General features: G+C 38.0%; 12 protein-coding genes across 12 annotated transcripts; 6 read left to right on the forward strand and 6 right to left on the reverse strand.

Moving 5' to 3' along the window:
* Window positions 1-3662: 3662 nt before the first annotated feature.
* LOC118436562 lies at window positions 3663-5587 on the reverse strand. The gene is made up of 6 exons (XM_035854949.1): window positions 5039-5587; window positions 4789-4962; window positions 4551-4713; window positions 4327-4483; window positions 3815-4239; window positions 3663-3737 (listed from the first exon to the last, which is right to left on the reverse strand). Exons 1-6 carry the CDS (start codon window positions 5585-5587, stop codon window positions 3703-3705), a joined length of 1503 nt encoding a protein of 500 aa, XP_035710842.1. The 3' UTR covers window positions 3663-3702.
* A 17488-nt stretch (window positions 5588-23075) lies between these two features.
* Window positions 23076-23985, forward strand: LOC110854295. The gene is made up of 5 exons (XM_022102726.2): window positions 23076-23265; window positions 23329-23431; window positions 23512-23597; window positions 23666-23769; window positions 23832-23985. The coding sequence occupies exons 1-5, from the start codon at window positions 23158-23160 to the stop codon at window positions 23902-23904; spliced, it is 474 nt and encodes a 157-aa protein (XP_021958418.1). The 5' UTR covers window positions 23076-23157; the 3' UTR covers window positions 23905-23985.
* A 1343-nt stretch (window positions 23986-25328) lies between these two features.
* LOC110854136 (adult-specific cuticular protein ACP-20) lies at window positions 25329-26442 on the reverse strand. The gene is made up of 4 exons (XM_022102537.2): window positions 26202-26442; window positions 26031-26115; window positions 25906-25961; window positions 25329-25827 (listed from the first exon to the last, which is right to left on the reverse strand). Exons 1-4 carry the CDS (start codon window positions 26373-26375, stop codon window positions 25666-25668), a joined length of 477 nt encoding a protein of 158 aa, XP_021958229.1. The 5' UTR covers window positions 26376-26442; the 3' UTR covers window positions 25329-25665.
* Window positions 26443-35123: 8681 nt separating this feature from the next.
* On the reverse strand, window positions 35124-38140 carry LOC110854118. The gene is made up of 6 exons (XM_022102516.2): window positions 37542-38140; window positions 37334-37438; window positions 36902-37017; window positions 36716-36832; window positions 36483-36630; window positions 35124-36224 (listed from the first exon to the last, which is right to left on the reverse strand). The coding sequence occupies exons 1-6, from the start codon at window positions 37789-37791 to the stop codon at window positions 35647-35649; spliced, it is 1314 nt and encodes a 437-aa protein (XP_021958208.1). The 5' UTR covers window positions 37792-38140; the 3' UTR covers window positions 35124-35646.
* Window positions 37161-41422, forward strand: LOC110854119. The gene is made up of 5 exons (XM_022102517.2): window positions 37161-37312; window positions 38223-38494; window positions 40001-40044; window positions 40136-40215; window positions 40818-41422. Exons 2-5 carry the CDS (start codon window positions 38235-38237, stop codon window positions 40953-40955), a joined length of 522 nt encoding a protein of 173 aa, XP_021958209.1. The 5' UTR covers window positions 37161-37312; window positions 38223-38234; the 3' UTR covers window positions 40956-41422.
* Window positions 41423-42481: 1059 nt separating this feature from the next.
* On the reverse strand, window positions 42482-44947 carry LOC110853866. Its single transcript, XM_022102215.2, has 9 exons — window positions 44789-44947; window positions 44555-44701; window positions 44357-44475; window positions 44116-44293; window positions 43915-44048; window positions 43302-43486; window positions 43114-43226; window positions 42892-43040; window positions 42482-42784 (listed from the first exon to the last, which is right to left on the reverse strand). Exons 1-9 carry the CDS (start codon window positions 44846-44848, stop codon window positions 42760-42762), a joined length of 1110 nt encoding a protein of 369 aa, XP_021957907.1. The 5' UTR covers window positions 44849-44947; the 3' UTR covers window positions 42482-42759.
* Window positions 44948-61470: 16523 nt separating this feature from the next.
* On the forward strand, window positions 61471-63684 carry LOC118436582. Its single transcript, XM_035854985.1, has 3 exons — window positions 61471-62348; window positions 62424-63030; window positions 63113-63684. Exons 1-3 carry the CDS (start codon window positions 62036-62038, stop codon window positions 63675-63677), a joined length of 1485 nt encoding a protein of 494 aa, XP_035710878.1. The 5' UTR covers window positions 61471-62035; the 3' UTR covers window positions 63678-63684.
* An 89-nt stretch (window positions 63685-63773) lies between these two features.
* LOC110854081 (stress response protein NST1) lies at window positions 63774-68107 on the reverse strand. The gene is made up of 4 exons (XM_022102479.2): window positions 67846-68107; window positions 67461-67782; window positions 66561-66840; window positions 63774-66442 (listed from the first exon to the last, which is right to left on the reverse strand). Exons 1-4 carry the CDS (start codon window positions 67913-67915, stop codon window positions 63893-63895), a joined length of 3222 nt encoding a protein of 1073 aa, XP_021958171.1. The 5' UTR covers window positions 67916-68107; the 3' UTR covers window positions 63774-63892.
* A 757-nt stretch (window positions 68108-68864) lies between these two features.
* Window positions 68865-72702, forward strand: LOC110854089 (dynein regulatory complex protein 11). Its single transcript, XM_022102488.2, has 9 exons — window positions 68865-69119; window positions 69194-69513; window positions 69592-69930; window positions 69998-70526; window positions 70591-70984; window positions 71058-71141; window positions 71211-71684; window positions 71756-72006; window positions 72073-72702. Exons 1-9 carry the CDS (start codon window positions 68865-68867, stop codon window positions 72550-72552), a joined length of 3126 nt encoding a protein of 1041 aa, XP_021958180.1. The 3' UTR covers window positions 72553-72702.
* Window positions 72703-72830: 128 nt separating this feature from the next.
* Window positions 72831-75611, forward strand: LOC110854090 (myosin heavy chain, striated muscle). Its single transcript, XM_035855041.1, has 10 exons — window positions 72831-73256; window positions 73327-73439; window positions 73517-73745; window positions 73816-73887; window positions 73957-74126; window positions 74192-74227; window positions 74291-74598; window positions 74666-74812; window positions 74882-75361; window positions 75440-75611. The coding sequence occupies exons 1-10, from the start codon at window positions 73106-73108 to the stop codon at window positions 75504-75506; spliced, it is 1773 nt and encodes a 590-aa protein (XP_035710934.1). The 5' UTR covers window positions 72831-73105; the 3' UTR covers window positions 75507-75611.
* A 2398-nt stretch (window positions 75612-78009) lies between these two features.
* LOC110853882 (anaphase-promoting complex subunit 10) lies at window positions 78010-78937 on the reverse strand. Its single transcript, XM_022102232.2, has 2 exons — window positions 78559-78937; window positions 78010-78490 (listed from the first exon to the last, which is right to left on the reverse strand). Exons 1-2 carry the CDS (start codon window positions 78792-78794, stop codon window positions 78091-78093), a joined length of 636 nt encoding a protein of 211 aa, XP_021957924.1. The 5' UTR covers window positions 78795-78937; the 3' UTR covers window positions 78010-78090.
* A 709-nt stretch (window positions 78938-79646) lies between these two features.
* LOC110854007 (threonine aspartase 1) lies at window positions 79647-82007 on the forward strand. Its single transcript, XM_022102393.2, has 9 exons — window positions 79647-79969; window positions 80052-80125; window positions 80242-80516; window positions 80598-80677; window positions 80744-80919; window positions 81003-81078; window positions 81146-81265; window positions 81347-81495; window positions 81568-82007. Exons 1-9 carry the CDS (start codon window positions 79786-79788, stop codon window positions 81637-81639), a joined length of 1206 nt encoding a protein of 401 aa, XP_021958085.1. The 5' UTR covers window positions 79647-79785; the 3' UTR covers window positions 81640-82007.
* The last annotated feature ends 49857 nt before the right edge of the window (window positions 82008-131864 follow it).

A 131864-nucleotide genomic window follows, 5' to 3' on the forward strand; every position in this document is an offset into this window, starting at 1 on the left:
TTTTTAATGCCCAAAGCCGCCTAATACGTAAATTAGAGCGGACTCCCATGACCAGAGTCGGAGAATTAGTAGAGCGGATAAAGTCACACTTTAACCCTTCTTCTGATAATGAGAACGAGTAATATGCGTCGTCCAGCTGAGTTAATGAGGGTCGTAGATCGTCGCGTCGTGAATCTGATGGTTTGGCTTGGTCGCCTGCCCAACCTGCTCGGACTGCATGCGTCGTCGTCCTGTGGTTAAATATGTTGGACTATCTCTTTAAAATCACGCCGCAGAAGCAGATTGTACTTATAAATGCGTCGGATGGCCAGGGGAAAGTGGATCCTGGAACGATCTATCATCCTCTCAGAGTTTGTAGTTCATTTCATGTTCGGATTCATGAGATAAAACAAATGAAAATGGTAAAAAGTTGGGGGTTATTTCCGAGTGGGGGGAATTTCCAGGATGGTGCCCTTTGTATTTGAAAAGGGAAATGCACATATCGTTTTTGCCATGTTTGCATAGAAAGTTGCAAACTAAATAGGTCTGAAGTTCTGCTATTTTTCCATATGAAATGACCAGGATTCATGCACATATTTTGTTCCCTGGTACGTACAAGGCTGCATAATGACTCCTCATTAATCTGACGTCCCGTCACTTTCATTACGGCATCTATTTCTTTCTTTCCACAATTATTGTACAGCCTTTCGTCTGACCCTGGCCTTGTTTCGTTTCATTAATCTACATCTGCATTAATCTTCGCAGTCGCCGGTAATTTATATGAACCAAGTCCTCCTCACCGCCACTGGTACGACCTGGATAGTGAAAAAGGGTGGCTGTTCTCTTACATAATGAAATATTCGCTTCATTTATTTATTCATTTGCTTTACATTCTGATTTGGATCTGGGCAGACTTAATGAGCACCCAACAGTGAAACAACTAATGACTTTGGTGTACATTTTTTAAACCGAATGTGGTCGCTTCCTCTCGAGATTATTTATTCATAGTGGTAAAAAGTGTTTTTTTGGTAAAATTGTATAATTATTCAAAGTCATATGTCCAAATCAATGAACCTCTCTTTAATTCTGAAAGTTTGATCCATTTCCATCTACAAATTCAAATAATATGAATCAAGTTCACACTTCTTCAACCCTCTCATTCCATCCAGGCATCATTTCTCCTCCACTACGTTCATACATGGTCGGGTTTGTTACGCTATTAGCTGTTAAAGTAATTATAAAATCGTGTCAAAATGCGTGCATAGCATAATGTCAGTCTGCTGCTGCTGCCTTTCCTTTTTCAGTGCGACTCAACCCTTTCCGACTTCACTTTAAGTTTTTGCTTTGACGAATTGTGGAGGAACCCTGCCACGCAACAAACCAAATTCTGACTGTACGTACAGAAGTCAAAGGGAGTCAGCAGTTCATAATGATAACAAACCATTATTAAAAACAACACAAAACCCAATGTATGTAAAGTGTCAACTGTTTTGAAGGGACGGCACGAAACAAAACACAAAAAACATTTTAAACATATGCAAGGGGTCCAAGTTGCATAATGGGCATGGTGATGAAGTATGTAGCATCATATTTATATGGAAGTACGTCATGGTGTAAAAAGGGCAGGAATAAGGGTTCCGGCACAGAACAGACCTCCGGGTAGCATTTGCTTGCTTATGCTTTTTAATGATTCTGAAATAAGTTTTTCTATGTATGTCTGGTCGGGAAACATTTGAATAAAAAATTGGAAGGGATTGTTTTCAATTTTTGAGGGCATAAGTTTTTCTGCATGTTTTTATTTAGAATTTTCCGTCAGTTTTTGTCAGTTTCGAATATCCAGTGCTGTGCATGGCATGGCTGTGTGTGTTGATTTGGCCTGACTTAACCCATCCAGCAACATTCATTACGATTTCTTTCCAGACAATTGGCTTGCTCTGTTAACTGTTAACTCTGCTTAATTGTGTAGAAGCTGCCAGATTTCAGTTGCCCGAATTTCCTCCATTTCCGATTCTAACAAATGAATGGGCGGAATGTTCGTACTTATCAGTTTGACTTACTAACCGCGTTCGCATGTACATATCGTCGTAGTAGCAACAGCAGATTGTTTGAGCCAGTGGTACGTAAGTAGTCGTATGGAAGTTTTGACGGGCTAAAAGTTGTTGGTATACACATTCAGAAGCGAAGAATAGTTTACTTGGTGGCCTTTAGTTTTAGTAAATACGTCTCATTTTTCATCTTCATGGTGGGATCTGCAATTGGTCTTACAACTAAAAATGTTTGGTAACCTTTGAAAACCCATAAATTTTAAAATAGATCCATAATGTCGAGACCTTTGATATTTTCATAAGCACAATTAGCCACATTTTATACGCTTTCAGCGAAAGTTAAATGTTTACTCAATTTCTCAAAATATCCATTTACCCTCTGATGACAGAAATTATTAACACTTTTCTCATGCTTTTCCGACCGAAGTGTGTACTTTCATTTAACTTTACTACACACTGATTCATTTCAAATGTTAAACAAACTTAAAAGAATATGGTGACGTACGTACGTATCGAGAGTTGCTTTCAATTCGAGTTTGTTAAGCTATACCCACCCGAAGTTTATGTGTTTTTCACGCTTTGAAAATTAAATATTTCAGCATGTTTTGAACTACGTGTGTAAAAAGTAGGCATCTGTAAACGTAGCTAAAAAGTTCAACGTGGGAGAAAAATGGCATTAAATTGTCAATTTCCCTCTTATCAGACCAAACTGAAATTTTATTGGTCCATGAGATATTTTATATGCTAGTTAGATAAGCTATGCATATATGCACACCTCCTACGCACAGCCTACCTCAACTGATTTGAGGAGCCATCAATCTAATTGGAAAGGTCAGTATTCAACAGGTTCGGAGGATACACTTTATTAAAAAAATATAACTTTTTCGAAAATATGTTCCCATTTCGAAATAAATGATAAATTAAGCTTACCGACCTGTTCAAAATATTTAATACCTTTCCACAAATAACATCCTCCTCAAACCCCTGAAACACCTGCCATTCCCGAAAACACGAATTTAAACCCACCTCAAAACCCGATGACAAAAGCCTCACTTCCCGTTCACCGATAAGACATATAAAATATGAAGGATTTAATTTCAGCCTTGCTCAAAGACTCACAGAGTCGGAAAGGTATTTAACTTTCTCATCAAATTGCGCTTTCACTCCTTTCTCTTGCAGCTGCTGCTTCTGCTGTCCTCGCCTCTCTTCATTCATTCATTCATTCACTTGCATGCGTGCATTCGTTCTTCTTCACTCACCAAACTTTTTAGTCATCACAGCCTCCTCCTCCGATGCATTTGTGTGGGGACACGTGGCTGCACATCCTTGTGAATCTTTCATCGTTTCATTTCATTCCCCCATCATTTGTACAAAGTCCGTGGAGAAATCTCTTCATCCCGACCATTACATTATGACGATGACTAGAACGGAGAATGGTGATCAAACACCAAGAGGCAAAAAGCCATTGGGGATATTTTAAATCTAAGTATGAGGGGTCCCACCCAATGTGGAAGAAGAGATTCAATAATTAAAATTTTAAATTATTATGAAAAGCTACCTTTCATGCAATAAATTACAATGTCAAACCAATAGCAAAGTATATTCACGGAATACATTCATTTATGTTTCAACGTACGCAGTCAAGAAGGAAAAAGTCAAGAAAAATGTCAGTGCATAATTAAATCAATAGAACAATGGGTGGGTGAGTTGTACCTATAGAAAAGATTTAATAATTATTATAGGCAATGCTTTCATACAATAATTGTAAAATATAAGTGACAAAGTCATACCGGGTTGCATCCCGTGGAAGAAAGTAACCATTCCCGGTTGGGTGACGACCTGGGTGGTGACCGCCCCAGGGTCAAACCCATACTCTTCCTGGAACTCGAACCTCATTTCCAACTTTTTATCCGTCCCAGGGAAGGGGTTGTTGTAGTCGGCGATGTGGAGGTCTATCGCGGCAGCAGAGAAAGCCATCCATCGTTGGGTCTTCGGATCCATTAAATCCAGGCATTGCCTGGCCACCTCATTAAGGTAGCCGACAACACCGTTAAGAAGCTGGATACTCTCGAGGGGTTTGAAGGTCCCCATGGCCTTAATCATCCAACGAAGATACCATTTGATCTTCTTTGCCGCAAGTTCCGTCTCCCCGTACAGGCCCAGCTTGATTGAACCGTTGGGACGGATTCGCAAATTGTTCTCTCGAACGAAGAGTCTGGAAAAAATAAATAATAATTATTTAATTGGCATTGCCAGAAATAATATTATGTAAATATAGATATCAAAAGTATATAAGAAATACCGGAAGCTGCAAGCGATATTAGTTCCATTCATGATGGAGTCGTAGATTACTTGTGCTGCCTCGTTCGCGTCGTCACTAGCAGTGATGCAGACAGATGTTCCCATCAGCTGGCCCATTGGATTCTCCCAAAAGGTTAAATATACCTTCCACATCCCACCTACAAATAAATATCACAATTAATTAATAGGCATTGCCTCTTTTTAATTATAGTAGAAAATACTTACATATATTATCTTCCTTCGTCACCTCACGCCAAGTCATCCTCTCCCCGGCTCTTGTTTTCGTCCAAGTGAAAACTCGAGGGAGAGTGTTACGAGACGGCATTGCCGGGGGACGAATGTTCAATAATAGTGGGGGGCCTCTTTGCCGTCGATCTGAGAACCACAACTGAAAACAAATATACATAATTCGTTAATAATGAATTTGAAAATTACTGGCAATGCCATAAAAGTAAATCCTTACTCTCAATTTTGTCCTGGTGAAGCCAACTAGGCCAAGCAGACGGGCTTTCTCATCAGGGTCAGGGTTGGGACCATTCTGGAACGACGCCTCCAAGATGGTAAGCTGCTGTGGGGAATATTGCTTGTTACTTGGGCGGCCACTGGCAGGTTTAGTTAACCTATGTGTGAACCAATTCTAAACACCCCACAGTTAAAGATCAAATTATTGTTATTTGGCGGACATTGTCCTTAAGAAATGTTTATTTACTCACCCGTAGTTGTTTTGGGGTCTTCGGTGGATCAGCAGGCGATGCCTTATTTAAAAGCACGACCAATTCGTTTCGCCGTTTCATTTTGGGGCTCTTGTTTTTCTTAAATTCCTCTTCAAGGATTTCCAAGTCGGTGGCGGAAAAAAAAGCCCGATTTGTAGGGATTGTATATTGTCTCCTTGGCTTTTCCACTTCCTCCTCCCCCTCCGATGATGATGAGGATCGAGATGGAGATCGATCCCGTCGAGACCTCCGCGGCTTCTTCCCACCGTCGTCACTCTCATCTTGACGGGTCCTTTTCCGGCTAGGCCGTCCTTCCCCACCTGACGGAATATCCTCGTCGTCTCCCTCCCCACCACTCACCTCCCCCTCGGTCCCTCCTGCCTCCTCTCCCTCAGACTCCCCACCATCGTCACCCGTTTCCTCTTCTCCCTCCTCCCCCTCGTCGTCATTCCCCGACGCCAACTTCTCCAACAAGTTCTTCACGGCCCTCCTAGCCCGCCGAGCAGACTTTCGGCTCGGCCTGCCCCCCGAGACCATCATCGACTTCATCGTAACAGCAGGATCTGGTAAAAAAAATAATTAGTTATATTGAGGCAATACCTATAAAATTGTATTTTGCACAATAATTTACCTTGTAACAATCGAAGATTGTGAAAATCTGTTCCGTAGATAATGTAATGGCCCTTAAAATGGCCGTTGGGTTTAAAAACGCAAAAAATCGAATTAAAATTGATTTTGAATAAAAACTGTAGGTGAGAGATAATATTATGCAGATATTATTATATTATGAATATTATATGTGATCGATTTGTGAATGTCTGCTGAACGTTGCGTGCTAGCAAGAAATGAATGAAGGAAAAAAGCATCTCATATTGCCCCTTCACGCGAGTACATAAAAGTCATCCTCATTACTGAGTTCACAGTTCCAACTTTACTAAATTTTTATTTTGTTGATTTTTTTTACATTTAATTAAAATTTTCTGCTCCTTTACTCCCTCATTCGTTCGTTCCCCTCAACGCGACGAGTCTGGTTCAATATTTAACAATTTAACTCTTTGGGGACCATACGGTGTTCTTCTTCTGCTGCTGCATCACGATCACATCACATCGCATTATTACGGATGCAGTCCAACACAGTAAATAAATAGCAGGGAATTGCAGTGCGAGGGACTGAGGGCTATTTACGCAATATGAAGTTGAACAAATACTGATTTCAGGCCAGGCTTCTTCTCTGGTGCAATATGCTCCGTTCCGGTTCATATATCTTGAAAAATCCGTGTTGTTGACTCATTTATCTTTTGAAATGCGGGGTGTGTGAGTCCAACTTTCCGTAGCAGAAAGTAATTTAGCCTTAGCTGACTGATTCTGCTGGTTACGTTACATTAGTATCTTTCTCCTTGTATGTGAAAGAGTTTAATTTTCATCATTTTCATTCCACTAATTTCATCTGCGTCAATAATCACCGTGAAGAATTTGGCATCTGCGTCGGTGGGTGTGCCGGGTTCAGTGCTAAGTATGTGATACAAGACGTGACAAGGCGCGTTGTATGTAAACATGTATCAGGTCACCAAAAAGGGTTGAATTGCCCTCTTCTTCTCCTTTATGCGACCCTCCTACATAGTTTCTGGAATTGGAATGAAGTCTCAAATTTCAAATTCCTTCCAGAAATTCGAATTCCGTGAAAATTAAGCCGGTCTAATTGCACATTGACGACATAGTGCATAAGGGAGAGCCAACTTAGTATCGTTGTACGGTACGGATCCCTCCCAGTTTCAAAATTCAAATGTCTAATTCTGCATCCATCTAATGGCAAAGGGAAAATTTCTTGTGACAAATTATGAACCCGGCTTGTTTAATTGTTGTTCTTATTGCGTGGAGAAGATGATGCGAAGGGGAGCGTTGAAGAGTAGTTTTGTGCAAATTAGGTATTAGGTCCGGCTTACTTGGCGACGAGGTTCTCATGGGACGGCGAATGCATAAAGCTGCTGACTTCACAACCAACGCACCACAATTCCTGTGATGTTACGAGATTCGGGAATTTCTTGGCTACTATGAATTTACATAGAATATTTTGTCCGCTTTATAAAATTTCACAATTTGACAATACAAAGAATGTGTGGAAAGTAACTGAATTGCACTCAAACCAGTAAGTTTTATTTTCTAACGAGATTTAACGACGTATGTAGTCAAACATACATAGATTGAAGAAATCCAGAAAAATGTGACGATAAGTACACGTCCACACCCTTATATTCCGTCCGCCTTAAATTAAGCCATACCAAAACAAAGCCATTCAATTTTGACTGAATGAGAAAGTGTAAAGTGAGTGCATGCAATATACAATTCCCTCAAGTGAGTCGCCTCCTAATTCAGAATTCTGTTCAATCCTGTGTACTGAATAATAAGGACCCATAATACACAGCAGTAGTAAAACTACGACAAGTGCTTGCAGGGAATTTGTACTTTTGTAAAGTTCTGATCCCACATCTCCTTTAAATTTGGGAACATTATTCCGAGTGGATCATTCACACATGAAGAAATTTCCAGTTCAGAACTATCAAAATTCTCCACCTGTAATTTAAAAAACAGTACAAAATTATCTCCTAAAATTGACAATGACTCCTTTAAATTGTGGATTTACGTTGAAAGCGTGGTCTGTCCCATCCATCCATTTGTGTATGATTTGAGCCAAGTAGAAATATGTACAAGGGAAGCGTCCCATCTTTGGAGGGTAATTCTCATTCGGATTCGTAATTCGTGAAACTGTCAACCCTACTTACACTCTACGATTCAAAATTACACAATCCTCACTACGACTCTCCTGCCGGTCTTTTATCTCCCCGCATTTCATTTCATTAAATAGAATTGCTTAACGAATTGCACTCGTGGCAGAGCAGAGAGGGTGGGGTGAGAACTGTGTAGTTTTGATGCAACCCTGTTTTATGCACTACTTGCATTTGTACATAGATGCACCAACAGATAGATAGAAGTACATATATATTACGGAAATAAATTCTTCTCCTCCTCCTCCCAGTGACTAATATCTGTAGCTGTAAAGTTTATGTAAATGTTGAACGATACTAACATGCCGTTTCTATCTGGATGATGACGATGAGGAGTGTCGTCGTCGTTAGTCTTGGTTAATGTCATTAGTCCGTTGTAATAAAGGTTGGCTGATACATTTTGTGTGTGGCACTTGTCGTGCTGGCTGCACATACATGCGACACTTGTAAATTCCATTTCCGTATAAACTTGAAAATAAATAATTGATAATTAAGTTTGCGTTTGAGTTGTTATCAGGTTGTTTGAAAGTTATCTGAAACCAAGTAATGGTAATTATTACACTTTGATTACTTCATGATTAACAGGACGTTTGTGGACTCGTAATAGAATCTTTTCCTGGCCACGATTTCAGTTCGAATTTATATAAGTACTAAAACCATTTCGTGAATAGAATTTAACCGAGTTTGTGAATTTCTGTAGATGACAACGTGCGACAAGAAGTGGAGGAGCTAATGCTAATTGCTAAACTGCTGAGACAGCGTACATTTCTTTTTTATGTATTTTACAGTTTTACACCCCACCCAAACTTCTCTACTTACAGAAGGCTGGAGAAGCTAATTAGAGAGCAAAGGAATTTTTTAAGGCGATGGTGTTCTCTTGTCAACTCGTTAGATCTGGTGTCACACCTCTGCCGACAAGTCGTGTTCTTGGAACCTTCATGTGAATGGTTCACATCGGGTCGACTTTTCGCTTGTCTGCTGGATCCGATATGAGCTCATTACAGTGTCGGACAGATGTCTACGTCCACATAGTCGCGTCAATTTCATTTTCAAATTGTCACTGAACTACTGAACCAATTTTCATCATTGATATATCAAATTCTCACAAATTTAACGTAATTTCATAAAACATATGAGTTATTTCTGAAAATTCTGGGAAAACTGAGAATCATAGTGCAGAGCGAGAGAGGATGAAATTTGAGCGGACAAAAGTCTACGTCCACTTCACTTTAATTGTCAACAACAAAAATCTCTCCAATTTATAAAATCAGGTAACTTAATAAATCTATCAATAACATATGCCGCATTAATTTTTAAATAATTTTCTTCCAGAAAAATATGATGGCGTCGACACGCAAGGAAATTCCTATCGCTATTCGAGATCTTGTCATTCAGGACTGGAAGGGTGGACAAAAAGGGGGGCTGTCGCAGAGACAAATAGGGACCAAGTAGAAATTAGGAAGGACAACCATCCAGACAATCATTAAGAACTTTAGAGCTAATGGTTCAGTCCAAAACAAGGTCAGAAGTGGTCGAAAACCGATTTTGGCTCACCGAGAAGTACGCCACGTGCTCAACAAAGTCAACGTTACACCCTCACTTAGTGCTCCAAAGCTATCTACCGAGATCAAGGAGATGTTCGGCAAACAGGTTAGTCCTATGACCATCCAAAGAACACTGAATAAGGGAAATTTGAAATCCCACAGAGCAGTCCGGAAGCCTCTTATTGTACCGAGGAATGCAACCAAACGAGTGAAGTTTGCCAGAGACCACATTTCCAAGCCACAAACATTCTGGGACATATTTTATGGACTGACGAGTCAAAGTTCAATGTCTTTGGGTCAGATGGGCGTCGTAGAGTGTGGAGATATCCAAAAGAAGCTTTGAATCCAAAAAATCTCAACCCCACAGTTAAGCACGGCGGCGGGTCGGTAATGGTGTGGGGATGCATGGCTTCAAGTGGGGCAGGAAAAATGGAATTTGTTGACGGAATTATGGACCAATACAAGTACCAGGGAATACTTGACCGTAATATCCAGGAATCTGTTCGAAAACTTGGACTTGGACGACGATTTGCCTTCCAACAAGACAACGATCCGAAACACTCTGCCACGTCCACCATGGAATACTTCAAGAAAAAAAAATTCCGAAGCTAGAATGGCCTCCCCAATCTCCAGACTTGAATCCCATTGAGCATCTGTGGGACCACATTGAAAGAGAAATAAGAAAAAAATCTTTTTCAGGAATTCCGGGCCTAAAATCCAGAATTCGTGAAGTTTGGGAAACCATTTCTGAAGATGTGACCAAGAATTTGGTAAACTCTATGACTCGACGCCTTGAAGCCGTCCTTAAAGCGAACGGAGGCCCAACCAAATATTAAAAATTAATTGTTATAACATTCCTTATAAATTACAGTTTTTTTTGTATGTTTTCTCTTACTGGACGTTGACTTTTGTCCATCCAATTGTTTTCATTTTGAATTAAAATACATCTCTGGCCTAAAATAAATTTTTTAGCGGAAAACTAATAATGTGCTATGAAATTACGTTAAATTTGTGAGAATTTGATATATCAATGATGAAAATTGGTTCAGTAGTTCAGTGACAATTTGAAAATGAAATTGACGCGACTATGTGGACGTAGACATCTGTCCGACACTGTAGTTCAACCCTGAAAGTTCTTTCTGTTCAATTTTTTTGAAATTTGACCCTATTCTCCGAAAGTAATATTACATTTACTTACCTCGACTCGAGTAGTCTACATGGACTCGATTTTTTTTCAGGAATTATAAAAATACTTGGAAATTCTCGCCTTTTCAAACTAGAATTTTTCCAATTAATTATCTTCTACTTGAACATGTGTCACCTTCACCAAACGAAATAACTCTTCTTCTAGTCAATTGATTTTGTTAAGACTACTAATCTTAAAACCATCCTGAAATAAGTAAATGGCTGATTTGGAGCACTCTTCCATTAGCATTTGAATAAGGGCTCATTTAAATAGAACCTTCCCATCTAGTTCAACTAACTTCTCCTAACTGTAGCTTTATTGCTTTTAGAGTGCCTTGAAAAGTTAAAATTAAAAACACTCGTCGTCCCATCCTGAGAATAAAATGAAAAAGTTAACACAAACTGCGGGACAACGTTACAAAAGGAGAAGAAAGTAGTCTTAACTTTCTCCTTGAGCCAATTCAGTTCAATGCAATAATATGTACGTAACTACAAAAGAGTTGAGTGGTGGATCTGTACAGAATTTAAATTCATTTCTAATCATGAAGTGGAGTGGATGGATGGTGAATTGTAGTTTAATGTACACGACGAGCTTTTGAGAAATTAGAAACAAATTGCTGAGGACAGAGCTGAAGTTAAGTTTGGGCCACGGACAAACTTTCCACTCTCGTCATTAGGACTAACTTCTAAACTCATTATCCAATCACCCATAAGGGCCAGCGGATAACCCGTGTAAGCTGCCGGAGAGAAGATGAGACTATTATTACGTTAACTCACATGATCGGTCTGTTCAACATGTTTTGCCATATTTGCTTGGGAGTAGGTCGACCCGACCTTTCTTTTTAACGAGTGAGTCGAAACGAGAGAAAATTGGGATGATGTGATCAAACTTACAAGTAGCAAGACTTTTTTAATTACACAATACATAATCTCTTCTACGACGGGAAACTACGCAGGAAGAGATGGACTACTTTACTTTCACATGATTATTTATTATTGCTGCGCACGGGATAAAGTTGGATGGATGAGTTATTTTTGAGTTGTTTTTGTTAGATAGTTAGACAACTAGATTATTGACATTTGATTTTGCTACACTGCGAAAGTAGAGATCGAGACGTGTGTGTGTGGGTAGTTGATCTGATCGAAATGATTTTCTTTCGTGGGTGGTAATAACACGGTTCTAATATCGTTTTCTTAATAGTATATTGTGTATGTAATAACAAAACCAAAACATTTTTGCGAGATGTACATTACGTACTAATCAGAAGGTGTCAGAAGTAGGTGTCAAACTTTGACACTGATATCTCTAGATTTTACTTCCAATTTTAGATACAAGGTGAAGTGAAAGCACAGTGAAAGCCCGAAGAATTCATGATTTTTTTTCTTGCCATGATAAATATATATATCAACATAAAGAATATTTTGTTGAACTGACCAGCCATGTTCCAAATTTTGCAGCATTCTGTAACAAAACGGCGAGTTGAAAATCATAATAACGAATTCCAATAATTGACTTTCTCCTGCAACTCCACACAACGGCGTATATAGCCTGGAAACAAATATAATGCATTGTGCTATTTTTACATCCAATCAGTCAGTATATAAGTACCACGAAATTCTCAAAACTCTTTTCCCCATCTGCTCGTCTTGTTTTTGAAAATTGAGAAAAGCCAGCAGAACTAAACTTGCTACAGAATTCTATTCCAGGCAACACGGGTCCTTGTACTCGCACATTTTTTAGATATTTTTTTTCCTTTATGAAATCGAAACTGATACCAGTTCGGCTTGTTCCTTTTTTGTGGTTCTCCGTCTTCTTTCTACCAGATCCCCGAGCATTCTGAGCCTTTTTCTTTGTCTTTGCCTTTGTCGCCGACGAGAAAAATTCAGTCTTCTTGTCTCATTTCTACTTTATTTGACTTTATTAGAAATTATTTGTCTCTGATTCTCATTTCTCTTTTTACACGAAATGCTGCCTTCCATCCAATCTGCGAGCCGACTACTTGCTGTACGTAACTTTCTTTATTTGGTCGGATACTTATGAGAAGAAGACGGAAGTAAAATGAGATAAAGTACAAAAGCAACAAACAATCTGTCGACCCTACTTTTTGTTTCAGTTCACTTTACTCTTCTTCCTCCAGTCAATCCTTGAATTTCCGAATGTCTTTTTAATCTTCTGTTCAACTGCTATTGGTTGTTTTTCTTGGTTTAATCATCTCGATTGAGAAACTTGGTGTTTTAATATAAAAATCTAAACATCTGGAAATCACGTCGGTTCCAACTTTTCTAAATTCCGCGTTACGTACTTATGTAAGTATTTTGATCCACAATAGTTTCATTGAAAGAGTATCATTCAAAGGATTCAATGTCTTTGTAAATAAAAGAACGGCGTGGTCGTTGTCGATACAAATTCAAAATGTGTATTTAGTTTAGAAGAAAACGCAACTTGAGTTTTGATCAGATTCCAACATTTTATTTGAATTTCTGAATTAATTTAAAACAAACCTTTGTAAGTAAAACTTATGCATTCAGCTTCTGCTCACCTCATCCCTCTTTTTCGAAGACTTTGATGTTACTCCTATCATTCGAACCATCCATCCCGTAAGTTCTCACATATCAACACGAAAAGATCAGAGCCTGGCCCAAAACCTGGTATCTAGAATTCTATTCCAATAATAAAACAGAGGAAGAAAACGAAAGAGCAAGGATGGGTAAATTTCTTGGATAATATTACATTCTCATTCTCATTCTCTCTCACTTCTTCGTTTTATTATCCTCTTTGAAAATCTTTGAAGTCCAACACTTCTGTCTGACCGTGTAATCCTCAACTCCTTCTCAGAGAAGCACTCTCTCTCTTCCTGACACTAACGCCTGATTGAAGTATCTTTGAGGGATCCAAATATTTTGTGGGGTATCTCTTTATCCGGTTTTCATAAAAACTTTGAAAACACTCTTGGTGTAGAATTCTACACTAGGAAATAAGTATGGCAGGGTCAGGCATATTTACACTCAAGGAAAGAAGAAAATCTGCATCCTAAGCATTTCATCGTCTTTGATGCCAAATTCTGATTCTAGCCCATCCTCTTCTGCTATTCGCATATTCTTATCGTTTTCTCATCCTCACTCTGTAGATAGAATTGCATAATATGCATACACAACCAACCAACCAGTAGTCCACCCACCCACCAACCAATTTTCTCCTCGCTGCCGGTTCAGCTTAAGATCTCGAGTTTGGATTGAGGAGTCAAATCCAAATAAATAATTCAAAGTTTGAAACTCACAAGTTTGTTGGTTCCCTTTGCTGGTTGGTAAGGTATCTATCTGCTCGTCCTTCTTATGGCTCGGCTAACGCACGAGTTTATCTCGAGTGACGTTGAAATGAAATGATAATCCTTTTGATAAAGTATTCCACTCTGATTTGCTCCTTACTTCTCCTGGTCGGAGTCAGATTTACGGCTCACGACGACGACCAAGGCAAGGTGAGTGAGTAGCAATTATCATGTTGCTCAAAGTCTTTAAACTCACCGTGTTGTTGGGTTTGGTTGGTTGTTGAGAAGACAATTCCTTTGAACTTTGATCCCTCGAGTAAATTGGATAACTCGCAGGAAGGAAAGACAAGAGAGTGGAATGGAATCTGAGAAAGCATGAAATGATGGAATTGAGCCACACTTGATAAAAAGTGTTTGATATTCACTCCAAGGTTCCACATCAGACGCTATAAATATCCAAAGAGTGGAAAGCTTTTACCTTTATTATTAAGGTTAGTCACACCGGAGGAACGACCCGTCCTCAAATTTCCATTTCCATTTATTACGCAGCACAACTAAATATAAATTTATGTCCGGAGAGAAATTCGTCAACCGGTAAACTTATCTACCAAGAGCAAAATATGCAATTTGTACAAAAGCTGACACTAGTGGCTCCTTTTCCTTACAAGTAATTCTTTCCAATTTGATAAGACATCTTGTTCTTGCAGACTGCACGAACGAACAGAAAGCAAAACCCACCCACCAAAATGTTTGTTATTTGTTGAAACTCTGCAATTTCGCTGGTACTTTCGCTGTTCACTGACTGACTCAGAGTTGGAAAATTAGATGAAAATCTTGAGACAAAGTTTCATCAACAATTTGTACCACTCGCCGTTTCATGAATTTCTATTCTCCACCACCTTTTCCTATTTTGTAACAACAACAACTTTCTCTCTGAGGCGGCATCAGCAGTCATAAAATGAGATTTTGTCTCTCTAAAATTTTAATGCAAGCTTATCATCAACAAACAGTCGGCGGCGAAACAGGAAATGTCGAGTCAGAGAAGAAAACTGCATATGAATTATGAGAATTGTTTTAGGGTGGAAGAGTCGCTGAACTTGTTCGAGATTAGATATGGCGAGTTATTTCGAAACAAGGACAAGTTTAATAAATCCTTTGAAATATTTATGACGGAATTTAATTGCAAAATTTCACACGGCGATTCACATTTTCATAAAGAAGGAGGAAACGATGGAAAGATTTATTGGTCATTGTGTCACTATTCAAGTTATACTTTGATGCGATCATAACCTAACCAACTAATAGTGCATAACATGGTGCAAAACATTTGTGATATATTTATGTCCTGCATTACCTCACGCCTGAACGAGGAGATTTAAGTAGGGGGCGAGGAGATCATAAAGGCTTCTTCTTCTTCCGGTTGCATTTACCCTTCCTCACCCAACTTTCCTTTTTCACAGGGCGTTAAGGAGGGTGATACCCAACAAAAGTCTGACACTGAAAATCTCAAGGAGAGAAAAGAGTGGGAGAGAGTAGTGGCTTGTTTTGTGGGGTGTGGCATTAAAGAAATGAGATAAGTAGTGAAAAGTGCATTCAAGTGCAAGCACGCTTGTCTCTTCACATAAATTATGGGAGTTTTGGAGGAGAAAGCGGAGCCTAAAAAGTTGTGTGTTGTGCAACAAGGGGCAGGTCCACTTCCGAAATGCGTTGTACAACACGGCTACTTCATTATCCGATGCAATTACAAGTAAATACTCAGCATTTTGTTATTAATGACGTGAAATGTTTTATCTAAAAAATTCAATTTTGTTCAATTTGTTTTCCTAGAATTTTTTTTATAAATTCATTTCGCTTCTCTATAGATTGTAAATTGTTTCGAAAAACGACCAGAAAAATGCTAACGAAGCTATAAAGAAACTCTGAGACAAAGCTGGTCGAAGAACAACGAAGCCCAACTGCACACACAGCTCATCAATCAATCCTCTCCCAAAAAGAAAGAAGACGCACAAGAAACTGAAGAAAGTGCATGTGACGACGAAGCAGCAGACAAGGACGATGAGGAAGGATAGCTCAAAGCTCAGCAAAAAATGCAGCAGGCTTTCTTCCTTCCCTGCAGAGAGCCAGCATAGACTTTGTGCGGTAATTCTTGCTTCAAATTTCCCGATTTTTCCAATTTTCCAATTTTATGGACACTTTAATCGACATATTAAACTTAATGGCATTAAAATAAAGGCCTTCTCTGCCAAACCGTATAAACGAATCTGCCCCAAAATAGTTTACTTCATTCACATGTCAAACTGTTGTGTCGTACGGACGACGAGAAGAATGGCACGGAAAAACAAGGCCGGCTTGTGCTGGTCTTTTATGAAATTTGGCGAGATAAAAGAAGAACGGAAGGGCTGCTGACTGTAAGGATTATGGTGAACTCAATTTGTCCCTGTCTTCAAGATACGACGAGCCAAATGAGAAATTGTCGAAGATGTTGTGCTACCAGTTTAGTGCTGCTGCTGGTGGAACATAATGTGGTGAAAGCGATCCAAATCAGCGACAGTCTCGTGTTTTTGTCATATCGTCTCGTCTTTTACTTAGGTGGAACATGAAATTCGGTCTCGATGGTCATGAACTTACTTCGTTTTGGTGACTACGTTTGCGGAGAGAGAAAAGGTCCACTGGGAGATCGATTACTCTTCGACTTTTCTCGATAAAGTGGGCAACTTTACGTAGACTTGTGTAGCTTTCACCTTTAAGACTTTTTCCACTGCAGTGATTTGTATGCAGCCATTGATTCACTCAAAATATGGAGTCCTCGTCCCATCCTGTTACGACAACTGAGAATCAATATGGATTTCGGCTTCGTTTGACTTTTAACCATGACCCGATGATAACACTCCACACATTCACAGACACTCCATTTTACACATTGACACTTACCCCTCCGGCATCCACAGAAGAGAAATTTAGGCCATTGACGAATGAAGAACAAAGGGACCGACGGGCGACCGACTTTGCACTCTCAATCAACCATGGTGCGTGGTACATATAATATTTCGTGTGTGGGGACGTCTAAAATCCGGCATTTCCGAAATAAAACAAACACTTCATTCATTTGTCCATCAACAAGAACCGTCTGTTATTTATTTCTCGCCTCGGAGAAGAAAAAAGAATGAAATGAACTTGAACAATTTCTTGCACTCTGTTAATTTTCTCCAGCAGATGCAGTCTCAGTTCGCTGACGTAATTAAGTGTCAACATCATACCCTTCAAGTAAGCAAGTAGCGCACCCCGCTTCCAGTAAATGAGAATTTAAGGGCATGTGGTGTTGACAGGGTAGGAAATTTAAATGAGAATTGTCGATGGAATCTTTCACTTTCAGAAATCGGAATCATCATTTATCTAAGATTGTGATGAAATATCTGTAGAAATGCTGGGTCACTTTTGCAATTATAAATACGAACGATCGCTAGGGTGGGAATGCAATGCAGCGTGGCGTCCTTTCTTACTTGGGTGCGTTTCTCGTCAGTCCATATCAACACCTCCTCCGGGTCCATTGTTCTCTTGCCCTACCTAATAATAGACCACACAACGGTGCCGAGTAAATGGGTGCATTTAGGACTTTGCCAACAAAAGTGAGTTCATTTATTGCCTAAATGACCAGTCTTCTTTCAGAAATGAATGTCCGGCGTTCATTCAAGAGCTGTCAATGGTTATTCAACCTACCAACTCCCACGCAACGCCGCGGCATCCTCACAACAATGGACAATGGAGGAGGAAAAGTGACTTCTTTGTCTGAGGAGTCGGGTACTTTACCCAAAAAGAGGGGTGAAAACCGGAAACGTTTCCAGGAGGGACCTAATGACTGCTATTTCTATGGATCTAAAATCCTAAGGATATTTGTCGACCGACTCTGGAACGACGAATTTTCGAATTTTCGTCGAATTTTCAGTACACTTTGAACCAGTCCCGCCTGTTGACCCTTTAATATTTTCAGTACCGTACCAACCGTGGTATATGGTGGTACCAAATACCAGGCCCGGGGCCCGCAAGGGCCCGGGCCAGGTCACTAGCTTTTCACTAGATATAATGGACTTTTTTGGGTATTGACGATTTTACAAAAAAAATATTCCACGCAAAAAAATTTTCTTACATCTAACATGAAACTGCTAGATTTATTTGTTTTTCATGTGTAATTATGCTTGTATGAATTTAGAGCAAACATACTGTGTCACCTTTAATTTTAATAGTTTGACTTTCGAATTTCAAATAATATGAAAAATCCTGATTTTAGCTGAAACGCAATTTAGAAATTCAGTTAAAAGGGAAATTAGCACACTTAAAGAAAACCTAAAAGTGTGGATCGACTTATTTCTGTGCTTGAGGAATTTTAAAATTTACGGGGTAAAAATCGGAGAGGATCACATCACGCCTACGAATGTTTCGTTACAATTTTGAAATATGTAAATTACCTGACACCAAAATTTGTCAAAAGTTGCCATATTGCTATTATATTTTGTGGGATTTTGGGAAATTGTAAAGTGTTGGTACATTCTTAATTTGTTGGAACCGAAAATGCGAACTTCAAAAATTCAATGTGAAAAAAGCAAAGATGCTTTTTGGAAACTCAAATGTGCCTCGCTAGGGGACAAATTTAACGAAACCCAGTGATAAAAGTGGATATGAACTTAGGACCATTAACTTACAATGCGATGACACCATCGGTCTCTCTCCGTTTTTGACGAAACCTCGATAGTTATGCAACCTTAGACATATAATAGAATACGTGTTTCAGGATTTTTCATAATGCTCAGCTTAAAGGAAATTATAACGGAATCCGTGAGCGAGAACTTCCATTTTGACCGTGACATTTTCTTGCGAGGGAGAAAAATAAAGATTCTCGCTTACGAATACCATCATACATAATTTCGTTTAAGCTTAAAATGCGTGGGCATAGATTGGTTTCCTCCAATTTTGACCCGACCAATTTAGATTGCATACACAAGGAAATAAGAGGACGTAGTTTTGTGCATACCCCGTTTCTGCATGTGAGAAAATTTTTGAAGTCATTTTGAGCCAAATTTGGATTTTTCAAAGTTATGTAAATTTTTAAATTTGGGCCCTATTGCAAAAATGAAAGAACATTTTTTGCAAAGCATGACATTGAGTTTAAGGAAATTCTCAATTTCAAACACTTTAAATTTTTTCGAATTTTCTGATCTGGAGCATATTTTCATACAAATTTCGAACGTTAAAAGTTCTTCGAAAAACAGTTCTTATAATTTTATGGAAGTAATTTTGAGCAAACACGTTCTTTGATTTTTAAAATAGCGTTAAAAATCCAAAATTAACAGCTTTCTCAAAAATCTTGATTTGGCTGAAAATGTATTAAAAACTTGTCACAACCGAAAAACGAACATACCGGAAAACGAAAATTACGGGTTCAGTTATTTTAGTGTGTGAGCAACTTATTTAAAATTGGTTAGATCAAAATCCAAAGAAATCAATTCAGGTCCACGCATTTTAACTTTAAACGGAACTATGATAGAGTTCGTAAGCGGTAAAAATACTGGAAATTCTCGCTCATGGATTCCGTCATAATTGAGTTTAAGCTGAGCATTATAGAAATGCTGAAACACGTGTTTAATTATGTGTCTCAAGTTGTGTAATTATTGTGGTTTCGTCAAAATCGGAGAGACCGCTGGCGTCATCGCATTGTGAGTCAGACTATAAGCTAACTGCTTCAGGCCCAAATGTTTACGATTGTATATTTTTTTCTTACCGCTTGGTTCAATTTTAAAAGCTATTTTCAGCTAAAACGTTGACTTTTCAAAATACTGTATGTTTTTGAATGTGTACCTTTCAAGAAATCAAGAATACGTGTTCTAAGCATTAAATAGAATTGAGTTTTCGGACCGGCATTATCGCCAATTCCAAATGAGTCTGGGAATTTTTTAAACTTTTAAAACGGATAGAAAAGTAATCAATCGAAAAGGGTTTGGGAAACGTTGCGAAGTAAGCGAAAAGTATCATATTCGCATATTTATGCAACTTATACGTATATAATTTTCTCCGTCCCGGCGATATTTTAAAAAATATGGCTGAGTTAAAAGCGCAAGTAAGTAAATTGTCACTATCTATTTTCCCACGGAACTGGGAAAATAGTGTACTCTTAAGGGCCCGGGGGAAGATTTACTTGATTTTATGTTAGCAACAATAATTGCCAGGGCCCCAAGATTATTATCGCTCTGTTAGGTTACGACCACAATTAATTGACACCGTTTCTATGGGATTTATTTTATCACGTTCAAAAGCTTTGAACAAAAGCTTTGGTTTTGTCACTGCTTTTGAAAAAGTTTCCCTCAAGTCCCTCAAGTTTTTGAAAAAAGTTGTTTCTTTTGTTCCATGGATACTCAAAATGCAATTCCTGCCATTAATTTGGCAATTCTAAGCCAATTTGTCCTCACTTTACGACCAAATATCTCCACTGCACAAGAGGGCAGATCGTCAAAAAAAACTCAAGTAAAATCTAAAGATATGATTAACGCATTAAACATAATTTAAAAAATCTGCCCTCTTGTGCATTGCTGAATTTTATCGTCAAAGTTGACGTGATTTCTAAGCAACTTCCCCCAGGCCCTTAATACTCGTAGAATATTATCTACTTCGTTCCAGAATATTCTGTATTCTGGAACCAAAACGATTACATAATATCGAATATATTGAAATTATGAAAGGGCCCGGCACCGAAGCTCATACCAGGCCTGACAATTTCACGGTACGGCTCTGAATATTTTAATTCATTGAATATGCAACATCCGCAATAAATGTACTCTCAAAGTCAACATGTTTGCAGGGTCTGGCAGGCCAGGCGACGATGGTTTACATTTTGGTGTCACCAAACCAGGGCACAAAGTACCCTTGTTTATCATCATTGTTGTTTCGAGTTTTGATTCAATAATCCCTTATTGTTGGGCTGGCTCGTTAATAGGATACCAAATGAAGAGTGAACCATTCGCACATCTGTCGCCTCTAAACTTGCGACATCAAAGAGACACCTAGAACAAATGACAGTAAAAAAAGTGAAACCTCAACATAAGCCAAAAGTTGGGTTGGATGTTCCAATGGGGAAAGAAAGGTGGGTTGCATTGCATTTTAACTTTTGCCAGACACATAATATTACCATCACCCTACTCAAAAAGTTAACAAAAGACTCCGAAATGAAGCTGCAGTATATGAGGCTGTTTTCTCGGGTTAAATGGATGGACAATTGAATTGCATTACGGTTTATATCTGTGGTCGGGTGGGGTATAAAGCACAATAAAAATTGCATCCAAGGACTTTACACGACAACAAATACTACAAGCTGTGAATGGCTTTGGCTTTAAATCAAATTTGAATTGGAGTGGACGGAAGGAAGCATAAAGAACGTGAGGATGTGTCCTTTTTACACCACGTGGAAGAAGAATGAATGAAGAAGATCCATTTCATTTCGGATTTGATTGTTAGATTCGATTCAGTTGGAGAATTGATGTGTATAAATAAATTTTCAATAAATCTTGTTGTCATTTGTTCATGATTCACCAAGTTAAAGAGCAAGAGTCCATTTGAATAATTGGGATTATTTACTACGACTCACAGAACTTAATGGATGATGGTTTGCTGCTTCCTATGAGATAGGAACTAATGTTGCCTTTTTGATTATTAGTATAGATCCGGGTCCGGAATTATGACGAGATGACCATAAAGTGTTATGGTGTCAATGTCAGCTGCATTTTTACAACGGAGGCTCATTATTCACGGAAAAGATGATGATAATGATCATCTTTATCCAGTAAAATCCAGATGTTGGATGTTTGAGAGGAGAGTCAGACCATTCTCTCGATAATCAGTTATGATATGGCCATTACAACGACGGATTGAATTAGTCATGAACCTATATGGCCAACCTGAATGTGCGGCATTATTACATACACGACAGTCTAGAGAAGATTCATTTGCGCAGAGTGGTGGCCAGTTAGAGCTGAATATTGCAGACGAGATGGGATCATGGACTGTCAAATGTCACACAATGACACCTGGTAATGGGGAAAATAACATTTCCAATAATCTGATAATCTTCTGACGGTGGAAATTTTCTAATGTGTCTAACTCTCATTATTCTTTGAGATCCAGACTCTTTGGAGAAAAACTGCGATCTTCAGAAAAATTTTATATTCATCTCGAGATTAAAATTTGACTTGACGTCAAAACTTTGCAACTTATTATATTTAACACAAGTGTCACTCATACATATATGAGAACAACGAATATGTAGCGCTGTTATGTCACAGATCGTTTCATTCACGCCTTTTTGTCATCTGCCAACATAATCCCGTAGGGGTAATTTGGTCAAAATATGTGCAGTTGCATGCATACAGTTTGAGGTAGAGAACAGGACGACCTTTTGTCATAAATTCTAACTTCTGCATCTCTACGTGGTCTGCAGTTGGTGGGTCGCAAGAAGGGTAAAACAGATTGAACCCCGACCGACCCTCCGGATTTTGGACATGTTGTACATACGTAGTAGAAAGTGCTGCATTTCATATTTCAATAGAAGTCAAGTAGCCTTCTTCTCGGGTTGGGATTTTTTTCCTATTTTTGTGTACGGATTTATGTAGAGTGAAATATGTATGTTTGGGGAAGTGGTTCATCTGCATCTGCGGCTTGACGATGGACAAATACCTTTCAAATACATAAGTGGTAAACTTTCCATGAGCTCATCCTTCATCAGGGTCAGCCGGACGAGGAGAGGGTCGACTTATTTGCTTATGTTCCCCCCAATTCATTTCCTGGGCTCATTTCATTCCCAATTGAATGCATGAGCCCCAAAATTACGGAAATGGTCAAGTTCCATGTAGGCATAAAATTTATTGCTGTGTGGTTTGAATGCAAACTTGAGCAAAAAAAAATATTATGAATGACGCAAGTGTTGTTGTTCCGTTGGATTGGTCAGTCAACCTGTTTTGTCCGGCCGGGATGGAAAAAGTGCATAAATAATTAATTAAACATGAGTGTTAAGCAGTATTGTGCAAGTTGAAGCTAAATGCAATTATGGAAACTAATGATTTCTCACTAATTCTCAGTCCTAATTATGCACCACGTCCTCTCTTGTTATGCACCTGCCTTGTAGCACATACGTCTAGAAACTTCTAATTGCAATACAAAGCAAGTTCCTAATTCAATCTTAACTGCTACTGCAACTTATTATTTCTTACTTAAACAGTTGTTCAGAGTGAGACGTCTTCATTAGTCGCTTTGCCTTTGACTTTTACAGATTAGTGTATTCACATAAAGAATTCATAAAGAAAATGCTGCGAAACTTGGTTCTAGTTTGTGTGCTGGTAGGTGTTGTTGTTGCCAAAAACCACATCCAAGATCAAACGATTTACAAAATCTTAAACAAGTCCGACAATGGGGTAAGTTTACGAAAATTGACTGTGATAAACTAGAATTTTCATTAACTTATCTACTTTTTCAAGGCTCTCACGATAACATCCGACAATTCTGGAACTGACGATATGAAAGTCCGAGTTCAATCTTGGAGTGATGCTGCTGGGCAGAAATGGAAATCCAAGCAGCCCTGTAAATTAAATATTTATGATTCAGTACTAAAATGTTATGCAAATATGTGCTAAAAACTAAATATGATTTTTGAAATTAAGTGTTAGCAAAATCGTTCGAATTTAAACCAACATCAAATGACCAAATTCGCCTTGATGCCGATTCTCTGAGCAATGTTTACGCTAGAGTAATTAATTTTGAAGGTTTCTTAAATAAAATTAGCATTGTATAACATGAATATCTTGATTTATATAGATGGTTTCTGGACAAGACACGAAATCCTGGTACGTCAAGGACATGGGTGAAGGTGTATTCCAAATTAAAAATTATGTATCGGGTACATGCATTGCTAGCCAAGGGTGAGTACAATTACATAGTTCTGCTAAATATAATACTTCAACACGTCTTATTTTCCGCCCAGGTTGACAAAACCAGTAAAATTGATGAGTTGCGACAATTCCCCACCCCAGCAATGGACTTTCACCCCACTTTAATTTATTAATCATAAAGAAACCACAAATTCGATACACATTAATAAAATTATTCGAGACTGAACGATGTAAAAAATCCAAAAACTTTCCAAGCGACCAAGTTCCTTTACCAAAACTCGCATTTGACGGCCATCTACCCCAACCAAACGCAGAGATCAACCAACTTACGTAACCGTATAGCGTTCCCTTCCTCCTTTCCATACTTCATGTTGACTCTGCTGCAAATGATGTGTTTTATTACGCTATGCAAAGTCCCTTTGTAATTATTCTCAGCTTTACTACCAATTTTAAAGGCTACTCTTTACACACTTTGGTAATCCAGTTGAGTTAGTAATGGATGGAAATGATATTTCGCACTTGTGGAGGTGTGTGGTGCGTGTGGGTCAAAATGTGTGAACCTGCACGAATAAATGTTCCAGTTCAGTCCAGGCCGCACTTTCTCCGACGGCTACAGACGGCTTGCTTTTAGTTGGCCTAATCAACATTAGTTTTCATTACTGTGTTTCCCTTCGTCGGTCGGTCGGTCGTCTGAGACTTGCAGATTTCTCAGCCAAATGAGCGAGGTGGTTGCTCTGCTCGCATTACTTTCTCAAATAAATTAATCCTTAGATAATGCTCTCATTTTGAGCGTAATCAGACTCCAGGCTGCACGTTCGTTGTATGAAAATGTATTTACAAAGTAGGAAACTTATATTACGGAGAAGCAGACCGGGATCATAAACTATGCTAATTTTGTGCATAATTGCTTGATGGATGATGATGAAATTCTCCACGACTTTGCAAATGCAAAACAACGCTGGCCATGCAAGAAAGCCGTGACCTGCAAGCATAATTATTGTTGCATTATTATCGAGCGAAGTGACAGACGAATAAAAGTAAATGCGCAAAAGTCGACTCGACGCTATGAAAATTTATCGTATTTCCCGTGACCATCAGTTCTTTCATATTTTTCGTATTACGCAACACCCAGCAGGAAATGGAAGAATAGAATAGAACTTCATGAAAATAAAGATAAGGGAAAAACCGTATTCACAACTTCGCCTTTTGTAACAAAGTCTTCAAAAAATCGTGGACCTGAATAGAATAAGTAAGGAAATTGTCTTATTTCTTGAAAAGTGCACATATTGTGTATGGTTATTGGAACATTAAAGTCGTTTGAATACACTTCCAAGCCTTCTACTACCAACTCTTTTCGACTTTGATGTTCCAGACTTATGTTACTTTATGGGTGTGAATGTAGTCTTTTCCGCCTATTTTATGCCTTCCAAGTCTGTACTTCAAAACAAATGTGGAATCATTATGGAAAATTGTATTGCTCGAGAAGGATAATCTAGTCGATGGAATATTTTTTGAAGTAGATCATCCAAGTGTGCTAAATAGGCGTTCATTCTCATATCGCCAGAATTTACATTGATTGACACAGTTCCTTAGTTTTTAATTCGAATTTTATTTTGGTAAATAAAAAATATACAATTTTTGACACAGTTCAGTCCCATTATCAAGGAAGCAGGAGATACATAGAAAGTAGACGGAAAGAAGTTGAGTTAATTAGTAGGAAAGGTAGGTTAGTGAGAAACTTGAAAGTGAAAATTGCACAAAAGAAGTACAGTAAAAACAGAAGAATAATTGAGACTAGAAGAAAATCATTAAGTTCAGTTTTGGCATGGCACCAACGACACCAATTCCCAAGCACGAGTAACAGATAACGACAGTACAAGTTGTGTAAGAAATAGCAAGAATATGCATCAAAATACTGCTTTCTATTTAATATCCGCCATGTCCATAGCCGCCATGGCCGCCGGCGGCGTGACCGTAACCTCCATGACCACCACCACCGGCATGTCCACCTCCATGTCCACCGTCATGACCACCTCCTCCATGATGAGATGGAGTTCGGTGAACCTTGGCGTGGAATCCGGTGTGATCCTGTACCACAGTGCAAAATTGTATTCCGATGTCATAATTAACTTTGAATTTGCGTTGCGTTTAACTTTAAATTCTTACAGCAACATAAGTAACGGTTCTTTTACTGCCGCCCGGCTCGACTAATGAGTACTCTCCTAATTATTGGAAAAACAAAAACATTAAACACAACTTCAACTGAAGGTTCATAATGAACCGTTCATTACCTTTGACAACGCCTCCATCTCGAGACTCGGTTTGATGCTTGACATCTCCAGTCTTATGGTCATTAACGCCATAACTGTAGCTATACTGTTTGAAAAGGCGTAATTAAATTAGCAAATGGTGAATTTTTTTTATTGATAACCTCATCCAGAGGATTCAAACCGTGTATTTACCTTTGGGCTGTGATAGTGATCATGCCCACCGTGCCCACCACCACCACCCCCCGCATAACCACCTCCATGACCTCCATGTGGACCGTGAATGTTCTGGTGTGAATATCCATGCTCGCAAAGAACAGCTGGAAGCACGACGAAAAGAAGGGCGAAAAGAATGGGAGTGGAAACCATTTTCAAAATTTTGGAAATTGGTGATATCACAAACTGAGGAATCGTTCGAATGATGACTTGTCGTTACTTACAAGGCGCTTTTATACCGGTATTATTACCAATATTTTCCCCACCACCAAAGTTATCAATGTGCATATTACGGAATTGTATGTCAATATTAGCAACATAGCGATACGTATGTACCACCAACAATCAAGACTGGCGTCCGGATATATAAATTTAGCCTACACAATCTGCTCTGAGTAGTTTAATCAATTCGTGCGTAATTCAAAAACGCAAAGTAAAACTCATGTACTTTCAGTTTCCTTGATCCTTATTATTATTAGCTTTTATGCAATTTAGCCGCATGATGTTTAACAATTTAACCCAAAATTCAACGATGCATAAAAACCGTGGTGGTTGCAAAAGAATGCATCGTAATGTAATCTGATTCAGAATCGAAGGTCTCCATTGATCCCATTGATTGATTTTTACTGCTAAACATTTGCATAACATTTTTTGGTTTTGATTGATTACGTTACATATCAGTTACATTTTTTGTATAAAACACCCCACATTCCAATCTAAGGTTGACACACTTTTAATGCAGGAGCTGATTCATTTATTTGAACTTTTAGAAAACTTGGGGTAAAAACTGACCGACAAAAAAGTGTACATACTTCGTTGTCGTAAGCATCACTACATATTGCATGGGTTCCTATGTACATAGATACGTACGTATTTGTACTCTGTTCCGCTTGAAAAATTAGTGTGGACTGCATCGAGATCGAGTCAGTTTTTCATAAAATGATTGCCTTACAGTGAGACGACATTGGCTTTGTTATGTAATACCTTGAAGTAATAAAACTGTGGTGGCGAAATGCTTGAAAATAGAATTAGATTACAAGCCAATTCTTTTCAGGTTGCGGCAATTTGTCGGTGTAATGCATAAATAAAACAAATGAAATTAAAAGTGAGTCAGGTACAAGAGCAGGTTGCAATATTTATTAGTGTATTTACATTCGTGTGGTGACGAAAATTTATAAATGTCAATGCAATCTTCAAGTCTCGAATAAAAATATTTTTTATTTGACAAATAATTCCACCTTGCTACACATAAATAATAAATACAGATTTGCAATATACTTCAAATTATTCGAAGCGGTTGTGAATTTGGGAACCAAACCCGGCACGGAAAAAGGAGCGATACCCTCGTGAATATTTTTATTGGATGACAAGATTTGTGTTGAAGATGATGATAATCAAGTGTGAAAAGTCGATGCATATCCAATGAAGTGAGAAATGGTATTCAAAATGTGATCTCTTCTTCCTCCTCCTCCTCCCTTCTCGGAAATTTCCCGTGCGCCATCACTCTTGTGCGTATTGATTGGAATCTTACAGCCAAAATATTCTGCATATATATTCAGAAATCTTACTTATTTTGCCTATAGGTACATTTAATATATGCAGAACGCTTTGGGCTGCCTAATAACTCCTGAATATTTCGCGAATACAGCCAAATTCACACAAAACGCATCATCAAATGAAGTTTTTGTTAACATTTAATTCAGTTCGGAATCACATTGGCCTTCTCTTTCAAAATCAAATCAAGGCGAATCAGTTTTCAACATCTTTTGAGTTGAACCTTCTTCTTCTTATTTTCTCGCCTTTCTCGCGTCTGTCGATTTCTGCACACTTCTTGTTCTTTGGAAGAGGTCGTATCGTATCCATCGTCTGGCTGTGTGAGTGTAAAGTTGAGTTGAATTCAAAGTGCTCTAAATTCTGATGAGGCTTTCTCCTACTCAAATGAAGTCCTTCTTCTCTCTCTCTCCTTTTGGTGTGCAGGCTGCTTTTATTATTAGAGTGAGGAGTTCACAGAGTTTCGGATTTACGAGGGAGATAACAACTCAAGAAACCCTTTCGACTTGATTGGGTGAATATAAAATAACATGAAATAAAATCTGCGAGTTTGAGATGGGATGAAATTGTGATAAAATGGCAGCGATGGAATAAGAGAGGAGGGGATCCTTCTTCACTCACATTCTAGTCTAATCTTCTCCAAGTAATCCTCCTATGTCTGGGTGGATGGATGTGCATCCCGAGCAAAAGTGGGTGTGCATGTGTGAGATGTTATTAGAGTCAAAGAACGGACCTCGTCTCCTTAAATTCACAATCTGGATGTATTATCTGCTGAATTAACAAGATTGCTGGTGCGAATCTTTGACTATTTGGCCTAGTTTCTGACGGGGGATGCATGACTTGAGAGAGTTGGTTGACATTGTCTGGAAAATCGTGTAATCGGATTGCTTTTATATATATATTTCTTGCGAAAACAATCAAAGAAGATCAACAATTTCGTGGCTGGTTGGTACAGAGGACAACCTGAAAAATGTTTTTAGAGCAGAGATACCCTGAAATTGAGACAGATTTGCTGTCTAAGAAGCCCAATGTGCACAAAATGACAATCATATCCTTCAAAATTATCTAGTAAGCCGATCAGCCTACAGTATTGGGTAAATTGGACACAGACGAAGATCGATTTTTTTACCGTCTTATATTACTTTGGCCGGGAGAGAACAAGAAGAAGGCGACCAAAATCCTCCCGTGTCAAGCAAAGTCCCCAATACTAATCCAATAATTCTCTCGTTGTCGGCTTATTTTGATCACAGATTCATTCTTAACACGGTTGACGATGGCGGTGGTGGTGGTGGTGGGGCGAGGGTAATATTCTTTCATTTAGAGTGTGCAATAAATCCTTCCCGTTTACGTAACTAAATAGGTCACAGGGTCGAAGAGTAAATCTTCTAGTGGTTTCTTGGTTTTTCAAATAATTTTTGAAATAATTTTTTGCTCGTACAAACTTTACTTATTAATTTTAGTTGAATAGCATGAAATCCTAATTAATAATTCATCCGTATAAATAGTTTGCTGCAGTTTTTTTCTTAACTTCATCCCTAATGTTATCTTCATCCATGCAACTACGTTCCGTTAGTGCGTCACGGAAAGGGAAATGAAATAAGTCCGGTGTTCTCTACCTTGTGGTCATTTTACGACCTCATACATTAACATTTACTCGTCTTAAGATGTCATCCTCCCTTCCACCAAAAATCGAATGCCAACATTTTACATTTACTTTACAGCCTCTTTCTCGATAAGGTTTAACACAACCAATGACGTGACGTAACCCTCACTCACTTTTTATTTCCTCCCAATTTCGGACACTTGATACACACACACGATGGGCCGCAAGTGTGTAAAGGTGATTTCCCATGAAAAGTTTGTTTATTAGCCAATATCCCGTGTTTTATTGGTCACTTCACCCAGAACTTGTGGATGGGAGGGTGCACGTGTGAAAGTGTTTCTTCCAAAGTGAGACGTTCCACCAAGGTCCAACCCTTTTCACACTCGGGTGCAAAGTAAAAGTCAACTATCGTACATTAGGATAAAATAAGATGTGTGCTTTGTAAATGTTTGCATTCCTGTCGCACTAAAGACTAGTAGTGGAAGAGAAAAAAATGTACTAAAAGCCTCGAGAATATTCAAAGCAACAAATAATTCTGTAGTACAAATATTCATGCCAGTCCACCGCATGCCCCACGCCTATGCTGTCTTCACGAAGAGTCTTCTGATGGAATTCCACCAACCAACTTTCATTGAACGAAATGAAATGTTTCAACTCTTGTGCAAACTCTTCCATATTCTTTTTCCTCCTTTGGCGAAAGGACGGACGGGAAGGAGAAGAACCAAACCCGGACAGAATCCAAATTAGCCTGGGGACCGGAAACAAGTACGCACCGGGGTCGGTAGTAGGTATAAAAAGTTTCATCATTTATTGCGTTACTTTATACTTTGCGTTCTCTCTCTCAACAAGAGAATGCAAGTGACGGAGAGACGAAGGCGAGGAGAATTTTGTAATTCCGAAGAGCATAATAAATACCAAATACGATACGACCTGACATCCCGACATGACACAATATTGGATGTGATATCATCATGAATATGGGCGACGATAAGGCATGATGGGCTGTAATCCAAGTAAGACGATCGGTTCGGGATGGCTTGTTAATGTATTGATGGAACGGTCACAATTAAGATGATTGGGTCAGTCGTGGTAAATACTATTTGTTCAGAATTAGTAGGAGCATATGTTATGTTAGTTAGTGTGCTTGTTTGATCACTTGTCGTTAAATGTGGTACATAGAAAATAGAATGCACGTGGTGTGAATTTAGTGACCGACTGGTTTCATATCGACACCGAGACTACATATTTGTGAAAAACTAACAGATTTCCATTAAGCCGAACCGAACTGCCACTTCCGCTCTCGCCGCACTAAAATCAGCATTAATTGCTCAGCAGGGTCAAATTCTTTCCCACAAGGGAAACTGTTTGCATTAGTCAGTGCGCATATGTACATACGAGTTCCTTCATTATTATGAACCACGACGCTGCCCTTTACTTTCTCACTTGTGGGGCTGACATTTGTTCAAGTGGAAGAGAGCCGAGAAGAGGTAATTTGGAGAAGGGATGAGTTCTTCCATGTAGGAATATTAGTTCCAAGTAACTTTGTCCATATCCGTGTTGCGCTAATTGCAATTTAGTAGTTGTATGGTCCCTCAGCGGCAACTAATTCTGTTCAAGTTCAACATTGCATGCATATGCAGGCTGTAAAATTTTAGTTGTTATTTACTTTTATTAAATAAGTTGGCTAGACTTTTTCCAGGATTTTAGTCAAATTCTCATAATTCGGAAAGTATTCTGAAATGAGACTGAATGAGACTGGATACAAAGCTGTACACGTGTGGGTCATCTTTTATATTACTGCGTATAAACAGAATAGATAGGAAATTCCTACTCTACGAATTGCAATAATGCCTTCATCTCTGACCACGTATTTGTTCTCGCTAATGGGTTTACACAGTTCTACAAATTCACATATTTGTGTTTGCAACATGAGCTAGTGACCAGCAAAACCACACTTGACTAGATATTTTATTATGTATTTGTGTTTTTAGGTTAGTCTGGAATGCAAACGGATTCCTTCTTCGGATCATCTCTAAGCCATCAGTCACGTTAATACCTAAAACCCATAAGGACATCCTTTTCCCCAGTTAACCGAGTTTATTCCGCTGGACGTTCTTCTTCCACGCAGCATGGAAAACATTACATTACGTTTCATTAGTTGCGAGGCGTTGTGACAGTGCGGAAATGAGATGAGACCCGATATCCGACCCGGATCGGAGATGACCCTTCCTCGCCGCAACCTCATATCCTTTCGAACAGATGCATCTCTAATACCACCACCAGCCCAACCTGAAAGTGGTAAATATGTATCAACTCAAGGGACAATTTCCACCCAAACAGTTTAGTTTAAAGCTCTCTTTTCCTCCAGAATGGGATGTGCTGCTAACTAATGCAGCTCGACGTTATAGATAATCTCGTAGGAATTCTGTCCGTGTGTTTGCAAGAAGAATGTTATGCAGACGCAGACGACATCCGATCCTGAATGGCCTTATACATATGTAGTATTTAGGTATTTAGGTAGTTCCATTCCATTGCAGATGTTAAAATATCGGGCGGAATAATTGATGCAAGTGTGTTTTGCAGTGTTTGACCATGGCCACCACGCTCTGACACAAACTAAATACCGCAGCAGCAGGTTAGGATTGGTTGAGAAGCACTTTGTTCCTCCGGAGGGGCTAATGGGCTATTTTCCCAGCTTTGAATTCATGCTCTTTTAATAAGTGCTATCTGCTTTGTTAGCATTTCCAATTTGTTTTTATGTTGTCTTTAAAAGATTTAGAAGCATGAGGAAAGTGTTCGTATAATGAAGTTCTCTAAGTAAAATTTTGATATGCATTAGCGACAAGTGCTAAACGATATAAGTAGGGATTTGAGGCTAAGAAACTACTATTCTCATTCATGATTGTTCGATTTGTCCACAGTCAAAAAATAGGATGGAACAGATGGTCATTTGCTTAACAAAGTTGGAAAATGTGGTCTGGTCGGACGCTGAATTTTTAAATCTTTTCGTCCTCCGGAAGTGTCACGACGTTGACATGTCGTGAGTGCCCAGTCGCCTGCCTGCCTAACTACATGTGAAGACATTTCCTTAAAACGTTCGATTTTACAATCACGTCCACACCACATTCACCAACTTTCTTTCTCGCCCAAGTCAGATGTCATCTTCATGACCCATTTGTACTTCACGACGACTGTTCTACTCTAAATTCATTTCTATTCCAGCCACCCAAATAGCAGCCACCCAATATATTACTCTTGCCGACGGACAACGCCATTTTCATCATGCAGCGGGCGACGACCACTTCCTTAGAAAGTCAACATTCCCACAAAGCAAACCAAGGCAGTCGGTGAAAATTCAGAGTAGCTGCCTGCCTGCCTGCCTGCTACTGGTGGTGGTGACTGGTAGTTTGATCCCCTAACGTTCCGAGCATTGAAGACTTATGTGTCCCTGGGGAATAGTGAAAATGCCACTTTCCAGCTTTCCACCCTTGTACCTTTATTCACTACTACCACATATTTACGATTCCACTGCTATACATACGCTACCCGCACTTCCTCCCAGTGGCCGCGGAACCCGTGGGGACATTAGCATTGTAGGATAGGGGAGGGGCGGGTTTATATAACATGAGGGGATGATGGGGACATCGAATACCCGTGCCGACATTGTCCCCACGCTTCCGCGGCCACTGCTTCCTCCTCCTACTCCTTTTGTGGCAGTCAAGTAGTTCGAGAAGCCAGGAAACCTAAACATAATAATAATGGGTCAAGACTGTTTGCACTAACTCAACAATTTCAGCGAAGAAAGGGCTACTTCGAGCAAGACGTTATTCAAATGTTATTGCAAAGGAGATACGACTCTCCTCCACCATTTCTTTCCAAGATATCCACAATTCTTTATGTATTGCTGCTACGTACTATAAATTAAATAATGATTTTCCCCCAGAAAGGTTGACCCCTCGTGTCACTTCACTACTACGCTTTCCTTTCTTTATTTGTGCCACGGCAGACAGGAAATAAAATTCCATCACCCCCGCGTTAATGTTGATGAATGGGAGAAAGCAAAACCGGAACCGGTCCCTGTTGGGTGCTTCTCTCCGCTCAAAAAAATCATGTCGGGTTTAGATTTCTCTACTCCATAATAAAACGAATAATAGAGACATTTTCGTACAAATAAGACTAGAAAGTCACGAAGCTGGTGGAGGAAACCAAACCACAATAACTAACATGAAATCAAGTGAAAGCAAGCAACCTTCTTCGTCTTCTTCCTTGTTAATTGTGTAGATGAAGCCAACCAAACCAAACCACACCTCCTACATTAAGCCGCAATGTCACGAAGTCACGGCCAGAGACGTGTCTCACCGTTTCCGATTTCCGGTTAGTGCGTGATGAATAGAAGAAGAATACGCACTCTGATGAAAGCAAGTGAGGGTGGTCTGGTCTTTATCTAACGAGAGTGAGTGAATTTTATTTTCCTCCCACTAAAAAAAGTTCAGATTCTCAAAGTTTTAGATGGATTTCTCACTTCATTCGAATCAAACGCAACATTTTTCTCTCGCACATCCGGAATTTGCATCTGTTGAGATGCACCCCACTTGTCGCTGGGGAGTTTTCCAATTCCAATTCCACCCTCACGAATTCTGATCATATGGCCACAAAGTATTCCAAGTCCGCTTTATTCAATTTGAGCTTCAGGCTAAGTTTTTACTTTTCATTTTTTTCGAAAGACTTGAAAGAGAAAGTGGAAGTATGGGTGGGAATCGTTAATACGACACACGCAGATTGTAGGGACACGTATTTACTACATTCTCGAGTAATTTAATTTGCACAGAGACAGGGAAGCCTGGCATAATAATAAATAGTGCTCACATCATCATCATCATCACGATGAGTCCAGAACAGCGAGATAAGAGGGGAAGTTATCGAGCTTGGCAATGCTCTTGAATTTAATGCGATGCGATGCACAGAATGTTAATGATGTATGACGACGATTTCTGGGTCTGGTTTCTAGAGCGTACATACGACTTAACCGGATTTGACCTTGTTCTGTCAAACGACTTGAGATGAGAGGATGCTGCTGTTGAGAGAAATTATTACAAATGTGCATTTATTTTATTTCTCACTCAGGAGGAGAGTACGCCAACCTGATAATGACAGATCTTGATGTCCTTTGGATATATGGTAGTACCCCCTCTGAAAGTAAAAAGTGTGAAGCGGTTTGATGCCATGGCCCAATTTACGCCCGTCACACCCCTTTGAAGGCGCGCCCGATGCCAAACTAGCTGCACTAAAAAATTCGCCAAAAATCCAATTTTGTTCGGATTTTCATAATAGTTACATATTTATGATCCCAAATAGTTGCTTTATCATATCTGATATCAATCTGAACTTTTTTGGAATTTTGAATTTTTTCAAGCCATGCCCTTTTCAGGAAATATTCGAAAATATTGAAAATTTCTGAAAAGTTAATTTTGCAACTGAATATGATAAAGCAACTATTTGGGATCATAAATATGTAACTATTATGAAAATCCGAACAAAATTGGATTTTTGGCGAATTTTTTAGTGCAGCTAGTTTGGCATCGGGCGCGCCTTCAAAGGGGTGTGACGGGCGTAAATTGGGCCATGGCATCAAACCGCTTCACACTTTTTACTTTCAGAGGGGGTACTACCATATATCCAAAGGACATCAAGATCTGTCATTATCAGGTTGGCGTACTCTCCTCCTCAGCTGCAACATATTATGCATGTGTTATTTACGATTACATAATATTGATTTATTTTTACTATTCACAATACGACGTAAATACTACATACACAAAAGCAGTTGTATTACGACGCAACATATCTACTTCCGGAAACAATACGAAAGATACAAAACATAAAATACTGCTACTTTCACTATCAACTTCCAATTTCAATGTTTACATATTCGTGTATATTGACTTCCAATTCAGTTTCATTTACTTTTTTTAGGAACAGTTTTACATAGTGTGTGCAATGTTTGTGTGTGAAATACAACAAGAAAATACGCAAATATGCGAATTTCTCTCGAAAATAATTAATACTATGGTAAGAGAATGCAGAGATAGCAACATGATTGTCTATGCGGACAATTAATTAAGGCGGCGACGGACTCGGCGAAAGTGTGCGAAAACTTTCTTTTGAACTAATATTAACAATAAATAAGTGTAGTTTTAGTAAATAGCAGCAGTAAGAACAGAGCAGTCTGATTTCGTCGAGTCCCCAATAAGCAATAAAGTTTGTTTAGTTTTAGTGAAAGCGAAACTCTCGTTTACAAATGGGACACAAGTTGCTCGCCGCCTTTAAACAAAGCCTGAGACAATTGACGTGGAAAAAGTGATGGCACGGCGTACTTCTCGCGTAGTCGAGGGGGGTCAAACAAATCGCACAAACGTCATCATGACTCTCCAACTCTTCAGGAGACGCCACCCTGAAACTGGAAACTAGTGCGAGTTCCTCTTCCAAATGAGATTTAATCACGAGCGAAGATTTGTACTGGAGCCACACATTGAAGTACAAAGTCACCAGGAAGATCTTGATGGAGTTGATGGAAAGCGGGAGGAGCATCCCTTTTTGCAATGCGTCCGACAGAGGAACCAACAACATGGAAGCGTTCAGAAGGGTGGTCAGACTTTTGATAAGCAGCGTGGAGGCAGGCTTCTCAAGGCCGCAGATTTCATCTTGGAATCGCTTGCTGGGAACGAACACGAGTAAATTTGGCAACGAGTCTTGAATCAGCTTTTCCGTGAGAATGTAATAAGTCAGAGTGATCAGGATGTAGAATCGGGTAGGACAGTAGTGGTCCAAACCTTGCTCCAGACCGAGAACTGCGATGCAAGTTAATAATCAAGTTAGTTGGTTATGAAATCATCATCATACCCCGGACAAATATTTTTTTATCCTACCCTACTCGTGTTGAGCTCAACATGAGTAGGGTAGGATAAAAAAATATTTGTCCGGGGTATGATCATCATCTGTCATTATTGGATGTTGTGTTTTTAGGAGAAAGTTATTTATAGATTTGTGTTTGTATGGATAGTTAGTTAGTAGTTTTGACTGTGATTTATTTTTTTCCTTCTTCTTACCAAGGAGCATGCACACCACGGTTACGATGAATGTGACTGCTTTGATCCACTCGAGGACTATTTTGGTCGTCGACATGGCCAAATGGCGGACTTGACTGGAAGGAGTTAGATTCACGCTCAGATCCCAGTTTTCCTTCTCAATAACCTCCTGCGTATTTTGTAATAATAAAGAAAGTATTGAGTTGATGATTTATCTACAGCTGTCATTATATCGTTTTTTTTTCAAAGCGTACCTTAACATAGGAGAAGCAGTATGCCAAAACATTGTAGAACAGTAAGGAGTACAGGCTGGTAATCTTTTCCCGATTTTGGAGCCCCACGGCACGATCACACACCATGAAGAAAACCATCTACGTCAATGCCAAATATTTTGCATGAGATTCATTTAATCGATGTTTAGTTGACCAGCGAAAACCAACCTGATTGACCATTGTGTAGATATTCATGCCCACAAATGAGATTTCACACTTGTCCAAACTCGTATATATTTTGGAGCTGATGGTTTTCATGTGTGAGAATCCTTTAAGCAACCACTCTGCCAAGAAAAAAAATTATGCATTAAAACCACCCACCATACAAATTATCCGGTAAATGATTGGATGATTTATATGAAAATTTTATCCAAATTGATAGGAAAAATGGAAATTGACTAGAAAAATTTCATATAAAATGGAAACTTTGCGACGAAGAAGAGTCACTCCAGTTCCAGCCGAAGAAAAAAGAGGTGTCTCTCAATCTATAATACCAGATCGTAAAGATACTCTTTTTTTGGGCAAGCAACATCGGAAGCGGAGGCATTTTAATTAATTTTGTAAGAAAATTTTGAAAAGGTAAGTGAAAAAAAAACGTACTTTTTGCCAAGTCGAACATCATGTGTAAAGGGTACTGGTAAATAATGCACGCATACAAGAGTCCAATCCTCCCCAACATTAGTGGAAGTAAGAGAAGCATTACGACTGAAAATAAATTATTGCACATTTTTACATACATATGCAAAATGAACATTTGGAAGTATTGCAAAATTTTGCAATATTGCAAAAAAATCATAATTGTGCGTACGAGTTTCCGGATTTTTCTGAAAATTGCAGTCATAATTGTAGTACGACTTTTTCCCTCTGGGACAGCCCATCAAGTTATAATAGATGCCATGGGGCGATGGCGTCTTTCCCAATTCTGACATGATCAACCCACTTTGGGAGATATGCAGCCCAAATAATTGTTCTTGCTGATAAGTCAGCCTAGCACTACTGGATTTTGCACTAATTTTCGAAGACTTTACACGAGCACGGAATTTAGTTATTAGACCCATTTTTAAGAGATCCACGTATTTATTACGTAACAAAGTTCAACAACACAAAATGTACTTTTCTCTTTCCACTGCGTTAAAGCCACTGCACTCTACTTTAGTTCATTTATAAATATGTATGTACAAAGATTACTCAAAGTTTTTGTATGAAAACTTAACTTACTTGAACGTTTAACGATGCTTGTTTCACTTAAATGGCTCACGAACACAGTATTTAAATGAACTCCTCTCCTGTATGAGTGACTGTGAGGAATAAGTGAAGCGTCGTTTTATATTTATCTAACGGCGTTATTCTTAGGCTGCGTTGGCTGGTTTGGTTTGGTGGCGTGCCGAAGAAGTCGGAGTACATATAACCACGCTTCATCTTCTTCTTCGTTGGAATTAGCAGAACATATAATAAATATTGCTCAATACTAATTCTATTTTGTGTACAGATAAGCAACAAGATGCACCTCCTACGACTTGGTGGACTGAGGATGAGGCGAACCAGCGGCGGAGTTGTTGGGGGCACAGGGGTGTTCACGTCATCTCCCGCATCCGCATTTTCGGATCAACAACAAGCCTTACGAGCCGTGGATGGAGTAAACTTGGCAAAAAAATCGAAAACATCAACATCCTTCTCGTTGACTCATTCCGCCAACAAAATTTTCATCTACGTTGTGGCCATGGTCGTCCTCATCTTTGCCTTCTCGTCATATGCTGACAAGTAAGTTTTAAGGTTTCAACACCACTTTGAACTTTTGGAAACGTCAACTGACTGTCACTTCAATTGGGGGGGAATCTGTAATAATGTGTAGATACGCCTGCCTGCCTGTGGTTTGGTTGGTGGCAGTGCTTGCGACTGACGCGAATAACAACTTGACGCCATGCAATATAAATTGTGTGATGTGAAACAGTCACTCATTTCAAAGTTAAGACGTGGTTAAAACACTTTCAATCACGAAATGTAAATACATGGGTTTCCTTAATTCGGGACGATCAGGTCCTAATTTGTCAACTTGTAAATCATAATGCCGTACGTATGTACATACATCCACAATTGAAATCTGGCAAAACTCCCCAAAATAAGAGCAATGTCCTCACATTTCTCCAGTATACATACAAATATATTTGACATCCTAATGACTTTTGTCAATGTCAATTGCAGTCCTATCCTGCCTGCACACAAAGTTTCTCGACTTTATTATCCTCAGTCAGTGGCTTCTTCTTCATCTTGAGTTGTCTGCCTGCAAATTGCTTTTCCAGTTGGAACAATGCCATTTGCATCGGTCGGTACACCAGCACCAGGATGATAAGAACCTGGCCAATATTATTTGCAACTAAATACCCAACATATCACTTTTTCACTTGCCAAACCTATCCTAACCATATTTTAAAGATTCGTTTGCAAAAAAGGGCAGTCGACATCATTTAATTTTCTTAAATCTTGCCACTCCCGTGACTTTAGAAAACATAAAAAACTATAAAAAACACACCGGGATTTGGACAAGCGTACTTGTTCTTACCCACGTAGCTTTGAGAGGAACCAATCTCATGACTTGTTTTATGGGGGCTCGCCACGTATTGTTTTAGGTCGCTTGGAAAAAAATATTGTCTGAAAGAACAGATGTTGTCTTTTCTTGAGTGTTTGTTTGCCAAATGCAAATTCCATGAAATGGGACGTCAAACGGTACCGTTTCTGTGTTCGAAAGCTCAATGAAGGTTTAGAGCAATAAAACTTGACACATTCGTAGGTACGTAAATTTGTGTAAGAAGCGTTTCTATGAATGAAAGTGGTTTTAATTGATGTCGTCATTGCATATATTTTGTGTTTCTAAAAATGAAAGTATTTACCAGACGTCACAAAAATACGCAAAACTGTTGAGCTAAAATTGTATTAAAATGACACGAGAGCAAGATTATTTAACAACGACAATGCAAATTCCCCATTTTAGGCTTTACATAAACAAATGCGTAAATATCCTTCACCTCCTCCATTAACAAATTCCGTTCTAATTTAACATCTGAATCCAATTTGGTGTTTCTGCAAATCCCCGACACCTAAATCGCAGTCCGACATACAGACAGAAGTATCTAGCTCTTATTTTTTCATGGAGTGCGTGTCTATGCAAAGTCGCATGTCCTCATTTCCTGTTTCATAAAAACAACTTACATCACAAAAAGACACCAAATTGTCCTACTTACATAATTCTATTACGTGTTGATTCAATAGGTATGGCGTGTCTGCGATGCCGAGATGTGCTCCTTGTCCAGGGGGTAAGCAATCAACTGAATTGAATCAATGAATTGCGCAATAATCAACAAATGACATGTATTTATCCAATATTACATAATTGTATTCTTTAAGGCGAATGTCCCGAGCCACCAGCAGGGACTTGCACGTACGGAGTCGTAACTAATTTCTGTGGGAGGAGGATTTGCGCAAAGGTACAAAAATATCAAAGCAAATAATTAAAGATTCCATCGATTGATAATGACATAATTCCAGTATTATGCCAATACCTAAGTGTGTGTAGGAGTCGGTAAAGAGCATAATCAAGCAGTCACACCGGAAGTGATTAGGTTTTTTTCCTTGTATAAGATTTTGCAAAACGTATATCTTTAATTTACTGGATCGTAGCTACTTACTTGTTAGTAGCAGGCAGTGTGTCGCCCCCATCTTTTTGACAACTTACATAACCGTAGGTAGTTAATCACAGTGTTTATTATATTTATCTCTGATCTCAATCTGTCTATGTACAAGTCGCGAACAAGGTTTCTCACGTTCGCAGTTTTACTCAAGAAATAATATCGGGCATGTCTATGACCAAATTCAGGCTATCAGTTTCATCACCCAGTGTATGAAAATCAAAACCAGGTCGTCGCGTGGTACAATTTGGCTGAGTTTCATGTCACTACGACGAAATCTTTAAGCAATCATGAGCATCATGAGGATGAGTCATCTACTTATCCCGTATTTCACTTTGTAACATGTTCCCGTAATGATTTGTTGTTTTTTTCTCTAATAAATGTTGACACTTTTTTTTCAGGGACCCGGCGAGGTGTGTGGGACAGGAATGTTTAAAATGCTTGGGGCTTGCGGGGATGGCATGACCTGCAGCTGCGGACGATGTATCGGGTGTTACATAAATACTATGGAGTGCTTCGATAAAACGTGTACCAAATGATGGTGATCATCATCTTGATTCGATATCTGACTTATCCAACAACACTATTAGTACTTTCAACTATGCTCTGACTATTCACACTATTTTAGTGTAAAAATATTTCTATGCAGAAATATTTCTTCTCATTTTTTGTGATGAAAAACTACTAAATATCTAGATTTATGAGTCTCATTTTTGTTATTTCAAGTTTTAAACATTGGTCTATGCCTTGTAGGCCAATTTTACTGTCCTAATCACCAACCCGTCCTGTCCTGTAAGAATTAGGGGTTTCCTATATTTCTGATATATGTATGTACTCGTCTCTTGCTGTGGTATTCTTTTATCTATTTCCGTAACTTTAATCTCAGATCTGTCTCATCTTTCCATAATTTGTGAAAACATTTACTATACATTCCTGACATTCTAAATACGCTCGACGTACAGATTAACAAGCGTCATAATAAAAGTTATTGAAAAGCTTTTAATGAGTTATGTATGAACAATCAAAGCATTTTCATTATGCATAAAACCACTGTTACTTAATGGTTCAATATCACTAGCAGGTTTATTTTTGGTCGACAATTATCCCATTTTTGATTACCAGCAAATCCAATTTCTAAACGGCTACAAATAAGTGATGAAATATGAGCAATATAATTTCGTGACGAATTATCCTGTCCGACTGCACAAAAAATTAGTACTTCTTCACGCATCATTTTAAACTGCATTTCCTCCTCTCTGCAGAATGCGGAGGGTCCAGAAGGAGAGATATATTGCGCTTAGAAATATCTCTACATTTCATTCCAGGCCACGATCTCCTCGTTTATTCTCTATTTTATGGGAGTCAGTCAGAACCATGAAATTTTTCATGGTGGCTTCCGAATTAAATGGATTGCTAAGATTACTTTTCTTTGAATGTTGAACATAATAAGAGTCAATATTTCTGAAAAGAATTATTTTTCTGTCGTTTTCATGTGTCTAATTTATCAGTGTTAAAATCAACATTAGTTGTGAAAATCTTATTTGTGTATTATTCAAACTTGTTAACTGACGGTTTCCTAAATATTACATTAATTCTCATAAATTACTGCTCTCTTTATCAAGTATTTTGTGCATTTATATTCGTATTTTTAGTGTTACACAGTTAGTCAAAGTTTCCAATTCATCCGTCAGTGCAGATACATAGTTGTGTCCAGATCCTTCTATCTTTTCTATCGTGGCAGTTAAGAAGTTGGGGGCGAAAATTTGTAGAAACTTGGGAATTGAACGGTCCGTCCGTCATTTCCCCCGTCTCTCAAGGGGGAAGAAATCGACAGAGGATAGATTACATTACACACCCATTTATTAGAAAAGATTGCATTTTATGCCCCTACGTGAGTGAGGATGAGTGAAAGCAGTGGATAATACAAATTCTACTTTGTAACATGAGGAACATAAACGGGAAAAATTTCTCATTTGTAGGTTGGTTTTCCTTCCTTCCCCCCGACGTGTAATTCCTGCGAGCAATGAAGAGATTCCAGAAGCAAAACGACTTTACTCCTCGGATTGAATACGAGATTGACAGAGATTATTTTTATTTCATTCACTATTTAGTACAGGTTAGGTTAAAAAGAAATAGTGTTTTTTTCATCTTCCAACAATTTTCATGAAGAGGAGAGGCAAATGAAATTTAATAATCTTTATTAATGATGATGTCCAACCCAATTAAAATGCATGATGAAATGATGATTATTAATATAGACGTTAATTGGTTATAATTTTGTTAATTTTTTAAGGCAAATGTATTTCTTAATTGATTAAATTCCAGGCTCGTTTTCCATCAAATTCAGACCTTGGTAATTGTAAGGATCCTGAAAATAAATTAAAATTTAAAAATTTAACTCTATTTTTATGAAATGTTTTGAAATTGTCTATGTTCATTCTATATACTAATTTTTATATTTGCTATTTAATTTACCCCTTCTTAATTAAAGGATGGCTGAAAATAGTCCCCTTCGCCGCAATGTCAGCAATCTCAATATAGGCAACCCCCAACTTTGAGTCTACTCTCAAATTGTCCTCATCGTAAATTCTGAAGACTAGTCGAGTGTCTTCACTATTCTTTTCCTTTTATATTATATTATATTTAATTGAAAATAATTTCCCGATAATATTCATTCTTAAATAAATCTCCAATTACCACTGGAATTGTGAAGATATCTCCCCACATCGGAGTTCTGGTTGATGCAACAGTTCCACTTCTGGCAATCTCAGTTTCTCCGCCATCCAATCCCTTCTTTTTGTAGATTACAACTTGATTATGCAAAAATCATGTAAATAAAATTGATTACCTCACCTAAGAAAATATTTTCAACATAAATATCTAACCATATGGATCACTATTTCCAGGGATAAATCCGACATCATCTTTCGTAGGAAGGTCGCTAGCTGATAATTTGAATCTCAGGGATTGTGGTCGTGGCGGCGTTGGTGGCGCTGGGGCTCCAGGTACCTTCCCAGGTACAACAGGGATATTAGGAATTGGCTGATCTGATGCGTGAATGATAAGGTAACTAGATAGGAAAAAAAAGTTTACTAAAAACCTTTTTACGAAATTTTACAATGAGTATTTTGTATGGCTGTCTAAATCCAGACCTATAACTTGACATCAAGAAAATAATCTATTTATGCTTTATCTCAAACCAAGTTCGACTGTTGATCTATTGATCTATATTGGTTTGGACTTTCATATTGTCCACAATTTTGAGAAAATATACAAAACAAATATTTTGAATTGCAGTCTTAGCTCAAGTTGAGATTTTTCTGGGTATATATCCAGAATTATGTATATATTTCGATATGTTTAGAGATTCTCATAAGAAGGTACACTCTAAAATTTATATGCGTACAATACGTTGAGGCAAGTTGAGATTTATCGTTTCTATCATATTTAACAGGATTCATCTCATCATTATATTAATTTATTAGTTAATTTCCGTACCCAGAATCAATTTTATCCAGAAGCCCAAAGGCCACCTGACCCTTATCCACGTAATCCGCGAGATTTATCCAAACACTTCCCACGCGGTCATCATCTCTCAAATGATCCTCGTCCCAAACATTGAACCGCAACCACTGCAGAAAATTAATCAATAAATACGAATTTCAAAATAGTACCTAATAATTAAGTATAATTCTCCACCTGATTTTCACGTCGGTTGAAATCCACCTCAATAACTTGTCCCCAATCAGGATTCTCTTTATCTGAGACGGTGTCACTCTTTAAAAGTTTGGCTTCCGTTGCTCCACCATCCGTACTTAAGAAAAGCTCGAAGTAAGGATCTGTCGTGCCAAAGCCATTGTCAAGGTCTTGAAAGTTTCTGCATAAAAAGTGGAATAATTAAATATGTAGTTAAGTTAGATAATTAATTAATTAATTTTACCTGCCAGAAACCTTAAGTCTCAATTTGCCTCCAGCTGCTCCACTAAGGATACTGCTGCTTAAAGGGTATACGGCTGGTGTTGTTGGTCTACTGCATTGTGTCTGGCTTTGGTTGAAAACCTTTAAAATATTAATTACTAATTAAGTAACTAAACTAATTACTATGAGCTATTTTAACAATTTATAGATATGTACGTACCTGAGACAACTCGTTAAGTTTGATTTCTACTCTTTGCGAACTCGCCGTCTGTTTTGTGTCCAATGCTGTAAGCTTTGTTTCCAAAGCTTGAACTTTGGTCTGAATAGCTTGCAAGAGGGCCTTGATTTCTGTAGAATATTGCTGACCCTATAGAAAACATAAAATATTTGAAAATATTCGAAAATTGAAAATATTCAAAAAATTGAAATTTCTAAAATAAATTTATTCGCTTACATTTCCAATGACCATAAAATTCGCAAGAGAAAAAAGGAGGAGAAGCTTACACGACTGCATTTTTCTAGTTATCTAATTTAATTAATTTAATTACTGATGGACTTTTGGAGCCCAGATATTTTTCTCCAGCCGGCTACTTATCGACTGAGAAAAGATAAGACTTTGGGAATTTTGTTTATGCTAAACAGCCCAAAGGTTATGGAATACTTTTCTGAGAAAACAACAATATATATGTAAATTTAGGTTATGTAGGTTACAGGTTATCGGTTATACGTAAAGATTAATTATTATTTATGACTTGGCAAATAAATTTATATACTTACATAACCTACTTAAGACTAGGTTTAGGTCACCCTATTAAACTCGGAGATTTCTGATGTTGTGACTACTGTATTGAACGCACTGCATAATTATTTATCACAAATCTTTAACTAATTTACGTCAATTATGAGTTCATCAATTCCATGAATTTGAATTTTACATTCACAATAATGGAAAACATTTATTTATATAATACGCATATAAAAGCATCAATTTAATAATGTCTTTTGAAAACATGTTTGAAACTAATCAAATTCCAGTAATTCATAGGATATGTTCTAAATTCTATCACTAAAATATTAACATTGCAGGAGTACCATCGTGATTTATTCGAACAAAATCAAGTTAAAACAGTGCCAAGGTGAGAGCCTTCTCTAATTTTTTTTCGTAAAATGGGATGAATTTTGATTTTGAAGAATAATCTAGTACTCTGTGTACATAAATGACCACTGGGGATGAAGATATCTGAAGATTGTATAATACAATTTGTATCCTGTTCCTTCGTGCAGGATGAGTGAAAGCAGTAGATAATACAAATTCTACTTTGGATGTATCTGTAACATGAGGAACATAAACGGGAAAAATTTCTCATTTGTAGGTTTTCTTTCCTTCCCCCGACGTGTAATTCCAGGAGCAAAACGACTTTTCTCCCTCGCCGTCCCCGTATTGAATGCGAGATTGACAGAGATTATTTTTATTTCATTCACCATTTCGAGACACAATGAGATGCAGTATTAACTTGTTGAGGCTAATCGGAGGGATCACATTCCCTTTCAGTCCTAGACAATAGGTTGACTCGTTAAATGCACATATCTATTTATTAGTCGGAGGGACAAATGGCAATTATACGAACAATCAATCCACCCACAACACACAGTCTCAATCTATTCAGTGATAAGAGACCACCAAACAAGTAATTGCCTGCCCCTGTGTTCAGAGTAAAAGTATTCCAAAATTAGTCACCCTAAATAACAAGTCGACTATTTATAACTGTCTCATTCCGAGATTTCATTCCATTCTTTCTCGTCTCGCAGTAAATACTCGGATTTATGGAAATTGAGAATTTTGCCATTCGCCCAATTAGACGAATACATTTGATGAATCTGACTCATTGACGAATATTATGCGTACTTAGTCCATTCCGGAAATTGTTGAAAGGCCAGCACATACTAAAGTGCTTTCATTTAATGAGACCAAATAACTGCCCTTCCTCAGTTATTCGACCCTAACGTGGAATCACACTTGAGTGGATGCCAATTTAAAAATGGGAGATTGCCATCAGAAATATTATGAATGGCTTACTGTGCATTTTATAAAGCGCAATTCCCCACTTGTTCCTCATCCATCCGGGACCACCACCACTGCAATTTAACGGAGTGTGTAGATGCAGCGTGGATATTATTATATTTGAGAAGGGTGAAAGTAAGTAAGTAAAATTGGGAAGGAGGAAGAGAAAAAGCCGACCGTTGGTGAGACCTTATGGTCCAGAAACCAGGGTAATAATTTTCACTCGAGAGGACCAAAATGCCGACTTTGTAATCTTTTGCCGGCATTACGTCATGCTAAATGGTCCACTTGCTTCATATCGATAGCAATCCAGTCCACCGCTCGGAATGTAATATTCTTGTTAAAATATGCTAAAAGTGGTGGTGGGATGCAGTTGGGGAGTAAAAATAAATGTGCTGAGAACAGATTTCCACATTTTGCTTGTTGAACTTGGCATATAATTCACATCGGTTTGAAAACAGGCACAAATCACCTTTTTAACGTCTAAAAGAGCATAATTTATTTCTATAAATACTCAAAATTTGTCTTGTGCAAAGTGTAGCAATTTTTAGAAGTGATATTTAACCAAACTTTTCAGGATATTTAGTGATGGAGTTTTGTAGAATTTTGAAGATCCGTACATATTTTACTACCACAATCCTTGCACATTTAGATACTCGTTTTTCCTGTATTTTTAATACCGCAAAATTCCCAGGTCTCCAGGTAGTCTCAAGTTTCTGTCGAATGCTTCACCAAACTTTCTTCCTCCTAAATACTTCACCGGAAAGATTCTTATATTGTGATTCTCAGACAGATTGAATCCAATTCTTCAGCAACACGCAAAACCCTGAAACTTTTCCCAGCAGTGAGAGGAAGCTCCTCCGGTGTCCATTATTCATACCTTCCACCACTCACCCCAGCTACATAAGCCTAAAAAACAGCACTACCGTCAATGCCGTCAAGAAATGCTCTCAGTAATGGGAAAATGTTCCCTTGAACTTGAACGGCATTCATCCGAAAATTGTGAATAACAGCAACACAACTCATCAATGGGAAGATTTCTATGAGGGAAAAAATGCACCACACACACACACGCATGAAATAATCATTTGCAGGATGCACCAAAGAAATTCCTTCTTCAAGGAAAAGTTCCAATCACGATGTTCGTGATTCACATCAGGACAGGATTCACTTCTCAAAGCACTGCACATTTCTCGGGTATTATTTCATTCAGTTTTCTAGTAACTTGTGTACATGCTTTCTCTCCCCAAATATTTTCATTTGCCAGCAGACACGGACATACAGATACACATAATCTCACCTCAGATTGATAAAAATTTCAGAAATTCATTTGCATGCATTTTTACAAATACTCTTTGCAAACCTTTCCAAAAATTTTAGCCAGTTTTTGATCTACCGAGCAAACGTGTATGATAATAGTATTTATAGCTATTTACACATAACTATAAATGCCATTATCCATATTATCGCTATATCACAGTGTCGATAACATGTAGCGAAAACGAGGCAAAAATTTTTTTATCCTATCTCCACTGAAAATACCCAAGAAATGAGAAAGTGCTTAATTAACAATTTATTTTATACGATCGCCAACATGCGACACGCCAAAGCCATAAATATCGCATGTCCAACTTTCTCTCTTCCTTCCTTAATTCTCTTATGAACGTCTTGATTCGGGTCCAATAAGTCTCCCGGCTCACATTTTACCTTAATATTCCAACCGGGTTTCTTTATCATTAGTGCGGAGTCAGTTCATCATGAAAGGATAAAGTTGTCTTCAGATACTGCAATAATTGTTCAACTTGGCAAAGTGCACTGTTGGAAGAAGAAGCCACCAAGTTTAGCACTTCATTTTTTATAGAAAGCGAAGAGGAGCCGTCATCTTCATAAATTATTTGTGTCCATGTCGGTTTCCTGTTCTTTGTTGGATTTGGATTATATGCAACACACAAGTACTATTTTTATGTAACTTGAGCTTCACACACGGGATTTATATGTATACAAAATTAGATTTTTTACTCCTACCTAGGTGAAAATAAAACATGTCAAAAGAGAAATTTTCACCTGTATGGCCAACCATGACGTAAAAGTGGGTCATGTTAACCTTACTTTTTCATGCCTTCTCGTCTGTCTGGTAGTTATACATTCCGCCTTTGACTCTGCACTCGGCTGGACACTTGGGCCATAAAAACTTTTGTCTTTCAAAGCAGCACCAGCTAAAAAAGTGGGATGAAATAACTCATTCTTGACTTGGCGAATTATACCATTTTGATCCTCATAATCCTCCCTAATAAAACTTCTTGGTCTACATATTTACTTGCTTACATAGTATGCACCATATATAACCGTATTTCATTTTATGATAGTGTTGAAGCATGTTGAAACCTAATTATCGCGAATATAAACTAATTATTCTACCGCGAAGAAGAAAGAACAAATAGAGTAACAAAAGAGTCTGAGAGAAATATTAGCACAAAAATTGTTCTGAATTGCAAACAAAAAATATGATTAATGGAAAATGTACAAAAATGAGTTGAAATCTGTTATTGAATACTTGACCTAAAGTAATTTTATCCAAGGCAGAACCACCACCACCGCTGAAATAACCTCTCAAAACGATACGACAATTCCCAATGATTAATATTGTTAAATGTAAAATGATGTATTTATGAAATTGTTTTATGTATTTTGGTAAATTGTTGAATATGCGTCTAAGATTACCCCGTGACGTGGTGGTGGTTGCCATGGTGACGTCAGGGTGGGATTTTGAGTGCGCGTCGTCCTTTGTTATAACTTATAACTTATAAGTCGTAGTAAGTAAGTAAGTAGGTAGAAGAAATCTACACAGTCGAGTTTTAGTCGTTGTCAAAGTCAGACATTTTGGATTTTTGTCGTCGTGGTAGGAAATCAAGAGTAAGAATTGTTAATTCTTTGTAATTGATGTCCACGATTAATTTGTCAATAGTAAGTCACCAATCAACTCGTGTTAGTGCAGAGCTCTGAATTGTGTTGACAATTAGTAATTTGTTGGAAATAAAATCTAGTTTAAGTAGATAAAATAATCGTATATTCACTCAAGTCACTTTCTTTAATTCCAACGAGCAAAGCACAATTAAATATACGTAAAGACACTATACTCCGGGTAGGTGATAGCTTGGTTTTTACAAATATGATTCAATTAATCTCATTGCAATACTGGAAATATTTTTTTCTACAAAACTAATCCCACAGAAATGAATGGGGTGGCAACTTTTTGGGAGTCAAGTGCAGTTAATGTCTAATTCAATGCGTGGTTGGAGATACAGTTTTTTTTATAGGAAATCGAAAAGGCAAGTAAGTAAATTGCCCTACCGACATTGGCAGTGAATCTGGAAACAGTTCGGCCAAATTAAAGTGGTGGATGGTATACGCACATGGTCATGTGTAAGGCCGGCAGCAGCAGCAGGGCTCGATAAGTATTGGCCTCGACCCGACTTTTTTAGCCATTAGTGAACCCCCCGAAAAAAACGGAGGAACAACAGATGCCGTAATCTTGGTATTATTCACGTTGTTCAGGATAAATGTGTCCAGGAAATTCTGTATGGACAATTTCTTTCAAGGAAATTGTGATTGTCTTTTGATATAAGTTGCAACAACTGTTTAATAAATTCGTGTGATTCATCCCAATAAAAATCACACGATACACAAACTGATCTAGATTCAAAGACATTTTGTTTTACAAAAACGCGTCGTCAGAAAACACCCTCTTAAAAAATATGGTTTAAAATTCACCAAGAATTTTAAACCATTTCTCCGCAGTTTTGCTGATTTAAGAAGGACAAACTCATTCAAACAGATCCAGCCTGTAAAGAAAGCAGCATTATTCTGAAATTGAAATATTTCCACAAAAAATGAAACTAATTCCGCTCTCTGTTTGAGGAAAACTTCTTCATCGCCCGAGATTAAGTCGAGCACAATAAAATAAAATTATGCATGGCGTAGCAGAAAATATTAAATCTTACGGCTTACCACGTCCACACCACTCACTCATCGCGTACCCTACTTGTCGACTTGTGAGCCTACGCGGAGAGGACAAAACTGCCAAAAACGGTTAAAGTGAACTTGCTTACATATTCCTCTTCCTCTGAGAAATGGATGAATTTGCAAATATTCTAAAAGTCTTTGTGAAGAAATTCCCCATTCATTTTAAGCCATATCCATCCCCTCCTTCCTCTGTTTTATGCTGCAGATCTGTGTCGCCCACGACCACCACCGCGACATCAACCACATTCATTTGCTGAGCTTGCGACAGCACAGAAAACGAGAAGGAGGTTTTGCTTGGTGGTGAAAGTCATGGAGAGAGAATTGTGAATTGCCATCAGTCAGCCAACTAAAACTTCTTCTTCCACTTCAACATTACATTTAACAGTCAGATTTAACGGACTGGTTCATGGCGTGGCACAGTTTGCAGCTTTCTCTTAAGAGAAAAAAGAAGGGAAAATAAATTTTTCAAGGAGGAGGAAACCACATGCAAAAAATTGCAAATCCGATTCCGGATGAGAGGAGGGGTGGAGTGGTTATTCATTTTGTTAAGAAGATTTACTCCCTTTTCGCCTTAACTTATTCAAAGCAGAGGCTTAATTCCGTCTCATTTCATTAACTGCAACAACCCAGAAGTGGAAGAGAGAAACAGGATGAAAGAACACTCATCTCTCAAGAAGAAGAAACACTGCATGAATGAACAGCCAAGTGTCCAGATGGGACATTCAGGAATTGTGGATCAATTGTCTTTTTGTGATTTGAGAACAGATTTTGATTTCATTGCGGTTTGAAGATGTTAAATCGTTAAATATGTATTGAATTGTCCCCCAGTTAAAAATGTGCCAAGATTTATAATAAATTTATACTTTTACTTTCACCAGCAGACTTTCCCCCCATTTTTTACTTGGCTGTTCATTTTACTCATCGTCCTGCTTACTGGGTCATTCATTTCGTTCTGATTGACGATCATATTTCTTGGTTTGCGCATTTCTACGTAAAGTTGAAATTTTTTGAAATTTTTTCGTCTGTTATTCCAATTGTCTCACAGATTTACTACATATTTACAATTTCCAACTGAACACACATCGCGGCATGCATAGATAAACACACATCGATTTGTAATATTGCAACAGGAAATGAAAAGTAAGCGGCTGCCCTGAAAATATTGACATTGTCCAATACTTCCTCCTTCCGGGTGTCTAAAGTAACTTTCTCTTCGAACCATGTAAGTAAGTGATTTGAACCAGACCAGTTTGCCTTTTGGGGTTTGTTTTCAATCGACTTTCTTAAATGAAAGTTTCCACTGGAAACTTACCAGTGTGTAGGCGACGTTGTGTGTGATCAGATATTTCTTCTTCCCAGGTTCAGATTGGCCCGAGTAATTTCCTACTATGAGGATTTGTTTACCTAGTAGTTATTACTTCCCGAATGGAAAGTAAACAAAAAACATGTAAGGAACGTTGAGACAGAGACTTTCTGAGTAAATATCGCTCCGTGCCCTGACAGCAGCCGTGTAAACAATCGGAAGTAGAAGTAATGGTAATGGAGAAGAATGGATCCGGTTATTAATTGAGGATGGAGGATGAGATTTTTTTTATCAGTTGACCTCCAGCTAAATATATATCTTGGACAAACCCTTTCTAATTACTTTTGGCATCAATTTGCCCCACAAATTTCTTAAAATTCTACTTCATCACGGGATAAGCTTCTTCCACTGGAGAAGGTATGACAAAAAAATTATCGGATTTCCCTCAAAGAATGACAACTAATTAAGAAAATGCTGAAATGCTCGGTTTGAACGACCTTTCCAGCCCACATCGCATCACATTCTCACTTCTTCTTCTCCTCGGAATGGGACACACCACGACGACGACTTTCACCAGGCTCGAAAAACCAGACGAGTTACGCGATTAGATAAGAAGGGCAATTTATTTTCTTTCATTTCATTCCGTTAATCTGAGCGAGTCCATTATTTTCTCCATTACTATTAGAACTATTAGCTAAATGTAAATGTCTATCTCTCTCGCAGGGAGGGAACCAGTGACTTGAAAGAAGAATGAATGAGCCTTCCTCCGTCCAATTGAGTAATCACAACGACGACTAGTGGTGAAGAAATGGTGGTGGAATTGGATTACCGACCGATATTGGGCAGAGAAGAAGGATAATGAGAAGTGGGGAAAGTAGTCGGAAATTGTCTAATTCTAATGGTAATAGCCAGTTAGTGGGTTGTCTGGGTAAGTGTTGTCTGTATGTTCTGCTGGTTCTGCGGTTCTTCTCTGTGAAGAAGTTGACTCTGTTAAACAAACGGCTTTCAAGTGGCTTCAGTCAATGGATTGTGGAAGGCTGCAGATTAAATGGAGATGCCAGAAGTGCCCTCGTTAACAGCCATTTGATTAAGTCAATGGAATGGGTGTCAAAACTTTTGAGGATCTCTTTCCACCTCAATAAATGAGCAGATAGAGAATTTTGACGGGAAGGAAAGCTGATTAATTTTTGAGGGAGAAAATTTTCAGGAAATATTCATCGTGGTTGCAAAATCAGCGTACTTGCATATTAGTTTTTACGTCAATTAACATTAATTTTGTCTATTTATGAGAAAATGACACTTTCATCGTAAAAATGTGGTAATACATAAGATGGTATATTGCAACATTTGCAAAAAAGCAATTTATCGCATTAGCATAAAACGTTGGAGGACTATAAAATAAGAAACATTGCCAACAAGTCGAGTCGGATTTAGTTTATGTCACGGTTTAATAGTCACCACCACCACGACTACCTACTCAACTGGTAGTTTTCACTTTATCCGTCTTCTCCAATGAATAGACATGTCTCCTCCATACACGTCATCATCAAGTGTCCTTTTAGCGAGGAGACACTTTAACAAAATCGCTGCGGAGTGAATTCAACATATATTTTGACAAACAGCAATACATAACAATGCAGATAACCCTCTGAAAATTTATTACGCATTTTGAAAGGTAAATAAGTACTACACGTTTTACTTGTAAACTGACAAAACTACTTGATTATTTCAAAGGGTAAACAAACATACATCGAAATTGTGGGCAATTTATTTATTCTAAATAGCTCGTGGTTAAGTAAATGCGATTAATTTGAGGACAATTGGATTGCAGATTTAAATTTTCAGCAGGCTCTCCCATCAAACTATATACACCCCCACATTTAATTTTATTATTTCAGCCGCCTCATGTTTAGAAATTTACCATGTTTTTTATAGACATTCCACAAAACAAGGAAAAACACACCCAGAATAAAATTAACCAGCCCGATTCATCTCGAATTCATGTTGGGCCAGCAAAAACAAAATAATTGCTTTATTGTCTCGCCACTCCAGTTGGCAATATAGATTTGCATATAAATAAATTTTGCATCTTTATTGCTAAAAAAACTCCTTAGTCAAGCGAGACAGGGTTTGAAATACTTTAAGCGTGTATGGTTTTATAACTTATAAAGCGTACTGAAGAAGCATATCTAGTTAAATAGTAGATTTGCACAGTGGGGAAAAATTATAGCTACCAATTCCACTAATGGTTACTGCTGAAAATTAAATTTATTCCTTCCTACGTACACATTTGCAACCCATTTCAATTCCGTCCACGGGTCTGTTTTAAGGAAACCGTTACTTTAAATGCAGTTTTATGCAAATTCACAAATTAATTTGGGATTCCAACAATAAAATGGAAAAGCTTCTAGTCAAGTGCGTGGTTTTATTTCTTGGGTAAATTGGTTAAACTAAAATTAGACTGAAGGCCAATTAAGTTTTTACACATTCGGAGAAAGTCGGGGCAAGCAGGCGGAGAGGATTAATTTTGGTGCATACATAAAAATTCGTTCATAAGTAAATCGTGTGTAACAGGTATGCTCGGCGTGATTTGATGTTACGTAACATCCAGCCAGTGAGATTACCAGTTTCTGAGTCTGTGATTTTCTTTTGCAGCCAAGATAAGCCTATTTCTCACCCTGCTTGTGGCAAAAATGTATCTTCCTTGTAAAAAAAATTGCTAATTAAGACTCCCACACACTTTTTTTTAGATTTCTTTTGAAAGCTAACTGCTCAAACTCGTTCCTTTCATATCAACTTTTCTTTCACTTTTATTAAGAATTACGTAAGTGATTGGATAGTTGAACACCGCCAGTTTATGTAACTTTCACTGAAAAGAGAAAATTCTACTTTTCTCGTGTGTGTGAAGAAAGTGAAAAGTAAAATTTGTTACCTACTCGCAGAGCATAAAATGTGTCTATTTCTATACTTATGTAAAAGCAAATAATAGACTAGCTGGACAGAAAAAAAATGCTATTTTCCCTACCACTGTCAGACAGATTATTTTTAGTTATGTCTCCTCTGCCATTAACTAAACTTTCAAAATTGAGTTGAAACTTTTTTTGGAGAAAGAACTTCTTCATCTTTCTGATATGTTCAATCTGGCAAAAAAGAGGGGTTCATTTTGCGACATGACTTGCCCTTTTGACAAGCACACCAATGATCACTTCTCTCAGAGAGCAGCTTATTAATATGGTATCGTGATTTTATCATGACTATGTATGAATCGGAGACATTGTCACATTTACAAAATTATGCCATTCGCCAAAAAGAAGACTAACAATGGTCGGCAGCGGCAGCAGAAACATCATCTTCGTATTGATCATGGAGATTGTCGGATATCGGAAATGAAATGGAAATGACACTACAATCTTCTGGCCGAATGACAGCACCCGTTTTATTTAGGAGTCCTCTAGAAAAAACATGATTTTTCGACCATACATTCCACCTTTTTCGCCTGGAGAAAGGCTGGACTGCTGGACTGATGCGCAAATGGTGGGGATGAGATGCGGCAGAAGAAGAAGCGACTCATTTGGATTGGAGTCAGCACCCAAATGCATAAATATTTCATGAGGTTTCAAAAGTAGTAGCCCAGTTTACTCTGCTTGCCAACAGTGAATCTTGCTTGACAGAAATTGACGCTCATCCTCATAAATTTATGATTTTGGCCACTACTCGCAAAAATATTGTCTGGTGGAGAAGTATAAGTGGGTTTTTGAGATAATAATACATACACAAGACGGCGGCGGCATCAACAAGCCGCCAACCAGACCAAGTTGATGGTAGGGCATGAAAGTTTTGGCGTATTGAATAATTACAGCAATGCAGCAGCAAATGCATGAATTGTTTGGCGGCTTGATTAAAAAAATTCCAGAATAATATTACAAAACAAGTCGTCTTATGCAACTCGTATTTCAAACTAAACATGCCAAATTTTTGTGCAGAATCTTCACAAAACTGGACTTTCTTTCCTCCATTCTGGTGATGATATGCGGAAGACATGGCGGCGTAGGTAACAAATACATATATCCTGGAATGAGACACTTTTCCAATACAATCTCAACAGCCTTGTCGCCAAAATAAATTGCATCGCATACACAACTTATCCCACGATTTATGACATGCTTTCTCCAAGTAATACTACTTTACTGCTTGTAGATACAATCGCTGAGGAGTGTACGAAAAACATGCTTTTATGGCCTCTTTCTCTTCACAATATTTGCGAAATGCGTTCACAACAATTTACCAAATTGAAGTGGTTATGTAACACGACACTTTAGGGCAGCATTGCATAATCCAGTCGATAATAGTCAAGGGCGATGGTTGGTCATTGCAAAAATCAGACTTATTTTTAGGGGAGAAAGATTAAGAGAGGATGAAGCAACCTGCTCATTATTATCTCTTCGCACTTTCTTTGATGATTCAATTTGGAATTTAGATGCTGGGCACGTTTCTCCTTAACGGCCATGCGAGGTTCACTCACGTGGCGGCTCTCACCATTTCCATATTCGCTTTCTCCAATTGCTCTACGAAACTTAAACGCGAGACGCGACGAGAGAGGAGAAAGAGATGCAACTTTTTACGTGAATCTTGTGCCACTTTGAGCATGCATTTTAGCACATTCTTCTATAATGCTAATTACAAATTATGGTATGTGCATATTAAAATATATATTCGATAATATAAGAGAAAGCTAAAAATTCTCAATTTCCCCACCTTCTCAAATAGCTCTGTGGTGTAAGGTATGTCATAGAGTATAGTTAAGTCTCATATTTCTGTATCTCTGACTGTGCTCGTCTCACTTGCCCAGTCAGTCACCAACTGCTACTTGGAGAATAAAGACATGTATATAGTAACTCTCCAGTGCCTGCTCTCTGACGGATTTCGACATCGGTGTTAATGGTGTGTCCATGGCCAACGCTACCTTAATAGCATCTCACACGCATTACACTACATGGTGGCAGCGGGTCAGAACTCCCGTCGTGTCGAAAAGGTGACTTATCAGTGATTTCTGTGAGGGGAAGTTTATTGCGGTGTCTGCACATTGAACTATAATACTACTCTGCGCATAGAGATGGCAGATAAAGCGTCAGTGTTTCAAGTGTGCCCACCTGAGCAATTCTCGTTCTCGTCTCCCTCAGACTGGCCTCGATGGAAACGTCGGTTCGAAAGGTTCCGGATCGCTTCTGGCCTAGTCAACAAGACTGAAGTGGAGCAAGTCAACTCTCTTATCTACTTTATGGGCGACCAGGCGGATGATATCTTATTATCATTTGGGCTCTCCAGTGACGACCAGAAGAAGTTCGACACCGTCCTCGCCAAGTTTGAAGCTCACTTCATCGTTAAACGGAACACAATCTATGAGCGTTCGCGTTTTAATTCTCGCGTTCAGGAGAACGGAGAAAGTGTCGACGAGTTTATCACTTCGCTATACTCACTTTCTGAATACTGTGAGTATGGGCAGTTGAAGGACGAACTGATTCGTGACAGAATTGTTGTTGGGGTGCGTGATCGTCATCTGGCCGAGAAGATGCAGTTGGACGAGTCGCTCACTCTGGAGAAAGCTGTGAAGATGTCCCGTCAGCATGAGACCGTGAAGAGGCAGCAACGAGATCTTCGTGGCGAAACGACTACTACTACTAATCTTGCAAGGGTTGGGGCCCAGCCAGAGAAGGAGAAGAAGCCCAACTCCAAGACGAAGTCTGTAAAATCTTCGTCGTCCGACTCCTCCAAGAACTGCAAGTTTTGTGGGAGGACCCATGAAATGAAGAAGGAAGTCTGTCCAGCATGGGGGAAGGATTGCAAGACCTGCGGCAAGAAAAATCACTTCTCTAAACTGTGCAAAAGTAAAGAGGGGACTGTTAAAGTGAATTATGTGGACGGTGAAGTGCGCGATCGTGAAGGTGGTTTTGTTGGATCCATCAGAACCATCGGGTTTTTGGAAACAGCCCAGTCGCGTGACTCTCGCTGGTCATCCCTGGTGAAGGTGGACAACGCCGAAATCCTCTTCAAGCTCGACCCTGGGGCTGACGTCACCGTGATTCCACTCACTCTTTTCCGTCAAAAGTGGAAATCTCGCCAATTGGATCATCCGACGCGATCACTGAATGGACCGGATGGATCATCTCTGAATTCTGTGGGAAGTTTTATGTGTGAACTGAGCCATGGAAAGTTAAAAGTGAATGAAACTGTTTATGTGATTCGAGGGCTGCAGCGACCACTGCTAGGACTGCGAGCATGTGAAGACTTGAATCTTGTTCGACGAGTTGATCGAGTGTGGACTGATGAGGTGCCGAAGTCAACAGAAAATCCTGCCCACGTTGAGGAGTTTCCGATGCTCTTCTCGGGTCTTGGAAAAATTGACCACCCCTACACGATCAAGCTCAAACCCGATGCGGTTCCGTACGTGATCCACTGCCCAAGGAGGGTGCCACTCCCACTAATGGACAAGCTGAAAGAGAAGATTGATGAATTTCTCCGCGACGACGTCATCGAATCTGTGGATGAACCGACCGAATGGTGTGCTCCTGTCGTCATTGCGCCGAAGTCGAATGGTGACATCAGAGTTTGTGTTGATCTAACAAAACTCAACCGGAATGTTGAACGAGAGTTTCACATGATGCCTGTTGTTGAGCACACGCTTGGCCAGATCTCTGGAGCCAAGTACTTTACGAAACTGGATGCAAATAGTGGATTTTTCCAGATTGTCCTCTCACCTGAATCGAGACGACTGACTACATTTCTAACCCCGTTTGGACGCTATTGCTACAAGAGATTACCGTTTGGGATCACCTCAGCGCCGGAAGTTTACCAGAAGAGGATGTCAGAGATTCTTCGCGGTCGAATCTGTGTAGTGCATCATGACGATATTTTAGTGTGGGGGAAGACGATGGAGGAGCACGACGCAAGACTTCGTGACGTTCTCATGAGACTGAGGGATGCAGGAGTCACCCTCAACCCAGCCAAGTGTGAGTTTGGAGTGACCACCGTCAAGTTTCTTGGTCATCTCCTCGACGAGAGTGGGATTCGCCCTGACCCTGCGAAAGTGGAGGGAATCGCCAAAATGTCAAGACCCACGGATGTGCCGGGTGTGCGAAGATTTATGGGTATGGCCAATTACCTAGGAAAATTTGTTCCCAGAATGGCGGATGTGAGCCAGCCCCTGAATGACCTGCTTCGAGCCAAGAATGAGTTCGTGTGGGGTCCAACCCAAGAAAAAGCGTTTCAGAAGATAAAGAAAATCCTGACTGAAGAGCCAGTTCTCGCTCTTTTTGATGTGAAGAAGGAGACTGTCGTGTCGGCTGACAGCAGTTCCTACGGAATGGGTGCGTGTCTACTCCAGCGCCAAGACGACGGTGAACTCCGACCTATTTCCTACGCCTCCCGTACTCTCTCCGATGCTGAGCAACGGTACGGACAGATCGAGAAAGAAGCCCTTGCCAGTACTTGGGGCTGCGAACGATTTCGAGATTTTTTGGCCGGTTCTCATTTCTTGATCGAGACCGACCATAAACCCCTACTACAAATTCTCGTCTCAAAGAATTTGGATGATCTCTCTCCACGACTTCAGCGTTTTCGTCTACGCCTGATGAGATACTCTTACGACGTGACGTACGTGCCTGGAAAATTACTCTACACTGCAGACACCCTGAGTCGACAACCGCTAGACCACAAAGGAGATGTGGAATTCGAAGAAGAAGTGGTGGCCCACGTGTGTCACATCATCTCTCAACTGCCTGTACGAGATGAATTTTTGAGTCGGATTTGGAAAGCTCAAACTGAAGACTCACTGCTGAAAGAAGTGTCTCTCCTCTGCCACCAAGGCTGGCCAGAGAAGACACCAGTGAATGCTGATCTGAAGAAGTTCTGGAATTCAAGATACGAACTGTCTATCAGCAACGGACTCCTCATGAAAGGATGCAGACTGGTCATCCCTTCGTCGATGCAAGAGGAGCTCTTGGGACGACTTCATGCTGGTCACATGGGAGTAGTGAAGTGTCGTGCCCGTGCCCGTGAATCTGTGTGGTGGCCAGGAATTTCTGAGGAAATTGCAGAAGTAGTGCGGAAGTGCCCAATCTGCGTGAAGGAAAGAGGAGAGCGACATGAGCCTCTGATTCCGTCGGAATTCCCATCTCGACCCTGGCAGCGCGTTGCAATGGACCTCTTCAAATCTCATGGGAAGTGGTTCATCATCATCACAGACTACTATTCTCGGTATCCGGAAGTATACCAATTGCTTAATCAAACAGCAAGTTGTGTCATCAATTGCTGTAAAGCCGTGTTCTCTCGCCATGGTGTACCTGAAGAAGTAATGAGTGACAATGGACCTCAGTTTGCTCCTGTCGACTCGTCGGAATTCCGCAAATTTTCTCGTGAATGGGGATTCATTGCGACAACTTCAAGCCCGAGGTACCCGCAAAGCAATGGATTTGTAGAAGCTGGAGTGAAGATTGTGAAAAATCTGCTCAAGAAAAATTCGGATTGGTACGCTGCGCTCCTAGAGTACCGAGCAACTCCTCTCGCGAATGGATACAGTCCAAGCGACTTGCTTATGAGTCGCCGGATCAGATCTCTACTACCAATGAATCCAACTCGACTTGTGCCAATCTCAGTGGACAACGAAGACCTCAAGTCGAAAGAAGAGCTGCGACGGTCAAGACAGAAGAAGGACTATGATTCTCATCATCGTGTCCAGCCGAAGGAAGACCTCCAACCTGAAGAAGTTGTCTGGGTTAAAGACCTTCGAACCTGGGGAAAAGTGTTGGAGAATGCTAATGCTCCGCGTTCTCTCATTGTGGACACACCGCGAGGAAAATTTTGACGCAACTCCTTGGCGCTGACTCGTGCTCACACGAATGATCTCCCCGAAACGCCTGCTCCAGATTTGGACTGCCCATCCCAGTCATTTGTCGATGGACAAAATACGAAGGACCCACCTGAACAGAATCAAGATCGCCGACCTCGGGATCAAGCTTCAAAGAATGATGGCAACTACGTTACGCGTTCTGGTCGTGTTGTCAAGCCTGTGCAACGTCTCTTATGTGAAAAGTGATAGTGTTATGAATATGCATTTGATTTACATATGAAATGAATTTATGATTATAATTGATGTCCTTTGTTTATTGATTTTTGTCCTTTATGTATTAATGATTTCTTTAGCTTAGAAAGGGGGGTGTGGTGTAAGGTATGTCATAGAGTATAGTTAAGTCTCATATTTCTGTATCTCTGACTGTGCTCGTCTCACTTGCCCAGTCAGTCACCAACTGCTACTTGGAGAATAAAGACATGTATATAGTAACTCTCCAGTGCCTGCTCTCTGACTGATTTCGACATCGGTGTTAATGGTGTGTCGATGGCCAACGCTACCTTAATAGCATCTCACACGCATTACACTACAAGCTCTGAGATATTAAAAGTCAAGCAATCTTGCCCAGTCTACTTCTTCGAAATTAATTAAAGTTCTACATGCTCCATATGGTATACAGTAATTGCAGTTATGATAAGAATTATTTATAAAAATAAAATCTGCTATTCTCAAAATAAATTCCTGTATCGTCAATAAATAATTTTTCTCTGCCACCCACGGTGTTAAACAAGCATTAATTATGAAAGTATCATTTGCATAATTTAGTCGGTTGATGTCAACTTTACGGACAGAACTTGGCGTCACTTTTTGATAAAATGCTACCCAAGAAATGACCAACAGGAAATGACCCAAGATGAATATGTTACCATCACCAATGGCAATGTCATTTCTTAACTTGATAACATAAATATACGAGCGTGATGCATAGTTGCTGACCATCAGTTCAAAATTTTTAGTATATAGTAAATAATGAGTTCATGACGATGTAAACTTGCCGAGACTTGTCGCAAGTTGTGGTTGGCTTTAGTCAAACGACAGGTGATTGCATGCAGAAAATTCCACCAATCGACATAATCAACAAATCGTGAAAAGGTGAAGTTTTTGAAACAGATAAATTACTGATCCGCGTTTCTATCATGACAATTTAATTTCTAACACTCCTCTCTCTGTAAGAATTCTTACTAAAATTCACATGTCGCGTCGCATTCAGTGTGCACATTTTGCCTGATTAATTTTTCCGCTTATGTATTCGTAATTATGGGTATATGGAGTAGCAGCATGACCTCTAATCCAGTAAATTAACTAGAAACGTTAACTAGATATTTTTAGCCCGAACCAGGACTTATTAATTATTTATTTCCTCATTTAGAGAACGGAACCGACACCCACTACGCCTAGCCCGAAGGATATGGACAACAATGACGAGTTAGAAGAGCAGCAAGATCAACAGGATGAAGTCCCTCCTCCATCAGCATTTCCAATAGTAATCGTTGTAGATGACGATTCTGACGACGAAGATATCGAAGCCATTTTCGAGCCACCACCCACTCAAAATGTTCCCGTAAAACGAGCCCTTTCAGACGATGACGACGACGAAGATGAGATCGACGACGATCAGCCAGTTCCAAAAAGAGCAGCAGAGGAGGCGCAAGGAACTGTACAGGAAAATCTTGAGCAGATTAGATTATCCATCGAAACTATGTTGGGCTTGACGTTGAACGGTGATTACTTTAATTTGCCTAATTAATTCATTTTACAGTTCTTAAACTACCAAAACTTTGTTATTATTGGTCCAGGTCTTGCTGAAGTTTTGGTGAGAAACGAGCCTGGCTTGTACACAACAGTGACCGATCTTCGACGAAGTTTAGCTGCTCATCAAGGAAATTTGGGAACAACTTGGGACAATTTTCGTATCGCTCTTGGAACTCCGGCGCCACCTCCACCGGCGATTAATTCGCAATCTGCGCCCCCATCGCAGTCACAAATTCAACCAGGCGCCCCCACGGCTCCAGTCGAACTAACGGACGTCGCTGTGAAAACCCTTCTTCGAAATCTTGGCCGAACATTGGAACTTTACGCCGCACTGATAAAACGACTCGGATATGGAAACGGAGGTGGTGCTCCTCCAGCCGATGTCTTCGATTACAACAGGGTCGCCTATACCATTTGTCGAGAGATGAATCTACTTGCAGACCTCTTGCAGTACACTTATCGACAGAAATTGCACAATCTTTCAAAAAATTTGGCCACTCGATCTGCACAAGCTAAGCAGCGAGTGGAGGCTGCAATAACTAGAGCGCTAGACGCGTCAGAAAATGTGACCGTTGCAGAGGAGCAACAAGTCCATTTTCTCCAAGAATGTCCTCCTTTGATGTTTCAGGGTATGGACGAGCCTCAAATAAGGTGAACAGAATATTTTCTTATTACATTTTTGATTTGCAAATTATTCTAACGCAAATATTCGCAAATATTTACTAAAAATTAGATACCGAATCTCAATCCCTCGTGACGATTTCTTAACAAATCCAATACACCTCGTGCAAGAAACAAACGAAACCTTGCCCAAGAGCGAAAATGTCCCCCAAAACACTTTAGTTCAAGGAGAAGAAAATCTCCTCATAAGATTTGGAACACTTGGAATAATCAATGGGACTCGGTCCATTGCCGTAAATTTTGACGCGCACGGCATCATTTTCCATATTTATCAAATATACATGACTTCCGGTTGGGAGAACCCGACATCAACGCAACCACCCCAAGGAAAAGCGGTACGCGCTTTGGACTTTCACCTGAATAAGCTTAAGGAAGGTTCCCTCCAGTACCAGATCAAGGCAAAGCCACGCTCTGAAAAAATCCCATCCACGGGAGAAGAACAAAGCCAACAAATAGAAATCAGTGTGAGCGGAGTCGTCGAAGGTCCAAATACGATTGGATCAGTTAATGGTCAACGGATAGAATTTGTCTTTGTGTTGCCACCTCATCTGTGCATGAAACATGTGAACACGGTTGGAGTGAGAGATTTGGTTTTGAAAATACAATTTGCCAAGTAATTCTAAACCTTGCGAAACTTGTATAATTTTTTATTTGTATAAACTTTTTCATGACTGATAAATAAAAAAATACTATCGTAATTTTCAATTAATAAATATAAAATATGTAAACGCTACTTTATTTCATAGTGTAAATAAATAGATGGTAAATACAAACAATGAGCATAATAATTTACTTTGATTTAATATTACTTATAATTAAATATGCAATTAAACTAGTGCGACGATACCGAAGGTTTGGACTGCTTGACCTTATAATTTTTCTTCTTTTTACCCCCATCCTTCTTTTTCGAACTCTTAATTCCCGTTCGTCCACGGTTCCTCGAGTTTTGATGAGACGTTACTACCTCGTCCGATCCTTGTGCAATATGAGGGGGAGTACCTCTCTTGAAGTTATTCGATTCTGGACCTGCAGGTCGGTGCATGTATGCAGAAATTGGGACGAGAGGGGCATTTTGGTGACCCATGTCCTCATCCTGTGATGACGATGATGATGGTCGCTTAAACAAAGTTTTTAAAGTGGAAAATGGGCTGCCAAAGGGGAACGTGTACATTGCTGGGGTTTTTGAAGAGCTCGATCCGGAAGAGGGATTGGCATGAGAATTTCCAATTTTCATATTGCTAATACCCGATCCGAACGAGATTGTGGGGAGGTATGATGAGCTATGACTTTGTTGTTTGTGGTCATCCTGAGCAGAAGAAGGTTTGGATGAGCCGAATAGGGATTCTCTTCTGAATGAACTTGAAGGTGAGGAGGATGATGGTTTTTTAAAGCTGGAGGAGGATGGCGACGACGAATAGGTCGGTAAGGATGGTTTGTAGTCCGATTTTGTAGTTTGCTGATAAGCGTTGGCTGCTGCTTCTTCCTTCGTTTGGACGCCAAAGGGTCGTACCAAACTAAACTTGAAACGACTTAGTGCCCCTGTTTTCTTGGTCTGTTGTGACTCTTTTTCTGGGAGTGGGACCACGGGACGGCCTCCAATTTCAAGGAGAGGCTGAGCCTTTGGTTTGGTTCTAACTTCCTCCTCGGAATTTTCTTTGGGTTTCTTGGATTTTTTAGATTTCTTAGATTTCTTCTTTTTATCACCTGATTTCTTGGACGATTTTGACGAGTCTCGGCCTTTGTTGGAAGATTTTTTTGTTGACTTTTTTGGCTTTGATGTTACAGGTCTGCTCAAAGTTGAGGTTACTCGGTCAAATTCATTTTCATCATTCAAGATCAGTTTGGGCGTATTGTTGTTCTTTTTCGACTTCTTAGATGGGCGTCGATTCCTTGATTTTTCCTCTTCGGCTGAGTCATCTTGAGATTCAACTTTATCCTTAGTTTTTTTCTCATCTTCCGGTTTTGGTTGAGATCGAGATGATTTTTCACCTTCTTCTTCCTCATCTTCCTCCTCCTGGTCATCCTCCTCCTCTTCTTCTTTGGACTCATCTGAGGTGTCCTCTTTCTCGGAAGAACCCTTCTTTTCCGTCGACAGGTTAAGTTTCTCATCATTTTTCTCCTCCAACTCTGTTTTCTTCTTGTTCTTTGGTTCTTTGATGAGTGCGCTGCTGGTCGCGAACGCTAACTTGGTCCATGCATTATCCGGGTGATCTTGTTCATCATCTTCCGCATTCTTCTTGGTGGGGAATTCTTCTTCAATAACGACGAAAGATTCAGCGCTTGGATTCTTGTACGACGTGATTTTCTTTTTGGGGGCAGAAATGACTTCTGCAGCACTCACGGTGGGGGCGACGGTGGCTTTCTTCTTTTTCGTCTCTTTTTCCTCTTCATCTTTATCCTCTTCATCCTCATCGTCGTCTTCTTCGTCTTTTTCGTCAACGTCATCTGCATCAGCATCCTCATCTTCCTCGTCTTCTGCATCTTCATCGTCCTCTTCATCTGACCCGTCGTCATCGTCTTCTGTATCAGTTTCTTTGGGTTTTTGCTGCTGCTGCTTCACATTTTCTTGGGTATCTTGAATTATATATTGGACTCCAGCATGTTCGAACTGCTGTTGTTGTTGTTGTTGATCTCCGCCAATCAAGGAAACCGGTCCGGCGGAGAGGTTTACATCGTCAAATTCATCATTTTCTCCCTCCGGCCTTCTTTTGATCTGGAAAGTGGGAGTTTTATACCCCACGACCTGCTTCCTTTTGGGGAATGGTGACCCAGACTGCACTTTAGCCTTTGATCCTGTACCCCTCGTAATGGGTGGTTGATAAGGAACATATTCTACATCAACACTCTGAAGTTTCTGAATTTGTTGTTGCTGCTGCTGAAGTGGGTTTTGAGGTCGAAGATAAGACGGTTTTGGCTGACTTATGGGTCTCCCATTAGACCCAAAAACGGGAGGAGGCCCGAAAAATTCCTCCAATTCGTCATCATTTCCTTTGTGTGTATCTTTCTCCGTGTCGATGACAGGATCACCGAGAGATAATTCGGTCGAGGCTGGTTTTGGCCTAGCTTTTTGCAGAGGTCTGTAGCTATTCGTGTTGTACGTGTATTTGACTGGGGGAACTGGTGGAAGTGGGTCAGAGTCCTCGTTAGGCTTGGGTTTAGGAGGAGATGATGACAATGACGACGACGACGTGGCCGTGGACGAAAGAGCAGACCCTGTTGTTAATGGACGGATATTTAGACTGACGGATGGACCAGTCTTTAACTTTATCGAGGCTCGTAACTGCTTGAAAGTAAATGGACAACCAGAAATCTGTTGACATTGACGAACCGTCTGCAATTTTTCACCCAGTTTAGCCACCATTTTTCGGGCTCGGGCTGTTCTCTGCAAGTCGAGTAAATTAGAATGAAATGAAGTGTAATAAATCTTCATTGTAATGATAATGTTGATGATGGGATGTTCAAGTAAAATTATTCATGAAAAAAGCGACAGATCCACTTACGAGATCAATAAGACGAGCATTTCTCTCGTCGTCGTCGGACTTATCGGCGGAGGAATTTTTAGCCTGGTTTATAATTGCGAGGTCGAAGAGCTGGAGACCACCTGCAACCGGGGCTGCGGAGTACAATGGATGGTCAGAAGAAGATTTATGATGGTCATCAGGCCTTCTCAGTTTGCTATTAAGTCGGACAGGTTTGCTGCTGGCTTTGCCTTCATCTTCTTCCACGCTGTAGTCGTTATACGCCTCGAAACTTTCTGCACTTTTTTCCTCCTCTTCCAGTCTGCATACATGGAGAAAAATGTTATGTAGCATATGTGATTATCGATAGGCAACAGCGACCATAATTTAATACGTTATTTGGGTTGAAATCTGAATATTGGAAAGTAAATATTCTCTCTGTACGTAAACATCCTTTCCTTAAAAAATCATTGCCAATTGTGCAAGGCTTTCACTTTCGAGGAAATACATAGACATCCCCACAACATTACCGCAATAGTCGTCAGAAATAAATTCATCACCAAATGCCACTGCTTGATTCAATTATGCTTCGACTGTCGGAAGTACTAATAAGTGATTGGTTTCTACATGCACACTTATGGTGAACTTGCCATGAAAAATATTTATGTTATGGGAAACTGCTTTAAAACTGGTTTTTACACTACATTGAGTTGTACAAACTATAAGAATTTTTGTCGTCGTTGCATCCTTTTTAACCCAATGACTGACTAACTCTTCGTTTTAAACCAGTATTTTACAATGTTTCACACAATGTAATTCTATACTGAAAAATACTTTCGATTTTAATTTTGTTGGCAATGAACTTAAACCGCTTTCCATTTCATTGACTTATGTATGCATTTCCTAAAAACAATGTACGTGCACTATTTACTATGAACTTACGGGAAGGCTTCAAAAAATTTGGCCACAATGTTAGCATATTCCGAGTAGTATCCGTTCTTTGGAGAACCACCGCCGGTCACGGGAACGCTCATTCCGCACAATAATTTTGCTAAGCATTCGTCCCGATTTAGTGGCGTTATTTGGGGTTCGACTCGAGCCTGACTTTCGTTTTCGTCTTCATCGCTGTCCTCCTCCAAACTGCGGCGATCCAAATTGGAGGAAGGTCTTCCTAAACGGGGGAAAAATTGAGGGGGTCGAGGACCTCGAGGAGGACCAGGGAGGAATCGGTGAGGAAGTGAGAGAGAATTAACAGTGGTGAAATCTGAAACATTAAATAATATGGTAAAAAAAATTATGATAAAAAATTTTGAAATTTTAAATTTACCAGAAATTATAAAAATTGCAGCAACAGCTACAAGAATACTCGAACTACGAAACCCCATTTTTAATATCATTATAAAATTTGAGGAATTGCACTTCACAGAAAACTTTTATTTATTAAAAATTCACTTCCGAACCATAATACTAACGTAATTAACTATCAAACTGTCTGCCACGGAGAGTTCAACCAAGTGCAACTAACTATTTAGAAACACTTTCTGTTTCTTGTGGGTGGCTGTTGCGGAATGAAGAAGGTGCAAATATTCACTTTTGATTTTTAATACTTTGAACGAAGTCTGATTGTTCAATTCAAAGTCAATTCAAAGTCAGGTTCAGGGTCTTTTGAACTCTGTCGTGGCATGTTCAGTGACTTCATCACCTTATTGTTGTTTTTTCGCGACACAAGCTTTGGGGTCGGTCTTGGGGGAAGTGGTAGGATAACTTTTGCAAAGTGTGTCAAATGGTTACCGTCACTATTGTACGTATGGTCATACATATTCTACAGACAACAATGGGTGGAAGTAGTTTTCTCATGTTCAAACTTATTTTATTCGACAAAACAACATGTTCATACTCCATCAGTCAGTGGTCATTAATGTGATATGCATGTACATAAGATGTATGATGGCACGACCACCACCCCACCCATCTTCCCCACATTACTTTCTCTAAACTTGAATTTAAGTGGAACATCAATATGATATATTCAGAATTATAAAAATATTTATGCATTGATGGTTATAATACGTATTCAGATGGGTGTACATATATTACGTGTAAATACAGTCGCACCTGCAATGTCATAGTGCAATATTGCTGATAAGGTCGGCTGGGGTCGATCTGCATCGTCTTATATCTTCTGTAAAGAGTCAACGTTTTTTAGCATGACAACAAAAAATGGTAAATATGTAATCGCATGAATGTAAAAAAATAGGTTTGATCTCAGGATCGGCATCTCGTCTTGTTTCTTCAGTTCTTCTGTCGATAATAATTTCTATGTATTGATCTCAAACAATTGCAACAATGGAATCACCCAATGCTTCGGGACCTGAGCCTGAACCTGACCTCATGGATGGCCTGCCTGATGCAGACTTACTCCTTGCAATAGAGGACCACCAAGCGCAATCTTCCTCCGTGGTACCAGTGGCAGAACCCCAAAAGAAAAAACGCGCCTTCAAACGAAAACCAGCCCAACTTCCGGATGATTACAAAAAACTGAAAGAAATTCCTAAAGTAGACAAAGAGAAACATTCCAAGCGATGGCTGAAGGCGCAGGAGGTGAATGAACACTTATGGGCATTATTTGAGCATCTAAGCTGTTATAAATATCATTTTTCTATATATTACTTCAGATGCGGCGAGGGATTGTTCGTCCTCAACGGAAAAACCAGGCCATGAAATTACTAAAATATACTTCTCATACATATTACAACAATTTATGGGCCGAGGCGCAGATGGATATGCGTAACTTGTTGCGAGAAGAACGAAGGCGTGGCGCATTAACTGGACCCGACCGGAAGAAAATGTTTGCAATTTTGTCTGACATTTTTCAAAGGTATCTCCTCCTGTATAAGAAACTCGATGAGACGTACGACCAGATGGTCCACCCCCAAAAGAGAATTCTCGTCCGTAGATTGTTGGACATGATAATTGCTCGTGTTTTAGAAATCAGGTAAGTTCATATTATTGCCCATTAATATTTTAATTACATATTTCTTACATAACAAATTATACTATATTCAATTATCAGAACTGCCCTTGTCGCAGCAGAGCAGTCGGAATACTTTTACTTTGACGAATTGTGCTACATCCAACGGATTCCTCCAGAAGATTTGGACATACCAATTCCAAAGTATTATTTTTTCGACCCCTCCGAGCAAACATTGCAGAGAGACCAGTGGTTCGAAAATATTAAGAAGAGGAAAGCTCAAGAGGAAGCTGACCGTCTGGATGCCGAACGCAAAGCGCAGGCCAAGCAGTTGGCCGAAGACAAATGGCTGATGGGGGATGAAGAGGGACACGAACATTACCAACACGCCAGGACGATGGACGTATCCAGTTTCCTGATTTTGATTCAAACAATGGAACGGTAAGTGATGTCGATAAGCAGCATATAGCTAATTTTCTAAGTATTGCCACACTTATTTGCATAATAGAGCACGTCAAGGAAGGAACAGATACCGAATCACAAAGTACATGGTGGAAGAAGAAGCGCGTGCATTGACGAAGAAAAAAAGGGCAAAAAAGCGGACTATGGACATTAACAAAGCCGTCGTCATCATTCAGAAACTTGTCCGCGGATTTCTTGCTCGGACACGTGTTAAACGAATGCGGGACGAAGAGTTGGAACTTTTAGGCCTCCGATTTTCCACCCCGGGGGACCAGTCTTCCGCTGATAGAGCTCACATTAAATGTACAAAAATTGCAGAGGACTTGGAAAAAGCGAAAGAACGGAGGAGACAAGCGAGACGTAGAAATCAAACGATTTACGAAGAAGCAAGAGTCGCAATTCAACAACGTTTGCAATTATTGGAAGCTCCTGAAATGGCAGAACGTTTCAAATATCAGTTGAGAACTTGGATGCTTGACGTCAAAGAAAAAACGGGCAAGTTACCTGCAATGATTCCTAAAGCGGAAGCTGGCGGTTCACGATTTTTCATCTGCCCCAACCAGCTCTCGGATGAGGTACATACCTCGTTCATGATCTCACCCCTTCCCCTTCAAATATTATTTACACGTAATTTTGCAGATGCTCGAGAAAGGTCGCGAGGCGACAGATAAGGAATACGCCAAGAAAAAGAAGGCAGAGCGTAAAAAAGAGAAAAAGAAGGCAAAGGCAAAGAAAGCCAAGGAAAAGAAGAACGCAATGAAGGGAATTATTGATCTAACCGTTAAACTTGACCCTCCAGCTGCAATGGACGACATGATATCTTCCAACATTGAGTACAACAAGATATGGCGTGGTCGCGACGAGAAAGATAATCCTGAACAGAAACATGAAGAAAAGTTCATCATTCACGAAAAGCGACAATTGATTGGAGACGAAGTTCGGAAAGCGGTCGATACCGCATTAATTGCAGAGCTTAAGGTTCTCAAAGAAGCTTTGGAGAATAAGAAAAAGAAGGGGAAAAAGGGGAAACGAGGTAATTAAAAAATATACTATCCACTAATTTGCATCTAAAATTGGCAGAAATTAACGTGAAAAACAATTATTAGCCAAGGCTGCCGATACCGGAGAGGAGGACCCCAACGCAGCGTCTGCATTATCCTTGATGAGAAATAAAAGAAAACCCAGGAAAGGTGGATCAATTCTTCAGAAAGAATTAAACCCGATAACTAACTTATTTTAAGCATAAATTAATTAATTAGTCAAACGCCGACCAAAGAGACCCGAGGGCGAGCAAAAGAAGAAAAAGAAGGGAAAAGACATGACCAAGGACACCCCGATGGAATTCTTATTCCAAGAACTTGTGGATAACGGGATTGTAAAACGATACCCGGAAGTCCGTTTGGACACCTTGATCGGATCTTGCAGTCTTATCAATGGCGAGATTCGTTCTTATCACGAACAAAATCCGATGGTCGCGAGAGAAAAAAAGATTAATGAAGAGCGACCCATGCCCGGCGATGCCAATCCGTTGCCCACTTTTGGAGATGTAAAACGTGCAATTAAAGACATTTGTATTTTGCCAATGGGTTCCAAAGACGTTCACACGATGAGCCCTCACATCAAGTCCATTTTGATTTGCGGTCCGGAAGGATCTGGCAAACATACTTTTGTCAATGCAATTTGCACGGAATTGCATGCAACCATGTTTGACCTTACTGCAACCAATATTGTCGGTATGCATATAAATAAATAAAGTATTCATAACACTCCTTTCTTGTTTATAAATGTTTCTTATCTAAACCAGGCAAATATCCAGGCAAGAAAGGGTTAAAGATGTTGATGCACCTCGTGGACAAGGTCGGGAAAGCAGTTTCTCCACTAGTTATCAAAATTGACAACTGCGAAAAAACGTACGCCAGGAAAGTTCCCAAAACCGATAAGACCGAGCCGAAACGGTTGAAAAAACAGGTTGGGAAAATGTTGGACCATTTCAATTCAGGCGACCAAATACTTCTTATCGGAATAAGTTCTGAACCGTGGATGTGTTCCGCAAAAGTGAGATAAGAAAAACGAAATTACGTAATTTAAATGTTTATTTTATTGAATTGTGCAATTTTTTAGTTCCTGAAAAAAGACTACCAGAAAGTGATTTACATTCCAAGACCAGATTACGGTTCTCGTATGGAGATCTGGCGTCACTTGCTTATCTCATTTGCCGACTACATGCACAAAGACGTTCACTTTTCTCTCCTCAACAAATTATCCGATGGTTGGACGATTGGCAAGATCAAAAAGGTTGTCGACGTTGTCATCAGTGCGCACAAAAAGGTTTTGGCAAAGGCAGAAAAGGACAAAATGTATCGGGATGAGGAGCCATGGATGCTTATGGAAAGTGGGGGCAAAAGGGTTAGCACGATGGGGAAAAAGTTGATTAGGTTGGATCAATTCATAGAGGAGCTGAGTACCCATGATCCCGTCTTTGTGGAACAGGATAAAGCCTGGAATAAATTTTTTAATCAGACTCCCTTACAAAAAGCAAGATTATCTAATCAAATTGGCGGATTGGAAACTGGAAAGAAGAAGAAGAAAGGCAAAAAGTAATGAAATTCGTACCCAGGCAGGCGAGATTTTAGGAATGACATGATTCAGATTCAATTATGGTAGATTATGTAATCCAAATCTACGCATCTACTGATATAATTGTAAAAAGCTATATTTATTCGATTCGGTAATAGAGCAAGGTGATGTAACCCAAATATTGACAAAATGACATAATTATGGCAAAAGTTATGTGGTCATTTTGCATGTCGAAGTTATTTCATAATTAATTTCTATCTTTATCACATCAAATATTTGCATAATATGCATGTTGCGTCAAAACATGAATTAATTTTTAATTCAAAGACACGAATCGTTTGCATAACATAATCCAAATATGCATTTACGTAGGCAAATTGATGCATGAAAAGGTTTTAAATGCCGATTTTTTCTGTCATAACAACTTAGCGTCTGTCCACACGACAGTTAAGATGAAATGGACAATTTTAGTTTCTAGAAAATCTATTTTTGTCGACGTGTAAGTACTACAGAAGTTGATTCACTTCGTTTTCCAACTCAGTTTTGTCGAAATTTTGTTTCCATTCTAAAATTTAAAATGTCATACCTTCGTCAAAACAAGTCCACCTGTGGGCGGTATCCAAACAGACCAAAATCCAGCAATGCAGAAGAGGCCTTTGTGGACAATGAGGAAGATCTTCCATTGCAAACTCAAATTGACAACTTGAGAGCAAAAATCTCATTGAAACGTATAATTTCAGAACTTATGCTTCATGTATCAAATAATTAGTAACTAAATTCTAATTTCACTTCTTTCAGAGAGATATAACAAAGCTCTTTTGGAGGAAGTTACCGAATCGCATAAAGGAGCTCATCAAATGATAGAAGATCTTAGGAATGAAAATGAACTCTTGCACCGTGACCGGAATGAAGTACTTAATCCTCAAGGATTTTATAATAATGCGTCCAATTGGTACAATCATTAAGCGACATTATGACTTAATTTCAGGCTATTGCTAGCGGCACTTCAGCTTCAGTCAAAGCACTGCGAAATCATCGGTATTTTATGTTGGCATTGAGGGGTAAAAATCCTGCCCAGGTTTACGAATGGTTGGATGACCAGATTTCTGATCAAAGAAAAAAATTGGATGAGAAGCTTCATACGGTAACATCGATCAAGCTTAAATTGTCTGATGCTGAACACATGGTGGTTGAATTGGAAGACTGGCCATTTCCTGGTGGGTGAAATTACATTCTTAACAACAAATCAGCAATTAACTACTTTTGTTGTCATTCCATGAAACGCAGGATCTACGCCGTGGGAGCAACAAGCAATCCAAGAGTTTACAAAGCTTGGAGTAGCCATTGCTCAAAGAGGAGGTTTTATTTATGCCTAATTTTAACTGTTTTTAAATTGTCAAAATTACATTTCGAACTCAATCTTTGCAGATTTGAAGGATTGTGTCTCCACACTCAATATAAAATTCAAGGAAATTCTGAACCAACTCCGAGGAGAAAGAGATACTTGGCCGTACGTCGTTATCAAGTTGGAGAAATCGTACAGGGAATTGAGAAAAGAGTTAGACGATTTACAAAACATGTTGGATGATGCCAAAAGAGTAATAATTTAACTGGCTTTCCGAGTCTCAAATTGGTTCAGTAAACACCAATTTTTATTTTGTAGCTAAAGAAAACTACGTATTATCGCCTTATGATGACGGTAAATACATATACAATTCCTTGCCATGAGTAAAATTTAGCATTAAAATTATACGTAATTTAGGAGAAAGAGTACACGGAAAATCGGAGAATTCGGCACCACAGAATAGTCAAAATCCGTAAAATGTGTGAATTGGAGTTGAAACGGAATCGAAAGCGGTTCGACAAAGCGGCGACGCAGGAAACACGATCACCAATTGACCTTCGAAGTAACAAGAGTAAAGCGTTGCTTGTCTCCTCAGCGCAAGAAATTGATTATGGAACTTTACAAGAACTCAAGGAAAAAAGGGCTGCAGTTGCACAATTCGAAGATAAAGCCAGAGTTCTTGTGGAGGCAATGCGTGTCAAAGATTTGCGATTTTGTCCAAAGAGGTACTGCTTCTCAATTACTATGTATTGCATTGTCAAAATAAAAACTTATTTTATGTTTCCGTGTTAGGATTCATACCGTATTTAAGCTTCGTCACATCCTCCAGGACGAATTAAGCCAAAGACAGATTGCATTGACAGCCCTTGTGAAACAGAAAAGTAACTTTCTCCTCATCAAGAATCACTTGTTTTACACTGGATGCGTCAAATTGGAAGAGTAAAATTGCAGAGACAAATTTTAACGTGGAAAATAAATCGAAATATCACAAATTCTGTTATTCCCCAGGTTTGACAAAGAGTCAGAGGAAAGAGAAACCAAATTGTTGGAAGCCCAAAGGCAAACTTCCGACAACGATAAGGGGATTAACAAGATAGGAAAAAACGCCGTCTTATTTCACAGCGCTTTGATCGGACTTTTAGATCTATTGCAAGAAGGGAAACGAACCAACGTTGTGCTCCCAAGCAATTACCTAGACTTGGCAAAATTGGCCTTGGATAAGGTGAAAGTGCTTATCACCTCTGTCGTCAAGCTTCGCAGTTTGTTCAACCCTGACGAGGAACCCCAAAGAAATTACGGCTCTTATGTAAAAATTCCAGTCTCCCGGTATTCTTGTCGACTTGGGGCTCAGTACAGTACCGGAAGTGACGAAGAAATGAGTGACGATGATGACACTGGAATTCAAAGCACTTTTGGCAATGATCGTGTCCTGAGCAGAGAAGAAATCAAATCTAAAAGTGACAAGGTGTATGCACAAGGGATGCTCCGGTATGTAGTCAACATATTAATTTCTAACATTAAATATAAAAAAAACTTCTTAAATATTATGACATTTTCTTTCTTCAGACAAGGATTTCGAGCATCGGCAGAACGGAAGCAGGAAAAGAAACATGGAAGAAGAAAGGGACACTAACTAACTTACTTTACTGTACTATTCACTAATTAATATTGCTGACAAGTCAAAATAAATTGTTGATCATAATTACAAACAAATTTTAAACCATGAAAAAAATTCTTCATTAATACACACTTTTATTTACTTTTGTGTCGAATAAACATAGAATAAATATCAAATTAAGGTGATAATTAAGTAATTACTCGGCAAATTGAACCCTACTATTCATTCCCATATTGCATTTGGCTAAGGTCGCCTTCAGTCGATCTGTTTGAGCCTGAAGTACCTCAATCCTTAGCTGGTTTGACCTCACTTGCTTTGACATCGATTGGAGGGGATGATCTGCATCCGACGCGGAGGGTGGATTAATCGGACCGTTTAAATCAGGATACAGTGTCAACAGTTCAATCTGCTCTTGTTGCGTGGTCACTTCCTCCTTTAATTTCTCTAGTCTCACTTTATCCGTAATTTTAGCTTTTTTATAATCTTCTTCAACTTTCTTGCAGGCTTCCAGCTGTTTCTTTGCTTTCTCCAGCAGGCCTTTCATCTCTTCCTTCTTGACCTCTTCACGTTTCGACTTTTCCAAAGAATGGGTCAGTTTTTCAATTTCTTCGTCCCTCGACGCCACGAGAGCTTTAGTGCTGGCAAAATCAGTTTCCAACTTGGATTTTTGTTCTTTCAATGCTTTCACTTCCTGTTCCAGGTTTAATTTGACTTTCTCGGATAAGGAGTTGGTTTCGTGTAATTGTTGATGCCATTGGGTCACTTTCGCCAATGATTCTGTTAATTGTGCCACTTTTGCTTCAAGATGTCGACATTCTTCTGACTTTTTGTTAATTTGACTTTGTAGATCGACCGAGTTTGAGCTCATGGATTGCATCTGCATCTCCAAGTTTGCATTTTTACTCTTTTCTGCTTCAGTAACCTCTTGAAAATGTTTCAACTTCCGGTTCAAGTCAGTTGTGATGTTGGTCAGTTTTCTGGTTTCTGATTCAAGCATGGATTTGCTTTCATTATACTGCTTCTGAAGGGTAGATTTGTCTTCCAAAATTTTTGACGCTTTCTCCAACAAGGTTTTGCAATCTGTTTGAACGGCTTGGCACCACTCGTAGAGGAATTCTCGGTGTGACAAGTTCCACAAGGATTCTCCATCTTTTTTTAGCTTGGATATTTCCGAGGGGGCTTTGGTTAAAGTCGTCAAGCACTGGGTGATCATTGTGGACAGCAATTTTAAAACATTCAAGGCCACGAAACACGTCTCGCAGCTTGTACTGCTCGACTCGTTCGTTTGTGCAGATGTTGAGCAACACTTGTTGGATTTGACGGCAGCTTTATCCTTTCGTGACTTTTGTTTGTCAAGGGTCCGGGCGTAAAGTAAGGTTCCTACCGTGTCGAAAAGTTGCTTCAGCAGAAAACCAATGTTTGGGTGGGTGGTGGTAGTGATGTTACTCGTTGCTTCGACTGGGTTACTAATGGCATTCTTGTATTGGGCAAGGGACATGGGGGGTGCATCGCCTTGACCAAGGTGAGTCCCAGCAACACCGACTCCATTTTCGGTACTTTTTGCTCCATTATTTTCGTCCATTGTCCCCAATAGATTACAAGTTGTCAGTAAAGAGAAACATACACGGTCAACTAGCAATCCTAAGAGTTCTTGATATTGTTGACATTCTGATAATGATTTGTCCCGATATTTCTCAATGATTGGCAGTATGTCCAACTTGTAAATGCTGATGTGTGGAAATTTCCATGAAGGCGTATTGTGGGAAAACGTGATGGACTTGTGGTGGTACTTTTTTAACAAGTCATGCGTTGATTCGTGAATATCTTTTATGCAAAGTTCCATGCAGAGAGTGCTGAACGGTTGGCCGTATACCTCAGTTTGTAAAAGGGACTCCATTCTGCATATGCATAAATAATTTCAATGAATTTACTCTAGAATGAATATAATTTTAAGGATTGAAAAATCACGATTACCTGAGTTTTAGTATCTTTAGGAACGCTGGTGTCTCTTATAAAGCGTCAAAAAACATGCATAACTGAACATAAATGAGTAGATATGAATAGAATTGTTGACACTATTGACTTGTTAATAAAATAATATTTTTGTTACTAATTCTAACCACTACTATAACAAATGGTCTTAAATGTACTTATGTTCTAAGAAAAGTTCAGCGTGGCAATGCTGCTTCAATTGTAGGAACTCTCCCACCAGGAAAGAAGTTTAATGAAATGCATTATATTTAAAACCGCATTTTAAGAATTATTATTATTCAATGAATTAAAGAATATTTGGAAGCTTTCCATGCATGTTGCACATGGAACGGAATAATAACGACAGTCTCGACATTATGGATTCTACAATTGAAATATCAGATGTAGAAAAATTTCCTAGTCAATTTACGATTTTTACAGAGAGATAAACAACATGTGACATTATGTTTATGTTTAAGATTACAAAATTCATGTAATAAATCTTATTATTAGAAAAGATCAAAGATATGTACAAACAATGCAGCAAGATTTTCATGAGACAGTTTATTATAATATTTCATTTTATTTATAAATGGTCGGTTAAATTATACTCACAAAAGCTAATAAATTACCGAAGATAAGCAAACTTTTTACAAGCTTCAGAAGTAAAATATCCAGGAAAGGCAGATACAGGAAGATTATCTATAGGAGAATGGATTCTAATTTGCCTCAAATGAGTATCGCGACCATTTTGATGATTACTTAGCACTGCTAATTGTATCATAAATGTACGAATTGGCCTGTCTTTGATATCTTTGAGGAAGATTTGGACCCATCCACTGGGCTCATTGAACTCTACCAACTCGATCTCCTGAAGGTCGTTGAAATGGGTTCCGCATCGAATTGAAATTTTGCTCGGCGTATAACTCTCGTCCAATTTGAAATCAGTGTAGACACAAACGTCACGAATAGTCATTTTTCTTCGGAATTGGATATTGACCAAGTGCGGCAGTTGTCCATCAGATTGCCTGCATGAATAAAAATAAATTAATCATTTAGACAAAGGCTGCAAACACTAATTGATGATTAACCTTACCAATAATTATCCAGAGATCTGTCCCGTAGTTGATCAACGCCATACCCCGGTTTGCACGAAGACAACGACCAAATCGCTTGGCACCCAACTTCACGAATTAATCCTGTCCTTTCATCCGTTAATGGGTCGACATCTTCGCCGGTGCGGTATCTTCCTCCTGTTTGAGTTGCTGAAACCCCTGTCGCAGGGGTTCCTGGTGATGGTGCTGCTGTTGGAGTTGTTCCATTCATGGCCATTTTGGTATTTATGTATGTTATAAAACGATGAAAGAATCCTTTGGATATTATTTTAACAATAAATAAATTATTAGTCTTTTTGTCCCTTCTCTCTTCAACTGATCTCAGCGAGCGAAATCACTTGTTTGTTGAGTTGAATGGCTTTGGCGTGACGACCTGGAACCATTGCCAGTCCCAAAATTCTAGGTTCACCTTGTAACTGATCGTTTGAATATTCAGTAGCAGATCCAATTATAATATTTGCGTCGCGATCAACACAAAGAAACTGGCCAACCAAAGTGCGCCCGTCGGTTAGTCTGATTCGAAGGGTTTTGTTAAGAAGAGTTCGAAGGAGTTCTTTCCCTTCAAGTTTTACTTCATCCATAACTCCAAATTCACCTGAATTTCAAGATAATTTTGTTGATTTGAACAAATAGGTTGGAAAGTAAAACTTTGATTGATAAAAATGATATTAAACTTACGTTTACATCATTTGCCTGTCCTTGCAAACTGAAAGGATTGGTTGATAATAAGATTGGAGTTTATCACACACTCTGAAAATGAATTTTGTAGATATTTGTATAAAATGTCCATAAATTGATAAATTATAATTTATAATTTATAAACAAAGAAGTATAAAGTACAAAGAAATAAAACTTACCGTTGAAAATCGAGAATGAGATAATACAGAGGTTACTGGAGGTTACTGGAGAGTGCAGGCCAATCAATTTCAGGGAATTGAATGATTATAAGTATTTATTTCAATTAAAATTAGTTGATTGAAATATGAAATTAAACAACTCGAAAATCAGCAGCAGCACACGAATCAAAAATCAGATTCTTGTTCAAGTCTCCCCGTTGTTTGTGGTGGGAATATTTTTCCATGCGACAACAAACACAACACTGTTTTTACATCTCTGACATTTTTTAGTTTTCTGTCAATAATTTGGACTTGAGCTAATTAATTTAAGTTTAATTTCACATTTAGACGTTAAGAAGTACAAGTGCAACAATGAACAAACCGGAAGGGAATCCCAAAGTTAATGGTGCAGTTAGTGATAATGGCCAGGAAACATATACGCGTTCAGGAATTTTGCGCAAACCTAGAACTCAGTCGGTGACAGCTTTAAGGAAAAATGAACCACGGCCAAAGAAAACGAAACGATCGTCAGAAGCTTTTATTGCGATCCATTTAGGTATCCCATTTTGCAATAGTAAATATTATGTGTAAATTGTATGTAATTATAAAGTTGAAGTAACTTTTTTTGTCTGTCACAGGTGCCGGAGACCATAACTTAACAGTAAATAAAAGGGATTTGTATAAATCCCTTTGTAAAACTAGCTGTCAAGAGGTTTGCCATTTCACGTTCTGTAGAATTGTGCATTGATTCAATCAATGAAAATCAATTGGATTTGTCGTAGTATATGCTATATTTTGTAATTAAAACTTAAAATGTGATTGCACCAGGGAATGAAGGTTTTACTGAGTGGCGGATCAGCGGACGAAGCTGTAGCAGTGGCCACAATCTTTTTGGAAAATTCAAAACTTGTAAACGCTGGACAAGGTTCCAGTTTAACAATTGATCAGACCGTAGAATGCGACGCAGGATTTATGAACGGGAGCGGATATTTTGGTGGAGTGGCTGCTGTTCCTGGGGTTCCAAATCCTATATTAATTGCAAAGAAAATTGCGGACCTTCATCGAGAAGAACCATTACTTTCGTGTGGCAGAATTCCTCCGACGTAAGAACTTTTAATTTAATAGTACATTACATTGAATGTCCTTGAGAAACCAATGTTTTTATTCTTATTACTGCGTAATAGATGTCTTTCTGGTTTGGGGGCCAAGTCATGGGCTGAATCCAATGGAATTCCAACGTGTGATGAAAATTTAATGGTTTCAGGTAAGTTTATATTTTGAAGCCAATATGTTTTAGCAATATCTGTACAACTGTTTATTCGTTGATCAGATCGAAACCGGAAAGTGTACAAGAAGTACATTGAAAAAATGCAGAAGGCTGAAGAATCTATGAGTTCGGAAGTCAGTGATACCGTTGGGGCCATTGCCCTTGACAAATTTGGAAACGTTGCATCAACAGTGTCGAGTGGAGGAAATTGGCTAAAGCACTCTGGAAGAGTTGGACATGTGATTATTATAATTTTCATGCTAAGTTAATATTTAAAGTAATAATGCTTTGTCTAATATCGTATGTAATATCTAAATCGTAGGCACCCGTATTCGGTTGTGGATGTTTTTCTCACAATAATACTAAAGATAAGAATGCTATTGCTGTAAGCTGTTCAGGTAAGCTGTTTAATAACAAGTGTCGATAAGTTTTACGTAAAACTAACACAATAACGATAAAATTCAGGTTCTGGTGAAATGCTTGCCAAAAGTCATTTGCCACAATGTATATCGAAATGTGTCGAAAGTAAAGCCTGCTTGGGACTAGTTGATGCTGTATCGACCGTTATTCAAAAAGAATTTATTAGTGAGCTATGAATGTTTCCTTTTCAAATTTTGATTATGTTTGGATTCTATATAATATGCATGTACGTACTCTTTTTTGCAGGTAACGAATTATTAAAATGTCACAAGGAGACAAAAAACGTGGGTATGATAGGAATTCGGTGGGACGGGAGACGTGGAGAGTATGTGTGGGGTCATACGTCCAAGAGCTTTATAGTAGCACATTTAGCATCTTCTAATGAAGTTGTGAAAGTAAGTACATACGTTTATGAGAAGTGTTTTCAATTTTAGCTATGCTCAGTTGCTCACAATTTTCTAATACAGGTAGAATTTTCTGAATTACAAGAGAATGCGATACCAGGAAAATCTATGAAAGTGAATGGAGTTGCATTTTGATTATGTATACCAAATTCAGATTACGCTTGACTCTTATAGTTACGATCCCTTACTTCATAACTTGTTCATTATAAATGAAACTACTTGATACAATTCCGTTGGATGGAGCGGATGACCTGTCCTAAAATATTCAATTTCAATGCTTCCGTTTTTTATGACTTTTGTAACTTAAATTGTACCTGAATTAACCATTTAACCATTTACATATGGTTCTAAAATATTAATAATGAGCTTGTTAAAAAATATATAAGCATGCCTCAATTGTATACACATTAAGCCATTTTAAAAGGTCAACGAGCAGCATGTATGTTGTCAAACAATTATAATTTTTGAAACAGCGAAATAAAACCTCGATTTTTCACACAGTTTGTGATTGTTAGTACCCAGTAGTTAAGTTTATTTTATGGTTAGTACAAATGACAGACTAAAACTCTTTAGCTACTCCCTTCGCCTTCAAATTTTCAAAATTGACATCTCAATTTACTTTTTCTAATTTAATTCTAAACTGGTTTCAATATTTAATTGCACTGTGTGAACCTGAACTCTGTGCAACCAACCATTATTTGCCTTCAATGATTCCTTATGAAAACATGATTAAAACTCGACCACCGTCAAAGCGATGGAATTTCCTACCCTTCCCTCCTCTTTTATAAAACTTGCAATGTGAATAATAATAATTACTAGTTTCAAACTTGTCTAGTTAACATGCAAATGAACATCGGCTTTGGTGTATAGTTTCAATCTTTGCCAAAATTGGGTGATGATTGATCCTTTCAAATATGCAGGTCTCGCATAAAATTAAAAAGTTTGGTAGTAAGTAAGTACTGGTTCCACGAGAAAAACTATATAAATAAGGTTTACGATTGAAGTTCGTGTAAATACTTGAGTGTACATAATTACAACTTCATGAGAGAGATGATGAATAATATTTAAGGTACAAACAACCAAATATTAGCAAACTTCATGATATGATATTTCAACCATCTCACTCATTGCTGCTGCCTTGTTATTAGTGTAAAATATCGATATGTACAATGCTCCCAAAAAGTATCTCGAAAAGTGAATAAATTACGACGCTGGAGACAACAAGCCCTCCATCCATGAAGAAAGTAGACCCATAATTATCTCAATCACCTTTTTCTACTATGTAAATAAGCTTTCTTCTTTGGGTGTATAGTGTTTTAGATATGTGTGGGTAATTGTAATTTCTTGTGGACCAACTGCTGCCCACTTACTTTTCGTCGTTGTTTTTACTTTTTTACGCTATTTACTAACTGACTTAGGTCAAATTATTCCAGAAAATAATGTCTTCACATGCGATGAGAATCTCATCACGAGATTTTGATCTGAGATCAGATGAGATTGGAGGAGACGGAAAAAGTCCGATTATCATTTTTCAAAATCATGCCCATATTTTCATTTTTCTTCAGAATGCTAAAATATGATGGACTGATTCCAAAAATTTGGATGTCAGTTTTCCAATGTTAATAGTTTGCTATTGGTAATCAATTTCCATTATTGGCATTAAAGCCACGTCATTCATTTTCGATTGAACCAAATCAAACCGATCCAACCCAATACATTGGAATCCAGACAAACGAGTTCCTCCATGATTAGAAATGAAGGACCATGTTCCCCTTTTCCTACACAAGATTGGGATCAAAATGATCAAAAATACTAATTGCATAGATGTCTCATCCTCTCATCTTATCATCTTCATCTCTTTCCACCGCAACCAACCAACCAACCAACCACACTTCTCGGTCTCTTTCTGATTAGCCTGGACTAATTAATCCGGGTGGAATCAATTATGAAATATTATTATCTTGTTTTTCATCCACCTTATTCTTCACTCCAGGTCTCATACGGATTAGAAAATGATTCACAACAGACCAATCCCATCCAACATGTTCCGCAGTCATATCTCGAGTCAAAATCATCACGTTTAAAATTCCAGTCAACCCGGAATGAATCTTATTAAAACTTTTGTTGATTAAAGCAAATCCCATCAAATCCTCCGTATTACATTCACAACGTATTATGTAGCTTTATTCGTCCATCCATGAAAATGCAAAACAAGCCAGAAATGTCCCTCAAAATTTACAGAATTTTTGACATTTCATGGCTGGCACCTCCTCTCCAATGTATTTAACTAAAGTTTTAAATACTTCCAAAATTTCTGCATAATATTTTTTACCAAATGTCCACCACTTGTTTTTCGTGTACATAAAACGATATGAAATTCTGCTCCTGCTGTCCATCCAACGTAGATATTCTTCCAATTATGATGATTCTTATTTCTTCCACAGAAAGAAGAACTTGGAATTCAAAGCAAGTCGACAAGAGTGCTCGGAGGGTCGTTGAAGGGAGTGATTAAAAATGGGAAGAGGTGGATACGCCGTAATTAAAATGGAGATGGGAGCAGACAACCTCCTTGTTTGTTATAAGACAGAGTAAAATAATTCTTCTTCTGGCAGACTGGACATTGTTTGTGTGGTAATATTTTGAAAATGAACACAGCCTTATCTCTCGCAGGTAGGCAGGCAGATGAATATTTCATTTTCCTCGTTAAATACTCACTTTCTTATTAGTATTTACTATTTACACTCTACAAATCTTTGACTTTGAAGACCCAACACGAAGACAGCTACAAGAAGGAAATGCATAGCACCAAGGATAAGGGTTGGTTAAGTTGATGGGGTGGGAGAATTATGTAGGGTTTAAGGGTCTCATTTCATATCAGGGTCTCGTTACATTGTTTTCAAGGCAAGGAAATATTATTTCGTGGATCGGGCGTGGACTTTTTCTTTTCCGTCTTAATTACCCATCCTCATCTTGTATGATCTAATTTTGCTTTGTGTGTTTACCACATTTTAGGCATGAAACAAGTATGTTTTTGAAATATTAAACATTAATTAATCACTAATTCGGGTGAATGTTACAGGTAAAATTAGACGAGTAAATAATATCATAATTTTTATCAACATTTCTTGCATATTTTAAATTAATAGAAAATTAACCTCATTTCGCATCATCTAATCTAACGGAATTTACGTATTGGTGAAAAATAAAATGGGAAAACTTATTAACGACTTCATGTGCATACGAAAACGACTTAATTAAAATTTTCCATTATTAAAAATCCTGTCAAATTCACGAAACAAAGTTGTTTGTTTTGACTTTGGCCTGAAATTAGGAATCCTGATCTGCATTTTGTACATACATACATTTGATAAACATGGTGGCGTAGAAAAGTCGAAGTCCTGCTAAGCAGATAATTACAGAAACCGACAAATCCCACACCCACAACGCCACGGGAGTCCGTATTATACGTTTGGTCAAGTCTACTTCTCTTGTGAGCAAACATTTGTTGTCTTTACTTGTTCATTTTCATTCAGGTATTTCATTTCAAAGTTACAATTCTATCAGTCAAAAACAAGTCAAAAACTGTGTTGTTCTCATGTCTTCAAAAATTCAATAACGTTATCGTACTACTTTCTTTCCTACTGCAGTTGAGCACTGCGCTGGTGGGTGGGAGGAGGGCTTAACTTAACTTATACCCTACCTTCTCCAACCCAGTAATTAAATAACATAATGCCAATAATGGACCTGCTGGCTGGCGCTGCTAGTTAGTTACTTACCTCACCTGAAGCATTTTTGTGCACTGACTTGGCCAGTTTGTTATGAAGAAACGTTTAAAAAAAATGAAAATGCAGATTGTTACCAATGATAAAGGTTTTCTTTCTCACAAAACACGCAAAGTGAAAACTGACTGACTGAGAAACACGTACGTGGCTCATTCATGGCTAAATAAGTACAGTAAGTAAAACAACTAACCATGCATTATCCTCATCAATCTATACAAATAACAGACAGAGCACATTTTAACGAGAAAGCAATCAACCTCAAATCAAAAATTGGAGTCAAAATCAACATCATCCACCTACCACCGAGCTTCTGCAGGTTATTATCGTCCAGTTATTTCGATTTTTCATGAGCACTTTTCGTTTTTTGGATCAATTTCCCGTGGTTTGGTTAGTTTGCCTCTGATGAAGACACAGCTCAACAATGGCCTGTTTCTACTTCTACATAAAAATTATTCAGAAATTGCTCCAGTTCTAACTGAAATATGTATGCATCACTTTAATCACGAGTCTGATTCTGCCTTGACAAGATAAGTGACTCAACTTTGAGCTCATTTTCAAAAAATTCTTAACAATGGTAACAAACATGTAAAGCGTTCGTTACATAAAATACCAACCTGTTTCCATTTTTAAAGGAAACTTCGTTTTGTCATTAACAGATAATTTGGGACAAGATGAGACAACAGAATTCCAACCGGTGCACCATGTAATTACTTGGGGGAGAAAGCCTATAAAACTTATTTAGAATTAGCCTATGCAATATGGTCCATGAAAAAATAGACGTTATTATTATCATCCCTGTCATGCTCCATTGAAAGAAAAACAATGGAGATTATTCTCAACGTCAAAAAAGTCGAGTTGATTCTTCCCAACTTTGACTCAACATGAGAGAATTTCTCATTGTACAGAACTAACCATCCTCTTGAACCATCACCCCTTCTTCTCTTCCTTTCAGTTTCATTAATACCCCTGATTATGTAAATTCAGCAAATGTACAAAAAAAAAGAGAAATGAAAAGTGGTGAGATGACTGATGAAGAACGAGCCAAGTGGAAATAATTGTGTGATTAAAATGGCAACGGGAATAATCAACCAGCCAACCAACCAGTTCTCCAGGCCAGTTGGCCAACCCAGTCTCATACGACTACATTCAATTCAAATTCATCCTCTCATTTGCTTGAATAATACAACAACCGTCCGTCCTCCATGCAGTAAAGACAACAATGCAGAGTGGCCAACAATGGCCTACCGGAAACAGCGAGAGCCGAGCTAGCGCTGATAAAAAACTGGCAGATGTTGGACCCGAAAGGAGGTTTCTACATGATAGACTCTGGACACACTACGGCTTCAGGATATTTATTTCCGACGAGTGAGATGATAACCTACCGACCCACCGATGACACAAATATACATATGCATGACTTCTATAAAAATGGGTTAAGTCAACAATTTTGTTAAATTTTTTCCAGTACACAGTAGAAAAACAGCAGTGGTCAAAGTATTTACTGTCCATGACTTTATGTCAGTTTCATAAAAAAAGGTAAAACCTCCAACGACAAGATGACTGCTTGGTTGTCACTTTCATACGCTCCATTTCGACCATTTTCTGTCCAAACAAGACCTAACCCTTTCTCCTTCTCCGTGTTGTTCCTGTCACTTATTGTATGGTACTATTGGCCAAAAGCTGTGTGTTACATAGTTCCACACGTCAGCAACGTTCCCAAAAAACTTGAAAAAATTTGAGTTGGTCGGTCGGAAGTTCTGCCCACATTTCACATGCCATCCATATGCCACCGACCAGTGCCACCCACTCACCCTCGACCAATCAACTAACCAACATAACCCTCTTTCTCTCCTTGTGAATGACATTAATGGAATAGGCCCTTCATCCTTTTCGAAGGGAATTGTAATTACACTTTACGTACTTTTTATGCAGTAGCCACTTCATTATCTAAAAACACACACACACGCCATTCGTCGACGACGTGTACGGTAATAACAACGTCGTACATTTGTACATACACTGGTCTGCAGAATTGATGAGGTAAAAGGGTTCTCAATTTAAAGACCCATTTTGAAAATTAGATGCCATATTACCCCTAATTTTTAACTAATACGAGATGAAAGATAACAGTTTCCTTCCTGGTTAACCCTATCGACCCTGAAAGCATTGTTTCGCTTTATATGCACTTTCAGACCTGTAATGTTAAATAGCCAACTATATATTTTTTCAAGTTCGTGTCGGTTTAATTTCTTGTAAGAGTTTTTTTCAAGTATTATTTTAGAGTGAGGCATGCATGCATACCTCAGTCGGATCATTTGTCTTTCTTTGGTGTATTTCCGAGTGAGTGAAAACCAGCAGGGAAGAATTGCACCTAACACGACCCATAAAGCGAGCGGAGAACAATGAGAAGAGGTAACAAGATGAGTGAGGTACTGAAAGCAGCCAAATTGCCGTTAGAGTTATGATTTACTATCAATTTCAAACACGTTGTTGTCTTACGTGTTGAATTTCATGGGGCAGATTTCACTGAGTGAAGAATAGATAATGAAATTTCCTATACACTTAAATGTAAATACGGGGATGAAGATGAGCAAGATTGTAACGAGGCAAGTTGATACACATGAAATTACTTATATGACAATTTTAGCATTGTAATCAGAAATTTTTGACTAAAATATTTTCCTTATTTTCCAATTTCTGTGACACACACAAACCACAAAATTGTTTTACACCCTGTAAAACAAGCCTCCCTACACATGCATTACTTAACTCCACACCACTCAACAAAGAATAATTCACTGAACTCTGACCTCTGGTTGAGAAATGATTTATGGGCTATCCTCCATCTGCTAAAACCTATTATTCTCCACATTCTCTTTCTTTCTTGGTCGGATGGAATATTTTTCAACGAACTTAACCTTGTGTTTGTTACGTATGCTCACCTGTCGTCTCCTTGTGAAATTGCAAAGTGGAAGATTAAAGACTGAGAAAAGTATTCAAAAAGAAATTGCCAAATCGTGTTTTATGGATTATTAAACCAACTTTGATGGTCCAAGGTATATAATAAGTCCATTCGGAACAAAGTGTTATGCAGTGCACAAAATTTACGTATGTAAATGGCATTAGGCGAGACGAACTGCACCCCATATTTTTATTGTGCTTGGTACATAAAAAACGTATCAAGTTCACTGTCACGATGCCTGAATTTGGTGCATTTTTGTTTCAAATAATTTGAATAAATCGACAACGACAAAATCATATCGAACCAAATGTGTTGAAAATGAAGTGGAAAAAATTGATTATAACAAAAAATCAACAACTGTCCGCTAATAAAATAAAGTTACCCGTTTACTTATCCATTCATACCCTATTAGATTCGAATAATGATAAATTTGTTTTAAACCCGTCGCACCTCCCATTTTATTCTATAGCTCAAGCTGAGCGGACTTCATCAATTGCATGGAACAACGCTCTAAAAAAGAGCTAAATACAACAGTCCTTAATATTTTTTATGACGTCAGTTGCAACCAGCAATATTACCGGCACGAATCCACATCTGTCAGCGTTAAATTTTAGACTCATTAACAAAGCCAAACGGCTATTATGAGAAAAACTGAGAAAATTATTATTGTCACAACTCTCACGTCCCAATCCGACTCTAAATTCATCGAATCTCTCGAATAAATCTATGGAAGCTGGTTCATTTACACGTGGTGGATAAATAAATCCACACGCGTAGTTTTCTTCTCAATATACCAACACGAATTATAAACAGATTTACTTTTCCCTTAGAAAATAAAACAAAGCAGTCTCAAATCTCTGGATCTTAGCATCAGGAAAAATGCCCAATTACAAGGGTAATTTGTCTAATAAGGACAGGACAACCGATTTGAGAAAGACATGCTTAAATTCACCTCACCCACCTTTTCAACCGAGGTATTAGTGAAACAAGTCTTCGTATTTTTAACCGATGGACGACGGGACATGTTTTGTGTCCAACTATTTGTAGTCGTCGGCCAAGAAGACCAACTTCTCCACCAACTTGACTGACATCATCCAACTTTGACGACACATTTAAAACCAGACTTGATTTTTTTGTTTCCTGATGTCCACTGCAATTGCATATACATAAATGTCCGTTTTTTTGGCTTGATGGGGATTGGATGTTTTGTGAGAAGTGATCTCGTGTAGAAATCTAAGGGCAGGATTTCATCCTAGTGACAGAATAGCACTCCCTTCTCGTCTCTTCTATTAAACAATAAAAATGCGGACCAAGAAAAAGAAAGGATCAGACAACGACGTAATGTTGACTGGACATCAAAGTGGTGGAGAAACAAGGGTGCTTCTTCTTAAATAATGACAAATAAGTGAGAAGGGAAACGAGATTCCATTTGGCAGGGAGACAACCAAGTCAGATTTTAACAGTCACTTTGTCCAAGAACTTATTTAAATTCACGCGTAGTGGTTGTCCTGTGATGCTGATTTGGTTTACAACATTTTCGAGAGTTTGCTGCTTAAATAAACAAATTGAAGTTTCTCAACTCGCATCTGTCATCTTGGCGAGAATATAAAAGAAATGGATGAATTGTGCAACCAAGCTGCTATTTATACATACGCGTGTACATAAATATCTATGTGCTATGCATCTGTCCTTGTTATTTAACCCGTGCCATTTTACAATGGGGTAAAAAAAACACGTAAAGAATTCATATGCAAATAACGCAATGCCATCGCCGCTGTTTTAGGAAAATACATTATTGTGAAACATCCTTTTGAATACGGAATGCATTTCGGAAGGAGATAATCAAATGTCATAAATGTCATAAATTATTTTAAAGCGACGCACGAGCTTTTATGCAGTGAGAGTGAATCAACAAACCCGTTCGTTGTGGACCAAAAATACATAATGGAAATAAAATTAGATTCAGAACCACTTCCACTAAAACATTTTGTCCACGACCAGACCACGACACGATGATGCTATTTACTACGAAAAGAGAGGGTTCTGTTGGGACCCGAAAGTGGCATAAATTGGAACTGAGATGGAATGAGATAGACGAAAACAATGCGATCTGGAGATTTTCCGTCTGAATTTAATTGATGTTAATGCACTAAGCGAATACTTATTAATTCTGGAAAATGTGAGCATTAATACGCATGCAAAAGCGGGAGGCTTTCTAATTCAAATGACATTTCTTTACTAAAGCATTTTCTCTCGTATCAAATTGCATAATAAAAAAATATCTTAATTTCCGTAACTTAGAATTATCCCCAAATTAATTGAACCATTGTAGGCAAAGGTAACGACAAGCTTTTACAATCGCATCGTGCCTCACTTAACCGGCGACCAATAGATTTCTTCTCGTTATGAATGTAAGAAAAGACGCGAAGGAGACCAATTGAAATGCTAATTGAGGACTTTAATCTAATCTACACTGCTCCAATATCAATTTAACCCGCATTTAATGCCACAAAAAGTGTGAGTGTACACTTGAACAACTGTTTATTTCCACCTTAAGGGCGGCTCTGTGATAATTAAAGGGCGAAATTGGACACCACTGATCTAATGAAGCCCGTACTATAAACATTTAAAAATATTTACCCCTTCAAATCCACCGACAAAGTGGAGGGAGAGATTGTTGTATTAAAGTAAACCAAACCTTGATAAGATTTCGATGGAGGGTGAGGAAGTGAAAAAGAGTGAGAGAAACTTGAGACGGATTTTATTTCTCATCGAGGACCAATTTTCAGTACCGTTAAGTAGACTCTGATAATAGAGCATGAAAAAGGCTTTCCCAGACTTTCTTCTTGAATGATCAATCATCAAGTGGGAAGCGATTATTTATTATTTTGAACGATGCGCAACACGGACGATATATTTGAATTAATACAAACAAATAAAATCTGGAGCGTAGTAAAAAATATGCATTTCAGACTGGAATCATAACCTTATCAAGACGAATTACGGCGTAATGTGAGTGTTGATGTCATGATGTATTTGGTTATACACTTGCAATTACCTAGATGTTTAGCGTAAATGAATTTTAAGGACACTTAAACCAATAAAAAGCTATCAGGTCAATCAGTTGATGGGAAATATAAATCATTGGAACATATTTAGCTCCAACAAACCCTGCTTCTACACAGATCAGCTCGATTATGTAATCACAGGAGCTAAAAGACTTTTTCTCGACATGATTACGTCCTTCCTACGTAAATAAAGAAAGTCTTATTATGTAACATCCTAACAAACTGGACAAAGAAAAATCGAAAATTCTTGACTTTGAACTTGACTCAGCTTTTTGATATTGACTTGAACGACGAAATTCACAATGCCACAATCTATTCCATCCATGCACATGATGCGTTAATGAGATAAGGCCAAATCCTAATCCACCACCTCATTATTCTTAAATAAAGGGTCATTTACAACACACAATAAGGGATAAGTCGCGCGCGGGGCAGAATGAGACGACTGTCTGCTGGTCATGCAATTCTGCCTCAGGCCATATCCATCAAACACTCACACAACCCAAAACGTATTTCTGGCGAGCAGCATCTCTCTTCAAAACTAAAGTTTCAAATTGTTCAATTGTTGATAATAAGGTAATTTCGACATTTCTAAGAAATACTTAGCATTATTAAAGTGCGTACGTGTTTGTATTTTCTGCCTCGTTCTCTCACATCTTCTCAAATCCTATAGAGAGGACCTCTTCTAAATTCTAATCCTCTCCTTATCAACCGAAACGCTTACTTTACATAAAGGTTAATTGAGTTGTTAAATTAATGATGGAATACTTTTTGTGACACCAGCCGCAAGATGTCAATTATTTGTAAAACAAATGACCACTTGCACTAATAATGACAGGAACCAAGGCAGCATGAAACATCCTCCATTATTCCGTTCTCTTGGTTAAACCAATCTTGCAAAATGTCAATTGCACCACCATTCCACGATACCAGACAGTTGACCAAAGTCATTTTTTACTTGGAGTCACCCGATGAAAAATGGTCTTCTCATTGACATTTGGTTAGTTTGTTGGTTGGAAAACAAGCCCTGGCAAAATGTAGCCACACCTGTTTCCTTCTTCTTGCCAAAGACGATCCCATGGTCCGGGTGCCAATTAAAATTAGTTAACGCCGATGATGCTATAATAATGCAGTGTCCGTATGATATTACTCCCTTAACCTGCCGTTTTGTGCATATAATAATTCACGTCATGGTGCCTCGGTTTAGTAGTTTGTTTGCCGTAATAACGAGTCCATTTCACATTCATACCTACTACATGTGCATAATTGATTACATTGAAATTCATCATCAACTTGGGAGTGGGAGCTACGGGATTATAAGAAATTATAAGAAAGAGCTTATAAGAAAGCAGAAACAAGAACCTAGTCTCAGTCTCCTCATCCTCTTGATGGATTGCCCTGGCCAACTCATTTTTATTTATTTATTGCTCAATTATAGGTGACCCCACAATTGGATGGGATAAATGCCTGGTGGGAGTTGTACATGTGTAATGTTTGTGCCAAGTAAACAAGGTTTGTAAAGCCATTTTCAAGAGAGAAAAGCCGGCTGTTTTTCGATGTCATTTCGAAATGCGAAACCAAATCCGACCAACGAACCAAAAATATGATTTTGGTTTCTCTCACGTCAACATTTTTTTTAACTGTATTTTGTGCCTGGCAAATAATAAATATTAATTACAATGATGAATGTGAAATGGAATTAATTTCCTTCTCGTAAGAGAAGTGAAATTTAATATGATCGAAAATTTTGGCCAACCAACCAACCACTTGTTTCCCATAAATATGAACGATGACATGTGATATTTTGCGAGGAGAAGGATATAATTATTTAAGATTTGTATCTGAATTGTTGCTCTTTTAAAAAGGCATTTACACATAAATATTATATTACATACTGGAAAATCATAAAGGGTTGTTGCCTTATCGGTTAATTCTTTGAATAATAATATTTAATGTGCAATATTCAGACAAAATATTAATTATCAAAGCGGTACGTACAAAATATCTTCATGCAAATTCATCGTAATATAAGAGAAGTAAATAATCTGTTACAGCTTGGGCTGGAATTTTCTTCAAGAATTTTCCAACTCCTACTTTCTGACAAGTCGTTGTATAGGTGATAACAATCTTATTGTTAGTTTAAAACTCAAATCTTGACCTGAACTGAATTTCCAATTCTCTTTCTTGCCAACAATTTAAATTTGACTCTCCCTCTGACCAAATTCCAGCGTCGGAATCATCAGTCATCGTCGTCTTTAAACCCTATCGAAATATCTATGCAAGCTTCATCTTCCACTAATTCTTGAAGCAATTTTTACCCATCTTTGGCCACGCAGGAAGAAGAAGGAGAGCAGCCAAATAAACAACAAATTGAGGTAATATTATTGAACCCTTTACATTTTTGATCAGTATTCACATCAGGATTTCCTACACGTCAGCCCACATACAAGGCACCTCTCACCTCTTGCTTTCACAACCAGGCAGGTAAGACAAGCATGCGACTTAAAGACAAAAACTAATGGATTGTTGAGTTGAAGAAAGGAAGACGATCATCATCCAACAGGTTTCATCCCTTGCATGTTCTTCACCCTTTAAAAATAATATGTTCCACAACAATCTACAAGATTTGTAACAATTGCTCGTTATTCAAACACATATGTAATGTTGCCGTAATTTAGTGTGTAACACATATTTTTAGTGTCTCACAGAGAGATAATTCTGCAATTTTCTGCTAACGGTGTAATAATCTTAGATCCAAAGTAGGCACTAAATGTGCAAATTGCCCTATTCAACCGAATAATGGAACGATTCGAATTTACAATTGTGCCACAAGAAAAATTGATGGTCTTAAATCAACTCATGCTGATTTGCCGATTAATTTTGATACACACTTAATACTTGTATGTTCAATGTGTCAAATTTGCATTCTAAATTTGGTATGCCACATCCATATACATATGAAAAGTTGAAGTGTGTGTGTGGACGATGGGATTCTTCACCCTCGAACTTAACCTCTATAAAGATGAAGTGGCACCCGCTAATGCAGGTGAGAGATTTGCAGATAAATTTGTCAAGAAAGAAAACACTTGGCTTTTTTAGCTGAAGGTAAAGTTCAAGAGGGACGAGGATATATGTACGGAAAGTCAATCACAGATATGCGAAACGTACTCTGGCTGAGAGCTGATGAACGATTGGCAATGATTGGTTTTGGTGATGATTTGATTTTATGAATGCTAATACCAAATTGCACCCCATTATTGGTGCGTTCATTCAGTCAAGATCGCTTTTATAAATGATTACGAGATAGTCAATGGCATGCCTGTGTGATTGGCGATTAGTGGTAATTACTGTATTGTATGCAAATCCATATGCAAATCAAAATTGTCAAGATGTGCGATGATGAAGATGCCGGATGCCATAAAGTTCATTGAATGTACAGTGTTATGCTGTTATGGTTGTCTTTTAGAAGAATCTGAATCTGTTCCTTACAAAGTTTTTGCACTTCCTTCTTCTTCTTCACGCTTCAATCGAAAAGCCAATTCGTAGAAGTGGTGATGCCAGGTACGATATGGTGCGAGTAAGGTACATGCAATTGTAAGGTGAAGTTCACATTAGTGTCGGAGTTCAAAAAATGCGATTTTTTTTGGCTCAGTGGGTGGTGGAATTTTTATTTGTACTTTGATAGATGATAATCTGGCTAATAAAGTTTTAAGTACATTTTGTAATTAGCAAAGCAGTTGAAATAAGTTCAAGTTCATATATGTACTGCTTATGGATTCATGTGTCAATCAGAAATAAGAGCACATTATCAGCTTTGTGCAATTTAATTGGCAGAATAAAAGCTAGCTATGTACGCATATTGAACCCGATACAATGCATATTTAAATAAATATCTGTTACTATACATACATTTTAAATTTCAAAACCAAGAAGAAGAACAACAGCACTGCGTATTTACAAAGTAATAAAAATTAAACGGATGGAAGACATTATTTCGTTTAGAAACGGTGCAGGATTTTTTAAGGAGTAGACTGATTTATTACGTACCAGCAGGATGTGTTTACAGAGCCTGGATGGAGGATGACATGACACCGGCACCAGAGCTGTAATAAGCTGACTTGACTCTGTTAATTTATTAATTTCATGTATTATATGCTAACAATTGACAATGGCTTTTTTGCCAGATTCTCATATTTATAATACTGACTCGCTCACATTATTCAATTCAGAGCAAACATATTCTGCTCAAGTTTATTTAGTTTATTGTTTGTTACCCACTAACAACAGATATTCGTGAAATGAAGCAGTTTCCCACACTTGTTTCGTTTTTGTTTAATTTCCGAGTGCATGTTTTGCCTGTAACAATAATGTCAACTATGCCACGACAATTATGGATAAAAGAGTGCGACAGATGCGTACCACACACAGAAGACCTTAAACTGGTCATTATAATTTACGTATTTTGTGGCTACGCAGATGCAGATACCTTTCTTCTTCTGTAATAAGTTATTAAAATGTGTGCTTGTCAATATTTTTAAATATTTTTAAAAATTATACATATTTTTCCAATGCATTTTAAATCAACCTTTTTAAAATATTTCTTTCAAAATGTCCACTACACTATCCACCCCTCAGGTTAATTTATTTCTAAGTAAAAATAATAAATGGCTTATGACCCATCGACGAAAGCAAATAGACCGACATCCGTTAAGGGGCTGGTCCTTAAATTCGAGCAAAAAGTTCCACGATGATAGACTTATTTTCTAAGCAAGGTGATGCCAAACGCAATAAAAGAAGAACAGGAATAAGAAATCAGTTTGTTCCCCTCTCGTCCTCGTCGTCTAAGAGTTCAATTAACAATGTAAACGTGCCTTACTGCATGTACATATACTTCTAAAGTCTTAAATGCATATACCTCTAGATATGGGGCATATATATACCCAACTAATACCAGTTTTTCAATTTACGTAAATAATTTGAAAACCAAACAAGCTGCGTAAACCAAGTGCACCACAGATTGTGAAGAAGAATGAGCCTCCTTAAAGGAATATTGTATGTAAAGCTGCCAGGTAATCCTTCAACTTCTCAAGTCAAGTCCACCTCCTCGTTCAAACAACGAGTGGGTTTTACCTCAAGTCAATTAGCTTTGTTCTATTCTTTCATTTACTCTGGTGAAATTGTTTTTCTTTCAAAAAGATTAAAAAGACACCGAACGAACTTGATCCCGTAAAATCCTGATTATCCAGTTTTAGGGTGGCCTCGTGGTGGCCTTTTCCACCGCCCAAAAACATACAACTTTTCAAGAACGCTTTTTCTTACTTACCAGGACGCTAACAAGGAAGAGTAAATGAGAGGATGCTTTCGACAGTTTTCAGCATTTACAACTTACTCAACTAAAATTGTGCACATGGTATGTTTTATTGTGCGTAATAATAACCACTCCATTTTGAGAAGATTTTTTTCATACATGTTTAAAACCCCACGATTTCCCCACCACTTCAAGATCTGGCCAATCTTTACAACGTATGTACAAATAAACACATTGTTATTGTGTATTTGTGTTGTTTGATTTACAACACAGAACTATTTCAGATTTATCACCAATCTCAAATTGGAAATCTGTGATTTAATCTAAACTATGCAGTTTTATTGTGTCCGCTGCATACATGTGCATTGCATTGGAAATACTAATTTACCAAAAATCCAACCGAAATCAAAACATCTCGTGGAATACGATTTATTCTAAATAAGTACACTCTTCCCCTCTGCATATTACATCACAATCACATAATAGAGATTTTGTACGAGATACATATTGTTGAATTCTCCAAAAAATGTGTCCTTCCACTTGAGCCTGGCTCTTCCTGTGACCAAACCTAACCCAGGATTCCATACTTGTAAGCAACCAGGCTAATCTCAGATCCATCTCGATCTGTCATAAGTACAAAATGAAATGAGAAAAGCAACAAAACTGTTGCTGCTTCAATTCTACCACTCATTTATTTCCACAGTTTTGAGCTTTCAAGCCGTCCCCTTGAAATCTTAAGCCGTATGCCCGGCTTCTTCATTCGATTCCATCTCGGTTGAAATCATGGGGTGGAAGGAATAAAAATGAAAAATTGTCCAAATTATGGAATTTCTTGTAGCAAGCGGAGGGGAGCTGATAAAACACAGTGGTTCCCAACACAATGGAACATGCGGGACAATCGACAATTTTTTGTCCAGTTGGTTAGCTAGCTATTGTATCAATCAAGTCGGAAAATTGAGTTCAGTGACAAATTAGCTGGGGTCGACTTATTTTTATTCTTGTCCAGTAGTGCAGCTGAATAATTTATTCAGATTATGAGCCCATTTTTATCTCCACTTGGAAATACCTTACATACATACAAATCCACATTTGTTTAGCATATCAATGTGTCACATCTTCTGTGAAGATGAACAATGTTTCAATTCACTGGGGTCAAGTTGTGTTGTGACGGATTCGTAATGAGAGACTCGTTCAACTTTAGTCTCATCCAACTTCTTTACAATTGGTCGATCCATCCAATGCCGTTATGTGATAATCAATAATAAAATTGCTACTGCCACTAAAATATCACAGTAGTGGCAGGATGAGCATCAATTTACTCATTCAATTTGACACGGTCAGGGGCAAAAGGTCTAGAATATTTGAGTTTTTTTTATTAACCTTGCAGTAAATCATAAAATTATTAGCCTCCTATTTAAGCTCTCATTGTCCCCTGCGTGAGTTACCCCTGAAAATAGATCAGAATCCGAACAGAACATAAACTCGAACAATGACAATGTCAACTACTGATCGCTCCTAAAATCCATGGGTGTTTGATGGGATGGCCTAATTTTGAAGGTATCGATAAGAATTCAATGGATGAAGTATGTAATTCGCTCCCCCCGTTATAAATATTAGCCCCTCAATCAAAGACTATAAAACTTGATTGAGCAAGTTTACGAATTAACTCCGCCTGTTGAAGCAAACTTCCTCACAATTTATAAATTCAAGTTACTTATCAGTTCCCGTTGTAGTCTCAGCTGTTTCATTCTCTCGAAATCATTACGCGAATCAAATCAATGCAAGTTCATGAGATCATAAACGTTGTGAGGAGAGAGAGGAATAGCTTATTGTTCCAATAAATCCGCTATAATCCTTTATGTAATCAAAAAGAGACGTAACTGGACGACGTGGATAATACCGCGTGCGGTGCATCCCTCATTAATTAATGCTTTCTCTCTGTTGACATTACTCATTATACGAGCTTACGAGTTCTGACAGATTGAGGCAAAATACAATGCCAGCCAGTATTTTTTAGGAGGATATTCTCCAAAATCTGAATATGCAATGGTCTCATTATTAGGACCACCACTGCCACAAAAACCTCCTTTCTCTCCTCCAACAATTGCCAATTCTGCGACAAGTTTACAATTACTTAATGCACATGATGACAATGAGATTATGCAACAATGAGGGACATGATGGATAATGGGGGGTGAAGAAGCCGCTGTAAATTGCAGGTCTCTCCATAAGTCGTGGTTGGTAACATAGATTGTTACGTTTTCCTTCATTTCATAGAATGTAGCCATGAATTAGGGAAGGACTCTGTTGTATTCGTGCGGAAAATGCAATCTTTTCACATTTTTGGAAATCCTGTTAAAATCCCCATTCCATTTTTTTTGGGAGAGGACAATATTTCAATGACAATTGATAACTTATTGATCATTATTATTTGGGTTGCATAATAATAACACGGGTTACACAAGCTCCGCGCTCGGTTGGATAACAATTTGGGTTGAAATAGTTTTTGAGTTCACGTGTGACCATTGTGCGATCCATTTTTCGAAATGAATGAGAAAGCCATTGATTGATTGACACGTCCGAATTCACGTGAATGACAAAATAATTGACAATCTGGCTTCCTTCCTATTCAAGCGAGAGGTTTGCTCGTTGGTGGACTCGATTTATTTATTGTGTTGAATTTACCAAAATTCTGGGCGAGCTGGCTACTTAGAATTAGTTCCAGTCAGTCACCAGTTTGTCAGCAGTTGGATAAAGCTGCTTAGCTTGTTGGGCACATAATAAAAAAGTTAAAGACCCCCCAAATCCAACCTTTCATGAAAAAAGTGAGGCTTTCCACTGTGAAAAAATTATATACACGTAACTCAAGTAACAACTACTGATGACGATAATGACATCACTTCTCAAGCTGGCTTGTTTGTGGAAAAATTAGCTGGTAACTGCCTTGAGATGTTTAATTTGTGTTGCTAAATAGGCTGGTTTTCATGCCATATTTTCCAGGATGGAAATTTTGTCCCACAATTTCTGTGATATGTGTTCTCCCAACTGCGACCACGTTTCTCTGCCAAGCTAATTTATGCCTATTCGCACTCTCTCCAAATTGGATTAGGTCCTTTTACATTCAAATTTCAATGTTTGTCGTTTCCCTTTCCATTTCCTCCAAGTTTCATTCACTTACTCGCCATTTACACATCCATCCATCTAAAAACCAGGCTTGTCAGTCAGTTATGGTTTTGTCATGCAGGGCGAGACGAGTTATTAGGAAGGTACATATAATCGAAACTACGTACACAAATACGTATATTTGTCCATGGAACCATATTAAGTATATATGTAAATTTAGTGGTGTTGGTTAGAGTTTGGTCGCTGGTTTATGTACAGTAAAATGTAATATTAAACGTAACGCCCCACTTCACAAAAAATGAAACGGTAACAGTTGACAAGGTTTGCATAAATTGAGACGAAAACTATTTAATATGCATTCACTTGTGCTGCAAGAGTTGATTTTTACAAGTTATTTATGAAAATTGGTGGAAGTTCCTGGTTGGAATATGACCACGACCCGCAGGCCAGTCAAGTCATGGATGGTTAGGTAAACCACATCAAAATTCAACTATTCCATTTTCCAGTGGTACAAACCACCCCCTCGCAGTGCACTCAATACATACAGAAACTTGATATTTATAGAATGTGTTCATCTCTCTATCAAATTATTCAGGATGAAATTGCACCGAAATTGAAATGGAAAATTAGCTTTCCTCTACTTTTACCAGTCGTTTGGAAATTGTGTGATTTCCTGTCAATTACCTTCTTTACCACGTTCATAATGCACGCACGAGTCGGATTGCATTATCTGCGAATGAAAATTGGAATACCTTGCTGAACATCTCGTCTTCCACTTTCCTTGCACTTATACATTGAACATTAATCGGTTTTAAATGACATTCGATTACGATCCTTGTCAACTCTTAGCTTTATTCCCTTAGGCAATATTATACGTAAATATATTATTAGAAATGTGATTGCATTGCATACTCAAATTTTGAATTAATTTGAAAGTGCAAGTTTTGTTGTGAGGTTTCATCATGAAGTGCACTCGTGGTTAAAACAGCGTTTTGAATCATTTTAAAATGGAATTTCAAGCTAAATTTCATGTAAATACGCGAAATTTAATTATTTCGAAATATTTCCAACAGTTTTATCCCCATTTGATCAGTCAGTTGCCAGTATCATGCACCCCAAAATTGTAATCTGCTCCTCCATGGCGTTGTATAACTTTGCAATTATCAAATGATGCCGATGGTGAGCGTGCCTTTGAGCAGATCGGGATGAGTGGATGGTTCCATACTTATTTGAAATTTTAGAATTCCCATCTGCACTCCAGACTCATCCTCTTCTCTCTCGAACCAGTTAAGGGTTGAGGATGACGACAAATGACAAATTTGACCCTCTCGATCCACTCAACTCACTCTTCCACTTCTTCTTTTACTCATCATCGTCATCCCTTTCCTTTTTTAGACTTTTGCTTTGTCACCAACCGACCGACGACCGTGCACTTGAGTTCTCAACAAAAATCCCATCCTCCAACTCAAATACATAATTTGTCCCATTGGCCCGGTTCCATTCATAATCGCAGCAGTTCTTTATCTTGGTCTAAGCTCTTGTATAAACATTGCCAATGAAGCGTTAATAAATCGGTGAAGTAAATCAAAGTTCGTTTTTTTACATAAGAACTTTTCCTAATACTGCACGGACGGACCCTTTTTACAAACAAACGAAATGACAAAATAAACTTGAGAGAGAGCAAACTTGGAATGATTTCATCCGAGATAGAGAAAGTCTGCGAGTGGTGGTGAATGACAAATAATAATAACAAGGAAATTACAGACGACGGAGATGTTTGGATGGAAAAGGGGTAAATTCCTTTCAGAAAAAATATAGGTGGGTATGTATGCAATGTATGTCATTCTGTGCGGTAGAGAGAGAGATTGGTTCGTCGGCCTATTTTTCAGCCCGTCTTTTAAACAAGATGCTATGGATGGAACTCTTTTAAAATTGAGATGGTAGCTTTATTTGGAAGAAGGATGGAAACTAATCCCGATTTCCATTCAAATACCGGTGGCGATGGTTGGTGGGACAAATTCCTGCGCTCAGCTGAACCAATTCTTTAAGACGGGAGGAAACCTAAGGTTTGAATAATGCATGGACTCACTTTACTATCTATCTATTTTAGGAAAATACGGAATTTTGTCCACCTTCGAACTAACCTTATCAAGCGAGATGTGTGTCGTCGTCGTCGTCGTTATTTGTCCATTTCCAAGCAAAGTTTGTTTGAAATTCAGATGGGACGAAATTTTACGCATGGTTCGTTCTCATAATACACGCACACAAATCAAGGGCAAGAAGGAACAAAGGCTTTGGTAAAGAAAGAGTTAGTTGACATATTATCTATTCAGGCAGGCCCCATTATTAGGTGGCATTAGCATCTATCCCTATTAGCATACCATTACCTGAATCCGTTGACTACGTATTGAGAGGGATGAGAATAAGGATGGGATTACGGAGGGAAAGGGACTCACTCACATGGCGTAAGTTGCAGTCCGCCTCATTAGTCAGAAAATTTCGGTTGAACCCTTTTTTCCATTTTAAACTAAAATGGTGTTCGGTTCGCAATATTGATTAAATTGATGGCCAGCCAGGCTAAAGTTTCCTATTTTATTCCAATTTGACCAGGCTATTGTGATCTCGGTGTAATTGAAATTCTAACTTCAAAGGAAATATATACCCATTTTCGCTGGAAGGCAAATAAGGGGAAAGTATAGCGCTGTATAATCAATATTTTTTAACAAGTCTGTTCAGTGTACAGGAAATTTTGCCTTATATTTTATCTAGAAATTGAAATGTTATGCTTTATACCCGTATCCGCAATTTAATAAGATACGTATATTTAACCGTACAAAGGTTAAATATTCTCAAAATTTTGTGCTCATGCAACCATTATTAGCATACTTCAAAGTCCCGAGTTCTGTTATTTTTGTCCTCTATTCGCCCATTTCCAACCATAAACACCTCCTCTTCCAAACAATAACGATAAAGATAAGCAGTCAAATAGTGGTTGTCCCATTTTTCCAGATATCTGCCGGGATAAGATGCAAGGTCCAACCAATTTTAGCAGCCTGCTCAAAGTTGTCATCTTATTGTCATGTGCTACGACGATACAACTTTCTTCTCCAACAGATGTACACACTTCCACAATTAAATGTGGACTGCCTCTCGCTCGAAATGACCCACAGATGTGACATTGACAAGAGATTCGTTTCATTTCAATGAGGCGCAACACTATTTCCAGTGAGAAACAGCAAGTTCTTTACAGTTCTGGTGGACAAACAAGACTCGTCGTCCGTCCGCCTACATTCGTACAAATATCGTATGTGTTCATGTGATGTGATTAAATTTAAATTCAAGCCAGAGATCAAAGACAAGAACGCATCGGGATCAAACGGAGACAGGCTGGACAGAGAAAAAAAAAGTTTTTTTTTCAAGATCTATCCATCCATCCATCTATTTATTACATCTTCTATCCACCCATTCTATTTCTAGTCTCATCTCATCCAACTACACCGATTGATAAGTGTGCACGAAGGGTTGCTGCATCACATTACATCACTTCCAACCCATTACTTGGGTCGAGCTGATCCCTCTTCGTAGGTAAAATGGTGACATTACTTATTCCGTCTTGTAACTGAGCGATAAGGTGCCGAATGGCGTCCATCAATTCAATCGTATTTTTTTTACTTGAGAAATAAAATTCCAAATTATCCAATAAAAAAATTATACTTTTAATTTAGAAATTTTATCGTGTTTATTTTACAAGATGATAAAGATTTGAAAGCACAGCCAGGGAAGATGGAGGTCCCATTTCTCAAGTGTGTCTCAAGTCATAACATTTATAACACACAATAAGCCTTTAAATGGGCCATAATGTCCCCACTTTTGCTCAGCCGGTATTACAGTACTTTTTTCTAGTCGTTCGTATCTATTATTGCGCCTCTTTTACAACTTTGCACATATAATAATATCGTCGTAATATGGGACAAAACACCCTTGTCAACTGCTTTTCTTATAAATAAATACATTAAAAAAGGTGAGTGCCGATCGTGTAAACCTTCTTTTTTTGCGTTTCATTTCCCAAACCAAAAATTGTTCTGAGACAAAATTCTTCTCATGATCCGATACGTAAAAAAAAAGTTTTGAATTAAACGCGACAAGACAACCATGGACGAATCACTTAATAATAACAGAGTCCAGCTCCAAAAAATTGTCGTTGCCTTCAACCAATTTTCCGCCCAGCTTTCCGTTCCAAGATGTATTTAGGATTTCACTTGTCAACAGCCAACCAACCACCGTCCGTCCGCCTTCCCGTCGTCCCTTTAACTTACTTTTTAGATGAAAGAACCACTTAGCCCTCTTTTTAAAAGAATCGAGACAAAACCTTGGGGACAACAAGAAGGCATAAGTACCGGGATTGAGATGACAAGCAAGAGGGGAAAAAAGAAGGCGAAACGATTGAAAGCGAAGCATTATCGGAGGAAGTGGACCCGCAGTGTCAATATTGCACATCGATAGCGGGCCAGATATAGGGAAGACCTTTGGTAAAAAATGAGAGCTCTAGAGAAAAAAAAATGGTAATCCAATATGCATGCATAGATTGGATTAAGAAAACGTAAAGTGGGCTCTTCTGATTGATTTCCTTTTAGTTTTAGCTATTAGCCGATCGATAGAGAGACAGTTGTGCAGTTCGTCCGTTTAGCGAGGACAAATCCTGTATAGTGACATTGCCAAAGTTATGCTTACATCCATACGTATACATACAAGAAATGTATGAAAGAGGAATGGTAGATAATTGATTTACACAAGATCTTATAAAAGTGAAGAGCACCTGAGAGGCACTTCAAGTAAGAAAGGGTCGTCTTGAATTTTAAATCGTATTGCATTGTAATAGGTAATCAATAGCTGTTTATCCTCCTGTCCGTTTCCTTCAGATTTTGCGTTTTGGTGACAAGAGAGACCTTTCTTTTTTGTGTGAGTCGCTGCTGGTCTGGTTGGACAAATGTTTTTATATTTTAGCATTGATATACAAATAATAAATATGTATGACAATTGTTTTATTTTCAAAATATTTTGTCCTCTCAAGTGTGTTTAAGAAACCCACCGGAAATTATCAAATTCCAGCTTTTCTCAAAGAAACATGACAAAAAGAGCTCATGTTTTGAATGAAATGGGAACGACGAGCGACACGGTGTTGATTTCACTGCTCATCATCATTCTGAGAACTTTCTCGCCTTAAATCTGTATCAGCGAGTAGAATCAATTTAAAATTCCAAGTACTGCTTTTTGAACCAAAGCGATGCAATATGTACGCTCATGAAACACTTCATTGACTCATTCCGGCAAAATACATCTGTCTTTAGCTTAAAAAATTTAAGGAGTAAATACAATTCTTCTACGGCACATGAGAAACTCGAAGGTGATCCATCATCCCGCAGATTTTTTTACAATGGGCACTTTTGGTTAGTCCACATCCACATTGTTGAATTTACCATTAAATAAACCAAGAAAATAATAAAGTTGCTGCTCCTGTTTAACCATTCATTTTCGTCTCATTCATCAATATCAAAAAATTTCAACGGGTTTCCCACCAACCGCAGCCCTTCGTAAACTTACACATGAAAGCATATATACAAACCCTTCCTCCAATTTATACAATGGAAAACAAACATTTGAACTAACGGAGCAATAATGCAATCCATCATTCCTTCCCTGGACTGGACTCGAGTCAAGATTTCATTCAATTATCTGCATGCATAAAATAAATCGTGTTTTCAATTTCGTTTTTCAACGCGATAACTCGATCCACAAATATTTGGGCAATTCCATCCAGGGCGAGATTTCATCTTCTACTAAGTATTTTAGCTTCTATTTATTTATCCAATTTGAGACAAAAATTTTGAAATTATTTACATTAACAAGGACAACAAAACGTGAAGGGATACATTTCAGACGTTCATGTTAATAAGACTAAAAAATCGAGAAGAATTCCTACAGAGGAAATAGTTGTTATTTGTGCTACTCATTATTATTTCATTTCATCATTTATTATCCTGCACTTCTGCTACTGAACTGGTCTGCTGAGGAGCTGATGATAATTCTTCCTCTCGTCAGGTTTAGTTCATAATTCTATTTACATTTTATCTCCAGGAACAAACCAGCTTAACAAACACGCAAACCTAGTAAACTTGCAGGTGATGCGATGTCCAGACTTTTTACTAGAGGCAGCAACCCATCATTATCGTTTTTAATAGGGAAAGACACACAACACGAATCAAGATCACTTGATGATGGTTGGATTGGACCAATTTTCGAGCAGTGTTTAAAAAGCAAATTTATTTACAATTGTCGATTCAATAACGATTTACTTATCTTGAACCATCACTTTCGAATGATTAGAAAAATTACATAAACCAACAACAGACTCACACTAGTCGTAACACCAGTCAGAGTGGGAGCCAACAACAAACTGAAGGAATTATCTATGATTTAATGGTTGACGTGATGTTTAGTTGGATGAAAAAGTATTATACATATGCTAACAAGATTGTAGTTATTATTAATAAAAAAATAATAATACAAAATCCACGTTTATCACGATTGGTTTAAAAAATGCGTATTGTTGTTTGGGTGTCCAAACTAACCCCTTAGTCTCAATCCGTTCGTTCGTTATCTCCGGGATGGCGAGTCAGGAGAAAGCAAGCTGTTGTTCAATCCGGTCACATCATCGCGTGAATCTATAAAAAGAAACGTCAAAGTCTCGTTATCTTTTTTTCTCGATTCGAACACATGTTTTTAGAACTGCATTCAGGGATGAAATGCATGAAATACTTTTAAAATTACTTATCGTGCAACGATTTTCTCCATACATAATTCGCCTCAGGAATGGAACCACACAAATGCAAGATTTTTTTTGGTATAAAATTTATCAGAAATTTTGTAATTAACTTGGTCGTCGATAGATAGATCCTGGACTCTTGAATAGTTGATGAGTAAAGTTGTGTCCACCCATTTTCAAACAACATTTCTGCCGACTCTTTCACAGAAAATCGTGTTAAATTTGTTAATGAACCACATCCCGATGTCTTATATGAATGTAAATATTAAGGTTTACATAAAGCATGCATACCTACATACAAACAACTCATTTTATTTTGAACGAGTCCCTTTCTTTCCTAACTAAAATGTAATAATCCAATCAAATCCAATTTAGAATTTGGATCATTATACTTTTGAAATGTGCCCCTTCCTTGGGTGTCTGTTTCAAGTCCTAAATTTGGGGTAAATAGTCGTAAATGTCAGGAAAGGCGAGGTGTGTAAAGGGCACCCTAATAATCCGGCCGAAATAAAACTCACAGTGAGAGAAGAGCCGTGCATATATATTATTTTACTAAACCAGAAATCCAGATAGTCATAAATTTTGAAACAACGTAATCAACTCTGGATCTAAAACCGCAGCTTCCTGCCAAACTAGCTACACACATACATCGTTGACCAAATAATAATATCCACAAAAGTCCGGTACAATGCAAACACTGTACAAACTGTGGAGTAACCAACGGACCAACCATCTTTTTCGCTGGTTGATTACCACACCATAAAATATGCCCGTCTAATTAGATCGTGATATTTAATTCTAATAAGGCATAAAACAAAGGTGGCTCTCGCATTGTTGTGCAACTGCACAGGATTCTTCATCATCATCCCCTCGCGCACATTGCATTCGCCTCCCCCGAGCTGGCAACTTTATTTATTTATTTACTGTATCAGAACGAACGCCAGGTGAGGTTTGGCTTGTGTGGTTTGGTTTGGTTGGTTATTATCCACACGGCTTTCGATACTGTGGTTGGTTGATGGAGGATTTGCATAAAAATGTACATAAATTGAGGCTAAGGCTCTTAATTAAGAAGAGTTCTGCCTGTGAGGAATTTCAAAAAATATCAGCAATGGTGTAACAGAAAAAAATGATGAAAATCCACACGTGAACTTCACGAACTTCCCATAACTTAGAGCGAAACTAATATTATAAATTCATTATCTTGACAAAGGATTAATTGCATCCGCCTTTATCTTATCCATCGCGCAGGGATTACGGAATATTTAATGTTGCTTAATTTTTTGAAATGCAAACGTCAATATTTTATTATGGGAATTTTATTCTGGGGAATTTATTCGTACTAAATTTACCAATTCGTGACGATCATTTCGGTATATCTGTGGGCAAAATAGGTCCAAAAAGTTTAATCAGGGTGCGATTAGATGTAATCTAAATGTGGCTCGGTTCCTTGCGAAGGTATCGATTTCGTTTGCATTCAAATTTAAAATTTAAAACCTCAATAGAGCCGCATGAAGGAGGCGAATCGTCGTACGCACAATGCAATCAGATACAATTTTCATTATCAATATTTATTGATCACCACCATCATGACCACCCACCAGCCCTTTTTTAAAGTGGTCCATCCTCTCCTCCGCGTAGTGGGGTGTTGTCGTGGTGTGATGTGTGCTGTTTGTGGGTATTAAAGTGCATGATGTAATATAGGAACGGCGAGAGAGAGAGGTGCACAAAGTAACTTTAGTAAAGAAATGGACAGGTCCTTGCACTTTCCTTTATACTTCTTTCTTTTGATTTCAATCCGTCTTTGTAGCAACAATAATGAAAAATAGTGGGATTGTGTAATGATAGTAAATTGAATGGCTTAAATGGTGGTCACTACTTTTATTTATTGCGGGAGGCAGGAGATGAAAACGAAGGTTTAAATACGTTCAAAGGGATGAGTAGCATTATGCAGGCGGACACTCTTAGAAATCTGGTATTAAATTAATATAAAGTGGTATTGATGAGAAATACGCCGTAGTAATAGCTCGGTATTAAAGTTTTACCATGTCGGTTGCAGAATTTTTACGGACCGGTATAATTTTAATACCGAGAAATCAATACCTGCGTGACTAGAACAGATTTACAAACTTTCCGTGGTCCTTTATGAGTCACCTTACGTGTAAATAGTATGGAATGCGAATATAGGGGCACATTGACATTCTTAAAAATAATCTTTACATTTACGAATTTAATGTCTGAAACTGCATTAAATTATACATAATTCCAGCACCTCATTTAAGTAAACCAAGTTGCTCACTTACTTATTGTCCGTTTTCGGAGAAGAGCGACACAGAACAACGATACAGATATTTATGAAACGCGTAATAAAATATGAGAGAGGAGAAGACCACCTGTGTGAAGGGAATTTGCCATCATCATCCTCCTTTATTCTCAACCACATGGTCTCCACACTACTATTCGAGTTTTAAATACCTGCCATCAGCCGTAATATTCAATTTCAATTTCTACAGCTCATCGTTAGCCACCAACTGGTCTGCATAACTCCTGCTAAACTCCGCTCTTTCTCCATTACCAAAAGGATCCATCCGTCTCCAGCCCCAACGAGCCTCATATCTCTTGTCTCATTTAATCAAAAGTGGTCAAGTCAGAATAGAATGATAAGAAATGGATTATGTAATGAAACATGAAATGAAATATGGAGTGCTGGAATGAGATGGGAAAATTTGTGAGTTAATTCAAAAGTGTACAACGTAAAAGAAAGTGTTATCTAATCCGAAAAGCATGTACGTAAAAAAACGTTGAACACCTTGCAAAGAATTCCAGTTTTACATTAGCAAATTTGTAATTACTGTCACTTTTTGCAAACTTTGTTCCTTCCTTGCAATTTATGGTCTGACATTATCATTTTTAATTTTAAGCTGGCATCCTAAAACTGCATATGTAATCAATTTATGCATGTGCTTTTTACATAACTCGAGTGTCAAAGTTTTTGTTTCTAATACGCCGAGCCAGGTGTGTTTAATCAAACTATGGCTTAGCTATGTATGCAACAATCAAATGTGCACCAGCACCATGCCCATCATAAAAATAAAATGATTCGTTTCGGGCGTCAAATCTCAATACAATGATCTCACTCGTACATTCAATACCGTTGTTAATAATATCGCCAGAGCACAATACAATCCTCTCTTGTCCAGACTTTTCCCTTGCCAAACTCAATTTTAATATTTATCTCGCATTCAGATTCATAACGCACCTCGATCCCTGCGCCCCACATAAAAAACTCGACGAGCTAGAAAAAGTACGACGAGAGACGGAATAAATAAACCATGGATGTTTCAAATAAAATCGGTGAAATTGACAGCTCACCGCCAAACCCAACACGGAGCCGGCTATGATAAAATCCTGATAATCCTTCCACCCTGAACAATGTATTTAAAATCCTAACCTTCATAAAATAAAATGCAATTTCATTTTAAACTTTGAATTTATTAATCGTAATCCTAAGACAATCGCTGGGCTCAAAAAATAAGCATCTGTGTGCAGAGGTAGGTGAGCATTATGAATCATGAACACGATTGTCGTCCCTCATCTCATAGCAGATAAGCAATTCCATCCTGAATTGAATTGCATTTCGGATCAGATATGTACATATAATCCTCCACCCAGTTGCATATTAAATGCCGGATAGAATTCCAAGGTGTCAAAATGATGAGCAGACGCTAATCGACTGGAACTCAAATCTGAATGGAATGAATTGTCTTGTGTCGGTTTTCATAAAAGAATTATTTCACTTTACATACATAGCTCGGGTTGAGTATCCATTTTGTGGTGGTGATATTATAATACATAGATTTGTGCAAGTGGGTCGTATGAAATTAAGTGTTTCCTGATGGCAATGCATATGTATATTTATTAATATTTTTAAGGGTACAACTTGCCCGTGGAAAGATTGGAATCAAATAATTTTTTGTTTCCCCTCAACAGGAACATTCGTCTTCTCACTCATCTTCTTCCCTTTCATTCCACTCTTCACAGGGATAATTTATCATTTAATATTTTGGACCAAGTGGAACAATGCATTTGTGAAGTCGGTCGGATATCAACTCTGAACTAAACGATTTATTGCACTCATTACATGCTTGCTTGCGTTGGAGTAATGTGAGAAGAATGGGGGCTTTGTTTCCAGAAGAGGTTCCATAATTCCATGATATGCACAGGAGGACTTTACCTGTCTCAAGGTGTTGATGTCGGATGGTGCTTGATTGATTAAGTGGAGTTAAAAGTGGAATATTTTCAAGTATATTTCGTACAAAATTACTTTTCCACTTTAAAACTAGGATTACTTACTTATTTTCCGTCTGCCAAGTTCTTCAAAAAGAACTACGCGCATATTTTACTATTGTTATTATGTAACCTGATGCCAAAAAAAATCCCAATTTTTCACCACCACCAGGAGCATAAAGATAGGTGAGACTTCTGAACGTCAGGAGTCAGCCAGGAGAGTTTTACAAGAGACCAGATTAAAATCATGATTATTTTCCTTTCTAATTTTATTGTTTTTGAAGAAGCTCCCTGGAAAGCAACACCAAATTGTGCATCTGTTCAATCATAAGCTTACACCTGTGTCACGACTCAACACTCCACACGAATTCGATCACACCAACCAACTTCATCTTCAATCAAACGAGAGACAAGAAGGAGGAGAGTGAACAAAGTAGAATTCAATTCGATTGGAAAGATATTTCTGATGATGGATTCGAGATTGAGAATTGATGTGAATATTTTGGAGAGAAAGTAATTTTACTCCTATCGAGATGCAGCTGAAATTTGTATACAAGCCACCTTCACACAACCTTCGTCCTTTTAGTCGGTACAATTATCCGTACTATAGGAAATGGGCAGATGGGAAAATTTCGCAAATCTAATTATCTCCGTATGCACCTATCTACATATGTATATAAATTTGTGCATGAAATGAAACAAGGTACGTACGTAACAAAGGATACTTGAAAAACTCGAATGAAATGAATGTCATAAACTCATTTTACTGCACAAGATGCCTCATAAAATTTAAGAGTGATTGGAAATCAAATTTTTTCTCGGCTCTTTACATATAAATTGTTGCTTCATAGCCAGTTTAACTTGACTAAATAATTCTTGTGCCTGGTCTGGTGGACTATCGGAATGAGATAAGAAACGACTGAGAGATGGTAATTGTGACGAGGCAGATGCAACTAAAACTCAACCTTTAACAGCACGACACTTATTGGAGATGAGAGAAGCAAATATTAAATTGAAGTGGATAAGATGGCGAGAGAATTGGAATTCAATCGATGAAACATCAGGGTGCTAACTCGGTTCAAAAAGTTATGGCCATACAAAATATTTTACTCTCCGACGGCTCATTACCTCTGCATATTTCACACTTTTAATCACCCCTCCGATATGATTAATTAACCTGGCCTTCTTACTCCCAGGATCACAGGAGAAGATGTGAGTCAGGGAGATGATGATGATGATGGGGAGACTAATCTGTCAGAGATCTGATTGAGTAAAGGACTTCTTGAGAAAGGCATGATTTGATGATTCCAATGTTCATGAATTGCCGACATTCTTCTGAAACATTTTGATATAAATAAGATCAAATTAACATTCCAGTAAAATTATAAATGTTTTTTTAAGATTTTCAAATCGAACAAATAATCCTTCACAAAAATTATGTTTATACGAATTTGTTTACAACAATTCAACACTTCTTTTTCTTCTCGTTGTAAATATTTCACCTTGAAAAAAATAATGTCGCATCTCATTACAAAAAACCACTCTGAACGTCCTTTGCTATACATATTTAAATAAAATGATGCACACATTGCATAATTCAATTCATCAATTTAACGGCTCAAACCAGAACGAGAAACAACCTTCAAAGAAATAACAAACCCTTAAATAATTCAATTCCCTTCAATTGAAATTGAATCAGCATGACGAAACTGCGCAAAGCGAATGAAATGAGTGGTGCCATACAGCATAGAAATTAGGACCACACCCACGACGTCCAAAAATACGTCAAGGTCAAAATTAAAATTGATTTGATCGAAGTGCGTATAACACTTGTCCCGAAGGGGATACAAAACTTGAGGAAAATTTGAATTCATAATTTAAGTTCGATTATTGAATTTTGATATAATTTTAGAAACGTATTTCGAGAAAGTTATTGCGTTTATTTAAAGAAGACAGTTCTTTGTTTTGTTTCTGGCAGGAATAAGTACTTGAGGTGTACTTATTTTCCTTCTTAATATATTGACGACGATGACAACACATATTTTGACTTGTACTTTCTTTCTTTCCTCTCTTTATTATTATTTTTAGTGTCTCGGTCGTCAAATCTATGAAAAATTCACCTTCAAATTGGCTTCATTTGGCTGTCCCATTCTTGGAGGAAGTGGGACTGTGAGACTAACGCCCAGAATTATACAAAGGATCCATTATTATGTACATTATTGCCTGGCTGCATCTCTTCTGACTGAATGCTGCACTTGTCTGTTGAAGGTCAAATATTCATTAAAGACTTTTTGGTGATATTGAGTGCAGTGCCACGCCACCCCCCACACCCCGGCTCAAAAGATGAGTGGAGAAACCCTTCAGTGCGTATTAAATCGTATAAATTGTAAACAATTTGACCTTTACTCGTCCGCATTTTTAAAGGGTTTTTTCTTCATAAAGAATATTATTATTACATATTTTCCACCTGTAGCTACGTAGCACATGAATAACAGTAATATTTAGTAAGTCGCAGTGCATCGCATGATAAGCGGTGCATTTTTCCCTACAAAAAGTGGTCGGAATGGATAAAAATACCATGACATAACAGTCTTAAAGATGTATTACCGTACCGCAAACTGTTTCTAGAATTTATTGGTGTGGGAAAAAAAGAAAGTGTAGAATTTCTAGAAATTTTTTGATTTTACAAATATTGTACAATGAGAATTTTAGTATGAAATGATTAGGTACTAATTTTAAATAGGAATGTAACTTTTTTTGGCGATTTAGATGGACAGATTTGAAATCGAATGGAAATGGATAAAACGTGATAAAATAAATGAAACTTTGCCGATCATCGTTTGAACAAGTCGACAAACTAAACTTCCAATGACAATATTTTATGCGGGGTGTCAGACGATGGTGCTATTCACACCTTAAGTATGTTTTGCCAGCAGGAAGGCTACACTCTCATGCGGCTCTTTCTTCTCTGACTTGCACTTTAAAAAGCCATGAGAGAAAAGTGAGACCGATTTTTACCACAAAAATATCTCTCCAACATGCAACAATACAAAGTCACAATCACAACAATGCTGCTCTTACCTTGGAAGCTCCCTGCCTGTAATAGGGCAAAGTTTAAAGGTTTAAAATTTAGAAAATTCAGAGACCCTTTTTATTACGAAAAGTCAAAATGTACGTTCTTCCCCGTGCTGAAGAGATTATCAGAGAAAATCTTGGTGTGAAATTTTAACTTATCACATTGTGTATATGTAATCTTTAAAGTTTCCTAACTAGCACCGTTTATTCCCGAGCTGCATGACTCCTTTGAAGGGAAAAGAGTAAAATAATCTCGAGTGGGAAGAGAAGTTTTGAAAACTTTCAATTTTCTACTCATGGAAATCTTCTGCTTCGATTGTTATGTTGTGACAGAAAATGCTGCGACTCTCCAAAACCAAATAATATCTGTGAAGGGAGTGAAATTATTATGAAATCATACTTAGCAAGTGGATGTAATAATATTTGACATCTTGTAGATTTTACATGATACAAGAAAACACAGTTGGGCTTTGAAGACGAAGAAAAAAAATACATTTCTTCATCAATCAACGGATACTGAACACCTTACTCGTTCACCATCGATTATTTAAGCTGGCGTAGGTGGCAGGTTGTATATTTATCGACAATAATTTAATAAAAACCTGTCATACTTTTGCAGCTAAAACAATACTTAAAGATGTATAAATTCTGAAAAATCTGTCACAGAAATCAAATATTTTAAGTCTTGACCCCCCAAAAAAATGCGAATTTTAAAAACAATGATTAAATATTCCAGCTAAGAACTTAAATTATTTCTTATCCCAGCATTTAGTATTTCCTTTTCTTATCAATGTCGTAATTTACTCTCATCGCACATCCCACACTTTAAAAACTCACAGCCCTGTTGTTTGTTTGTTTGTTACTCATTTCTTTTCACATTGTGGTTTGGTGTGGGTCCAACAATAAAATATAAACAGTGTCTGATGCTATTACAGATAACGTATAAGACAGCCAGCATGGAGGCCTCAATAAAATTTGGAAATTCGAAACGTAAAATCAAAGTGTTTCCCAAAGGATTCTTGCGTTTCGTTTCAGCTACCGTGGCGAGTTCCAGCTTCTGCTAAAGGAAAGACATTTATTACATAAGAAGAATATTTCAGCTTGTAAAAAGGTAATCATCTCATCTTTTATTTTTTTTCACAAGGAGAAGAAAAGTCTCGCATCAGATAAAAACTTGGTCAAGAAGACAAGGTAACTAACTCCAAAACTTTGATTTTCTTTCTTCTCATGATGCATAAGTCAGGTAGCAAATGAAAGAAACACAGATTTCAATTCAGACTTCAAATTTCAATGCAAATTGATGTCAAAATGACATCTATTGATTTCGTCGTAAGAGCGATCACGCATATTTGCATAAGAATTCTGTTGTGCGAGCGTCGCTCGTCGGCAGTGTTTGGCAGACATTCGCTGTCGTGGTAAAATTTGTAATTTATTTATACTTGGTAATGAGACTTTAATTTATGAGTGTCTTTCCGCATGCATGGCTTCTGTTTTTTTGTGCTGTGTAATTGTGCCTTCGATCTGTTGCAGTTCGCCATCCACAAAGTGACATGAGTAAGACCTCCCGAGTTATGAATGTGAAATGAGCTTCATCATCGGCGAAAATTTTGAGACTTTTGCCTGTCTCGATATAATTTATACTCTCGGGTAATATGCAAAGGCGAGAAATCTTGGATTATGGATGGGCAGGCGTGTGTAGGTTGCTTAATTATCCGGTAGTTCGTCTCGGTTGGAGGAGTGCTCAAAATTATTTGCAGTTATCAACTGCCGGGTGGTAAATATTGGACATGTTGAACTTGACACATTTTTTTGTGCAGGCAAGAAAGTGCCTCCACAAGAGCTTGACATTTTTGCACTTCCATTTCGTTCAAGAAATCATTTTTCCCTGGGCAAAGTGAAAGATGAAGCAGAAGATAGTGCAGTCTAGAGGAAATTGGTTAACCTCACTAACACCACTTGTTGACTGGCCTTCTTCTGATGAAAGTTTGATCAAATCATGTCATCTTCTCCAATCCAAACTACATATCGGAAGAAATGACACTACGTACGCAGATCGAGACGGTTGTGCATATATTTACAAAATTTAGATGATAAAATTGATACACAATTTTATTCTAATGATTGTTTGTTCCATTTTTGAAGAGTAGAGACCTCCTGCCGTCATCTTTCCTAGATTTCGGTTGGTGTCACCATTGTCATCTCATTTCATATTCGCAACGCAACTACTACCCTGCTACCTAAACAACTTATACGTAACACAACATAACCAGTAGCTTTTGCTCTCTTTGGAGCTGAAAAGTAAAGGGAATGACAAATAAGCTGTCTGGTGAAATAAGATCAAATCATGAAAGAGAGGGACGTACCTCAAGTTAGGAAAAGTAAACCAGTTTGTAATTTTTAAATCAAACAGAGCAGCTTATATTAAAAACGTCCATAGAAGATGAGTTTATCTGTGGTGTGGCAGTAGTGTGTTGATCAATTTGCATTCTGTGCATATCAGATGAGAAGAATGGAGCCAGTGAACTGAACTGTTTACTGATTTATTTATTACCATCAGACCCAACTAAACGGCTACTTTGGCCTGGTCTTTACTTACGTATGGTTATACTTCCTATTGTCTTCTCCTCTGTCGGGCTGCACCCTTTTGCTATTTAAATTAAGACGGAATAAAGGTCAATCTATACGCGCAGGGTGGGTTTATGTATTTAGTGGCACATCAGTAATTATAATTCTGTGCAAATAAACAATAAGTGTGAGGCATCGGTCAGAATGTTATTGATGACTTGCAGATTTCGAGAGGTCGACATTTTTTTAAGCGGTATACGATTTCCCAGATGTGTTCGATAAGCCGCAATTTTACCGAGAGGATTATAAACCAGCCACCACTCGGAAATATTTCTACCTGAGATTTATCATTTTCAATCAATTCAATAATACCCACTTTGGCTTAACAATGGGGCTGATACTGACAAAACGCTAATTGCTAATCCGACAAGAATGATGATGGTGTGGTTCGTGAGATTTAGCTGGTGCTGCTGCTGGCATGACGTGACGCTGACTTTTGCGGTATCTAGATACGTACGTACGAGAGACAAGGATAAAAATAACATAATGTACAACAATGCCTTAATCTCTGGCACATTCTTCCAGTCAGAAAAAGTCAAAGATCGATGCCAACCGGGCCAATTTATATTTTCCACCATGCACCGCATCAGCTCAGTAAAGATCAACTATTATATTTATTAAAGACCATCCATTATCGAAAATAAAGAGAAAGATGCCATATTACAGACTAATTCTCGTCTCAGTTGGTGTCGCCTTGGTTCAAGTCGGCGATTTTAAATCCGTCAAGTTCTCCTCTCTTGAATCGATTAGTTATGTCGTAATTTCTGCAAGTCATCCTACTTTACATTTTATCTTTTATATACTTACAGCGGGATGCGATAAGTCGGTTCACTATTGAATGTTGAAATGGATGGAACAGGGTCATTAAGTCGGGGAAAGTGTTATCATCATATGCGCTAGTTCAAGTTCTTTGCCTTGTACAAATTAACCAAAGAAAAAAATCCACTATTCAAAAAATTTTGACCAAATTGCTCGATACAATTTAATAAATCATTCAATTTCAAATAAGTACCTAAATGACAGAGTTTGACGACTATAATAATTATTTTTGCAAAATTAAATAATTAAACTTGCGTGCAGATGGAAAAATAATTTTGGACGTGGTTTAATAAATACATATCTCCGAAGAATTCAGTAACTCCTTTTGTTTAACATTTTACAACTAAATTTTACCCGATGAAGGTGATATAATCCCCACACTCATCTTTTTTCATGTCTAATCCTCTTACCGTTTCATAACTTCATCTCACTTATCAAAGTATCTCCTATCTCTCATACACTTATTCCAATCGATTGAAATTAACCCGAGAAGAAATCCCGCAAGCCAATTGACATCTTTTCTTGACCACTTTTTTCTCCCTTTTCTTTCACATCGTAACTTACACGAGCTTACATAATACTTTTTTTCTGTAAAATATAATCAACCACAAAATCAACCAACTACATACATGTTGTTGCGTTCTTTTGTGATGTTTCAACAATTGGACGTATGTAGTTCCTGCATGTGTTGAATACGCAGGAAACTAGCTGTTGGTTCGCAGCGATTTAATCGGTGACGAGGAGAAAAGAATCGTTACGAATAATTTTAATTCTAATATTTAAATCTTGAATCTTTATTCTTGTCCAGCCAGAGAAGAGGGAGGGACGAGTGAGTGAGATTATCGGAGAAATCTCTCACTTTTAACTTCCAACTTGCCTCGCATTATCTCATCTTTAGCAGTCGAGCTAAAGTCAACGCAGCCAATTCACAACATTCAACAATGGAAAGAAAGAAATCCTCTCTGTTCAACGACAATGGGAAACACAATGTAATTCACTGCCGCCTTGCTATCCGTCTGACAGGGAGGTACTTACTTGAAGAGTTTGAAGTCATGTCAGACCCTCGTTTTTGTCTGGAAATCTCTCCGCTGGAGTCAAAAGTCTTGAAGGGGTGGGATTTTCTATGCAAGGTTTGGCATACGTAAAAATGCGTTGGCATGCATAAATAATTTAAAGTTTGCTGTACTATGATGCAAGAAGAAAAAATAAGGTTTTACACGTATTGAATGTCATTCTTTTACATATAGAACTATAATTAGGTCAATAAAACACGTGTAACCTTCTCCCCATGTAAATATATATTCGTTGTGCAAGAAGAAGCCAAATATTCACACCTTGATTATCCAATTTCTAAACGTTGTTGTGCGAATAACCCACCCAAAGGCGTTCTCAGTGACAAATATGGTCCGCTAATTTGCAACAGTCCATAAATCACAAAAGTTATTAGCTGCCGAAAGAAGGGAACAGCGAAGGAGTTTGTAAATCAGATCATAATCTGCCAACTAATGACCTCCCATACAATCGTTTCTTTCGTAAATAAATCCAATATTTCCAGCCCACGAAGGAGGTGAAAGAGAAACTTAATTTCCTTATAAATCAATCACATCTTGTCACTCACCTCATAAATAGAATTCGCCAAACCGTATTTACATTGTACCTACGCAGTAATAGCACATAATTCGTATCAAGTATTGAATATTATTTTGCATTAACTCACATAGTCGAACCCCCTGAAACGGTTTTTTATTTTCTGCGATACCTACAGCTTTCCGGAAACTTCCACCCCATAATTACATGTCACTCCCCAGTCACGCCAGACTAGTTATGTGAAGAAATTGTCCAATTCATCATAACCAGACCAGAACACTTCATTTCCAGAGAAGTAAGAAGTGGCAAACTCCTTTTCTGACTCGTAACAATACAAATTATTATTATATGGATGGAGAAAAAGCAGTGAATGTCATTTCCCCAATAGTCCACACTTATGCAATGCCAATGTAATAGTCACAATGTAATAGTGCTTGGGAACCAGCAGCAGAAATGATATTTTACCTGGATAACACCACCGGAAACCCTTAAATTATAGACTGCCACCATTCCTTCGTGTTTTCCCCTTTATGGCCTCGTAAGTACGCTTGTTACACCAGCATGATCACATTCTAAAACAAATATCACGGGCTAAACATATTCCAAGAAATGTTTACAAAATAAGTACGACCCAGCCGAAGGATACGCTCGGAAATCTGCGAAACAAGTATTTACCTCCTCATCAAATGAATATTACGTATTTATTTTCCTCCACGCTAAATGAATGTCTCTGTTGGTTCGCCTACGTGATGGATAAGTGATACCGATATTATTTCCTTCCTCACTTGATTACAGAGCCAGTTGTTATTTGTTAACCCGTTTTAGTAGGCAATAAGTAAGTGGTAGTCGTCCTTAAGGATTAGCTCACTCACTTACTCTCGTTTTTATTTTACTGGCACTTTTCTTCTCTTTCTCCTCGTTTGGTTGGTGGGCATACAATTTCCTCTCGGCTCTAGTATTTATCATCCGGACAGATAATAAGGATGCTTCTTTTGCTCACCCCGTAATTACCCGGTTGAAAATGAAATGCTACTTTTTTTATTTTTTCAATTGAACCATTGTTATCAATTCTTTCGTCTGTTGCTCTGGTCTAATATTAGTTTACAATTATTGCTTCCAAGTGGAAGAAGCGGGTCAGGAGCGGGGATAATTTACTGGTGGATGTTTAAAAGTAGTAATTTCCTCAGAATTCTTTCCACCTTTTGTAAAATGCCATTTCATTATTACGGTTTTTTTCTACCTCCTTGTTAAAAGCACAATCGTAGAAATTCTAAAAATTTTGAAACGCAATAATAAATACTTATTTCAATTAGAGGCAAGTAGATTTTTAATGACATAATTATTTTACTTGTTGAATTTACCCTGTCATTTCATTTTCGGTAAAAATTAGTTCAAAAATTTTACAAGGAAGAAAGGGTTGAGTTGTGAAATAGAGGTAAATGGAAGTTAAAGAAATTCAATTATCCTCGAAATTAAGTGGGCGATTAGTTAGTGCCCCAAAATTTAGAGATATTTAATTAAATATATACTTTTATTTGGCTTAGGGTCAGGTTTAACACTACTATAGCTGCACGATGATAAGGAAAACTCAGTCCCCACATATTTACGAGACGACATCCCATTTTCAAATTGAGAGCATATGGCAAACTCGATTGAAATAAGTAGAACAACAATAAATCTACAATTTCAATTCAATTTTCAATCTCCTTCGTAATTTAATTTGTACAAAGAAAACTCGATAATCTTATCATTGCCTCGTCCAACCGAAGGTAGATTTAATCCCGAGACGACTTATTTTCTCTTGACACTTACAAATTACACATCCTCCTCTATCCAAGTCAGATCTGAGGCTTATATGTATTTGTTGACAGCACCTTTGTTCTATCGTCATCCACATCTCTCAAAGCAGTAAAAGTCACCTCACCTCTTTTCTCTCTTTATAATAAAAGTGAGCCACCGACTTGTCCCAATTTGTATTAATTTGGACTAAAATTCCAACGATTCTCATCCCACGTAAAAGAAAGCGTCACGTCTGGTCGGATGAACAAATAAAGAGTTGTTGAGTTACTTAAATTGACTTCTGGAATGAATGAGGGAGAAGTTGAGACAATTCAATTCCATATCAATCCATCTTCTTTGTCATACATATTTCTGATAAGATTCGTCTTTTTTCTTAATGAGGTTTCTTTTTCAGCTTCTGAAATATTTTCATGTTGACAATGAGTGAGTGATATTTTATGTTTTACCTGAATTCTTAGGATAAAAATCACCTGAATATCAGTATTCTCGCATAACCCAGAAACCTATAATTGCTCTCACACAAGCCAATAAATTCCTCTCCATTTTTTACCACACTGCATCTTTTTTGTCCATATGCGACGATGACATTTGATCCACTCTTCTTCACGGAGCCACAAAGGAATGCTAATCTGCAAGAAGAATAAGAGGTACATACATACACACAAAAGCTATCAGCCTCATTTCATATTCTTCCCATATTGCATGGAGAGGAAGAGAGAAGAGTCCTTTGTTTTTGTCATGAATGAATGTTGCATGTTTTGTTACGTCCCTTATTATGCGTCCACTTAAGTAACTTTACTTTGATTTTCTGGCCGAGGCTCACTAACTATCTGTCAACCTTCGGATGCGACCATGCCGTTGTCGTTGTCGTCGTCGGCATGGTTTACTTTTTCCTTGGTCTTTTTTTCTACTAAATTGCTTACATCTGCCCAAGTGACACGTACCACTTTGGTAATTCAACCAAGAAAAATACAAACACACACGTACATATGCACATACACACTTATTACTCATACCTTGAGAGAATAAGCACGAAACTGGTAAAAAATTCGGCATGATTTCGTTTTGCTAAGGGATCTTGAAAAAAAGAGAAGAAGAGATCCATTACAAAATGTTGTTTCATTTACAAGATTTCATGTCTTTGAAAAACTGTCATCAATCATGCAACCACAAAAGCAACAAAAGAATATTTGTCAACGGCTAGAATTTCAAAATTCGTAATAACAAGCATTATGACAGAGACATACTAGTCGTCCACTTTACTTTTTGGATTTTTTGCCAAAATTTGGAATGACTTTTAATTAATCAAATTCAAATTAGATTTTATGGGAAAACAACGACATTTACAGAATAGAAGTGTAACACGATACTCAATAAATAACGCGTAATTGTGCACTTGTGGTCACAATAATGCAAATGATAATTGCATGCATGGTCAATTTGACCCATTAATAATAACTCTTCTGCCGTCCAAGTCCAACCCATAGCACTGAATGAATAATAATAATAATAACAAAGTACCTAATTGTAATAAGCAAATTGCTTTTTCTCAATAAAGGATGATAACATGACGTGACACTGGCCGTAAATAAATCTCCCTGTAGAAAATACCCATGCGCCATACAAGGACCACAACTAATTTTCCAATTAGAGGTTAATTGATTTCCAAAAAAAATATATATGCAGGAACTGGCCAATACCGCTGCAGTCTCCGCCCCGATAAGTATGTAAGAAAAACAGTGGCTGCGGAAGCCGTGGGGACATCGGGGAACATTAATGTTGCAGAATAGGGGAGGCAGGGGTTTATATAACATGGGCAGATGATGCGGACATCAAATAACTGTGGGGACATTGTCCCCACGCTTCCGCGGCCACTGCAGAAACAGAGAAACAAAACATGGCAAAAAGTAATTATCGCCTGGCCAAAGCAAAATATTGATCCTCGTGGATCGCACTTTGCTTTATTGCAGTTGTGGAGCAATTAGGTCATAAATTACGCATCCTTGTCATGCCTGGTGTCATGTCGCAGTCATGTAAAGATTCAAACAAAATCGCCAAAATATCAGAAATGTTCAAAATTGACCATTACTTTTAGTGGAGGCTAGTTAGCGGGGTGGGTGAATGAGTGAGCGGACTGCATGCATACCAATTGGCACTCATTACATTATGCAAAGAGTCAGAGAGACACTCATTTCAAGACACTTTGAAACTGACTTGTTAAGAGAACTGAATGATAATACTTGTTAGTTGGGAAGCAGGTGGGCTGAATTGACAAACCCTACTTTTTGCCTTTGGTGGTTGGGTTGGCTGGATGTGTAACTAGAACAAAGGAGGTTTTAGACATACCAGAAGAGTCATGAATCTTGAGGCTTTTTCCAGTCTGTATTTTGTCGAAAATTGACAACATCCATTTCCATTTTATAAAGCTTAAGAAGAAGAAGAAGAAGAAAGTGTAAAGGCTAACGAGCTGACAAATGTGCTTGATATGGAGAAACTGGCTCGGTTTCAGTTGCCTTAATGGAATTATTGCTCGTTTATGCAAATGAAATGTGGGCGCATACATTTGCTTGTAGATTTTTAGAAGATCAATTTTTTCGAGGACCAATTGTACTCTCTGACGTAAATGATTTAACCGTTTCGGTAATTATAACGTGTGCAAGTTTACTGTACATATTTCTGTATTACACGCAAATAAATGCCAAAATCTTTGAAAACCAAAACCAATTCTTAAGAAAACAACAAAACTGTAAGAAACCTAGTTCAAGACGTGCTTCCCAAAAGCATGACATGAGAGAAAGTCCGCTAATCCCAAATTGCCAAGTTTCTCCTTGTACACCCTAAACTTTTGACTTTTAGAGACACCCACGAAATTGTTGGTTGGTCGCCTCGCAATATGCAAGCCTTCTGGAAAACAGTTTTATGCTACTAACCCAACCACACTGCCAACATTGCTTTAATTTCATCAACCCAACCAGCAGCCTCCTATTCTCGGGAGAATTTTGTTTTAAGCAATTTGGGAATTGCACACCAGAGAGACAGCAGCCATACGTACCTAAATGTTTACTTGGAGCTTTTACCCTTATGAATTTTTAGCATAAGCCAAAACCCATTATGTGCACTGCAGAGTATGAATTTCCCATCAAAACGCTACACCCAACTGAACTGTCTTGTTTATGCGAGCAACATTTATTAAATTTCTGGAAGGAGGAAGAACAAGATGAGTATTTTCCAATTAAGTTTATACATATCTTATGCACACATAAAGTACAAGACAACAACCAGGATTGCTAACTAAATACGGGATGAACTCGTGTGTATTGCATTGTGTGCTTTTTAAATTGTATGTTGTATCATTTTTCTGCCATGATGGCATTTCCTTTCTTTTGGCTGGATCCAAAGCCCTGCGTGAAGTTAATTGAACGATTAAAAATTTACACACCACAACACAACAAATAAAGATAATTATACAGAGAAGAGGCAGAATAATTCTATCATTCTTCTGATGGTCCAGCTTTTACACACACACAATCTTTGAGACAGATGAGGACGTTGTGTAATGTAATGCAATCATGAAAAATAATCCTGCTTGGACAACAACCTTGCTTAATGTACGACTCGACTAATTTTTATGTACCTTGTTCATCTGACTAGCATTTCTTATAGAGTAACAACCACTGTTTCTCATACCATGAGAAATACAGAATCAATTTAAAATAATATTTATCAATTAAAATTCAGCAACAATTAAGCACTTTAAAGCTGTATGATTATTGATTACACACTCGAGTACGATTAACCCTTCGTGTTCGTAATTATTATTGCAAATAGAATATTCAAATTCTATTTACAAATAAAAGTGAGTCCAATCCAATATTTTATTGAGCAACATTACTACAGACGTGATCAACTTAATTAAGAAAAACCCCAATTAGTACGATTGCGTAATGTACATATGAATATGAATGTCTTTTTTCACATTTGTCAGTTGGGTACAAAAGAGGATAAATAAATAACAAAATTTTCCTCAGTGACAGAAGAAGAAGAAGAAGACACAATGGATAAAATAGCAGTGAGCAACATCCCTGTCCATCAATTATTGATTGTGCAGCACCGTGCACCACGTAGCATTGCTTTGCTGAGGATGGAATGACACTATTATTTTATTGAGTAACATTGATTGTCGTATATCACAACACCCGGCTGAATAGCAAGGAGTGAATATGATGTATGAAGTGAGTGAAAGGAGACAAGAATAGTAAATTATTATTATTCAGGCTCATATTTCAAATACATTTATTCAACCTGACTTTAGATCACGTCATCTCATCGGACACAACACAATACGACGACGAGCTATACAACCCACCAATCATCCAATGGATGGTTTTGTCTAACAAGCAAGTTATTGAACCAAACCAACCAACCAATGTTCTCGACTCCCATAAATCACGGCATCTCTTATCAATTTATTGTCCTCCGAACTGTCTCTAATAATATGTATGAACATGCTATTTGACATCATCACAAAATACTTGGTACTATTATTCTACAGTCAAACATGTACGTTTTGAGTGATCGTTTGAATATTGTGTCACAATATTCGACTAAAGTTTCACTACATGCATGCACATCTGCATAAAAGATTAAGAAACCTGAAATATTTTGGGATTGATGTCCCACAAAATATTTAGCAGTAATGAAGTTGTTTATTATCTCGTTAATAGAAATTTTTGCACGCGAAAACAAAACTTGATTAATTTAATTAAGCCTATGAGTTTGGCCGTTGAACTATTTCACTCCCTAATTAATCAGGATATGCTATGACGAAGACGTTTTAGTCTTTTGGAGTGAAGGGAGACGAGCAATTAAACCTTCTCCTCTCCTACCTCCGCCCGAACTTGGTAGAAACGAACGATTAGCGGTAGCCAATGTGGAACAAAGGGAGACTTGATTGTAGAATCAGCCTATTACTTTCAATAAATAAGGCTGAAGGAGTTGCCAGTATTTGTGTGGGGTGGTTGGTGGTATTAAAAAGCAGTATGGATGGTGTTTGCCCTCGAAACATAACACCCCTGAGCATTCGAGAGCACCACAACTGTTGTAATTGCTACCCAATCGTTTGCGAAAAAAGTTGGCATATGCGAATTTGACGATGTATATAAAATGTTAAACTCATATTTAAAACAGTTTGCCGGGTCAATATTTTCATTCCGCACTACTTTCCACTTACCTTCCATTATGCACTTCATTCTCAATCATGGATGGATGGATGTGTTTTGACAATTTGAGCCCCACAGAGTAAAATTAATATCGCATACTTTATCATAATTATCTATGTATAACAGGGTGAAATGACGGACTCTTTTTGAAATTAAGGTGAAAATCCCTGTTTGCAAAACTTGTCATGAATACTTATTAGCACCCTTCTACATAAAATTCCTTATGTCAATTCATCAACAAAACTGACACTTTATGCAGCCCCCTCAAACAAACAAGTCCTCTACACCCTGCCATGTATACAACTTGAAAATGGTGTAATATTTCACATTTAAATTTTAAATCCACTTCTCAATCCAAACCATATCTTCAATATCTTCAAGCTGTTTAGAAAAAAGCTACATACGAATTTTCTACACTATTAGTTCAAGTTCAACCCTAATGCAAATAAGAGAGAGACACTACACACACAGTCTTCAAAGGAGGAATGGGATGGCTGCCAAAGATTCAAGTTGAAACCTACCAGCTACCCACCAAGCAAAACAACCATATGCAACCACCTTTATTAGCTGACAAACTCTTTCTTTTTCCTGTAGAGAAATCTAATTCATACTGATGTCAGAGCCGACCAGCTCACTTTATTACTCGCTTTTTTGAGGATGTCTGATTTCTGGCAGTGGTTATGGATTTTGTGACAGGACATTCAAGAATTTTTTGGAATTTCATCTCCTCTCTCAACTCCCGTAAGGCACGTTGAGTGAGTTGAGTCAAAACAGGAAGAATGTGACTTAAAAAAATATAAAATACGTATTGGATGTTCTCTCATGAAAAATGATTAAAACGGGAATCCACCACCTCGTGGGCCTGTGGAGACGCCAAGGTGGCATCATGATATCACTTGTTTCTTCTCCACTCCGGGGTCCATTTAGCATTTATTTGGGACATCCCACAACAAGATATCACCTTCTTCACGTACGTAAGAGAGGAGGAATAGGTACGTGTATGAAACTAGATTTATATGTAGATTATTTAAACTTTTCAATTTTGGTGGGTTCGTTCGTTCTTTTTGGAAAGCAGCAATGTCATATTTTGAGATGTGATATCATATCAGTCAAAATATCACAAACAGCACATCTTGTTTATGTCAGAGGTGAAAAGTCACATCGTAAACGGAACCTATCTCACTCCATAAAGAAAGACAAGATAAAATATTATTACAACATGGGTACGTCATAAAACTCTGATTTTGGGTGGTTATTATTATAGTTGGTTGGTTTTGGCAGAAAAAGTTTCAAACAGCTTTTCCTTGCTAATAAAAATACAGATTTTTACATAACATTATGATCTGATCCAGCAGACAACACTTTATTTTGGATCTGCAAACACGGTCTATTATTATTGTATTTACGGATAACAGATTCGCCCATTTTGGTGCTTCCTTACACCCGAGATTGATGGGAGGACCACCTTATTTGTATAGCATGAAATACGAAACTTGCACCTTCTGTTTGTCCTGTTCATCTTTTTGATGCTTCCCAATTTTATCTGTTTCTGTAAAAATGTGAAAATGGAAATGTTAAGTAAACCTGTGTCATATATTTTATGGATGCATCACATCTAGTAAACAGTATTTACTAAATACATACAACTGTCATATCACTTTTGAGCTTGTTGTTTTGGAATGTGTCTACGAATTAAGGCGGAGGAAGTGAATGCCTTCATGTTGTACATCACATTATGTCAAATGATGTTGGATTTGGACGGGCATGTTATGTTGCTCTGTGAGATCACCACGAAGTTGAAAAAAATGAAATGAAACAAACCCAAGAAGAAACTTGAAAGGTCGAGTAATTTATCTGAAATGGATCCGCTGACATGTCAGTATTAGACAGAGACAAAGAGTCAAATGTTGGTTAGTTTGCTTGTTTAATTTACACCAGGATAACAAACGTAACACTTGTTTAACGCAACAATAACATGACATATAAGTGTATGTATGTATGAATTGGGAAGGATTATTACGAGTTATTTTGATTATGTGTGTATTGACAAAATCTCGAAACAGTCAAATTAAGATTATGCAATAAGTAAATTTATAACTTGATGATTTTTATATCAATGAAAGAATATTTTGGTGAATAAAAAGCGTGTATGATTTATGAAGGTATGAATTTTTTTCTAATGAGATGAGATTATATACACATATGCAAATACCAAATCTGCGACCTGATTGAAAATCACCAAGGCTGGGAAATTGAGTAATACATACTAAAATTCGAGTGACTTATTCACATTTAAGGAAAAAATGACGTATGGCTCTACCCACACAAATATTTATTTTTTTTACACATGCATTTAGAAATTAATTAATAGAAAAATCAAAGCACGACGTCCACTTCACTATTTTGATCTTTGTGTTTTCATATCTCACAGTTTCATTTTTTATTTACAAGCTGAATTTCCTCCAAATAATAATCCTTTATTGTTCATCTCCTACAATTTATTTCAAATGCTTTGAAGTTTGCTGTGACAGAGGATCTCGTACTTCTTCTAAAAATATGCCTCTAAAAATATCCACCTACCACCTTTCATGTTTGGCTCGGTTGTGCAAGTAGGTAAGTGTGCTTTCTCATACTTTCTCTCCCCTCAAAAAAGAGACAGGCTTTGTTTTACACGCCATCTTAAACTTGTGTCTGCCAGCCAACTTAATAATAAAGCAACACGAGGCTTCATCATCACAACTGGTCCGAGTAACAAAAGTAGGTAAAAGACTTTATTGGTTTCTGTTTCTACTCAACCACAGCCAATTTTTTTTCTTTATTTTCCACCAGCCAAAATAAATGGGCTGCTTTTTGCCTCTGGTATCTCAGAAATAAATATCCAGAAAAGTAAGTGTATTGGCTAACGTGTTTTGACATTGTGAACTTCCCCGTAAAAAACAGCCGTCGGCAATGCTTGCAATTTTAGCCACCAAACGTAATGTAATTCGCGTTGACTTTTCACTACCCACTTTCTCTGCATGTTGGTGAGCCCTGTATGGAAATATATGGCGTTGGTTGCAGCCCAACCACTAGTTTCTGCTGGATGATTAATGTGCTCAACATTTATCTTGCGGATATCGATATTGCTTGCCACCAAGAAAGAAAGCTGAGCTTATGCACGTTACGTCTTGGCCGCGTTTTCCGCTCTTGTCACAAAATTTTAATTTCTTCTGGGGCGTAACTTTACTTTGAAGAGGACCTATTTTACTGGGAACGTGGAAGTTTTGTAAAGCTCCCCCATTAAGGATTCTTATGACCCTTTTTGTATACAATCATATCTCATGACCAGGTTGTAAAGATTAGATTGAGAAGCGAAGCTAATTTATAGAAAAAAATATCTTACGACCTGCTGGTTGCGACGACAAATTGCTTTCTTCATATTCCGCAATTTGCTCTGGCTTGTCTACCTTTTTCAGTCGTTACTTATCCTTAAATTCATTACTACAATTTCCACCCAAAATGTCCATTCTTAACTAATCCGCGCAGCTATAATCCACATTGCTGAGGCATGATCACGTAGTAAAGACATTATTGGTATTATAGAAGAGGGCAGGTTTTTGGCCTGTGTATTGTTATGCTTGCTGCACGAGGAATATTGATATTTTATCAGTTTTTTCCATATATTTAATGCTAGCTAATGTATAATAAGATTTACTATTTTTGGAAATAATACATGTCATCTTTCCCCATCTGATATGTTGTTATTTTCAACGAGCTGATATCTCAGATTGAAAATTGAAATGGGTTTCCTTTTCCTTACTTCTAGTCACACAAATCTCAAGAACGGAAAAAGTCGCAATATTCTTCAATTCTATTTATTTTATTCCCTTCCTTGCTTTACTGGCATCGCATGTTTAACTCGGTTTAACTTGCCTGGCACATGTTTGTGTTTGTGAAATATGATAACCTCAAGTATCAAATAAACAAACGACGACGACGAGAGAAAAAAAACGAAATTGGACTTTTGGAGACCAGTCACACACAAACAACAATTGTGACTCAAGCAACCAGCCAAACCCAGCAAAAGTGAGTAAATCACGACTAAAAAAGAAGTCTTAAATAACTGTACATAGCATTAACCTCACGAACGAAGCCATGTGACAATGCAATATATAGGCTACGATACGCATATAATGTGGCCATAATAATAGACCATGTGCATGTCAAGTAGACATTTTCTGGGTGAATTTTGTCCCCATATTACAGATTAATCTCACCTACATACTAAACTCACGACATCCCACCTCCGATCCTGATATTCCATTATTCAATCTCCACTTTTTCCTTCTTGATCCATTTAATGCCACAAGTCTCACATTTTTATCTTCAATACCATCCACATCCACCCATTCATCCTTCTTCTTCGGACGTATATATTCCATCCATGCAATCAGGAAAACACCAACAAAGCCGAGCCAGTAATTTCCCATGAACTACATAAATGAACTCTTTGGTTAAAGGGAAACTGAGGAAAATCATCACGTAGAGAAATTCCTGAGTTCGTTCTCGTGTGGGCTTTTTTACGCAATATATTATTGATTGAAATTCATGACCTGGTGCTGAAATATGTACGAGTCGAAATTCGGATAGGATAACAAATTGCATTCTCAAATAGCAATTAAGAAAACGCACCAAATTTTTCAACTATGCTGTACAACAAGTAACTCAACAATTGTGGATAGGTTAAGGTCTTGGTTTAACCCCAAAGTGTAAATAATTCTTGAGAAAATAACAATAAAATCAGCATTTTGAAACGTTTGAAGTATTAATTGTATTAGAATTTCTCCCCAATTATTGACCCCACTTAAGTAATCCGCGTTGGATCGGAGATGTGTTATGTATCCTAACCGTATACTCTTTTATTTGACCTGCTTATTAAAAAGGGAGATAAATATTGGGACTGAGCTGTTATGCAGGGTGGAGGCTGCCCGTTTAATCACTGTTTGCCTCTTGATTTACCACCACTGCCAATTAGCATCATCTTCATCTGTATGTATGTACTACTGGTTTGCCTTAGTTTGAACATTGATCCTGTATTTTTTTCGAAAAAAAAACTCATCCGATAACTAACTGACCCACCAGATCGAGATTCTGAGAAATAAATTATGAATTATCCAGACATAGTCGCCCAGACTGTTCAGACTTGTCTATAATTACTACCAGACCATTCTTACCATTCTATCGGGCAGACTTACTTACATACTTTTTATTTTCTTTATTTTATGGTCAGTTTACCAGCAACAAAGATTTTTGTAAGGACTGAACGTTACAAATACTACTTCGCTTTATATTTATTGTGATACATGCTCTTAGCTTTTTGACACCATTGGTTATTTATACGAGCAGTTTAGAAGGTTATGAAAACATTACGATTTTATTTTCTCTAATTTTATTGCAACACTCGAAAAAGAACAGTTTTATACTTTCGTACGAACCGCTATATTTCATATAAATAAATTGTTTTACTTTTAAGGAATTTACTTTCTCGAATTTTCAATTTTGACCCCAAAACCTCAAAGTGTAAAAAATTGCTACGTACAAAATTGATAAGTACCGCCAACCAGTCCTATATTGAAAAGATCCTTCATAATGATATGTAATTGAACGTAATAATCAGTGTTTGTGGAAGATTTAGTGATACTGAAATGTCAAAATGCTAACATTTTAGCCTGTAATATTCTCAAAGTTCTGAAAATGCCTGAGGAGATTAGAACTGGACAGAATTTGATGCACTTGTGTACGTAGAAGATCACGAAGTAAAAGTCACCAACTAACTAGATATTTTGCCAGCGAAAAGATTCATATAACGTGATCATCCACCTCCTACACGACACAAGTTGACCGTC

Source organism: Folsomia candida, unplaced genomic scaffold (genome assembly GCF_002217175.1).
Source record: "Folsomia candida strain VU population unplaced genomic scaffold, ASM221717v1 Fcan01_Sc009, whole genome shotgun sequence".
In the NCBI taxonomy this organism is placed as follows: domain Eukaryota; kingdom Metazoa; phylum Arthropoda; class Collembola; order Entomobryomorpha; family Isotomidae; genus Folsomia; species Folsomia candida.

What these genes read in the sequence shown, in the direction of transcription:
- LOC110853882 (XM_022102232.2), bottom strand. Translation starts at nt 78,794, where the DNA reads ATGGCCATGAATGGAACAACTCCAACAGCAGCACCATCACCAGGAACC. An exon ending in AGATCTCTGGATAATTATTG is followed by an intron (nt 78,491 to 78,558) that starts GTAAGGTTAATC and finishes TTATTCATGCAG; the next exon opens with GCAATCTGATGGACAACTGC.
- LOC110854081 (XM_022102479.2), bottom strand. Translation starts at nt 67,915, where the DNA reads ATGATATTAAAAATGGGGTTTCGTAGTTCGAGTATTCTTGTAGCTGTT. An exon ending in TGCAATTTTTATAATTTCTG is followed by an intron (nt 67,783 to 67,845) that starts GTAAATTTAAAA and finishes TTAATGTTTCAG; the next exon opens with ATTTCACCACTGTTAATTCT. An exon ending in AAATTTTTTGAAGCCTTCCC is followed by an intron (nt 66,841 to 67,460) that starts GTAAGTTCATAG and finishes CCATGTATGCAG; the next exon opens with ACTGGAAGAGGAGGAAAAAA.
- LOC110854119 (XM_022102517.2), top strand. Translation starts at nt 38,235, where the DNA reads ATGCACCTCCTACGACTTGGTGGACTGAGGATGAGGCGAACCAGCGGC. An exon ending in TTCTCGTCATATGCTGACAA is followed by an intron (nt 38,495 to 40,000) that starts GTAAGTTTTAAG and finishes TTGATTCAATAG; the next exon opens with GTATGGCGTGTCTGCGATGC. An exon ending in ATGTGCTCCTTGTCCAGGGG is followed by an intron (nt 40,045 to 40,135) that starts GTAAGCAATCAA and finishes GTATTCTTTAAG; the next exon opens with GCGAATGTCCCGAGCCACCA.
- LOC110854295 (XM_022102726.2), top strand. Translation starts at nt 23,158, where the DNA reads ATGCTGCGAAACTTGGTTCTAGTTTGTGTGCTGGTAGGTGTTGTTGTT. An exon ending in TAAACAAGTCCGACAATGGG is followed by an intron (nt 23,266 to 23,328) that starts GTAAGTTTACGA and finishes TACTTTTTCAAG; the next exon opens with GCTCTCACGATAACATCCGA. An exon ending in ATGGAAATCCAAGCAGCCCT is followed by an intron (nt 23,432 to 23,511) that starts GTAAATTAAATA and finishes TTTGAAATTAAG; the next exon opens with TGTTAGCAAAATCGTTCGAA.
- LOC110854136 (XM_022102537.2), bottom strand. Translation starts at nt 26,375, where the DNA reads ATGGTTTCCACTCCCATTCTTTTCGCCCTTCTTTTCGTCGTGCTTCCA. An exon ending in ATCACTATCACAGCCCAAAG is followed by an intron (nt 26,116 to 26,201) that starts GTAAATACACGG and finishes CTTTTCAAACAG; the next exon opens with TATAGCTACAGTTATGGCGT. An exon ending in AGATGGAGGCGTTGTCAAAG is followed by an intron (nt 25,962 to 26,030) that starts GTAATGAACGGT and finishes TCCAATAATTAG; the next exon opens with GAGAGTACTCATTAGTCGAG.
- LOC110853866 (XM_022102215.2), bottom strand. Translation starts at nt 44,848, where the DNA reads ATGCAGTCGTGTAAGCTTCTCCTCCTTTTTTCTCTTGCGAATTTTATG. An exon ending in CTGGATAAAATTGATTCTGG is followed by an intron (nt 43,487 to 43,914) that starts GTACGGAAATTA and finishes TTTCCTATCTAG; the next exon opens with TTACCTTATCATTCACGCAT. An exon ending in ATATCTTCACAATTCCAGTG is followed by an intron (nt 43,041 to 43,113) that starts GTAATTGGAGAT and finishes ATAATATAAAAG; the next exon opens with GAAAAGAATAGTGAAGACAC.
- LOC118436582 (XM_035854985.1), top strand. Translation starts at nt 62,036, where the DNA reads ATGGACAACAATGACGAGTTAGAAGAGCAGCAAGATCAACAGGATGAA. An exon ending in GTTGGGCTTGACGTTGAACG is followed by an intron (nt 62,349 to 62,423) that starts GTGATTACTTTA and finishes TTATTGGTCCAG; the next exon opens with GTCTTGCTGAAGTTTTGGTG. An exon ending in ATGGACGAGCCTCAAATAAG is followed by an intron (nt 63,031 to 63,112) that starts GTGAACAGAATA and finishes ACTAAAAATTAG; the next exon opens with ATACCGAATCTCAATCCCTC.
- LOC118436562 (XM_035854949.1), bottom strand. Translation starts at nt 5,587, where the DNA reads ATGAAGTCGATGATGGTCTCGGGGGGCAGGCCGAGCCGAAAGTCTGCT. An exon ending in AGACCCCAAAACAACTACGG is followed by an intron (nt 4,963 to 5,038) that starts GTGAGTAAATAA and finishes TGGGGTGTTTAG; the next exon opens with AATTGGTTCACACATAGGTT. An exon ending in GACGAAGGAAGATAATATAT is followed by an intron (nt 4,484 to 4,550) that starts GTAAGTATTTTC and finishes ATTTATTTGTAG; the next exon opens with GTGGGATGTGGAAGGTATAT.
- LOC110854089 (XM_022102488.2), top strand. Translation starts at nt 68,865, where the DNA reads ATGGAATCACCCAATGCTTCGGGACCTGAGCCTGAACCTGACCTCATG. An exon ending in TAAAAGAAAACCCAGGAAAG is followed by an intron (nt 71,142 to 71,210) that starts GTGGATCAATTC and finishes TTAATTAATTAG; the next exon opens with TCAAACGCCGACCAAAGAGA. An exon ending in TACTGCAACCAATATTGTCG is followed by an intron (nt 71,685 to 71,755) that starts GTATGCATATAA and finishes TATCTAAACCAG; the next exon opens with GCAAATATCCAGGCAAGAAA.
- LOC110854090 (XM_035855041.1), top strand. Translation starts at nt 73,106, where the DNA reads ATGTCATACCTTCGTCAAAACAAGTCCACCTGTGGGCGGTATCCAAAC. An exon ending in TGCACCGTGACCGGAATGAA is followed by an intron (nt 73,440 to 73,516) that starts GTACTTAATCCT and finishes ACTTAATTTCAG; the next exon opens with GCTATTGCTAGCGGCACTTC. An exon ending in GGAAGACTGGCCATTTCCTG is followed by an intron (nt 73,746 to 73,815) that starts GTGGGTGAAATT and finishes CATGAAACGCAG; the next exon opens with GATCTACGCCGTGGGAGCAA.
- LOC110854007 (XM_022102393.2), top strand. Translation starts at nt 79,786, where the DNA reads ATGAACAAACCGGAAGGGAATCCCAAAGTTAATGGTGCAGTTAGTGAT. An exon ending in TTTTATTGCGATCCATTTAG is followed by an intron (nt 79,970 to 80,051) that starts GTATCCCATTTT and finishes TGTCTGTCACAG; the next exon opens with GTGCCGGAGACCATAACTTA. An exon ending in ACTCTGGAAGAGTTGGACAT is followed by an intron (nt 80,920 to 81,002) that starts GTGATTATTATA and finishes TCTAAATCGTAG; the next exon opens with GCACCCGTATTCGGTTGTGG.
- LOC110854118 (XM_022102516.2), bottom strand. Translation starts at nt 37,791, where the DNA reads ATGGGTCTAATAACTAAATTCCGTGCTCGTGTAAAGTCTTCGAAAATT. An exon ending in TCAGAAAAATCCGGAAACTC is followed by an intron (nt 37,439 to 37,541) that starts GTACGCACAATT and finishes ATTTATTTTCAG; the next exon opens with TCGTAATGCTTCTCTTACTT. An exon ending in TCTACACAATGGTCAATCAG is followed by an intron (nt 36,833 to 36,901) that starts GTTGGTTTTCGC and finishes GCATTGACGTAG; the next exon opens with ATGGTTTTCTTCATGGTGTG.